The 121896-nt window shown below is 43.6% G+C and overlaps 1 protein-coding gene across 4 annotated transcripts; it reads right to left on the minus strand.

Annotated features, from left to right (window-relative positions):
- Positions 1 to 70902: 70902 nt before the first annotated feature.
- LOC122940981 (oocyte zinc finger protein XlCOF7.1-like) lies at positions 70903 to 121571 on the minus strand. Of its 4 annotated transcripts, none has more exons than XM_044297950.1 (5): positions 121180 to 121252; positions 107606 to 107749; positions 73590 to 73712; positions 73387 to 73507; positions 70903 to 73152 (listed from the first exon to the last, which is right to left on the minus strand). In XM_044297950.1, exons 2-5 carry the CDS (start codon positions 107726 to 107728, stop codon positions 71192 to 71194), a joined length of 2328 nt encoding a protein of 775 aa, XP_044153885.1. In that variant the 5' UTR covers positions 107729 to 107749; positions 121180 to 121252; the 3' UTR covers positions 70903 to 71191. The 4 variants fall into 4 exon arrangements, with proteins under 4 accessions (XP_044153885.1, XP_044153884.1, XP_044153883.1 ...); XM_044297948.1 differs by lacking the exon at positions 121180 to 121252 and adding an exon at positions 121376 to 121570 and having other exon boundaries at positions 70904 to 73152; XM_044297949.1 differs by lacking the exons at positions 107606 to 107749; positions 121180 to 121252 and adding an exon at positions 121376 to 121571.
- Between the last annotated feature and the right edge of the window lie 325 nt (positions 121572 to 121896).

The following is a 121896-nucleotide window of genomic DNA, read 5'->3' on the forward strand; positions in this document are numbered from 1 at the left end:
ACAAAAAAGCACACTTACCTGTTGATTGGCTCCCATACCTGTTGATGTGCATGGATCCACACCTGACTGAAGAATGAAGAAACATGGCTGCTGCCAGGACGGAAAACAGCAAGGGTCCATTGTGATGTCATCATCAATGGATGCTGAAGGGTTCCGTTGTGACACGCTCAGTGTTCCATCTATTGAAATTTTCATGGAGGCTGCCATATTTATTTTCTGGAGGAAGCCATTTTGTTTTGCAGTTAAACAGTGCTGTCATTTGAATGGATAAGAAATGCTGGGAAGGGTTAGGATTGCAGCCACAGTAGTCAGCATGGATGTATTCTAGTCTCTGAGCACTATTGTTTAGAGCTACAATGAAATTCTGGGTGAGAACCTGCTTTTGTATTCCTGGAGCAGGTAGAGCAATTGCAGAGGTGCTAAGTACATTCCATAATAGCACAGAACTTTGATTGGATAACAGGCACATTCTCATTCTGCCAGCTACAAAAATCCATAAAAGGTATGGTATCTCATGATAGGTGGTGAGTTGCAGATGATAAACTGATCTGCACCTACATTGCAGTGGCCAAAAAGTAAAAACAAGAAAAGGTATAGCTCCGTCGGTGGCCGCTTCTTAACCCAAAGTTGCGACAGAGGGTATAGATCGGTACTCTTGGAGTTTATATGACCATACAGTCAGAAACAGATAAGAAAGCTTTTGCTTTCTTAGCCTGCTAATAGACGCTGGACAGTATTCCATTTTGCACAGAAGCTCCATTTTATCCTCAAACAAATCTTTTCTTTAACTGACACCTTTGTTTGACACACACAAAAACGCACCCTTACCTGTTGATGTACATGGATCCACACCTGACTGAAGAATGAAGAAACATGGCTTCTGCCGTTGCAGTTAAACAGAGCTTGCAGTACAATGGATAAGAAATGCTGTGAAGGGTTCGGATTGCAGCCACAGTAGTCAGCATGGACGAATTCTAGTCTGTGAAAACAGTTGCTTATAGCTACAATATAATTCTGGGTTGGAACCTGCTTTTGGATTCCTGGAGCAGGTAGAGCAATTGCAGAGGTGCTAAGTACATTCTATAATAGCACAGAACTTTGATTGGATAACAGGCACATTCTCATTCTGCCAGCTACAAAAATCCATAAAAGGTATGGTATATCATTATAGGTGGTGAGTTGCAGATGATAAACTGATCTGCACCTACATTGCAGTGGCCAAAAAGTAAAAACAAGAAAAGGCATAGCTCCGTCGGTGGCCGCTTCTATCCCCCAAGTTGTGACAGAGGGTATAGATCGGTACTCTTGGAGTTTATATGACCATACTGTCAGAAACAGATAAGAAGGCTTTTGTGTTCTGGGCCTGCTAATAGACGCTGGACAGTATTCTATTTTGCACAGAAGCTCCATTTTATCCTCAAACAAATCTTTCCATTAACTTACAACTTTGTTTGACACACACAAAAACGCACCCTTACCTGTTGATTGGCACCCATACCTGTTGATTTACATGGATCCACACCTGACTGAAGAATGAAGAAACATGGCTTCTGCCGTTGCAGTTAAACAGAGCTTGCAGTACAATGGATAAGAAATGCTGTGAAGGGTTAGGATTGCAGCCACAGTAGTTAGCATGGATGTATTCTAGTCTCTGAGCACTATTGTTTAGAGCTACAATGAAATTCTGGGTGAGAACCTGCTTTTGGATTCCTGGAGCAGGTAGAGCAATTGCAGAGGTGCTAAGTACATTCCATAATAGCACAGAACTTTGATTGGATAACAGGCACATTCTCATTCTGCCAGCTACAAAAATCCATAAAAGGTATGGTATCTCATGATAGGTGGTGAGTTGCAGATAATAAACTGATCTGCACCTACATTGCAGTGGCCAAAAAGTAAAAACAAGAAAAGGCATAGCTAAGTCGGTGGCCGCTTCTTAACCCAAAGTTGAGACAGAAGGTATAGATCGGTACTCTTGGAGTTTATATGACCATACCATTCAAAAGAAGATAAGAAGGCTTTTGTGTTCTGGGCCTGCTAATAGACGCTGGACAGTATTCCATTTTGCACACAAGCTCCATTTTTTCCTCAAACAAATCTTTCCATTACCTGACACCTTTGTTTGACACACACAAAAAAGCACACTTACCTGTTGATTGGCACCAATACCTGTTGATGTGCATGGATCCAGACCTGACTGAAGAATGAAGAAATATGGCTGCTGCCAGGAAGGAAAACAGCAAGGGTCCATTGTGATGTCATCATCAATGGATGCTGAAGGGTTCCGTTGTGACACGCTCAGTGTTTCAACTATTGAAATTTTCATGGAGGCTGCCATATTTATTTTCTGGAGGAAGCCATTTTGTTTTGCAGTTAAACAGTGCTGTCATTTCAATGGATAAGAAATACTGGGAAGGGTTAGGATTGCAGCCACAGTAGTCAGCTTGGACGAATTCTAGTCTCGGAAAACAATTGCTTATAGCTACAATGAAATTCGGGGTTGGAACCTGCTTTTCTATTCCTGGAGCAGGTAGAGCAATTGCAGAGGTGCTAAGTACATTCCATAATAGTACAGAACTTTGATTGGATAACAGGCACATTCTCATTCTGCCAGCTACAAAAATCCATAAAAGGTATGGTATCTCATGATAGGTGGTGAGTTGCAGATGATAAACTGATCTGCACCTACATTGCAGTGGCCAAAAAGTAAAAACAAGAAAAGGCATAGCTCCGTCGGTGGCCGCTTCTTAACCCAAAGTTGCGACAGAGGGTATAGATCGGTACTCTTGGAGTTTATATGACCATACCGTCAGAAACAGATAAGAAGGCTTTTGTGTTCTGGGCCTGCTAATAGATGCTGGACAGTATTCCATTTTGCACACAAGCTCCATTTTTTCCTCAAACAAATCTTTCCATTAACTGACACCTTTGTTTGACACACACAAAAACGCACCCTTACCTGTTGATTGGCACCCATACCTGTTGATGTGCATGGATCCACACCTGACTGAAGAATGAAGAAACATGGCTGCTGCCAGGAAGGAAAACAGCAAGGGTCCATTGTGATGTCATCATCCATGGATGCTGAAGGGTTCCGTTGTGACACGCTCAGTGTTCCATCTATTGAAATTTTCATGGAGGCTGCCATATTGATTTTCTGGAGGAAGCCATTTTGTTTTGCAGTTAAACAGTGCTGTCATTTCAATGGATAAGAAATGCTGGGAAGGGTTAGGATTGCAGCCACAGTAGTCAGCATGGATGTATTCTAGTCTCTGAGCACTATTGTTTAGAGCTACAATGAAATTCTGGGTGAGAACCTGCTTTTGGATTCCTGGAGCAGGTAGAGCAATTGCAGAGGTGCTAAGTACATTCCATAATAGCACAGAACTTTGATTGGATAACAGGCACATTCTCATTCTGCCAGCTACAAAAATCCATAAAAGGTATGGTATCTCATTATAGGTGGTGAGTTGCAGATGATAAACTGATCTGCACCTACATTGCAGTGGCCAAAAAGTAAAAACAAGAAAAGGAATAGCTCCGTCGGTGGCCGCTTCTTAACCCAAAGTTGAGACAGAAGGTATAGATCGGTACTCTTGGAGTTTATATGACCATACCATTCAAAAGAAGATAAGAAGGCTTTTGTGTTCTGGGCCTGCTAATTGACGCTGGACAGTATTCCATTTTGCACACAAGCTCCATTTTATCCTCAAACAAATCTTTCCATTACCTGACACCTTTGTTTGACACACACAAAAAAGCACACTTACCTGTTGATTGGCACCAATACCTGTTGATGTGCATGGATCCACACCTGACTGAAGAATGAAGAAATATGGCTGCTGCCAGGAAGGAAAACAGCAAGGGTCCATTGTGATGTCATCATCAATGGATGCTGAAGGGTTCCGTTGTGACACGCTCAGTGTTTCAACTATTGAAATTTTCATGGAGGCTGCCATATTTATTTTCTGGAGGAAGCCATTTTGTTTTGCAGTTAAACAGTGCTGTCATTTTAATGGATAAGAAATACTGGGAAGGATTAGGATTGCAGCCACAGTAGTCAGCTTGGACGAATTCTAGTCTCTGAAAACAATTGCTTATAGCTACAATGAAATTCGGGGTTGGAACCTGCTTTTCTATTCCTGGAGCAGGTAGAGCAATTGCAGAGGTGCTAAGTACATTCCATAATAGTACAGAACTTTGATTGGATAACAGGCACATTCTCATTCTGCCAGCTACAAAAATCCATAAAAGGTATGGTATCTCATGATAGGTGGTGAGTTGCAGATGATAAACTGATCTGCACCTACATTGCAGTGGCCAAAAAGTAAAAACAAGAAAAGGCATAGCTCCGTCGGTGGCCGCTTCTTAACCCAAAGTTGCGACAGAGGGTATAGATCGGTACTCTTGGAGTTTATATGACCATACCATCAGAAACAGATAAGAAGGCTTTTGTGTTCTGGGCCTGCTAATAGATGCTGGACAGTATTCCATTTTGCACACAAGCTCCATTTTTTCCTCAAACAAATCTTTCCATTAACTGACACCTTTGTTTGACACACACAAAAACGCACCCTTACCTGTTGATTGGCACCCATACCTGTTGATGTGCATGGATCCACACCTGACTGAAGAATGAAGAAACATGGCTGCTGCCAGGAAGGAAAACAGCAAGGGTCCATTGTAATGTCATCATCCATGGATGCTGAAGGGTTCCGTTGTGACACGCTCAGTGTTCCATCTATTGAAATTTTCATAGAGGCTGCCATATTGATTTTCTGGAGGCAGCCATTTTGTTTTGCAGTTAAACAGTGCTGTCATTTCAATGGATAAGAAATACTAGGAAGGGTTAGGATTGCAGCCCCAGTAGTCAGCATGGACGTATTCTAGTTTCTGAGCACTATTGTTTAGACCTACAATAATATTCTGGGTGAGAACCTGCTTTTGGATTCCTGGAGCAGGTAGAGCAATTGCAGAGGTGCTAAGTACATTCCATAATAGCACAGAACTTTGATTGGAAAACAGGCACATTCTCATTCTGCCAGCTACAAAAATCCATAAAAGGTATGGTATATCATTATAGGTGGTGAGTTGCAGATGATAAACTGATCTGCACCTACATTGCAGTGGCCAAAAAGTAAAAACAAGAAAAGGCATAGCTCCGTCGGTGGCCGCTTCTATCCCCCAAGTTGCGACAGAGGGTATAGATCGATACTCTTGGAGTTTATATGACCATACTGTCAGAAACAGATAAGAAGGCTTTTGTGTTCTGGGCCTGCTAATAGACGCTGGACAGTATTCCATTTTGCACAGAAGCTCCATTTTATCCTCAAACAAATCTTTCCATTAACTTACAACTTTGTTTGACACACACAAAAACGCACCCTTACCTGTTGATTGGCACCCATACCTGTTGATGTACATGGATCCACACCTGACTGAAGAATGAAGAAATATGGCTTCTGCCGTTGCAGTTAAACAGAGCTTGCAGTACAATGGATAAGAAATGCTGTGAAGGGTTAGGATTGCAGCCACAGTAGTCAGCATGGATGTATTCTAGTCTCTGAGCACTATTCTTTAGAGCTACAATGAAATTCTGGGTGAGAACCTGCTTTTGGATTCCTGGAGCAGGTAGAGCAATTGCAGAGGTGCTAAGTACATTCCATAATAGCACAGAACTTTGATTGGATAACAGGCACATTCTCATTCTGCCAGCTACAAAAATCCATAAAAGGTATGGTATCTCATTATAGGTGGTGAGTTGCAGATGATAAACTGATCTGCACCTATATTGCAGTGGCCAAAAAGTAAAAACAAGAAAAGGCATAGCTCCGTCGGTGGCCGCTTCTTAACCCAAAGTTGCGACAGAGGGTATAGATCGGTACTCTTGGAGTTTATATGACCATACCATTCAAAAGAAGATAAGAAGGCTTTTGTGTACTGGGCCTGCTAATAGACGCTGGACAGTATTCCATTTTGCACACAAGCTCCAATTTTTTCCTCAAACAAATCTTTCCATTACCTGACATCTTTGTTTGACACACACAAAAAAGCACACTTACCTGTTGATTGGCTCCCATACCTGTTGATGTGCATGGATCCACACCTGACTGAAGAATGAAGAAACATGGCTGCTGCCAGGACGGAAAACAGCAAGGGTCCATTGTGATGTCATCATCAATGGATGCTGAAGGGTTCCGTTGTGACACGCTCAGTGTTCCATCTATTGAAATTTTCATGGAGGCTGCCATATTTATTTTCTGGAGGAAGCCATTTTGTTTTGCAGTTAAACAGTGCTGTCATTTGAATGGATAAGAAATGCTGGGAAGGGTTAGGATTGCAGCCACAGTAGTCAGCATGGATGTATTCTAGTCTCTGAGCACTATTGTTTAGAGCTACAATGAAATTCTGGGTGAGAACCTGCTTTTGTATTCCTGGAGCAGGTAGAGCAATTGCAGAGGTGCTAAGTACATTCCATAATAGCACAGAACTTTGATTGGATAACAGGCACATTCTCATTCTGCCAGCTACAAAAATCCATAAAAGGTATGGTATCTCATGATAGGTGGTGAGTTGCAGATGATAAACTGATCTGCACCTACATTGCAGTGGCCAAAAAGTAAAAACAAGAAAAGGTATAGCTCCGTCGGTGGCCGCTTCTTAACCCAAAGTTGCGACAGAGGGTATAGATCGGTACTCTTGGAGTTTATATGACCATACAGTCAGAAACAGATAAGAAAGCTTTTGCTTTCTTAGCCTGCTAATAGACGCTGGACAGTATTCCATTTTGCACAGAAGCTCCATTTTATCCTCAAACAAATCTTTTCTTTAACTGACACCTTTGTTTGACACACACAAAAACGCACCCTTACCTGTTGATGTACATGGATCCACACCTGACTGAAGAATGAAGAAACATGGCTTCTGCCGTTGCAGTTAAACAGAGCTTGCAGTACAATGGATAAGAAATGCTGTGAAGGGTTCGGATTGCAGCCACAGTAGTCAGCATGGACGAATTCTAGTCTGTGAAAACAGTTGCTTATAGCTACAATATAATTCTGGGTTGGAACCTGCTTTTGGATTCCTGGAGCAGGTAGAGCAATTGCAGAGGTGCTAAGTACATTCTATAATAGCACAGAACTTTGATTGGATAACAGGCACATTCTCATTCTGCCAGCTACAAAAATCCATAAAAGGTATGGTATATCATTATAGGTGGTGAGTTGCAGATGATAAACTGATCTGCACCTACATTGCAGTGGCCAAAAAGTAAAAACAAGAAAAGGCATAGCTCCGTCGGTGGCCGCTTCTATCCCCCAAGTTGTGACAGAGGGTATAGATCGGTACTCTTGGAGTTTATATGACCATACTGTCAGAAACAGATAAGAAGGCTTTTGTGTTCTGGGCCTGCTAATAGACGCTGGACAGTATTCTATTTTGCACAGAAGCTCCATTTTATCCTCAAACAAATCTTTCCATTAACTTACAACTTTGTTTGACACACACAAAAACGCACCCTTACCTGTTGATTGGCACCCATACCTGTTGATTTACATGGATCCACACCTGACTGAAGAATGAAGAAACATGGCTTCTGCCGTTGCAGTTAAACAGAGCTTGCAGTACAATGGATAAGAAATGCTGTGAAGGGTTAGGATTGCAGCCACAGTAGTCAGCATGGATGTATTCTAGTCTCTGAGCACTATTGTTTAGAGCTACAATGAAATTCTGGGTGAGAACCTGCTTTTGGATTCCTGGAGCAGGTAGAGCAATTGCAGAGGTGCTAAGTACATTCCATAATAGCACAGAACTTTGATTGGATAACAGGCACATTCTCATTCTGCCAGCTACAAAAATCCATAAAAGGTATGGTATCTCATTATAGGTGGTGAGTTGCAGATGATAAACTGATCTGCACCTACATTGCAGTGGCCAAAAAGTAAAAACAAGAAAAGGCATAGCTCCGTCGGTGGCCGCTTCTTAACCCAAAGTTGAGACAGAAGGTATAGATCGGTACTCTTGGAGTTTATTTGACCATACCATTCAAAAGAAGATAAGAAGGCTTTTGTGTTCTGGGCCTGCTAATAGACGCTGGACAGTATTCCATTTTGCACACAAGCTCCATTTTGTCCTCAAACAAATCTTTCCATTACCTGACACCTTTGTTTGACACACACAAAAAAGCACACTTACCTGTTGATTGGCACCAATACCTGTTGATGTGCATGGATCCACACCTGACTGAAGAATGAAGAAACATGGCTGCTGCCAGGAAGGAAAACAGCAAGGGTCCATTGTGATGTCATAATCAATGGATGCTGAAGGGTTCCGTTGTGACACGCTCAGTGTTTCATCTATTGAAATTTTCATGGAGGCTGCCATATTTATTTTCTGGAGGAAGCTATTTTGTTTTGCAGTTAAACAGTGCTGTCATTTCAATGGATGAGAAATGCTGGGAAGGGTTAGGATTGCAGCCACAGTAGTTAGTATGAACGAATTCTAGTCTCTGAAAACAATTGCTTATACCTACAATGAAATTCTGGGTTGGAACCTTCTTTTGTATTCCTGGAGCAGGTAGAGCAATTGCAGAGTTGCTAAGTACATTCCATAATAGCTCAGAACTTTGATTGGATAACAGGCACATTCTCATTCTGCCAGCTACAAAAACCCATAAAAGGTATGGTATCTCATGATAGGTGGTGAGTTGCAGATGATAAACTGATCTGCACCTACATTGCAGTGGCCAAAAAGTAAAAACAAGAAAAGGCATAGCTCCGTCGGTGGCCGCTTCCTTACCCAAAGTTGCGACAGAGGGTATAGATCGGTACTCTTGGAGTTTATATGACCATACCGTCAGAAACAGATAAGAAGGCTTTTGTGTTCTGGGCCTGCTAATAGACGCTGGACGGTATTCCATTTTGCACACAAGCTCCATTTTTTCCTCAAACAAATCTTTCCATTACCTGACATCTCTGTTTGACACACACAAAAAAGCACACTTACCTGTTGATTGGCTCCCATACCTGTTGATGTGCATGGATCCACACCTGACTGAAGAATGAAGAAACATGGCTGCTGCCAGGAAGGAAAACAGCAAGGGTCCATTGTGATGTCATCATCAATGGATGCTGAAGGGTTCCGTTGTGACACGCTCAGTGTTTCATCTATTGAAATTTTCATGGAGGCTGCCATATTTATTTTCTGGAGGAAGCCATTTTGTTTTGCAGTTAAACAGTGCTGTCATTTCAATGGATGAGAAATGCTGGGAAGGGTTAGGATTGCAGCCACAGTAGTTAGTATGAACGAATTCTAGTCTCTGAAAACAATTGCTTATAGCTACAATGAAATTCTGGGTTGGAACCTTCTTTTGTATTCCTGGAGCAGGTAGAGCAATTGCAGAGTTGCTAAGTACATTCCATAATAGCACAGAACTTTGATTGGATAACAGGCACATTCTCATTCTGCCAGCTACAAAAATCCATAAAAGGTATGGTATCTCATTATAGGTGGTGAGTTGCAGATGATAAACTGATCTGCACCTATATTGCAGTGGCCAACAAATAAAAACAAGAAAAGGCATAGCTCCGTCGGTGGCCGCTTCTTAACCCAAAATTGCGACAGAGGGTATAGATCGGTACTCTTGGAGTTTATATGACCATACCATTCAAAAGAAGATAAGAAGGCTTTTGTGTTCTGGGCCTGCTAATAGACACTGGACAGTATTCCATTTTGCACACAAGCTCCATTTTTTCCTCAAACAAATCTTTCCATTACCTGACACCTTTGTTTGACACACACAAAAACGCACCCTTACCTGTTGATTGGCACCCATACCTGTTACTGTGCATGGATCCACACCTGACTGAAGAATGAAGAAACATGGCTTCTGCCAGGAAGAAAAACAGCAAGGGTCCATTGTGATGTCATCATCCATGGATGCTAAAGGGTTCTGTTCTGACACGCTCACTGTTCCATCTATTGAAATTTTCATGGAGGCTGCCATATTGATTTTCTGGAGGAAGCCATTTTGTTTTGCAGTTAAACAGTGCTGTCATTTCAATGGATAAGAAATGCTGGGAAGGGTTAGGATTGCAGCCACAGTAGTTAGTATGGACGAATTCTAGTCTCTGAAAACAATTGCTTATAGCTACAATGAAATTCTGGGTTGGAACCTGCTTTTGTATTCCTGGAGCAGGTAAAGCAATTGCAGAGGTGCTAAGTACATTCCATAATAGCACAGAACTTTGATTGGATAACAGGCACATTCTCATTCTGCCAGCTACAAAAATCCATAAAAGGTATGGTATCTCATGATAGGTGGTGAGTTGCAGATGATAAACTGATCTGCACCTACATTGCAGTGGCCAAAAAGTAAAAACAAGAAAAGGCATAGCTCCGTCGGTGGCCGCTTCTTAACCCAAAGTTGCAACAGAGGGTATAGATCGGTACTCTTAGAGTTTATATGACCATACCGTCAGAAACAGATAAGAAGGCTTTTGTGTTCTGGGCCTGCTAATAGATGCTGGACAGTAGTCCATTTTGCACACAAGCTCCATTTTTTCCTCAAACAAATCTTTCCATTAACTGACACCTTTGTTTGACACACACAAAAACGCACCCTTACCTGTTGATTGGCACCCATACCTGTTGATGTGCATGGATCCACACCTGACTGAAGAATGAAGAAACATGGCTGCTGCCAGGAAGGAAAACAGCAAGGGTCCATTGTGATGTCATCATCCATGGATGCTGAAGGGTTCCGTTGTGACACGCTCAGTGTTCCATCTATTGAAATTTTCATAGAGGCTGCCATATTGATTTTCTGGAGGCAGCCATTTTGTTTTGCAGTTAAACAGTGCTGTCATTTCAATGGATAAGAAATACTAGGAAGGGTTAGGATTGCAGCCACAGTAGTCAGCATGGACGAATTCTAGTCTGTGAAAACAATTGCTTATAGCTAGAGTATAATTCTGGGTTGGAACCTGCTTTTGGATTCCTGGAGCAGGTAGAGCAATTGCAGAGGTGCTAAGTACATTCCATAATAGCACAGAACTTTGATTGGATAACAGGCACATTCTCATTCTGCCAGCTACAAAAATCCATAAAAGGTATGGTGTCTTATGATAGGTGGTGAGTTGCAGATGATAAACTGATCTGCACCTACATTGCAGTGGCCAAAAAGTAAAAACAAGTAAAGGCATAGCTCCGTCGGTGGCCGCTTCTTAACCCAAAGTTGAGACAGAAGGTATAGATCGGTACTCTTGGAGTTTATATGACCATACCATTCAAAAGAAGATAAGAAGGCTTTTGTGTTCTGGGCCTGCTAATAGACGCTGGACAGTATTCCATTTTGCACACAAGCTCCATTTTTTCCTCAAACAAATCTTTCCATTACCTGACATCTCTGTTTGACACACACAAAAAAGCACACTTACCTGTTGATTGGCTCCCATACCTGTTGATGTGCATGGATCCACACCTGACTGAAGAATGAAGAAACATGGCAGCTGCCAGGAAGGAAAACAGCAAGGGTCCATTGTGATGTAATCATCAATGGATGCTGAAGGGTTCCGTTGTGACACGCTCAGTGTTCCATCTATTGAAATTTTCATGGAGGCTGCCATATTGATTTTCTGGAGGAAGCCCTTTTGTTTTGCAGTTAAACAGTGCTGTCATTTCAATGGATAAGAAATGCTGGGAAGGGTTAGGATTGCAGCCACAGTAGTCAGCATGGATGTATTCTAGTCTCTGAGCACTATTGTTTAGAACTACAATGAAATTCTGGGTGAGAACCTGCTTTTGTATTCCTGGAGCAGGTAGAGCAATGGCAGAGGTGCTAAGTACATTCCATAATAGCACAGAACTTTGATTGGATAACAGGCACATTCTCATTCTGCCAGCTACAAAAATCCATAAAAGGTATGGTATCTCATGATAGGTGGTGAGTTGCAGATGATAAACTGATCTGCACCTACATTGCAGTGGCCAAAAAGTAAAAACAAGAAAAGGCATAGCTCCGTCGGTGGCGGCTTCTTTCCCCCAAGTTGCGACAGAGGGTATAGATCGGTACTCTTTGAGTTTATATGACCATACCGTCAGAAACAGATAAGAAGGCTTTTGTTTTCTGGGCTTGCTAATAGACGCTGGACAGTATTCCATTTTGCACAGAAGCTCCATTTTATCCTCAAACAAATCTTTTCATTAACTGACACCTTTGTTTGACACACACAAAAACGCACCCTTACCTGTTGATTGGCACCCATACCTGTTGATGTACATGGATCCACACCTGACTGAAGAATGAAGAAACATGGCTTCTGCCGTTGCAGTTAAACAGAGCTTGCAGTACAATGGATAAGAAATGCTGTGAAGGGTTCGGATTGCAGCCACAGTAGTCAGCATGGACGAATTCTAGTCTGTGAAAACAATTGCTTATAGCTACAATATAATTCTGGGTTGGAACCTGCTTTTGGATTCCTGGAGCAGGTAGAGCAATTGCAGAGGTGCTAAGTACATTCCATAATAGCACAGAACTTTGATTGGATAACAGGCACATTCTCATTCTGCCAGCTACAAAAATCCATAAAAGGTATGGTATATCATTATAGGTGGTGAGTTGCAGATGATAAACTGATCTGCACCTACATTGCAGTGGCCAAAAAGTAAAAACAAGAAAAGGCATAGCTCCGTCGGTGGCCGCTTCTATCCCCCAAGTTGCGACAGAGGGTATAGATCGGTACTCTTGGAGTTCATATGACCATACTGTCAGAAACAGATAAGAAGGCTTTTGTGTTCTGGGCCTGCTAATAGACGCTGGACAGTATTCCATTTTGCACAGAAGCTTCATTTTATCCTCAAACAAATCTTTCCATTAACTTACAACTTTGTTTGACACACACAAAAACGCACCCTTACCTGTTGATTGGCACCCATACCTGTTGATGTACATGGATCCACACCTGACTGAAGAATGAAGAAACATGGCTTCTGCCGTTGCAGTTAAACAGAGCTTGCAGTACAATGGATAAGAAATGCTGTGAACGGTTAGGATTGCAGCCACAGTAGTCAGCATGGATGTATTCTAGTCTCTGAGCACTATTGTTTAGAGCTACAATGAAATTCTGGGTGAGAACCTGCTTTTGGATTCCTGGAGCAGGTAGAGCAATTGCAGAGGTGCTAAGTACATTCCATAATAGCACAGAACTTTGATTGGATAACAGGCACATTCTCATTCTGCCAGCTACAAAAATCCATAAAAGGTATAGTATCTCATTATAGGTGGTGAGTTGCAGATGATAAACTGATCTGCACCTACATTGCAGTGGCCAAAAAGTAAAAACAAGAAAAGGCATAGCTCCGTCGGTGGCCGCTTCTTAACCCAAAGTTGAGACAGAAGGTATAGATCGGTACTCTTGGAGTTTATATGACCATACCATTCAAAAGAAGATAAGAAGGCTTTTGTGTTCTGGGCCTGCTAATAGACGCTGGACAGTATTCCATTTTGCACACAAGCTCCATTTTTTCCTCAAACAAATCTTTCCATTACCTGACATCTCTGTTTGACACACACAAAAAAGCACACTTACCTGTTGATTGGCTCCCATACCTGTTGATGTGCATGGATCCACACCTGACTGAAGAATGAAGAAACATGGCAGCTGCCAGGAAGGAAAACAGCAAGGGTCCATTGTGATGTAATCATCAATGGATGCTGAAGGGTTCCGTTGTGACACGCTCAGTGTTCCATCTATTGAAATTTTCATGGAGGCTGCCATATTGATTTTCTGGAGGAAGCCCTTTTGTTTTGCAGTTAAACAGTGCTGTCATTTCAATGGATAAGAAATGCTGGGAAGGGTTAGGATTGCAGCCACAGTAGTCAGCATGGATGTATTCTAGTCTCTGAGCACTATTGTTTAGAACTACAATGAAATTCTGGGTGAGAACCTGCTTTTGTATTCCTGGAGCAGGTAGAGCAATGGCAGAGGTGCTAAGTACATTCCATAATAGCACAGAACTTTGATTGGATAACAGGCACATTCTCATTCTGCCAGCTACAAAAATCCATAAAAGGTATGGTATCTCATGATAGGTGGTGAGTTGCAGATGATAAACTGATCTGCACCTACATTGCAGTGGCCAAAAAGTAAAAACAAGAAAAGGCATAGCTCCGTCGGTGGCGGCTTCTTTCCCCCAAGTTGCGACAGAGGGTATAGATCGGTACTCTTTGAGTTTATATGACCATACCGTCAGAAACAGATAAGAAGGCTTTTGTTTTCTGGGCTTGCTAATAGACGCTGGACAGTATTCCATTTTGCACAGAAGCTCCATTTTATCCTCAAACAAATCTTTTCATTAACTGACACCTTTGTTTGACACACACAAAAACGCACCCTTACCTGTTGATTGGCACCCATACCTGTTGATGTACATGGATCCACACCTGACTGAAGAATGAAGAAACATGGCTTCTGCCGTTGCAGTTAAACAGAGCTTGCAGTACAATGGATAAGAAATGCTGTGAAGGGTTCGGATTGCAGCCACAGTAGTCAGCATGGACGAATTCTAGTCTGTGAAAACAATTGCTTATAGCTACAATATAATTCTGGGTTGGAACCTGCTTTTGGATTCCTGGAGCAGGTAGAGCAATTGCAGAGGTGCTAAGTACATTCCATAATAGCACAGAACTTTGATTGGATAACAGGCACATTCTCATTCTGCCAGCTACAAAAATCCATAAAAGGTATGGTATATCATTATAGGTGGTGAGTTGCAGATGATAAACTGATCTGCACCTACATTGCAGTGGCCAAAAAGTAAAAACAAGAAAAGGCATAGCTCCGTCGGTGGCCGCTTCTATCCCCCAAGTTGCGACAGAGGGTATAGATCGGTACTCTTGAAGTTCATATGACCATACTGTCAGAAACAGATAAGAAGGCTTTTGTGTTCTGGGCCTGCTAATAGACGCTGGACAGTATTCCATTTTGCACAGAAGCTTCATTTTATCCTCAAACAAATCTTTCCATTAACTTACAACTTTGTTTGACACACACAAAAACGCACCCTTACCTGTTGATTGGCACCCATACCTGTTGATGTACATGGATCCACACCTGACTGAAGAATGAAGAAACATGGCTTCTGCCGTTGCAGTTAAACAGAGCTTGCAGTACAATGGATAAGAAATGCTGTGAACGGTTAGGATTGCAGCCACAGTAGTCAGCATGGATGTATTCTAGTCTCTGAGCACTATTGTTTAGAGCTACAATGAAATTCTGGGTGAGAACCTGCTTTTGGATTCCTGGAGCAGGTAGAGCAATTGCAGAGGTGCTAAGTACATTCCATAATAGCACAGAACTTTGATTGGATAACAGGCACATTCTCATTCTGCCAGCTACAAAAATCCATAAAAGGTATAGTATCTCATTATAGGTGGTGAGTTGCAGATGATAAACTGATCTGCACCTACATTGCAGTGGCCAAAAAGTAAAAACAAGAAAAGGCATAGCTCCGTCGGTGGCCGCTTCTTAACCCAAAGTTGAGACAGAAGGTATAGATCGGTACTCTTGGAGTTTATATGACCATACCATTCAAAAGAAGATAAGAAGGCTTTTGTGTTCTGGGCCTGCTAATAGACGCTGGACAGTATTCCATTTTGCACACAAGCTCCATTTTTTCCTCAAACAAATCTTTCCATTACCTGACATCTTTGTTTGACACACACAAAAAAGCACACTTACCTGTTGATTGGCTCCCATACCTGTTGATGTGCATGGATCCACACCTGACTGAAGAATTAAGAAACATGGCAGCTGCCAGGAAGGAAAACAGCAAGGGTCCATTGTGATGTCATCATCAATGGATGCTGAAGGGTTCCATTGTGACACGCTCAGTGTTCCATCTATTGAAATTTTCATGGAGGCTGCCATATTGATTTTCTGGAGGAAGCGATTTTGTTTTGCAGTTAAACAGTGCTGTCATTTCAATGGATAAGAAATGCTGGGAAGGGTTAGGATTGTAGCCACAGTAGTCAGCATGGATGTATTCTAGTCTCTGAGCACTATTGTTTAGAGCTACAATGAAATTCTGGGTGAGAACCTGCTTTTGTATTCCTGGAGCAGGTAGAGCAATTGCAGAGGTGCTAAATACATTCCATAATAGCACAGAACTTTGATTGGATAACAGGCACATTCTCATTCTGCCAGCTACGAAAATCCATAAAAGGTATGGTATCTCATGATAGGTGGTGAGTTGCAGATGATAAACTGATCTGCACCTACATTGCAGTGGCCAAAAAGTAAAAGCAAGAAAAGGCATAGCTCCGTCGGTGGCCGCTTCTTAACCCAAAGTTGCGACAGAGGGTGATCGGTACTCTTGGAGTTTATATGACCATACCGTCAGAAACAGATAAGAAGGCCTTTGTGTTCTGGGCCTGCTAATAGATGCTGGACAGTATTCCATTTTGCATAGAATCTCCATTTTTTCCTCAAACAAATCTTTTCATTAACTGACACCTTTGTTTGACACACACAAAACGCACCCTTACCTGTTGATTGGCACCCATACCTGTTGATGTGCATGGATCCACACCTGACTGAAGAATGAAGAAACATGGCTGCTGCCAGAAAGGAAAACAGCAAGGGTCCATTGTGATGTCATCATCCATGGATGCTGAAGGGTGCCATTGTGACACGTTCAGTGTTCCATCTATTGAAATTTTCATGGAGGCTGCCATATTGAATTTCTGGAGGCAGCCATTTTGTTTTCCAGTTAAACAGAGCTTGCAGTACAATAGATAAGAAATGCTGTGAAGGGTTAGGATTGCAGCCACAGTAGTCAGCATGGACGAATTCTAGTCTCTGAAAACAATTGCTTATAGCTACAATGAAATTCTGGGTTGGAACCTACTTTTGGATTCCTGGAGCAGGTAGAGCAATTGCAGAGGTGCTAAGTACATTCCATAATAGCACAGAACTTTTTTTTTTTTTTTTTTTTATATAAATAATTTTATTTTCCAAAAAATAGAATAATGTATAACAATCTTCTGTTTCAATATTACTAAGCAATAAAGTGAAAAGTGCATTAATAATTTCGTCTAAACCTATACTAAGTTTCCATTTTATTTATAAACACTCCCTGTCCCTCCCTCCGCCCCCCCCCTTTTTCTTTCCGCGGGGCTGCCGTGGCTGCATCTTTATCATTGTTATTATTTCCAGTTGCCAGTTACCCCCCCCCCTCTCCCCCACAAAGCCGCCGCATCTACATCGACTGTCGTTATTTCCAGTTACCCCAGATCCGCTGCCAGATTGCCTTTTTTCCTGCTGTTTGGGCTAGGGTGTGTTCATACTGCCTAACTCTAATTCATCCATTCCGACCATTCCTGAAAACTGGGGTATTTCATGGTGCCCCAGTGTTTCACAATTATTATTTTGGCTAGTGCGATGCCCCGAAGCCACAGTATCTGCTCTGTTTTATTTTCATCTGTCTCTGGGAGTGTACCCAGGATGGCATAATCAATGCATGCCTGATACTTCATAGGGGAGTAGTCCTGCAGTTTCCGAAATATTTTTATCCAATATTTATTTATCCCTGGGCATTCCCACAACAGATGTTTATAATCTCCTCTATCTTTGTTACATTTATAGCAGTTCTGTTTCCTATCTTTATAAATGGTGTGCAACAGTGCTGGTGTATAACAGAGGCGGTGTATGATTTTCAGAAGGATCAATGCATGAGCGGGTGAGACGGTCGACCTTTTGATATTTCTGTACACAGTGTTCCAAATAATAGGTTCCCCTTTATGTAGGTCTCTTTCCCATTTAGCCTCACCCCTGAATGTGATCATTTTTGTGTGTTCATATTTTAACTTAGCGTATATATGTGATATGGAGGTGTTAAATGTCATGTCTTGACACAGATCTAAAAAAGTGTTCCTTACTATCTTCAAATAATTCTTATTCTCCGTGTGTTGTATAGCGTGATGTAATTGTTCATATCGAAAGTTATCAGTAAATCCTAATGTAATGTCTGGTAATATTTCATTTAAGGGCTTAATCAGTCCTTGATGAAAGACTTGTGCAATTAAATATATCCCATTTTTTTTCCCAATATTCAGCGTGGCCTAGTTGCATAACTTGTGGTAAATGTGCATTCCCCCACAGTGGGGTGTACTGAACTGCTTCAGATATGCCCGCCATATCTCTAATTTCTTGCCAGATATACCCAAGCATTCTACAAAACGGGTTTGTTATTATTTTCTTCTTAGAAATAGCAGTTTCAAGAATGTGAAAAAGATCCGACCATGATCTACAATGCTCCCCAAAAAGAAGACAAATACATTTATTCCTCCGATTCCTCACACACCATCTCAATTGGGCAGCTAAATAATATCCTTTTAAAAAAGGGATGGACATTCCACCCTCTTCTTTATACAAATACTGAATCTTAATTCTGACTCGTTTGCGGCCCCATATCAGTTCGTTAAAGAGGGTCTCTAACTTGTTGAAAAACTTGTCTTCTATCGTGATTGGACTGGCGTTGAAAACATATAGTAACATTGGTAATAATGTCATTTTAATAAGCGCTATTCGGTTGATTTGTGACAGAGGGAGCTTTAGCCATGTTCTTATTTTTTCCCTAACTTTATCTATTATTGGGAGTACATTCAGTTTCACATAATGTTCCAGTTTGGTCCCTATCTGGATACCCAGGTACAGTAGGGAATCTGCTGGGGTCAGTATACTAACCCGAAAATTGTGGCCCCGTGGAACCGGGCGTCTCAATGGAAGAAATTTAGATTTTTCCCAGTTAATATCATATCCAGATAGGGATCCAAACTCATCCAGACTTTCCATGACCCTGGGCAAGTTTATATACCCCTTCCCCAAAAAGAGCAGCATATCGTCCGCATATAAACTAATTTTGTCGGCTTCCCCCTCACACCCAAAGCCAAATATTTCCTCATCTGTTCGAATTTTACATGCAATTGGCTCCAGGAAAAGCGAGAAGAGCAAAGGGGAGAGGGGGCAGCCCTGGCGTGTTCCTCGGTTCAGGTGAAAAGGGGCAGAGTACTCACCATTAATTCGAACCCTCGATACCGGGTTTTGATACAAAATGCGAACCCATCTGGAGAAATACTCGCCCATCTCCACCCGTGATAGTACTTTCCAAAGGAAGGGCCACTCCACCCTGTCAAAGGCCTTAGCGTCATCCAGGGACAGGATGGAGCAGTCCCCCCCGTCCCCCGTCTGGATGTTCAGAAAAGCCCGCCTTATATTATCCTGTATGTTTCTTTTGGGAATGAACCCGGTTTGATCTACATGGACAACTTTATGTATGACAGTTTTTAATCTGTTGGCTAACAATTTGGCAAGAATTTTATAATCTGTGTTCAACAGAGAGATGGGGCGGTAGGAAGCAGCTAACAACGGATCCTTCCCCTTTTTGGGGATCAATGTGATGGTGGCTTCCATCCATGAGGGGGGTAGGGAACCCATTGTCCAGGATTGATTTAGTACCTCCAACATTGGGGGAAGAATCGTTCCCTCATGTTTCCGGTATACTTCAAATGGGAAACCGTCCACCCCTGGGGATGTATTGCCCTTGATGGAATGCAACGTGGTCTGTAGCTCGGTCAGTTGTATAGGTCTATTTAACCAATCAATATCTTGTTGGTCAAACTCGGGGATATCAATGTTATCCAGATATTGATCTATTTTTTCTCCCTGATTTTGTGACCCGGCTTGATACAGTGTCGAAAAATACCTAGTGAATTCCCTTAGGATGTCATCGGGGTCTCGTAGGATGTTTCCTGCCTCTGTCTTGATTCCAGTGATATTGGAACCTCCCCTTTGATTTTTTACTATCATGGATAATAATCTGCTTGGCTTGCCGGACTCACTAAAACTCCTCAACCCTGAAAAAAACATTTTGTTCTGTGCTTTTTTGTGTAGATTTTGTTTGTATTCCTCTTGTACCTTTTTAAGTTGGAGTTGTTTTTCTGGGGTATTTACGTGGATGATCTCATTCGTTATCTGGTTGAGCCTCCCTTCTATTTCCTTTTGAGTTTGTGCAAAGAGATTTTTCTGTTTCCTGATTTCGTATGAATATATACCCCGAAGATATGCCTTGAGCGAGTCCCAAACCATATGGATATGTGTTGAATTAACATTATCCCTCCAGAAGTGTTTTATTTCTTCATTAATCTTATCTAAATCCCTTATCAATGTCATCCAGTGGGGGTTGAGTTTAAAAATTCTATTTTGGTTTGGTTTCTTAGGACTGTCCAGTATTACCATAACCGGGCTGTGGTCAGAGATGCCATGACATTCATAATTCATTTTTTTAACCTTGTTAATGAGCCCGGGGCTGGCGAGAGCCAGATCAACTCGGGACATGGACCTATATGTGTTACTAAAGCAAGAGAATACCTGCTTATTTCCGTAGAGAGATCGCCAGATGTCGACCAATGCCATCTCCGTACAGATTCTAGATAGCACTGTGCTTGATCCTAGATTTAATTCATAATTAGTTATGGTGGAAATCCTATCTTTTTTAATGTCCATGACCGAGTTGAAATCGCCCATCACCAGCACCGGGCACTCCTCTCGTGCTGCAATATAGTCCATCAATTTACATAGTACAGTAGTAGTAAAGGGGGGGTGGGATGTATATAAACGCTATAATTCTCCTTTGCCCCTGCCAATAGCAGTGCAAAAAAATGTACCGGCCCTCTTGGTCGATTAACTGTTCTATTGGGTCATAGTCTACCTGTCTATGAATATACACACTAATTCCCCTGGAATATGTAGAGTGGCAGGAATGGTATTCGTAAGAGGCCCATCTCCTTCCGCCCAGTGCTGCTATTTTTTCACCTGTAAGGTGTGTTTCTAACAGGGCCACTATTGCTGGTAAATGTCTAGAAACTAAATCGAACACTGCGCACCTCTTAATTTTATCCGCAAAACCGCGGATGTTCCATGTCAATATGCTAGACATTTTAAAGAATATGGCAACACTGAGCGGAAGAACAGGGGAACCACCAGCAACGTACCCTCAGCACCACGACAGTCCCCCGCGGAAAGAAACCGCCTCCCCCAACCCCCAAAACCCCAATCCCATTCTGACCTGCGAGACGCAAATTGCGGCTCATAGGACTCTAACTATAGACTACCCCCCCCCACCCCACCGTCGAACTCCCCCCCAGCTCTCCCCCACCGCGGCCGTGGGCGGGTTATTTAATGCCCTGAGAGTCCATCCAATCGGCTGCATCACTTGGGTTGGAGAAAAATTGTACGGTTTCTTTATAGATGATCCGTAGTTTTGCAGGGTACATCATGGAATATTTTAGTTGGGCTTGTATCAGTCTCTTTTTAACCTCCTTATATTCTCTTCTTTTATCTTGTGTAGTTTTCGAAAAGTCCGGGTATATCTCTATATTGGTATCATTGTATTTCACCGTTTGCGCTTCTCTCTTCCACCTAAGGATATTATCCCGATCCCTTGAAGAGGTCATTTTAATTAACAAAGGCCTTGGTGCTAGCCCTGGTGGGGGTTTTCTTGTTGGAATACGGTGCGCTCTCTCCACTATGGGTCCTAGAGCTGCTCCTGAAGCTGTTATATTATCTAGCAGCCATTTTTGTATGAAACCTGTAGGGTCATCTTTTTCTGCTCCCTCTGGAAAACCCACTAATTTGAGATTGTCTCTCCGTGATCTGTCCTCCAAATCAGCCATTTTTTCCTTCAGTGCCCTATTATCATTCTCTACTATTGCCATCCTTTTTTTAATCTGGCTGGATTCTTTTTGCAGCTCTATAGTTAAGGTTTCGTACTCTTTAACGCGCTGCCTCATTTTATTTAAATCGTCCCTGATTACTGCAATGTCGGTCTGCACTACTGCCACCGTTGTCGTCAGAGTATTTAGTTATTGGTTGGTTGTTTTAACTGCTTTCAATATATCTGCTAATTTATAATCGATATTACTCATCTGGTTCTCTACTTCTGCTGCCCGGTTGTCTCCCACCCTGTTTGGAGGGTTTTCATTCTCTTCATGGTCCCCCATCTGTAATGTTTGTTTCTGATTACCCCTTGTCTTGGGTAATGGAGGTGGGGATTTAAGATATTTATCAAGCTGTGTCCTTACAGCGCCCCCTTTGGGTGGAGAGGATCCAATGGACTTTCTATTTTGCGGTTTTGGAGCCATTTTTCTTTTCCCCTTCCCCCCTCCTTTCCCCCTTTGCTCCCTTCCTTCTTCACCACGATAATTTCAGAGTGGGTGTTACGCAGATCTTAATATTCCTTGTACAAACAACCGCGTATATCTTATAGCACCCAGGGGGGGTAAATGAATCAGGGATCTTGCAAATAGGGCCCCCAGTCACCTGAATCTCAAAGTCCTGAGTCGAATTGTCCCAATTCTGGGGCTTGTAGGTTCTGGGGAACAGACGGAAGGTGGGACAGTTTTTACCACGGAGCAATGCAATGTCCAGCAGCAGAGCAGGGGCTATGGTGGTATACACTGATATGGCTGATATGCGGCTGGTATATATGGCAGGTGTATATAGCAGGTATATGAGGCGCTGCGGCATGACGTGAATGGACGGGCGTGCAGCGGCCCTCCCATAGCGCCGACCCCGGCTCCTGCTCCTGCTCTTGCTGCGGCATGGGCGACGACTCCGACGTTCTGATGCGCTCCTCGATCCGATGAGCCCGACCCCCTGTTGAGAGACTGACCTACCTGATCGATGTGCCTGCTGGGTTCGCTGGTCTGTCCTCCTGCTGTGAAGCACGGCTGTCCTCTTCGCTGAGTCGACTTATGTCCCCGTATGTCCGGGGTCCTTACTTGGGGTTCTAACTGTTTCAGGCTGCCCCTCTGTGCCTGCTCCGGGCCGTTCAAGACTGGAGGTTACATGCGGTGTCCGAAGATTTGGAGTCGCGGCGCGGCGTGAGTAAATGCCTCCCTGTGTGTGCTATATTGTTGTCTTTGGACGTCCCGCCTGCCTGGCACTGTCTGTTGGGAGCAGCCGTCTGTGATCTGTCCCCCGGGCTCCATCGGCCCTGTTGTCGGGTGGCCCTGAAGAGAAGGGGGCTGACACCCCTACTACATGCTCCACTATACGCCGCTTTACACGCCAGCAAGCCTAGTTGCTTTACTGATCCATCTGTGGGGTTGCCGCGATAGTTGCTAAGTTCAAAACAGCTTCTCCCGTCTGGCCCTATATCAGCCTTACATTCGCCATAATATTAGCCTTACATCAGCCATATCAGTGTATATTACCACAGCCCCTGTTTTGCCGCTGGACACGGCACCGCTCCGTGGTAAAAACTGCGATATATACCTGCTATATATACCTGCCATATATACCAGCCGCATATCAGCCATATCAGTGTATACCACCATAGCCCCTGCTCTGCCGCTGGACACTGCATTGCTTCGTGGTAAAAACTGTCCCACCTTCCGTCTGTTCCCCAGAACCTACAAGCCCCAGAATTGGGACAATTCGACTCAGGACCTTTCGAGATTCAGGTGACTGGGGGCCCTATTTGCAAGATCCCTGATTCATTTAACCCCCCTGGGTGCTATAAGATATACACGGTTGTTTGTACAAGGAACATTAAGATCTGTGCAACACCCACTCTGAAATTACTCGTGGTGAAGAGGGTAGGGAGCAAAGGGGGAAAGGAGGGGGGGAAGGGGGGCAAAAAAAAAAATGGCTCCAAAACCGCAAAATAGAAAGTCCATTGGATCCTCTCCACCCAAAGGGGGCGCTGTAAGGACGCAGCTTGATAAATATCTTAAATCCCCACCTCCATTACCCAAAACAAGGGGTAATCAGAAACAAACATTACAGATGGGGGACTATGAAGAGAATGAAAACCGTCCAAATAGGGTGGGAGACAACCGGGCAGCAGAAGTAGAGAACCAGATGAGTAATATTGATTATAAATTAGCAGGTATATTGGAAGCAGTTAATACAACCAACCAATCATTAAATACTCTGACGACAACGGTGGCAGTAGTGCAGACCGACATTGCGGTAATCCGGGACGATCTAAATAAAATGAGGCAGCGCGTTAAAGAGTACGAAACCTTGACTATAGAGCTGCAAAAAGAATCCAGCCAGATTAAAAAAAGGATGGCAACAGTAGAGAATGATAATAAGGCACTGAAGGAAAAAATAGCTGATTTGGAGGACAGATCACGGAGAGACAATCTCAAATTAGTGGGTTTTCCAGAAGGAGCAGAAAAAGATGACCCTACAGGTTTCATACAAAAATGGCTATTAGATAATATAACAGCTTCAGGAGCAGCTCTAGGACCCATAGTGGAGAGAGCGCACCGTATTCCAACAAGAAAACCCCCACCAGGGCTAGCACCAAGGCCTTTGTTAATTAAAATGACCTCCTCAAGGGATCGGGATAATATCCTTAGGTGGAAGAGAGAAGCGCAAACAGTGAAATACAATGATACCAATATAGAGATATACCCGGACTTTTCGAAAACTACACAAGATAAAAGAAGAGAATATAAGGATGTAAAAAAGAGACTGATACAAGCCCAACTAAAATATTCCATGATGTACCCTGCAAAACTACGGGTCATCTATAAAGAAACCGTACAATTTTTCTCCAACCCAAGTGATGCAGCCGATTGGATGGACTCTCAGGGCATTAAATAACCCGCTCACGGCCGCGGTGGGGGAGAGCTGGGGGGGTCGACGGTGGGGGGGGGGGTAGTCTATAGTTAGAGTCCTATGAGCCGCAATTTGCGTCTCGCAGGTCAGAATGGGATTGGGGTTTTGGGGGTTGGGGGAGGGGGTTTCTTTCCGCAGGGGACTGTCGTGGTGTTGAGGGCACGTTGCTGGTGGTTCCCCTGTTCTTCCGCTCAGTGTTGCCATATTCTTTAAAATATCTAGCATATTGACATGGAATATCCGCGGTTTTGCGGATAAAATTAAGAGGTGCGCAGTGTTCGATTTAGTTTCTAGACATTTACCAGCAATAGTGGCCCTGTTAGAAACACACCTTACAGGTGAAAAAATACCAGCACTGGGCGGAAGGAGATGGGCCTCTTACGAATACCATTCCTGCCACTCTACATATTCCAGGGGAATTAGTGTGTATATTCATAGACAGGTAGACTATGACCCAATAGAACAGTTAATCGACCAAGAGGGCCGGTACATTTTTTTGCACTGCTATTGGCAGGGGCAAAGGAGAATTATAGCGTTTATATACATCCCACCCCCCTTTACTACTACTGTACTATGTAAATTGATGGACTATATTGCAGCACGAGAGGAGTGCCCGGTGCTGGTGATGGGCGATTTCAACTCGGTCATGGACATTAAAAAAGATAGGATTTCTACCATAACTAATTATGAATTAAATCTAGGATCAAGTACAGTGCTATCTAGAATCTGTACGGAGATGGCATTGGTCGACATCTGGCGATCTCTTACGGAAATAAGCAGGTATTCTCTTGCTTTAGTAACACATATAGGTCCATGTCCCGAGTTGATCTGGCTCTCGCCAGCCCCGGGCTCATTAATAAGGTTAAAAAAATGAATTATGAATGTCATGGCATCTCTGACCACAGCCCGGTTATGGTAATACTGGACAGTCCTAAGAAACCAAACCAAAATAGAATTTTTAAACTCAACCCCCACTGGATGACATTGATAAGGGATTTAGATAAGATTAATGAAGAAATAAAACTCTTCTGGAGGGATAATGTTAATTCAACACATATCCATATGGTTTGGGACTCGCTCAAGGCATATCTTCGGGGTATATATTCATACGAAATCAGGAAACAGAAAAATCTCTTTGCCCAAACTCAAAAAGAAATAGAAGGGAGGCTCAACCAGATAACGAATGAGATTATCCACGTAAATACCCCAGAAAAACAACTCCAACTTAAAAAGGTACAAGAGGAATATAAACAAAATCTACACAAAAAAGCACAGAACAAAATGTTTTTTTCAGGGTTGAGGAGTTTTAGCGAGTCCGGCAAGCCAAGCAGATTATTATCTATGATAGTAAAAAATCAAAGGGGAGGTTCCAATATCACTGGAATTAGGACAGAGGCAGGAAACATCCTACGAGACCCCGATGACATCCTAAGGGAATTCACTAGGTATTTTTTGACACTGTATCAAGCCGGGTCCCAAAATCAGGGAGAAAAAATAGATCAATATCTGGATAACATTGATATCCCCGAGTTTGACCAACAAGACATTGATTGGTTAAATAGACCTATACAACTGACCGAGCTACAGACCACGTTGTATTCCATCAAGGGCAATACATCCCCAGGGGTGGACGGTTTCCCATTTGAAGTATACCGGAAACATGAGGGAACGATTCTTCCCCCAATGTTGGAGGTACTAAATCAATCCTGGACAATGGGTTCCCTACCCCCCTCATGGATGGAAGCCACCATCACATTGATCCCCAAAAAGGGGAAGGATCCGCTGTTAGCTGCTTCCTACCGCCCCATCTCTCTGTTGAACACAGATTATAAAATTCTTGCCAAATTGTTAGCCAACAGATTAAAAACTGTCATACATAAAGTTGTCCATGTAGACCAAACCGGGTTCATTCCCAAAAGAAACATACAGGATAATATAAGGCGGGCTTTTCTGAACATCCAGACGGGGGACGGGGGGGACTGCTCCATCCTGTCCCTGGATGCCGCTAAGGCCTTTGACAGGGTGGAGTGGCCCTTCCTTTGGAAAGTACTATCACGGGTGAAGATGGGCGAGTATTTCTCCAGATGGGTTCGCATTCTGTATCAAAACCCGGTATCGAGGGTTCGAATTAATGGTGAGTACTCTGCCCCTTTTCACCTGAACCGAGGAACATGCCAGGGCTGCCCCCTCTCCCCTTTGCTCTTCTCGCTTTTCCTGGAGCCAATTGCATGTAAAATTCGAACAGATGAGGAAATATCTGGCTTCGGGTGTGAGGGGGAAGCCGACAAAATTAGTTTATATGCGGACGATATGCTGCTCTTTTTGGGGAAGGGGTATATAAACTTGCCCAGGGTCATGGAAAGTCTGGATGAGTTTGGATCCCTATCTGGATACGATATTAACTGGGAAAAATCTAAATTTCTTCCATTGAGACGCCCGGTTCCACGGGGCCACAATTTTCGGGTTAGTATATTGACCCCAGCAGATTCCCTACTGTACCTGGGTATCCAGATAGGGACCAAACTGGAACATTATTTGAAACTGAATGTACTCCCAATAATAGATAAAGTTAGGGAAAAAATAAGAACATGGCTAAAGCTCCCTCTGTCACAAATCAACCGAATAGCGCTTATTAAAATGACATTATTACCAATGTTACTATATGTTTTCAACGCCAGTCCAATCACGATAGAAGACAAGTTTTTCAACAAGTTAGAGAACCTCTTTATCAAACTGATATGGGGCCGCAAACGAGTCAGAATTAAGATTCAGTATCTGTATAAAGAAGAGGGTGGAATGTCCATCCCTTTTTTAAAAGGATATTATCTAGCTGCCCAATTGAGATGGTGTGTGAGGAATCGGAGGAATAAATGCATCTGTCTTCTTTTTGGGGAGCATTGTAGACCATGGTCGGATCTTTTTCACATTCTTGAAACTGCTATTTCTAAGAAGAAAATAATAACAAACCCGTTTTGTAGAATGCTTGGGTATATCTGGCAAGCAAATTAGAGATATGGCGGGCGTATCTGAAGCAGTTCAGTACACCCCACTGTGGGGGAATGCACACTTACCACAAGTTATGCAACTAGGCCACGCTGAATATTGGGAAAAAAATGGGATATATTTAATTGCACAAGTCTTTCATCAAGGACTGATTAAGCCCTTAAATGAAATATTACCAGACATTACATTAGGATTTACTGATAACTTTCGATATGAACAATTACGTCACGCTATACAACACACGGAGAATAAGAATTATTTGAAGATAGTAAGGAACACTTTTTTAGATCTGTGTCAAGACATGACATTTAACACCTCCATATCACATATATACGCTAAGTTAAAATATGAACACACAAAAATGATCACATTCAGGGGTGAGGCTAAATGGGAAAGAGACCTACATAAAGGGGAACCTATTATTTGGAACACTGTGTACAGAAATATCAAAAGGTCGACCGTCTCACCCGCTCATGCATGGATCCTTCTGAAAATCATACACCGCCTCTATTATACACCAGCACTATTGCACACCATTTATAAAGATAGGAAACAGAACTGCTATAAATGTAACAAAGACTAGAGGAGATTATAAACATCTGTTGTGGGAATGCCCAGGATAAATAAATATTGGATAAAAATATTTCGGAAACTGCAGGACTACTCCCCTATGAAGTATCAGGCATGCATTGATTATGCCATCCTGGGTACACTCCCAGAGACAGATGAAAATAAAACAGAGCAGATACTGTGGCTTCGGGGCATCGCACTAGCCAAAATAATAATTGTGAAACACTGGGGCACCATGAAATACCCCAGTTTTCAGGAATGGTCGGAATGGATGAATAGAGTTAGGCAGTATGAACACACCCTAGCCCAAACAGCAGGAAAAAAGGCAATCTGGCAGCGGATCTGGGGTAACTGGAAATAACGACAGTCGATGTAGATGCGGCGGCTTTGTGGGGGAGAGGGGGGGGGGGTAACTGGCAACTGGAAATAATAACAATGATAAAGATGCAGCCACGGCAGCCCCGCGGAAAGAAAAAGGGGGAGGCGGAGGGAGGGACAGGGAGGGTTTATAAATAAAATGGAAACTTAGTATAGGTTTAGACGAAATTATTAATGCACTTTTCACTTTATTGCTTTGTAATATTGAAACAGAAGATTGTTATACATTATTCTATTTTTTGGAAAATAAAATTATTTATATAAAAAAAGAATACTGTATTTTATTAAAAATTATTTTATTCACAACCCTTCCCATAAAATGAATTTAATACTAGAGTACTATTACTTTATTTAATACCCAATTCATATATATATATATATATATATATATATATACACAGTTTTTTTTTATATATTTTTTATTTTAGAATATTATATTATATTGTTTTAACACATTATATTTTATATACATACATACATACATTTAGGCTATTGTTTTAAAGATTTGTTTTTACCTCCCTAAGTGACCCCTTAAATAAATATTATTATTATCATTATTTTGTGTGCACATGCATATATATTTTGTGCGCATATGAGCCCTCTTGAGATCCAGTATGGGGCATCGGCTCCTTTCATTGTACATGTATATATAAAAACACTCTATTCTAATATTGATAGGGAGGACTGGCAGCGGGATGGAACGCACGCTGACCTACGTGCGTTGCACGGTTGTCAAGGATCTCATGGGGCATCCCACCACTTGAAGCTCCGTGCGCTTTGTTGTATTGACATCCGGTCTATTCAAGTGGAGCGCACACGTGACCGCGTGCGTTCCACCGGTCCCAGCCTTGCACGGACAATGACAGCCCTTCACATTTTTACCACGAGGAGGTAAAACGTATCTTAAATTTCTGTATATATATGTATGAATCTGTTTCTGCATTAATCCGAAGGTTTGGTGGAATCCCCATATACAAATTCTATGCGTTCCACTGACGTCACATCCGTTTTTTACCTGCAGCTACCAGACGAATCTTAGAATCTTATTCATTCTTATTTTTATTCTTATTTGTATTTTTATATTTGCTGATTCAAATTGCAACATGGCTTGTCTCCTTTTAGGATCATTGTAAAACAGATATAGATGGATTTCTGTACCCCTAAGGTTACTGTGATTGATGTCTCTTCCGTAGCCACGCCCACAAGAATTTGGCACCCCTTTTTCACTTGCTTTGATTTGTTCATTATGTATATATATATGTATATATATATATATATATACACATATCTGTTGACTATCATTCATCTTCCCTATTTGCTCCTGAGGAAGGGGGATATTATATGGAACCCCGAAATGCGTTGAGCCTGTTTTATTTCCAATAAAGAGAGATTTCATGAAGTCGAGGATCTGGCTGCTGCTTCCATCTTCACTGCAGATTTGGTCCACTTACCTGGATCTCTACCATTCTACCAACGACCTCGGATCAGGGGGGAATCACCCCAGGTGTCTTGAATTTATCCTGGAGGTGACCCCCCTTGTGAAAATAGAAGTTTGACGCTCGCCTTCTCCTTCCCGATGTCGTTTCTACTACTTCATGGGGTACGGATTTTTGTTTTCCTCTGTTCTATTTCATCCTCTGTAAGGTCAGTTTTCAGAATTAAAGGGATCCTGTCATCAGATTTGTGCCCTATAAGCTAAACATATGGCCATGTCGGTGCTAATCACATAAATCCTAAACTGCCCTTATTAAACCTGCTTGTGGCTCTATTAGCCCAAAAAACTGGTTTTTATAAGCTGTCACTCACCTACCTAAGGTGCCCAAGGGGTTTTGCGTTAATCCAGGATGCCCGCCTGCACCCCTCGCCGTCTGGTGCCCAGCACCGCCTTCCTCACCTCAGCGCCGCCTCCTCAATCCACCCGTCCCTCTGCCAAATCCTGCGCCTGCGCTTGCGCACTAGGCCCAGCCTGATGCGCCGCGGACTCCTGGCAGCGGCTTCATTGAGCAAAGTGCGCATGCGCCGGCCTGATGCGCATGCGCACTTCGCTCAACGAAGCCGCTGCCAGGAGTCCGCGGCGCATCAGGCTGAGCCTAGTGCGCAAGCGCAGGCTCAGGATCTGGCAGAGGGACGGATGGATTGAGGAGGCGGCGCTGAGGTGAGGAAGGCGGCGCTGGGCACCAGACGGCGAGGGGTGCAGGCGGGCATCCTGGATTAACGCAAAACCCCTTGGGCACCTTAGGTAGGTGAGTGACAGCTTATAAAAACCTGTTTTTTGGGCTAATAGAGCCACAAGAAGGTTTAATAAGGGCAGTTTAGGATTCATATGGCCACAAATCTGATGACAGAGTCCCTTTAACTTTTCATATTTACTTAAACTTTACCATTTACCAAAAGCAAAAACAAAGTCAGGTGACCTGTCATGTGTTATATGTACAGTCATGGCCAAAAGTTTTGAGAATGACACAAATATTAGTTTTCACAAAGTTTCCGGCTAAACTGCTTTTAGATCTTTGTTTCAGTTGTTTCTGTGATGTGAAATATAATTACACGCACTTCATACGTTTCAAAGGCTTTTATCGACAATTACATGACATTTATGCAAAGAGTCAGTTGGCCCTTCTTTTTCAGGACCTCTGCAATTCGACTGGGCATGCTCCCAATCAACTTCTGGGCCAATTCCTGACTGATAGCAACCCATTCTTTCATAATCACTTCTTGGAGTTTGTCAGAATTAGTGGGTTTTTGTTTTTCCACCCGCCTCTTGAGGATTGACCCCAAGTTCTCAATGGGATTAAGATCTGGGGAGTTTCCAGGCCATGGACCCAAAATGTCAACGTTTTGGTCCCCGAGCCACTTAGTTATCACTTTTGCCTTATGACACGGTGCTCCATCGTGCTGGAAAATGCATTGTTCTTCACCAAACTGTTGTTGCATTGTTGGAAGAAGTTGCTGTTGGAGGGTGTTTTGGTACCATTCTTTATTCATGGCTGTGTTTTTGGGCAAAATAGTGAGTGAGCCCACTCCCTTGGATGAGAAGCAACCCCACACATGAATGGTCTCAGGATGCTTTACTGTTGGCATGACACAGGATTGATGGTAGCGCTCACCTTTTCTTCTCCGGACAAGCCTTTTTCCTGATGCCCCAAACAATCGGAAAGAGGCTTCATCGGAGAATATGACTTTTCCCCAGTCCTCAGCAGTCCATTCACCATATTTTCTACAGAAGATCAATCTGTCCCTGGTGTTTTTTTTTTTGGAGAGTGGCTTTTTTGCTGCCCTTCTTGACACCAGGCCATCTTCTAAAAGTCTTCGCCTCACTGTGCGTGCAGATGCGCTCACACCTGCATGCTGCCATTCCTGAGCAAGCTCTGCACTGGTGGCACTCCGATCCCGTAGCTGAATCCTCTTTAGAAGACGATCCTGGCACTTGCTGGACTTTCTTGGACGCCCTGAAGCCTTCTTAACAAGAATTTAACCTCTTTCATTGAAGTTCTTGATGATCCTATAAATTCTTGATTGAGGTGCAATCTTAGTAGCCACAATATCCTTGCCTGTGAAGCCATTTTTATGCAAAGCAATGATGGCTGCACGCGTTTCTTTGCAGGTCACCATGGTTAACAATGGAAGAAGAATGATTTCAAGCATCACCCTCCTTTTAACAGGTCAATTCTGCCATTTTAACCCAATCAGCCTGACATAATGATCTCAATCCTTGTTTATTAAATCAAGATAGTTTTTTTTTTTATCAATTCTTTATTTTTTTTATCAACAAGACAGACAATACATCCAGAGTGTACATCTCTGAACACAAAACAGCACTACAAGTGCAATGAGCAATTCAATAACACACATTGGGGCATTATGCAGATATAAATAAAGTACAATCAGCACAAGCAATCAAAATATGATGACATAATTAAGCAATACTCATATAGAATTAAGATAGACTAGCAGATCGGAGCAATAGACGACCCAAGGTCCCCTTCAGTTGACCACAAGGTACCATTCCGTAAGTGTGAACAGTCTCACAATTAATTGTATCTCCTCGTCGGACATACAATGAACAATAAAAAGGTTTCCATTTCTGAAACAACCCCTTAGCTTGTCGTTCTTTTACAGCGAGAGAGTTTAATCTCTCCAAATGAAATACACTCATTAGTTGTTCTACTATAAATTGTAACCCCGGAGCATCAGCTTGCAGCCATTTTTGCAGAATACTGCGCTTCACTACCATACACACCGTATGAAACAAACGGGGTAGCCCTCCTTAACCTACCTCTCCTTCCTCATAATGAAATAAATATAGTTGGGGGGACAATGGAAACTCCCTTCCCCAGATCCTCCGGACCAAATTCCCCACTTCCTCCCACAACCTCTTACTCTGTGGGCACGTCCAAATCCCATGGAATAAGTCAGAGAAACCCACTCCACACTTCGGGCAGCTAGTTATCCTATCTGGTTTCGCTGGATGTGGGGGGATATTAAAGCCATAGATAGCCCGATACATAAGTTGAACCTGCGTGTCCCTCCATGACTCATTAACAACATGCCTCCTGACCACTTCCCAACCTTTCACAATCTTTTGTTCAATATCCCCATCATTCCGCTGCTCGGCCCATTTCCCAAAACTGTTACTCCTATCTCTAGTCCCATCTTCCTTCCTCATGTCAGTGTAGATTGTGGAAATCGAGACCTTCCCATCTCCTAGATCCAGAATCCTATCCAGAATATTCCTACGAATCTCTTTCTGCACCAACCCCAGTTGATTTATCACAGCCACCTTCACCTGAGACCATTGAATAATTTGGAAGGACGACAGAGAGAACTTTACAATCAATTCTTCTCTCGTCAGCCATCTAGGTTCAGTGTCATGTAATAAACGTTTCACATATAGAATCCCCTTCCGCCTCCATTCCTCAAACAATTTATTCTTATTACCCTGTACAAATTCAGGATTATTCCATAAAGGAAGATTCTTAGAGATCCTGTAGGACAACCAGTACTTTTTCCGAAGAATCCTCCATGCCGCTATTATATCTTTGAACAACAAAGATTGCTTGATCCACACCGGAATCACCCACAATCTTGAATGTAGCAACGCCACTGAAGACCAGGGAGCACAGAATTCCCTCTCTAACATTAGGGCTGAGTAGAAACTAGAACCGTTTATCCAGTCGCAGACATGCCTTGCCATGCAAGCCAAATTATAACTCCTGATATCAGGAAAAGCAATCCCTCCTTGTTCAATCCCCTTCATTAGGTAACGTATTGGTATCCTAGGCCTCTTGCCATATCAAGATAATTTTTATTGAAAAAGTAAAACACAGTGTACGACATATACACATACTGTATAAGTCAGCATCCAATGGCATGTATAATAAAATAAATTTGTGCCCCTTTTTAAATATAAATACAATGTTGTTGTGTTAGCTTATTATTTCCAGGGAGTACACATTAATTACAATGTATCCAGGGTGTACATATATCATAATAAAACCCAATTATTAAACCAAACTCCCCCCCCAAGCATTTCAAACCTGTGAGACGACGAGCCCTACAAAAGCAGCATCTCTTCGGTGTTGTAGCACTGTCCACTGCGAAACACTAGTGCACAGCCATGCTGCCCAGCGTTCCCACTATACCAGGCCAACCTACCGCAGTCGCAGTCCCCCAATCCCAGAAATTTGGTCTCTTATACAGTCCGCAGCGAGGGTCCCTGACACTAGACCCGGAGCACTTAACCATCCCTGCCAAATAGATAGAAACTTATTAGGGCACATCCTTTTCAAGTATATTCCCCTTTCATACCTTAGAATGGTGTTAATTCTATTAAGGTATTCCCGAGAGGTGGGCGGGTCATGATTGGTCCAGTGTTTAGCTATTACTACTCGGGCCTGGAACAGAATTCTCTGCATACATATAGATAAGTTAGTATCCCCCTCATCAACTTCTAGCAGTCCCAGAAGACAGAACCTAGGGTCTCCACGAACATCCATTTGTGTAACTTCTCTAATAATCCTGGCAATATCCGTCCAGTATGTATCTAACTTAGAACAAGCCCAGAACATACAGACGTGGACAAAATTGTTGGTACCCTTTGGTCAATGAAAGAAAAAGTCACAATGGTCACAGAAATAACTTTAATCTGACAAAAGTAATAATAAATTAAAATTCTATAAATGTTAACCAATGAAAGTCAGACATTGTTTTTCAACCATGCTTCAACAGAATTATGTAAAAAAATAAACTCATGAAACAGGCATGGACAAAAATGATGGTACCCCTAACTTAATATTTTGTTGCGCAACCTTTTGAGGCAATCACTGCAATCAAACGCTTCCTGTAACTGTCAATGAGACATCTGCACCTCTCAGCAGGTATTTTGGCCCACTCCTCATGAGCAAACTGCTCCAGTTGTGTCCGGTTTGAAGGGTGCCTTTTCCAGACTGCATGTTTCAGCTCCTTCCAAAGATGCTCAATAGGATTGAGGTCAGGGCTCATAGAAGGCCACTTTAGAATAGTCCAATTTTTTCCTCTTAGCCATTCTTGGGTGTTTTTAGCGGTGTGTTTTGGGTCATTGTCCTGTTGCAAGACCCATGACCTGCGACTGAGACCAAGCTTTCTGACACTGGCTAGTACATTTCTCTCTAGAATTCCTTGATAGTCTTGAGATTTCATTGTACCCTGCACAGATTCAAGACACCCTGTGCCAGACGCAGCAAAGCAGCCCCAGAACATAACAGAGCCTCCTCCATGTTTCACAGTAGGGACAGTGTTCTTTTCTTGATATGCTTCATTTTTTCGTCTGTGAACATACAGCTGATGTGCCTTGGCAAAAACTTCGATTTTTGTCTCATCTGTCCACAGGACATTCTCCCAGAAGCTTTGTGGCTTGTCAACATGTAGTTTGGCATATTCCAGTCTTGCTTTTTTATGATTCGTTTTCAACAATGGTGTCCTCCTTGGTCGTCTCCCATGTAGTCCACTTTGGCTCAAACAACGACGGATGGTGCGATCTGACACTGATGTTCCTTGAGCATGAAGTTCACCTTGAATCTCTTTAGAAGTCTTTCTAGGCTCTTTTGTTACCATTCGGATTATCCGTCTCTTAGATTTGTCATCAATTTTCCTCCTGCGGCCACGTCCAGGGAGGTTGGCTACAGTCCCATGGATCTTAAACTTATGAATAATATGTGCAACTGTACTCACAGGAACATCTAGTTGCTTGGAGATGGTCTTATAGCCTTTACCTTTAACATGCTTGTCTATAATTTTCTTTCTGATCTCTTGAGACAGCTCTTTCCTTTGCTTCCTCTGGTCCATGTCGAGTGTGGTACACACCATATCACCAAACAACACAGTGATTACCTGGAGCCATATATATAGGCCCAATGGCTGATTACAAGGTTGTAGACACCTGTGATGCTAATTAGTGGACACACCTTGAATTAACATGTCCCTTTGGTCACATTATGTTCTGTGTTTTCTAGGGGTACCATCATTTTTGTCCATGCCTGTTTCATGAGTTTATTTTTTTACATAATTCTGTTGAAGCATGGTTGAAAAACAATGTCTGACTTTCATTGGTTAACATTTATAGAATTTTAATTTATTATTACTTTTGTCAGATTAAAGTTATTTCTGTGACCATTGTGACTTTTTCTTTCATTGACCAAAGGGTACCAACAATTTTGTCCACGTCTGTATGTATCAGAGAGGCATTCTCAGCCCCACAGCAAGGGCAACAGGAGTCAGGGCGAAGACCAATTTTATAGAGGAAGGCAGGGGTCCTATAGACCCTATGTAATAGATACAGCTGAGACAGGCGCTGCGCTTCATTAAGAATCAGGCTGGGTATTAAGGCTAAGGTATCATTCCATTGCTCTTGGGAGATAGCACCCAGATCTCTTTCCCCTTTATTTTTAACCGGAAGGGATCCACCAGGAGTAACCCCCCACGCAATTGGCGATATAGTAATGAAATCACCCCTTTTGTGCTCTCAGGGCTCAATAATTGTTGCATTAAGAATGGGGTAGATTAAACTAATCCACTTCCTGGAAATTGTGCCTGATGCACATGTCTCAGCTGTAAATACTGGTAAAACGCTGTGTTTGGGAGGTTAAATTCTTCCCTCAAACAGGCAAAGGTCTTCAAGATGCCTCCGATCTGTATGTGCTGTAGGCAGCGAACACCCCTCTTTTCCTATGGGGAGAAACCCTCCAAATTTCGGGCAGATGTGTATTGCGCCACAAGGGGGTTTAACCATGAAATCCTGTGAGACCAAGTACAGCCTTAAATTTTGACCAGACTTTGTGAATTAGAGATAGCGTGGGAGTATCTCCAATTCCCTGTATCTTTCCAATTTCCACCATATGAAAGGGGACATCATGTCCCGATAAGAAAGATATTATCCTTCGCGACGGTCCGGCGCCCATAACCTTTCAAGTGCTGCAACTGCGCAGCCATAAAATGGGCCATGGGGTCGGAACAGCAAGTCCTCCCTCATCCTTGCTTTTCTGGAGAGTTTCTAATCTGATCCTAGGCATCTTTTTTTTTCAAATAAGGGAGCGAAAGAGACCCTGAATTTTGTAAAACACTCTCTGGGTAATCCAAACGGGATTTGTGGAGAACATACAACAATTGAGGCATCAGGATCATTTTAATCAAATTGCAGAGTCCCACTACAGACATAGGAAGTTTAGACCAGGTCAGCACCTTTTCCGCAAATTTACCGATCAGGGGGTCTATATTGACCTTAACGTAATCTGTAACCTTTGGCCTGATCATCACCCCTAGATATTTAAAGCTGTCCACTATCTGCAGCGGGATCTGGGACCTATCCAACTGAGGGGGGGAGGATCAAGTGGCAGAATTACCGACTTGCTCCAATTGCCGACTTGCTCCAATTAATACGCAGACCCGACCACTTGCCGAATGCCGTAACATGGCTCATCACCGTTTGGAGGGAACGCTCCACGTCTCCTACATAAAGGAGCATGTCATCGGCGTATAATGATAGCAGCTCCTCATGGGAGCCCAGCGGAATCCCTGACCATGCCGACGACACGCGCAATGCACACACCAATGGCTCAATAGCCACCGCGAACAAGAGCGTGGATAATGGACACCTCTGTCTAGTTCCACGATGCAAAAAAAAAAAAACTGCGTACTGAGCGCTGCATTAATCCACAATCTGGCCACCAGTGATCGGTAAAGGAGATGTACCCAGGACGTAACTACTGGCCCAAACCCCATAGCTCTCATAGTTTCCCAAAGATAATCCCACTCGACGCTATCAAATGCCTTGGCAGCGTCGAGGGACACCACAGCCCTGCGTCCCCACCAGCCGGCCTTTGAAGATTAAGAAAAAGTCTTCTCAAATTAATAGATGTACTTTTATCTGGCATAAATCCAGTCTGGTCTTCATGAATTATAGTGGTAATAACTTTATTTAAACGATTGGCTAACACCTTTGCAAGTATTTTAACATCTACCGGAAGGAGGGATATAGGGCGATAAGAGTCGGGCAATGTCAAGTCCTTACCCGGCTTAGGGAGGACCACTATAACAGTCTCCCTCATGGATGCCGGCAGGAGGCCGGACTGCAGGGCATAATTAAATGTTACTAACAGGTGCGGAAGGAGATCCTCATGATATCTTTTATAAAATTCGCCCGTCAATCCATCTAGACCCGGGGCTTTTTCATTAGGAAAAGACCCGAGGGCCACCCTAAGTTCCTCCAACTGTATGGGTTCGTCCAAGTACGAGAGGGATTCCAACGACAATTTACGTAATGGTAAATTGGCAAGGTATGTCCTAATTTCCCCGGGATCCACAGTGAGTTTTGACGTGTATAATTCCTTATAAAAGCTCCGAAAAGTAGAAAGAATTTCAAGATCTTCTGGTGAGAGAGCCCCACTCGCAGTTCTAATGACTGATATCCTAGACGACCCAGACTGTGCGCGGACCACCCTAGCCAATAAGCTCCCGGCACTTTCCCCCCGCTTCAAAATATTTCTGCTGTAAAAAGAACCTTTTATTATCTGCAATTTGAACCAAATGATCCCGTAATCTTTTCTGCGCCTCTGTCCAGCCCAACTCCCGCTGTGGAGACGGATATTGTATGTACGCCATCTCAGAGCTCCTGAAGTCCATCTGCAAGGATTCCGCAAGCCTCCTAGTAGCAGTTTTTTCCCGTCTAATATTTTGTATATAAAGACCGAACATAGGCCTTCATCGTGTGCCAGACTTCACCTGACACCGCCGAACCTTCATTGGCAAGGAAGAACTCCTTAATTTTCTCTGCCAGGGGATCTGCACCATCCAGCAAATCAATCCAAAAAGGATTAAGTTTCCAAATGTGCAGGCCCCTATATGTGTTAGACGTGTCAAAAGTCAGCTCCATTCTAATAGAAACATAAGAAAAAATATGATTCCCCAAAAACGGGGAACGGAGGCAAATAGAGTTCCTAAAGTCAGTAATTTTGACATAAGCACCGCCATTAATTAGACAGTGGTAATAATAGTAAAAAAGGGAATTGCGAGTCCCGATTCCAGCACATCGTAAGTTTCTAACAGACCGGAAGATGTAGAAGAAATGTCCAATAGAACAAAACAGGGTATTCAACATATATTAGTGGACCCAACCTGTTATGAATGAGCTACCACTTAGAAGATAGAAAACCGTTGGTGCACCAATCGCAAGCAGTCGTAAACCGCCATCACCAACAAAGCACGAAAGTCATACTCATCGTTCAGTTGTCCCGAACCTTGATCTCCTCGTGCCATAGAGCATAAGCAGAATAAAGGACATCGTTGGTCACTCATGGTCCCCATCCACGGAGCTGCGGAAGTCCTGCTGATCCAACCAGCTGGCGGCGTCCTCCGATGTGTCAAAGAAGTGCGTTTTTCCTCCCAAGACAACGCGTAGCTTTGCTGGGTATAACATGGAGTATTGTATGTTCTTTGACCGCAGACGTCTCTTGATATCCAGAAATCTCGCTCTCCTCCGCTGGACCGCCGCAGAGAAATCTGGGAAAATTGATATTTTGCTGCTATCAATGGACAAATCCGGAAGATCCCTGGCCCTGCGCAGAATCCTGTCTCGGTCCCGGAAATGCAGGATCCAAAGCAGCACAGGTCTTGGAGGAGCCCCTGGTGGCGGAGAACGAAAAGGCACCCTGTGCACCCTTTCTATGGCGAAGATGGAGGACAAGGAATTTGCTCCAAATTTATCTCTGAACCAGGTTAAAAAAAAACGGAGCATCAGGGCCCTTGGCTTTCTCTGGCACACCCACTAGCTGCAGGTTATTGCGCCGTGACCGATTTTCTAGGTCCTCCGTCTTATCAATAAGCAGCGCAATGTTGTGTATAACGTTAGCCATGTTCCTTTTCACAGGGGAGAGTTGATCTTCCATGGTACTGACACGGTTGTCCACCTCTGTGACCCTCTCATTTGCTTTTTTAAGATCTTGACGGATAAATCCCACACTTTCTTGGAGGGATCCCATAGAGGCATGCAGGGAAGCCAGGTTGGAACTACAGTGCTGTAATGCCCTAAAAATGTTTTTAGGTGTGGGTTCACACTAATCATCTGTGGCAGTCTTTGCTGCATGTAGAGGGCTAGCGGACCTGCCAGGCTGCAACTCCTGCAGGCCTTCATCTCTCAAGCCCGCCTCCACCATGCTTGCGGCACCATCTTAGCGCCCCCCATCCTCCCTATTTTCGTCCTCTACCGGCATATTATGTGCCTCTTTAATCACGCTCTCATCCCCACTTGCAGGGCTGTCACCTGATCGGGGGTCCGGGCGAATTTCTCCAGACGGGACGCGTCATCCGCCGCTCTGCCCGCAGTGCCATGTTGTTTAGCTGCCGACAGGCCCGAGCCCTCCTTGAGCTCCTTCTCCCTCCGGCCGGCTCTCGTCATGCTGGAAGACATTTGGGCAGGGAGGCAGACAACTTCCTCACCCGTTCTGCGGTGTCCACAGGCCTCCGGTCGCAGAATTTTGTAGGATGGTGACAGTGCCGGGCGGGAGCTTTAAGAAGTGCGGCCGCTCACATCGCCGACCAGGCCACGCCCCTTGATCTCCAGCCTTGTGCGCGTCAACATTCTCACCTGAGTTAACAAGACGATTACTTAAATGATCTCAGCAGGCTGTGGGAAAATGTGCACATAATAAATGCCCTTAAAAGTGAACTAATGACCGAAACAGACCTACAGTTCACACCACTTTCCAAAGTGGTGGGGGTGGCATAGCTCTCCAAAAGTTACAGGATTTTGCGCAAAAAGTTGCACACATCGTCACTTGTGATGTTTTACCACCAGAAAACTGACATTAGCAGTCTTGATAACTGTCCCCACAATGCGTAGATTTATGATTTGTTACAGATGTGTGATTACAGTGGTTTTCTTTTACTGTCACTTTCCTAATCACATTTGAGAGAGCAGCTTTTTTTTTTATTAGGGCCAATTCCCAAATGGTTGTTTAGTTTGGATGTCGTGGACCCACTCACAGCTTAGTTCCATTAAATGGAGCCGTGTGCGCACAGCCACCATGACTTCAAGCAGCGGCTGTCCACACATCTGTGTCCCTTCTTGGGATCACATCTTTTATTCACTGGGTCACGGAACTGCAGCACAGCCCGCTATTGAAAACAATAGGACGCAGAGCATACGCAGACCCCAGAATTTTGACATGGTGTCCGTGCCAATATCTCAGGGGCAAAAGCTGCCTTGTGAATAGCCAGTATATAAATGGCAAATGAATCTGCCTGGGAAAGGCAGAATACAAAACCTAACAGGTACTTCATGTACACTGTATTATGACTGCCTAATGCAACATGAGTGACAAAGGAGCATGGGGAAAAAGTAAAAAAATGTTATGCAAAGTATTGCATATCCAGTATACCAGGGAAAAAGTTATAGGGATAATATACTCATGGACACCCAAAGCTACTATTAAGGCCCTTTTACACTGCCGATATTCATCTAACGAAACCTTGATCAGATAATAGATTGTTGTGCGGTGCCCTAAATTGTTTGTCGGCAGCAAATCTTGCCATCTAAACAGCCTCTGCTGCCTACAAGCAATGACTCTGTAAAACATTTTGCTCAGTTAACAAGTTGAGAAGGGGTGCATCATTTGACTGAGTGAAGCAGAATTATCATTTTGATCAATGGGTGCAGTGATTACATGAGGGTAGGCTCTTTATGGCCCAGACAAAGCACCATTAGGATTGTTTGATCCACAGACAAGTATGAGCAGCTCCCAAAGTTTCATTGTCCACCATTCAGATACAGGTGGCAGCTCCATTACACACCCCAGTCTCTTCCCAGACCATTTCCAGGGCTTAGCATTAGTAAATCTGGTGTCACGGCACCTTTTCTGGGTCCTGGCTTTGTCAGCCAGCAACCATTGCCTTTGTTTGCAGGGGTGTCAAATGAGAAATCAGGACTGCTAGGGACTGAAACTTAATCCAGGTTTTATTCTGGGTTCCCATGATGGTTGGTTTCGAGTATGGAGACCTAATGGTGAGCACTTCAACCTAGGGTCGTCACGATAACAAAATTTTGATTTGATTTTAATACTCAATACCATGCGGAAATAAAAACAAAACAACAAAATAGAAGTGTGCATTCCGCACATCCGGCCCATAATTATAATAGAACAGTTCTATCCTATTTTTTTGGGGGGACAAGGTGGCAAAAAACTGGCGAATCACCATTTTTAATTTTTTTTTCTGTTACAGTGTTCACAGCGTAGGAGATATTTTTTAATATTTTAATAGTTTGGACTTTTTCAGATGTGGCGATATGTAATATGTTTTTTTTATTGTTTATATATTTTATATGTAAATTGGGAAAGGGGGTGATTTAAACTTAATATTTTGGTGCTTTTCTAAAAAATGTTTTTACTTTTTATTTAAGAACCCTTGTCCTATTCACCCTATTAGGGGGAATAGGACTTTACACTATTTACAATTCAGTAGCATCCTGGCTGCCATGGTAACAGATCAGAGCCCCGCGATTTCACTGTTGGGGCTCTGATCGGAAGCTGCCACTGCCACCAATGAGGAGGGGACCCTGTGGCCACTGCCACCAATGACTATAATACTAGGGGAGTTGGGGGGAGCACACTGCACCACCAATGAAGATAAGTAACCTGTCAATACAAATGTCGGATGCGGGTGCTGGCCATATCACATACCCAGTCTCTATGACAAGGTGCTGCGGTCCCCGTCAATTAACCCCTCAGGTGCGGCACCGGAGGAGTTGATTGCTGTGGTTCAGCGGATGGCTGCGCCCTATAGGGCAGGAATGGATGCGGACAGCACACAGTGCGCTGTCCGTATCCGCATTTCCAGAGCGCGCCCCCGATCTTCCGGTCCGCGGCTCCGGGAAAAAAAAAATATAGAACATATCCTATTCTTGTCTGCAATTGCAGTTCTATGGGGTTGCCGGCTGGGTGTATTGCAGATCTGTAATACACTAGAGACGTGTGAATGGACCCTTAACAGGTTAGGCTACTTTCACACTGGTGCTTTGGTTTCCATTTGTGATATCAGTCATAGGCTCTCACAAGCGGTCCAAAACGGATCAGTTTTCCCTAATGCATTCTGAATGGATAGATCATCAGTTAAATGAAAGTGCAGAACCCCTTTAAGCAGTAAGTAAAACTTGCAATTAATACATTTATAGGCTGTGTACACCTTTGGGTGCAATTTTTATTTTTATTTTTTTGTGATTGCAGTTTTGGTTTCCGTTTGTGATATCAGTCATAGGCTCTCACAAGCAGTCCAAAACGGATCAGTTTTCCCTAATGCATTCTGAATGGATAGATCATCAGTTAAATTAAAGTGCAGAACCCCTTTAAGCAGTAAGTAAAACTTGCAATTAATACATTTATAGGCTATGTACACCTTTGGGTGCAATTTTTATTAAAAATATTTTTTTCGATTGGTCTTTATTAAAAATATTGAGCCATTCTGTCACAAATGGTTAACTGTTTTTCTAGCTGTGTGAATGGTACTTTCACTTTGTGTTATGGATAGGGGAAAAAAGTAGAGGGTTAGTGGACGACAACCCTAAAGTGAATTCAGGGTCAGAGTCAGAGATTAACTGGCACCAAAGGGTGGATCTGGAGATTTTTTGATGGAAGGTGAGAATACAGACAGTGTATAATGGGGTGTTCAGGGTGTAGAGAGGCTGCCAATGATGGTCACCTATGTGCAGAGACCCGCTACATCATAGGTAAAAGACAAAGAAGGGTGAGGTATATATGTAAAAACATATATACCTAAAAAAGTGACCACACTGTTGGCGCCAGTCTATTAGTCCCAGTCTATTCGTCCCTGGAGCTAGTGCTACGATTTCCTTAAAAGTGGTAGATCGCACAGGAGTACGTGTAGTAGACCAAATAGAGTGGTATATTTGTACCGGTCTATGACCATGGACAGGTATCCGTGGTTTCCCTGAGAGATTCGGGGTGCCACTAGCTCACATTCAGTCCACAGACTAATAACAGCTAAACATTAGAAACCAATGGAAGATAAAATTAAAATTAAATTGAACTCACTTTACCAGGGAGGAGTCTTGTGGGATAAAGCTCAAAACACCCACAAAACCGCCTGGATCGCCTGTAGAATCTAAGGAAAATACAGCAGTCTTTTAGACAGTACTTCTTGTCAATTCCTTTATTGTAAAGACAGGTGTAGTTCAACGCATTTTAGGGTTATCAAGAACACCTTCCTCAGGAGCAGTAGTAAGCAGCAGTAAACAATAGTGATATGCCAGGATTTATATACATGTGCAACAATCAGAAGCAGGGAAAAAGAGCGCCAGGAAGTGGATCTGTGGCGTCACTTTCGGTATCGGGAGTAATGAGTTTCAAGGTGGAACGCACTAGTTTATTTAAAAATAAAACAATGAAATATCCTCAGAGGGCTTCTTTAACAATAGCCTCCCTATGTAAATTCATAGATGTCGCTTCTACCGCCGTCTTGGCGATTGTAGAGTCAAAGGGTACGACTGGAGGATTGTGGTCGCAAACTGGAAGTGGACTGACTTCCGGTCCGTGGAGCGCATAGCTGGAGCGCACGGGGGTTTGTGCGCATGCGCTTTAAAATGATGTGGGAAGGAGGCAAGGTACGAATATAGAAAATATGAAGGGGGGGGCAGTAGAGTATAAAACCATTGGAATCTGAACAAACAGATGGACTAGACAATACAATTAGACATTAATAAACCTAGTGCAGAGTGTGCAATATGCCGATCTGAATTATTACATTTTGTATCTAGGATCTGTCTAATCAATCAGCATGGGTGGATTGTCGCAGGGTGTACATCTACTAATATCGGTATGCGTTCCACACCATGTCCAAGCCAGACTCGTGGTATACATACACAAATAAATATGTGTGTATATAACAAATACACACACACATATGGTACACATAAAATAGATACAGCATATGAAATACATATACCTCATATCTAATATATATATCTATATCAAGATGTGCAAATGTACCTTTCGTTTGTGTATAGTGTTCGGGATTAAGCCTAGTTGGTGAAAAAAGTGTTGATGTGCTTGTGCATATATAACAGAGTTAATAAAAAAAAGGGGGGGTGAGCATAAAAATTTAAAGATCTAGAGGATATCTAGAATAGGATACAGAATAGACCCTCTTTCAGATTTTTTCTTTTCAAAAATAGCTAATAATTAGTATGTTCGAGGGTCTCATTATGGTCAAAGGGGGACAGGGTGTTTAGACCGTAAATCCAGTACATCTCCTTTCTGGACAGTTAATAGGAGGATGGGACCCATTCTAATGGGGTGACTTTCAGAAGGGAAGAATTGCTTGCGTGGTGTTTGTAGAAGTGTCTTGAAACACTATGAGCCAGATTTATCATGACTCTGACAGCTCACTCCACTTTCACATAAGGCTAAAGTCAGTTTTAGCCAAGTCAGATTTATGATTGGCCCTTTAAGACTGTAATAAATGTGGTTTGACGGTAGCAGTTTATCCGTCAGTAAGCAGCTTTACAAAAGTCGCACATCTTTACGAAAAAGTCGCACGTTTTGATGAAAAAGTTGCATGTTCTATTAAAAAGTCTCATAAGATAAGCATGGTCCTCACTGGAGTGAAATTGCGACTTTTTTAATAGTCCCAATAGTAAATCTGTCTAGAGATTAATTTACATAAGAAAACACGCCCACTTTCAGAAAACTGGAGAGCATAGTGCAGAGCAGAAAAAAGTCACAAATTTGTGCGCAGTTTTAGCGTTTGGGACTTTTTTGAGACTTTTTCACTCCATTATTCTGACCTGAGCTAATGATAAATCTAGCCCTATGTGTCATGATCTTACGGTTAATGTTTGAACAATGCTCGTTCATTCGTTCCCTCAGCATTTGGGTGGTCCTGCCAACATATTGTAGTTTGCAAGGACATTCCAGTAGGTACACCACATTTCTAGTCGCACAATTCATTTTATGTCTAGGGTTAAATTCCTTGCCAGATCCAGCAATGTATATTTCTTTCCTATTCTGGGTTATCATACTGCAGCATTTGCACCTCTTGATATGACATTTGAAAGCCCCTTTCCTGTTTTTTTGTGAGTCAGCCAGAAGTCTCCTGGGGGTATGTGCGTCTTGTTTCAAATTAGGACAAGGGGGGCTATATATACTTTTCTGCCCTCTCCTAAATGTGGAGATGGAAGACGCTCCCCAGGATTGGATCTTTCTGCAGAATGTTCCAATGTTTCATCAGTATTTTTTCTAATTAGGGTGTGTTTAACATTGTACCTAGTAATCAGATTGAGGTGGGGGTCTTTTTTGGTGTCTGTCTCCAAGGGTTCTTTTAAAAGTGTTTTTAGATAGCCCTTTTCTTTGAAGTGTTTTTGGAGGACTGCTAGTTGAGTTTTCAGGGTGTGATCGTTGGAACAGTTCCTTCTTATCCTCTTCATCTGGCTAAAAGGGATATTCTTTTCCCATTTAGCATGGTGGCAACTTTTGAATTCCAAATAGCTATTCGCATCAACTTTTTTGAAGTGTGTTTTTTTTTTTTTTGTGATCATATTGGACTTAGAGCTTCTGTGTATATCTAGAAAGATGGCCTCCTGGGGGTGATGGTCAAGACTAAGGCCCCTTGCAGACGAGCGTGTCCAGATAAAGTCTGGATGCGTCCCGGTGCATTGCAGCAAACCCGCGTGAGTAGGAACGCAATTGCAGTCAGTTTTGACTGCGACTGCATTCCGATGTTCAGTTTTTATCGCATGGGTGCAATGTGTTCACAGAAGTTCAGGTTTGGGTTAGTTGTAGTGTAGATTGTATTATTTCCCCTTATAACATGGTTATAAGGGGAAAATAATAGCATTCTGAATACAGGATGCTAAGTAAAATAGGGCTGGAGGGGTTTAAAAAAATAAAATAAAAATTGAACTCACCTTAATCCACTTGTTCGTGCAGCCGGCATCTCTTCTGTTTTGTTCTGTGAGGAATAGGACCTTTTATGACATCACTACGCTCATCACATGATCCATCACTATGGTGGTGGATCATGTGACAGACCATGTGATGAACGCAGTGACGTCATCAAAGGCCTCTGTTCTCCAATGGATAAAATGTGGACTTATTACGAAGTTTGGAGGGTATGGGGGTGGGGTCTTGTGAATGGGTGACTGGATTACCCGTTGTTAGTGTAGAATTAGATGAAATTTGGTTTGTAGCATTCTTTACTGTGGATTTGGATGATTGTTCTGGGACTGGTGAGATTAATTCATTAATTCTAAAGTGGCATTTGAGGGTGAGTTTACGAATAATTCAAAGGGGTCTGGTTCGTTTGTGGGACAGAATGACAGACCTTTGCTGAGTAGTTTTATTTCATTTGGTTTCAGAGTATATTTATAGAGACTGAAAATGCCTTTGTCTTTTTCTAGGGTAGAAGAATTTTGGTCATTGGTATTATTTGTGTCATTATCTACTCTGATTGTTGTTTTAGTTTTTTCTTTTCTGGTATGTTTGGATTTGCCTCCTCCGACTAGTTTTTGGGACGTTTTCGTGAGGAGGATAGGGGAGTGAAAAAGTGCGTTATCTTGAGATTCTGTTGACTGGGGAGGATGTTTTCGGGTGTTGGGCCTATCGGGGTCAGAAAGGGGCTCAATAGTTGGATACTCAATAGAATCTTTTTCTTGGGAGGTGTTTGATCCGGTGGAGTGACGTTCGGTGTTATTTTCCCTAAAAAAGGACTCTCGGATGGATTTGGTGGTAAGGCTAAAAAATAATTCTGATTGTGTGGTGAAGGAAGAGTAGGTGGATAAGTTCAAAGTAGACTCTAATTGAACGTTCTCATGTTGGGCAGATGCAAAAGTACAGAGATGGGCATTAGGAGGTGTAGAGCCCTGGTTAGTAGAGAGTGGTGATCTTCCCGTACGGATTGGTGTGGAGTAGATGGAAAGATTCACTAGTGTCTGTGTACCCTCCATAGTGTCCAATCTTGGATTACTGGGCTTGGGATCAGCATTACTCGTGGTGGGGATCAATGATGGGGGATTTTGTTTGGAGAGTTGCAGTGTGTCAGGCTTTTTTGTTTCCATTCGGGGCCCATCTTCTGGCAGAAGAGGTCGTGAATGAGGCCTCCCCATAGGGCGATCTGGTGGAAGTAAGCCGACAGGGGAGTTTTTTGTAGGGCTGGGGGGGGTCTTCTGGTCCCTCAGTTATTGTGAAAGTCCTTATTATAGAAGGTTTTAGTAAAACAAGGTATTGCAACCAAGTGTGTGTCTTCTTGGCTTCAAGAGGGAATGCTACTAGGGGTGGTAGCAGGTCCTGTGTGTTTTTTCTCTCATAAGGGTGGTCGAGAAAAAATCTTGGTTTATTAGATCTATGGTAGGATTTACATTCCCAGGACCTGATCCTATTTTGGTTGTAATCTGACAGGTCCCTGAGCAGTTTGCTGCACTTAGTGCGAACCTGATCGTACTCGAACCTTCTTAGGAATTCATGTCTAGGGGGTGATCCCTGATGGATAGCCCTTGGTGGTAGTAAGCCAAGGATGGGCATGTGTGGAACTGGTTAAAAGGTTCCCTAAGTTTTTACATATATGTTTTCTCTTGATCTCCAGACAGTTTTTTGTAAACATAGTGTTATTAGTGAAAGTGGGTCTTAATGATAGTCTTAGGCTGCGTGGTATGAGGCCGAGCTTAATATAACATGATAGAAAAAAAAAAAAACTGTCAATCTCACTGCGTAGAAAGTTTATGTCTCTATCAGGTTCTGTTTATTCTTCCTGACATTGTGGTTTGGTTGTTGATTATCCATAGATGGCTATGTCCCGGTGATGTTCGTGTCCAATCTATTAAATATGTATGTTGGTATGATGGATTTGATTTCGCTTAGGACTCTTTCAAAGAGATATGGTAGATCGTTCTTAACATAGGTCCAACCCGAGTCTGCCACCACTCCTCTGATTGGCCGTTGATCTCCCATCAGCCGAGCAAAATGAGTTATGGATAGGGGGAAAAAAAGTAGAGGGTTAGCCTACGACAACGCTGAAGTGAATTCAGGTGGAGACAGAGATTAACTGGCAGGGTGCCAAAGGGTGGATCTGGAGATTATATTTTGATGGAAGTTGAGAATACAGACAGTATATAATGGGGTGTTCAGGGTGTAGCGAGGCTGCCAATGATTGTCACCCATGTGGAGACCCACTACATCATAGGTAAAAGACAAAGAAGGGTGAGGTATATATGTAAAAACATATATACCTAAAAAAAAGTTACCACACTGTTGGCACCAGTCTATTCGTCCCAACAGGCGATCCAGGCGGTTTTGTGGGTGTTTTGAGCTTTATCCCACAAGACTCCTCCCTGGTAAAGTGAGTTCAATTTAATTCTAATTTTATCTTCCATTGGTTTCTAATGTTTAGCTATTATTACGCTGTGGCCTGAACGTGAGCTAGTGGCATTCCGAATCTCTCAGGGAAACCACGGATACCTGTCCATGGTCATAGACCTGTACAGATATACCACTCTATTTGGTCTACTACACGTACTCCTGTGCGATAATCTACCACTTTTAAGGAAATCGTAGCACTAGCTCCAGTTGGGACGAATAGACTGGCGCCAACAGTGTGGTCACTTTTTTAGGTATATATGTTTTTACATATATACCTCACCCTTCTTTGACTTTCGCTTTGTGCCTGTCATCTAATAACCTTTATCTCTAAATTACTAAGAAGTAATAAACGCTTATTTAAGCCACATCCTTATTAAGATAAGGATTGAGCTTTAATTAGTGTTTATAAGGTCATGGAGCAGAGATAACGAGACTGTCAGCTCCCTGTATGACGGAGCAGAGAGAAAATACAGATCTTGCTAATAGAACCTCTCAGCTCTGTACAGAGAAAAGGGCTCCATATTTTTAATAAAGACCATAAAAAAAAGATTTTTTCCTCATGAGTACAATGCAATAATTAAAAAAATTGCCCCCAAAAGGTGTGCATAGTCTTTAAAGGGCTTCTGTCACCCCACTAAACGCATTTTTTTTTTTTTTTGTCTACTTATAATCCCTATCCTGCCATATTGCCATACATTATGTTATTAATAATTTTCGTTCAGTAGATTTAGCCAAAAACGTACTTTTATGATATGCTAATTACCTTTCTACCAACAAGTAGGGCGTCTACTTGCTGGTAGCAGCCGCAGAAAACCGCCCCCCCCTTGTGTTGATTGACAGGGCCAGCCGCGATCTCCTCCTCCGGCCGGGTCAGCATTTCAAAAATTGCGTGCCTGTGTTGATTCGGCGCAGGCGCTCTGAGAGAAGGAGGCTCGCCTCCTCAGCACTCCCTCAGTGCGCCTGCGCCGATGACGTCTTCTCTTTCGGTGACGTCATCGGCGCACTGAGGGAGTGCTGAGGAGGCGAGCCTCCTTATCTCAAAGCGCCTGCGCCAAATCAACACAGGTGCGCGATTTTTGAAATGCTGACAGGGCCGGCCGGAGGAGGAAGTGGCGGCAGGCCCTGTCAATCAACACAAGGAGGGGGCGGTTTTCTGCGGCTGCTACCAGCAATAGACGCCCTACTTGCTGGTAGAAAGGTAATTAGAATATCATAATTTTTGGCTAAATCTACTGAACGAAAATTATTAATAACATAATGTATGGCAATATGGCAGGATAGGGATTATAAGTAGACAAAAAAAAAAAAACGCGTTTAGTGGGGTGACAGAAGCCCTTTAAATCTCTGCTCTTTCTGATCGCAGTTGTACATTTGGGCCGTCTTATCAGTGGTTCAAAGCATTCTCTGCAGGGTTGCACCGGGTATCGAATTATCCATACCCAAATCGATATTTTTGTACCGGTATCGATTCAATACCGGGATTTGCCATTTACCTATACTTCGTGCGGCACCTGAGGTGTAACTGCCACTGATCGCAGCTCCCTATCATAGAGGTCAGGTGACGGCTAGGCAATTCTGCCACCGGCACCCGCCTCCTGTATTTTTATTAATGGTTTAACAACATTGGTGGCGCAGTGCTCCCCCCCATCACTCCCAGTATTAAATCATTGGTGGCACAGTGCACCCCCAACCCCCAGTATGAAATCATTGGTGGCAGTGGCCACAGGGTCTCCTCCACCCTCTTCATTGGTGGTGCAGTGGCAGTTGTGATCGGAGCCCCAGCAGTGTAATCCTGGGGCTCTGATTGGTTTTCATGGCAGCCAGGACGCTACTGAAGCCTCGCTGCCATGGTAAGCTCCCTGCTGCTGTGTGCACAAAGCACAGGGCAGCAGGGAAAGTATTAAGTCCTATTCACCCTAATAGATCTCTATTAGGGTGAATAGAACAAGGGATCAAAAGATCCCAGGTTCTAGCCCCTAAAGGGGAAATAGTTATTAAATAAAAAATAAAAAAAGGTTAAAAAAAACACCACCAAAATATTAAGCATAAATCACCCACTTTCCCAATTTTACACATAACATCTATAAATAAATACATATTACATAATCGCCACGTCCAAAAAGTCCAAACTATTAAAATGTAAAAAAAAAAAAATTCTATGCAATGAACGCCGTAATAGAAAAAAAAAATAAAATGTGTGAGTCGCCATTTTTTTGTCACCTTGTCCGCCTCAAAAATAGGAAAGGACTGTTCGATTATCGTGGAAGGCACTCAGCTTTTTTTGTGTATTATTTTTTTTTGCGTGGTATCGAATGGTATAGAGTATTACAATACTTTTTTATGGTATCGAAATCTAATCAAAATTTTGGTATCGTGACAACCCTAGTTCTTTGTATGGGTGTGTATACATAGATAGCAGTCAGTAACTGATACATGTGCACAAAAAAAGCTGAGATTTGAATTAGGCTTGAGCAAAAAAAAAAAAAAAAAAAAAAAAAAAAAAAACGATTTGACATCGATGACCAATCCAGAGAAAACGTTATCAGTTAAAAAATCCTGGAAAACCATTTTTTTTTGGCATATATAAATTAGCTGGCAAGTGTCAGCTCCGGCGTTGCCTTGCCAGGAAAGTATCCTGGCTGTTTGTTAGTAGTCCCACCTAAACCCTGAGGGCTATGGCCTGAGCAATATCACTCTTCTGGCTGTATTACACTGACACAACAGAGTGGCACACAGCAGGGAATTTGCAAATGCACCAGATTTGCACTTTTCAAAGTTAAATGGCAAGAATGTGACATAAGGGAACTCTGAGCCATCGATCAAGATGAAAGTGAAGGTTGGGAAGCATTACTGACAGCCAGGACACTGCCCTAGCAAGGCAACACCCAGCAGACACTTACCAGCTAATGTACATATGCCACAAGCTAGAATTAAATATGGCTTTTTTTTACTGGTATGCTACCATTATGAGTGACAACATAGCTAGTATACACAGCTTTTAACATCACTGTATAGGTGATGAAGTTATGTACACCTTTGAGGGCATTTTTATTACTTATTTTGGCTAAAAAAAAAGTATTTTTCCAATTGGTCTCTATTAAAAAAAATTATCAATTTGAACGGAATTTATCTTAAAATCAGTGTTTATGAGCTTTATCTGAAAGTACAGATAAAGGCTACAGATCGAGCCATCAGGGGGGGCGGAGCTAGCTGCAGAGCTGGTCAGATGCAGCTTATGAGAGCTCTGGAGAAAGAGTAACTATAAACAGACATAATTCGGTGAAAATTGATTTAATCACTCTAAAAATCACAGATCCTGACTCAGGACACTGCCTGGAACACAAGGATATCTTTATTTTTTGAAATTGAGACGGCGAAAAATTGCGGCCTAAGGCACCCTGGTAAACACCGGACTTTATTAGAGCGCCCATCAGGGTCGCAGGAGCTGTGCCCCGCGGTTTATGTGCCACCCGCCGCCAAATCCAACAGAGATCCTTATTATACACCTGGATCATCCGAAGGAGTGAAGGTAGCTAACTGGAAAACCTGTGATTTAACAGCGATGCCGACTGCGGGTTCAGCTGCACTAGAGTCCGGCGAAAGTAGATCCGGCCGTGAATCGCGGCGCGTCTGAAAGACACTGACCATCAAGTTTCCTCCTTTGATACCTCTCCACAAGTGGTCGCAGAAGCGGTAAGTGCCCTGGACCGTTTCCCTCAAAAGTGGCAGCTAAATAAAGGGTCTCAGTGGGACTATTGCTTGCCCCATTAAACGCCACCAGCATCGAGCAGACGGGACCCGGCAGCCATTCTAACAAGTAGATCCATCCGCCGGCCCAGAAACAGGCGCAAAGTTTTTATCATTCTACAATCATAGTCCTCGTAGCACTGACTCAGCTGAGGTGTATTGGATTAAAGTGCACCAAAGGAAGCTAACAGCGCTGTTATTCAGATGCACACCAGTCAGTTTGCGACCTTACTGTGAAGCGCTATTATAATAAAGACTGCCGATTGTGAAATAAATTAAAGGCACCGCAGTGCAATATTGACAGGGCACATAACCCCTTACAAGTGCCTAAAGGATTAAATTTGGAAGGAGCGGTGGGTGCAGAGGCTTTGCCCGGTACCCTGACCGCTGAACAGTTCTAGATTAGCCAGCAGTGGACTCTTCTAATGCAGTGTTCTGCAACAGCATATTTTCTGAAATTTAAAGGGGAAGTATCTTATTTGCTGAAACTAAATTCACAAGGAACTCTGCAACTCATACTACTCAGAAATACCCCAGAAACCTTGCAGACCTTAATTTACGAAATTAGCCACTGACAACACAGGTCTAAGCAAACCTTCAAATTATTATAACAGGAAGATTCAACATGTTTTAAGAATTACATGTGGGAAATCTCTCCCAGAGAACCATTTACTTAAGAAGTCACTTAGTAGAACGGTTAACACACGAAGTTGCTGCCAAAGTGTCAGAGATACAACTAGCAAACACGTTCCCAGACACTAATAACTAGTGATGAGCGGCAGGTGCCATATTCGATTTCGACGAAATTCGCGAATATTCGATAGAATATTCGTTTTATATTCGTCGAAATCGAATATTCGTCATTATTCTTGTTATCGCGATTAATATGCGATTTAAATAATCGAATTTCGATTTTAACTTAAAGGCTACTCTCCTATTGAAATTGCAATTCGATTTTTTCAAGTTATAATAATCGAATTTCGATTTTAACTTAGCACTGCTATATGCCATATTAGGCTAACTAATATGGCATATAGCAGTGCTAAGTTAAAATCGAAATTCGATTATTATAACTTGAAAAAATCAAATTGCGATTTCAACGTAATTCTCAAATCCGACAGTACATTCTAGTATATGGAGTCGTTCCCATGGTGATGGGGACGCTCCATAAGCATGGAATATGGCTTCAATGGCTTGGTAGAATTAGCGAATTGACGAATATATTCGTTATATTCCACAAAACTAATATAACGAATGTATTCGTCATATTCCACAAAACGAAGATAACGAATGTATTCGTCATATATCACAAAACGAAGATAACGAAGTATTCTGCATCTTCATTTTAGCTACCTATTCATCAATTTCGCTAATTCTAGCAATGATATAGGAAAGTTGACTATAGAGACAGCTAAGTATAATTCGCTATGCGATTATATTACTGCTTTTTTTTATAAATAGTATAATTATAATAATTATCAGGTATTATAATTATTCTATTTATTTTAAAAAAAAGCAGTAATATAATCGCATAGCGAATTAAACTTAGCTGTCCAGTCAGTGCCCGTTGCCGCTTCTGCCGACTTCCATGCTCATGGAGCGTCCCCATCACCATGGGAACATCTCCATATACTAGAATGTACTGTCGGATTTGAGAATTACGTTGAAATCGCAATTCGATTTTTTCAAGTTATAATAATCGAATTTCGATTTTTAACTTAGCACTGCTATATGCCATATTAGTTAGCCTAATATGGCATATAGCAGTGCTAAGTTAAAATCGAAATTCGATTATTATAACTTGACATAATCGAATTGCGATTCCAACTTGGACCTGGTTTACTATATGGTTGGCTTCAATGGCTTGGTAGAATTAGCGAATTGACGAATATATTCGTTATATTCCACAAAACGAATATAACGAATGTATTCGTCATATTCCACAAAACGAAGATAACGAAGTATTCTGCATCTTCGTTTTAGCTACCTATTCATCAACTTTGCTAATTCTAGCAATGATATAGGAAAGTTGACTATAGAGACAGCTAAGTTTAATTCGCTATGCGATTATATTACTGCTTTTTTTTAAATAAATAGAATAATTATAATACCTGATAATTATTATAATTATACTATTTATAAAAAAAAGCAGTCATATAATCGCATAGCGAATTAAACTTAGCTGTCTCTATAGTCAACTTTCCTATATCATTGCTAGAATTAGCGAAATTGATGAATAGGTAGCTAAAATGAAGATGCAGAATACTTCGTTATCTTCGTTTTGTGATATATGACGAATACATTCGTTATCTTCGTTTTGTGGAATATGACGAATACATTCGTTATATTCGTTTTGTGGAATATAACGAATATATTCGTCAATTCGCTAATTCTACCAAGCCATTGAAGCCATATTCCATGCTTAGTTATGGAGCGTCCCCATCACCATGGGAACGACTCCATATACTAGAATGTACTGTCGGATTTGAGAATTACGTTGAAATCGCAATTCGATTTTTTCAAGTTATAATAATCGAATTTCGATTTTAACTTAGCACTGCTATATGCCATATTAGGCTAACTAATATGGCATATAGCAGTGCTAAGTTAAAATCGAAATTCGATTATTATAACTTGAAAAAATCGAATTGCGATTTCAACGTAATTCTCAAATCCGACAGTACATTCTAGTATATGGAGATGTTCCCATGGTGATGGGGACGCTCCATGAGCATGGAAGTCGGCAGAAGCGGCAACGGGCACTGACTGGAGCAGCCAGGAAGCCAGGAATCCAAAAGGACAGGTAAGAACAACTTTAGGGAAGTGGGAAAGAAAAAAATATAACACTAAAAAAAAAAAAAAAAAAAAAAGAATATTCGAAATATCGAATTTATATCACTATATTCGAAATATTCGCGAATTAGCGAAGTGCCGATATTCGCGAAAAAAATTCGATATTCGAATATTCGCGCTCAACACTACTAATAACCCATCCCGGTTATAACATATTATTCCTCAGGAACAATGGGCAAACCCAGAAACCTACTGGAAGGGGGCAAAGCCAATAGAACCCCAAAAAGATCTTTGAGCACTCCTAGAGCCCAGAAACTCTGTCCGGATGCACCGGAATTTGTTCAAGGGAGGTCTTCTAAGACATCAGAGATATATCAAAATGAAGCCAACTATGCTTCTGAATCAGAAGAAGACTCTAATCATAAGCAGGATGATCTTAAAAACCACATAAAAAGCCTCGCCACCATGGAAAATATTAAAGGCTTGTACAAAGAGATGTTCACCTCCATAAAGAGTGACCTCTTAGAGATCAAATCGAACCTCAAACAGCTAAATGACAGAAGTGATTCTGTCGAGGACTCTAATGCGAAGCTGTCTACACATGCAGTATACATGGTGGAGAAAATTCTGACACAGCAGAATGAGATACATAGCCTGAAGATGCACCTTGACGATTTGGAAAACCGTTCAAGGAAGAACAACTTACGCATTAAAGGCATGCCAGAATCTGTAGAAGATAAGGACATTTCTTTTGCTCTCACCCAAATATTCCTTGAGTTATTAGGGAAAGAGGAAGGATATAATCTCGGCCTAGAAAGGGCGCACAGAGTCTACCGCCCCAAATCCGCACCAGCTGATGCTCCAAGGGACATACTTTGCTATGTGCTCAGCTTTTCAATAAAAGAAGAAATACTCAAAAAAGCAAGGTATGCAAAAAAGATGGTGGTGTAATTACTACATTTCAAGACCTATCAAGACTCACGTTGGAAAAACGCAGACAGTTGATTCCTCTTACGAGATCCTTGAGAGATAAAAATATAAAATACAGGTGGCTTTACCCTTTTGGTCTTCTGGTCAACAACAACGGAAGACAATTGACCATTCGCACTCCAGAAGACTTAGCCTTCTCTCTGGAAAAATTGGATCTTTCTCATCTCAATATCCCTGAATGGTTACCGGATGAAGATACGCCACCACCGCCAAACCTCTCGTCAATTGCCAAGCTGGACCAGATCACAACACCGCAATCAAGGATAAGAGAGGAAGAGGACTTTCAACGCCCAAGAGCTCCCAGAAAGCAGGCCAGAGGATACACTCCTTCACGTCAACACTCACTGGGTTGAAATCATCTTTACATATCCTTTTTTGTCTTTTCATATATGTATGGGTATACAGTTTTCTGAGAAATTAGATATAGCCGTACATTAATACTTGTATTGTAGGGCTATGTTATGTTGCTCTGGATACTTGTTCACACTGAGCATCCAAACCTCTAACATGTATTCTATAGATAATGGCTTAAGGTTTTATATCTAACTTGAAAATGTTAACCGTAGTCAACCTTTGGTTAATTAATATGTTATTAACTACAATTACCTTACTTGTCTCTGGGAGCTCCCCCCAGTATCGATTATATTGTAGTATATAAACAAATTTGTGTCATCCTTAGTGATTATCTGACCAATAACTAGGGATGATCTTTTTTTTTATTTTTATTTTTTCTTCCTTTTTTTTTGTTTTGAAAAGGAAGATTTTATAGTTACATTTCTCCACCCCCAATAGGTGGCAGTTCCACACTATTGTGTGGTAAAAACTCAGTCTTAGGCCCCATGCACACAGCCGTTGTTCACGGCCGTGTGCGGGCCGTGGAACCGCGGCCTGGATCCCTCCTGAGAGCAGGAGCGCATGGCGTCATTGGTTGCTATGACGCCGTGCGCTTCCTGCTGCCGGCACAATACAGTAATACACTGGTATAGATCATACCAGTGTATCACTGTATTGCTGGCGGCAGCAGGGAGCGCACGGCGTCATAGCAACCAGTGACGCCGTGCGCTCCTGTTCTCAGGAGGGATCCAGGCCGCGGTTCCACGGCCCGCACACGGCCGTGAACAACGGCCGTGTGCATGGGGCCTTACTTTTAAAGAAGGACTGACACTGCTGTTGTTATACTATTGGTACTATTCCTCTGAAATTTGGAGGAGTACCCCCTTTTTGTTATCGTGTCATCATACACAGGTATCTTATCTCTCCTAAGACTTTAGCTTACTACCCTACCTTATGTTCCCTCCCCTAGCAGACCAGATTGGTCTTCTTTGTTTTGTCTCGTGAACAATGATGTCTGAAATGAAATGCGCAACATTTAACGCAAATGGCTTAAACATCCCAGCTAAAAGGAGTCAAGTTCTTCGCTTCTGTAAGAAAAAGAACATTGACGTGCTGTTTCTTCAAGAAACCCATTTTAAAAAATCATACACCCCCATTACAAAGTGTAAACACGATACGAACACCCCACTCCAAAAGAAGAAAGGTGTCTCAATTGCGTTAAGTAAAAATATTGACTTTAAAAAGCTTGATTATCTACCAGATCCAGAGGGTAGATATATTTTCTTGAAGGGACATATTGGTAACAATCTTTACATATTTGCTAATAATTATGCCCCGAACCTAAAACAGGTGATGTTTCTGAAGAATGTCCTTGAGTTCATTCTCTGAAGGCCAATTAATTATAGGAGGAGATTTTAATATTGCTCCAGATCCTAAGTTGGATTCTACTTCAGGGAAATCTAGATTTACCAAACAAAAACTCAGAAGGTTTGAGGAGATTCTGAAGAAGCATCTACTGGTTGACGTTTGGAGGGTACTACACCCAGACTCCAATTTTTTTTTATTTTACTCTCTCACCCATACGAGAATATACTTTTTCTTACTAGGCCAAAGAGATATTAGCTCGGTCCTTAAAATTGAATATGATGTACGATTACTTTCTGATCATGCTCCGGTTATTCTTCACCTTAAAACAGACCAGTCTGAGCACAAAATCAGTAACTGGGTTCTAAATGAGAGCTTATTGAACAATAATAAGAAAGTGGAATTTATTAACCTCTGAACTAGATTTCTTCTTCAGGGATAATAAAATAGAAGACACCCCCAGTTCTTTAATCTGGGAAACTCATAAGGCAGTGGTTAGAGGCCTTCTAATTCAGATTGGTGCTAAAGAAAAGAGAGAAAGAAGTAAAGAAGTAGAGATGTTATTAGACAGAATTAGGAATTTAGAAAAATCCCACAAAAATTCGCCAGACTCTAAATCAGAAACAGAACTTAGGGACCTAAGAGTTAAGGTGAGGAATATACTGGACTATTCTTATCAAAAATATATTTATATGTCTAAATTTAGACAATATCTATTTGCGAACAAGTGCGGAAAGGAATTGGCCCGTTGTGTGCAAAAGGAACGGGTTAAAAATAATATAACTAAAATAAAAAACAATGCAAATAAAATGGTGCAGGATCCGAAAGTAATCGCTGACATATTTAAGGAATTTTATGGGAAACTATACAACATACACGCTACGGACTCGCATGATTCGATACGATCAACTCGAAACAAAATTAAAGAATATCTAGAGGAGGTCCAGATACCAAAATTGTCATTGTTACAAAGAGAGAACTTAAATACCCCCTTTTCATCTGATGAAGTTTCTAAAGCCATTAATAACCTCAAAATTGGCAAAAGTCCTGGCCCAGATGGGTTAACAGCCAGTTATTACAAAAAGTTTAAAGATACTCTGATTCCACATTTAGTAGAGTACTTTAATTCGATAGGTAGAATGGATAGCCTAAGGAAGGAATCTCTTCTCGCGCACATTGCAGTGCTGCCTAAAGAGGGGAAAGACTTAACAGATTGCTCCAATTATAGACCCATTTTGTTACTAAATGTGGACCTGAAGTTATATGCAGCTCTCTTGGCGAACAGAATTAGTCCCTTAGTAGGTTCTTTAGTCGGGGGTGACCAGGTCGGCTTTGTCCCAGGCCGCGAGGCCAAAGATAACACAATCAAAGTCATACATCTAATGAAATACGCCAAAATTAAGAGGGTGCCGACAGTACTGGTCGCCTCCGACGCGGAAAAAGCCTTTGACCGCTTGAATTGGTTTTACTTAAGAGAGGTATTTGCGGAAATTGCAGTTCACAGAAGAATTCATTAATAAAATGATGGCCTTATATACAGTTCCAAGCGCTAAAGTAAAAGTAAATGGCACACTCTCAGAGGCATTCCGCATCAAAAATGGAACTAGACAGGGTTGCCCTCTTTCTCCATTGCTATTCATTCTATCTCTCGAACCCTTTTTTGCTAAAATTAGGGATAATAAAAACATCAGTGGGTTGTTCACAGGCACAGAGGTTCATAAAATAGCGGCATATGCGGATGATGCTCTGTTTATAATCACGAAGCCAGAATCTTCACTTCCACACCTGTTAGAGGAATTTGACAAAAAAGATCTAGCTGACCCTAGCTTAACAGCCCTTCTATGGAAATCCACCTCCTGTCAAAATAAACTTAAAAAAATTAAAAACCCACTAACTAAAGATACAATTAGAAAATGGCATGCTTTGAACGCTTCTCTACATTTCCTCCCAGAGATAATTAGAGAATCCCCAATTATATGCATAATTCCTGAGGATTGGCACTATTGGATAGATAAGCTTAAAAATGACCCATCAGGAGACGACATCCCCTTAAAAGCTTTTTGGCACAAAGGTAGGCCCATCAACAGGAATTACCGTACCTTAGTAATCTAATTGCTACTCCGCACATACCGGACATAGAATATGACAAACTGGCCAATTTGCTTAAAAATTTGGAAACCCCCATCATACCAACTTGAGAGAATGAATGGTGGTACAAATTAATCCAGCTAAAAACTCAGACGACACATATTTTGGCAAAATGCTATAAAATGATAAACTCCTCATTACAGGAACCAGGGTTCTGCTCCAAGTGGAACAAAGAACTACAATATAAACTAACAGAGTCTCAGAAACTGTTAGTTATCCAAAACACCTTTTCCAACTCTCCAGCATACAACTATCAGGAGTTGCAATACAAAAATCACAACACAATGGTACAAGACCCCGGTATTACTCCATAGGTACAATCAAGAGATACCCGATACGTGCTGGAGATGCGGACAAGGTGTTGGGAATTATGAGCATCTCTGGTTCTCTTGTACTTTGCTTTCCTCATTCTGGGAGGGTATTAGCAAAATTATTAACAAAATTGTTAGCTCTGAGGTTAAATTGTCCACAAACATGGTCCTTTTCAATATATACAATTCTCAGCAGCATTGTGTGAAATCTGACTTATGCTCATTTATTTTGAACGCTGCAAAGTACTGATCCCGAGAAGATGGCTCCAAAAAAATCCACCTACTTTAGGGGAATGGTATACTGAGTTCAGTAAGATTTGCGACTTCGAAAAGAAAAGATGGTTCACGGTTCATAACCTGGAAAAATTCTACAAGGTCTGGAAGAAATGGCTACAAGCAATAGAGAATGACGCCATTTACCCTCTTCTATAATGTATGGGACTTTATTACTCGTTGTGCAGAATATGGACAACCACTTTGATCACCTTCCCTCCATCCCTTTCATGATATATTTAATTTGTTCTTCAAATTATTTGTTCAAATGATCTATACCTGTGTATACTTTGATATGTTAATTTATTTGTATTTGTTACAAGAATGGAATGATGTAATTCCAATATTGTCTAATATGCTTATTAGCATATTATTTTTCTTTTATGTGTGTAAAAATGAGAATTTTAATGCTTTAAAAAAATTAATAAACTCATAATTTACACAGATCGAGCCATCAGAGCAGCTCTCCTATGGATTTACATTCTGCTGATGCAGTGAAACTGAAAGCTGAAGGGAAAAAAATTGCTTTTATGAATGAATATAAAGAATTAGAAAATAGATTTTTAGTCCAAAATAAGTAGAATGCAAATAATAAAAAAAAAGCCCCGAAAGATGTCCATAGCCTTTAACCGCCTCCGGACCGCCTAACGCAGGATCGCGGTCCGGAGGCGGCAGTCTGAGACACAGTCACGCATATATGAGTCATCTCGCGAGACGCCAGATGACGCGCTCAGCCGGCCCGCGCAAGTTAGAGGGGGGTCACGTCATCAGCTTGCCAGCCAATGATCGTGGCTGGCAAGCTGATGATTTAAAAAAACAAACAAATCAGAAGCCAGTTAACACATTATATTTATAAATATAATGTGTTAAATGGCTGCTGTGCTCCTCTGCTGGTCCTTTTCGTTGGTTGGTCTCAGCAGAGGAGCACAGTTCACAGTGAGTACACAAGACACAACACCTAGCCCCCAGATCACCCCAATTAACCCCTTGATCACCCCTGTCAGTGTAAACTGTCACTTTGTTTTTTCCACTGGTATTGACTGATAGGTTTTAGGATAGTGTAGGCCCCTTGGTTAGGTAGTTAGCAATCGGTTAGCGCCCAGCCCACCGCACCGCAGTCACTGATTCGCTGATTAGCGTATCGTTAATCAGCATTTGTACTTTTATAGTATCTGTAAGTGATCAAAACTGATCACAGTCAGATCTATAATAGTATTAGTGTCACCTTAGCTCGCCCTCCTCCCAAAACGCAGTGTTTGCCCGATCAGGCCTGATCGGTCGCCCACACGTGCGTTCACCCACGCCCGCCCCGCCACAGTGACCAAATTTTTATTTATTTTTTATCACTGCACAATCACTTTCCAAGCGCTGCGGCAATAAATAAAAAAACTGCTTTGATATTTTTTTATCAATCGCAGCGGCCTCAGGTACTTCGCTAGCCTCCCATTTGTTTTTGTTTTTTTAAATATAATCTTTATTAGCTTTTGTCATTTTTCATTCCAGCAGCATGTCACAATAGTGTGAGAAATTGACATGGTTTGACATATAAGATACAGTACATCTGACACATGTTGAACAATCTCTTACATGAATACAGCTGATCCCCAGCTGTCATTACTTACATATTATAACATTGACTGCTTGTTCAATGTCTTGATCTTTAAGGCTGATCTACTAGTCCCTTACTGAGGTTCACCCCTTACCCCCCCCCCCCTGAACGCTTTCCTCCAGTATACCGGGTCCTAATATGAATTAAACTTTAATCAGACAATAATCTCCCCAAGGTTCCTGCAATTTTACGTTTCAAATACCATTCCGAGGATAGAAATGGCTTCATCAAACTCTTCAATTCCAGATCTGAGTATACTACTGTCTTAAAATCCTCCCATCGTTTGAAGAAATTTTCGATACGCTTTCTTCTAAAGGCGTTCGCCTCTATTCTCTCCAAATCAAAACATTTTTTTACATGCTCCAGTACCTCATTCATTGATGGTACCTGAGGTCGAAGCCAGCTGTTTAGTAGACATCCAGAATAATAATATGGATAATTGGTTGTATCTGTCTATGCTCTGGGAGAGCATGGAAAATAATACACTCAGGAGTGTTGGGGATGTTGACATCTAGATGTCTTTTAATTTGCTGTTTCACTAATTCCCAGAATTTTGACGTTTCTGGGCATGACCAAATCCCGTGCAACATATTTGAACCGTTTAAGTGACATTTTGGGCAGCATGTCAGTCTGTCTTGTCTTTGAGACTGAGAAGAGAAGCGAAAACCGTAAATTGCCTTGTGCATTAGGCGAAATCGTGTTTCCCTCCAACCCTCGTTAAAAACTACCCTCCTAATCTTTTCCCAACCCTGTTGTATATCAACATCCGGGAAGTCTTTCCTCCAGGATGAAAAGAGAGTCTCCGCAAGAGGTTTATGTCTGGTTTCACCGATTCCCTGAGATCGTTCAGATAGTGATTTTTTAGTTGTTACCTGTCCTATCATACTGTCAAAACCACTCACAGAAAACACTGTCCTAGGTTCATGAATCCTAGTACGTAGGAAGCTTTTGGCTTGAAGAAAGGCAAAAACATGTTGCGGACGACTTAAGAGAAACTTCTTTTTTAGTTCTGAATATGTATAGAAACGATGTTCTTGTGAATGCCATAAGTCTGAAGCTTTTGTGATGCCCACCTCCCTCCAGGCATTAAAATGCTTAAACTGTATATCGGCCGGAAATTCTGGATGACCCCACAAGGGCATATGTTTAGAAAGGGAAAAGGGCAACTTAAAAATCTTATGGATTTCTTTCCATGTGGCAATGGTATCTTTTATTACTAGACTCGTTCTTATCAGTGGGGGCTGGGCCGAGTATTTGGTGTGTAGTAGGGCCTTCAAACACCAAGGATGCACAAGCTGGGATTCCAGTGCTCTATTAGTGTAAAAATTAGTATTAAAAATCCAGTCAGTGTCGCAAGAGGCTCGCCAGATTGTATAACCGCAAATTCAGGAACGCCATACCTCCCTTCATTTTGGGCAACTGCAATTTTGACAATGCTATTCTGGGTCTTTTCCCCGCCCACATCCATCTCTCCAGGTCTGAGAGAATCTTTTTAAAGAGTGGCGGGCAATTTAAGTGATATAATGACTCCGGCTGCTTACCGATGTGGATTCCTAAGTATTTAATGAATACTGGGGCTATTTGGATAGGGACATTAAGTTGCTGGGGACTTCTCTTGCGGTGTTTATTTCCTAAAAAGAGGATTTCAGACTTAGTGGCCTTTACTTTGTAACCTGATACTGACCCGAAATCTTCCAACAACTCAAATACCCTGGCCAAATCTCTTTCCTGGTTTTCTAGAAAGATCAAAAGATCGTCGGCGAAAAGTGCATGCTTAATGGATATCTTGCCTATCTTGATACCTTCTATATTTTGGCAACTATTGATTTTGCGTGACATAGGTTCTATTGCAAGATTGAACAGTAAAGGGGAGAGCGGACAACCCTGCCTAGTCCCTTTATGTAACTTAAACGGTGGTGAGAGAAAGCCTGGTGTACATATCCTAGCTTGTGGGTCTGTATATAGGGCTGTGATATAGTTACGAAAAGAACCACTGAACCCCATATGATCTAATACGACCCCTAGCCACCCCCAGCTCACATTGTCAAATGCCTTTTCCGCGTCTATTGAAACAATAGCTGCAGAGGGGTGCACTAGGGGACGCATCTTTACTTCATCCAACACCGTTAATACTTTACGCAGGTTAGTCACTGCCGCCCTCCCCTGTAAAAAACCTACCTGGGATGGAGAAATCAAAGAAGGCATAATATGTGCCAATTGATCGGCTAAGATTTTGGAGACTATTTTTAGATCCACGTTAATTAGTGATATGGGTTGGTATGAGGCCGCTGAGAGAGGATCTTTTCCTGGCTTCGGTAAGACCTTTATGTGTGCCGTGTTGGTATGTAGAGGTATGGCAGACCCCTGCATGTATCCCGTATAGACCTGTGATTGTGTTGGGGCGATATCTTGTGATAGGATTCTGAAGAATTCCCCGTATACCCATCTGGTCCTGGGGCCTTTCCCAAAGATAAATTTTTGATAGTGTTGATGACTTCCTCTACTGATATGGGGGCATTAAGTGTGTCCCTGTATAGATCCGAAAGTGTGGGAAGATTATTCCCGTCTAACTAGTCTCTCAGTTCACCCTTTTGTTGATCTGGGTTCCTATATAAAGCTGCATAGAAATCCCTTAATATGGTATTTATCCCCTTGGGGTCAGAGCAGAGAGTCCCTGAGTCATTCTTGAGAGTGGTAATATTCGTCACTGGCCTATGGCCTTTTGCCAAAGCAGCTAATAGTTTGCCAGATTTATTTCCATGTCTAAAGAGATGAGCCTCCCATTTAGATTGGGCTATATTTTCCCAGCTCCTAAGAGTGTTCTCATATTCCAACTTGGCTGCTTGCCATTTTTTAAGTAGGAGTTTTGAAGGGGCATGTCTAAACATAGTGTACGCTGATTTCAGATTGTCGCTTAACTGGCTAATCAGATTTTAAGGGTAGATTTTTTATTGAACATATATGCCATGATACGGCCTCTAATAACCGCCTTTCCTGCATCCCACAGCAACTGTGGGCCAGTGGAGGTCTCATTCTCTGACTTGTACTCAAGCCACCATCCCCTGAGAAGGTCCCTAAAGTTTTCGTCCTGAATTAGGGAAGAGGGAAATCTCCAAATAAAATCTGTGCCTTTAAAAGTGAGATTGGCGCGTGATCAGAAATCACCATCTCTTCTATGGTGGGCTAGCCTCCCATTTGTAAGACCGGCTTGCTTTTTTTCCTTGGGTAGTCTCAGGGAATACCCCCTAAATTTAGGTGTCCAAATGTCAAACAAGGGGTATTCTTCTGAAGAGGCCTACAGGATTCTAACCCAGTAGGATGAGGAATGGGAACCTAGCGGGTCAGAATATGAACCTGTAGAAAGCAGTGGCAGTCTGACACAAAGTTCGGACGAGGAGGTTGAGGTCCCCGATACCACCAGGCGTACCCAGCCGGTGCTTCTAGACCACAGGTTACGCAGGATCCGCTTCAAGGGCAGCAGAGTGGGGCTGGCGCTGTCGGATTACGTGGTGAGGCATACACCAGCAGCGCAGCCCTCCCTGGACCTAGTACCAGCACTGCCGTACAACATGGTGAAGTGGCGAGCACCAGAAGGGCAGTTGAAGCTGGTACGGTGGCACGTGCAATAGTTACCCCGTCGCAGCCACCGCACAGACAGGCCCGTAGACCCCCTAGAGTCCCTGAGGTACTGGCAAACCCTGATTGGCAGTCCCCAACTTCAGCCGCACCATTAGTTCCCCCTTTCACCGCCCAGTCTGGAGTTCGGGTTGAGACTGCTCAGATCGGTTCGGCCCTGGGATTTTTTTTTTTAGCTGTTCTTGACTGCGGAGCTCTTGGACATAGTCGTGGCAGAAACAAACCGGTATGCCACTCAATATATATATCCGCCAACCCGGGAAGCTTTTATGCCCAGCCTTTCCGGTGGAAACCAGTCCAAGTTTCCGAATTAAAAAAAATTCTGGGCCTCCTCCTCAACATGGGTCTAACCAAAAAGCATGAATTGCGGTCATATTGGTCCATGAACCAAATTCATCACATGCCCATGTTCTCTGCTGCCATGTCCAGGGCACGATTTGAGGCCATCCTGCATTTTAGTGACAATAGCATCCCTCGTCCCAGAGGCCACCCAGCTTTTGACCGGCTCCACAAAATTCGGCCCCTCATAGACCACTTTAACCAGAAATTTGCAGATTTGTATACCCCTAAGCAAAACATCTGCGTAGACGAGTCCCTTATACATTTTACCGGGCGCCTTGGCTTTAAACAATACATCCCAAGCAAGCGCGCCGGTATGGTGTCAAATTGTATAAGCTCTGTGAAAGGGCCACAGGCTATACCCACAAATCTCGGATCTATGAGGGTAAAGATCAGACCCTGGAGCCGGTCGGTTGCCCTGACTACCTGGGGAGCAGTGGGAAGACAGTCTGGGACTTGGTGTCACCCTTATTTGGCAAGGGGTACCATCTTTATGTGGACAATTTCTACACAAGTGTGCCCCTCTTCAGGCATTTGTTCCTAGAACAGATTGGCTGCTGTGGCACCGCGTGAACTAGTCGCACGGGCTTCCCCCAACGGCTCGTTACCACCCGTCTTGCAAGAGGGGAGAGGGCTGCCTTGTGTAATGAAGAACTGCTCACGGTGAAATGGAGAGACAAGCGTGACGTTTACATGCTCTCCTCCATTCACGCAGACACGACAATACAAACTGAACGAGCAACCAGTGTCATTGAAAAGCCCCTCTGTGTCCGCGACTATAATTTGCTCATGGGAGGGGTGGACTTCAATGACCAGCTGTTGGCTCCGTATTTAGTTTCCCGACGCACCAGACGCTGGTATAAGAAGGTGTCTGTATATTTAATTCAATTGGCTGCATATAATAGTTTTGTTCTCTACAGTAAGGCTGGGAGAACAGGATCCTTCCTCAAATTTCAGGAAGAGATCATCGAGAACCTCCTGTATCCAGGAGGTTCCGTGGCCCCATCCACCAGTGTAGTTAGCCGTGTACACGAGCGACATTTCCCCAGTGTCGTTGCCGGTATCTCAACCCAACCATCACCCCGAAAAAGATGTCTGTAGCAGGAGTGGAATAAGGCGTGACACCTGCTATTTCTGTCCTGACTGCCCTGACCACCCTGCCCTATGCTTTGGGGAGTGTTTCCGGAAGTACCACACACAGGTACACTTAGCATGGGGATCACATCTCACAGGACAGGCACACAGGGCTATTAGGGCCCATTCACACAGAGCTGCTGCAAACCTCTCCTTTCACCTGGGACAAAAGTGCATAATGTACTTCGCCACATCTTTGGGCGATTTGCGCTTTGCACATTGTCCCATGGGGAAGGAGAGGTTTGTCCTATAAAAGGTAAAAAAAAAAAAAAATCACCAGTAAGCAAAAAAATTAACGTTATGTTCAAAAAGTGAAAGTTTATATGTTCTGTTCAAATTTTATTATAAAGTTAATAAATTTATTGCGTAAAAAGTCTCATATTCCACTAACTTGTGACAAAAAATAAAAACTTCCATGAACTCACTATGCCCATCACGGAATACCTTGGGGTGTCTTCTTTCCAAAATGGGGTCACTTGTGGGGTAGTTATACTGCCCTGGCATTTTAGGGGCCCAAATGCTTGCAAAGTAGTTTGAAATCAAAATCTGTAAAAAATGGCCTGTGAAATCCGAAAGGTGCTCTTTGGAATGTGGGCCCCTTTGCCCACCTAGGCTGCAAAAAAAGTGTCACACATGTGGTATCGCCATACTCAGGAGAAGTAGGGCAATGTGTTTTGGGGTGTCATTTTACATATACCCATGCTGGGTGAGAGAAATATCTTGGTCAAATGCCAACTTTGTATAAATAAATAGTTTGTAAATGCTATAACTTTTACCCAAACCAGTTTTTTTTTTTTACCCAAACATTTTTTTTTTTATCAATAAATTTAGAGAAAAATTTATATAGAGATGTCGTTTTAAAAAAAAAAAATTACAACTGAAAGTGAAAAATGTCATTTTTTGGCAAAGATTTCTGTAAATTTCGATTAATAACAAAAAAAAAAGTAAAAATGTCAGCAGCAATGAAGTACCACCAAATGAAAGTTCTATTAGTGAGAAGAAAAGGAGGTAAAATTCATTTGGGTGGTAAGTTGTATGACCGAGCAATAAACGGTGAAAGTAGTGTAGTGCAGAATTGTAAAAAGTGGTCTGGTCATTAAGGGTGTTTAAGCTAGGGGAGCTGAGGTGGTTAATGAAGTATATTCCATAAATTTACATAACACAGATACTGTGAAGGGGGTGGTATATATATATATATATATATATAAAGGCGATGATAGTCCTTTGACCCTGCCAATAGCAATGGAGGAAAATATACCGACCCTCCTGATCGATTGTTCTATTGGGTCATAGTCTACCTGTCTATGAACATAGATGCTGATTCCACGTGAATATGGGGAGTAAAAGGAATGGTATTTGTGGGAGGCCCATCTCCTTCCGCCAAGCGCTGCCACTTTTTCACCTGATAGGTGTGTTTCTAACAAGGTCACTATAGCCGGTAGATGTCTTGAGACCAAGTCGAACACTGCACACCTCTTAATTCTATCTGCAAAACCGCGAATGTTCCACGTCAGGGGCACATCCATCAATACACCATCCATTCCCTGACAGCTCCCCGCGGAAAAGTAACCCCCCTCCCCCTCCTCCTGACCTGCGAGTTGCTGGATGCGACTCATAGGTCTCGAACTATAAGCTATCCCCCCTCCCCCCGCCGTCGACCCCCCCCCAGCTCCCTCCTGTATTACTGCAAAATAAATTAATGCCCTTAGAGTCCATCCATTCTGCTGCATTCCTTGGATTAGAAAAAACTTGGACTGTTTCTTTTTTTTTTATACAAAGTTGGCATTTGACCAAGATATTTATCTCACCCAGCATGGGTATATGTAAAATGACACCCCAAAACACATTCCCCAACTTCTCCTGAGTACGGCGATACCACATGTGTGACACTTTTGCAGCCTAGGTGGGCAAAGGGGCCCACATTCCAAAGAGCACCTTTCGGATTTCACAGGCCATTTTTTACAGATTTTGATTTCAAACTACTTTGCAAGCATTTGGGCCCCTAAAATGCCAGGGCAGTATAACTACCCCACAAGTGACCCCATTTTGGAAAGAAGACACCCCAAGGTATTTCATGATGGGCATAGTGAGTTCATGGAAGTTTTTATTTTTGTCGCAAGTTAGTGGAATATGAGACTTTGTAAGAAAAAAATAAAATAAAAATCATCATTTTCCGCTAACTTGTGACAAAAAATAAAAAGTTCTATGAACTCACTATGCCCATCAGCGAATACCTTAGGGTGTCTACTTTCCGAAATGGGGTCATTTGTGGGGCTTTTCTACTGTCTGGGCATTGTAGAACCTCAGGAAACATGACAGGTGCTCAGAAAGTCAGAGCTGCTTCAAAAAGCGGAAATTCACATTTTTGTACCATAGTTTGTAAACGCTATAACTTTTACCCAAACCATTTTTTTTTTTTTATCAAAGACATGTAGAACAATAAATTTATCGAAAAATTTATATATGGATGTCGTTTTTTTTTATAAAAAATTAACAACTGAAAAATTTCACTTTTTTTGCAAAAATGTAGTTAAATTTCGATTAATAACAAAAAATGTAAAAATGTCAGCAGCAATGAAATACCACCAAATGAAAGCTCTATTAGTGAGAAGAAAAGGATGTAAAATTCATGTGGGTGGTAAGTTGCATGACCGAGCAATAAACGGTGAAAGTAGTGTAGTGCAGAAGTGTAAAAAGTGGTCTGGTCATTAAGGGTGTTTAAGCTAGGGGGGCTGAGGTGGTTAAGATATGGTTCCATTAAAAACCAAAAGTTCTGTTCTTCATTCTCCAGGCATCATTTGTTGGGTTTTAATATATGTACCTGCTTGCCATCTATTCCCAGCAGAATACAAAAGTACCAATCTATTGATGTCACAAAAGACCAACTATAAAACAAGACTGTGCGTAATGAATGTCTTTTACTGCAACTGACATGTCAAACACCCAGTAGATACCATCAGTCCATTAATTTACACAAACATATCATGTATGGGTTTCTAAGTGTTTAGTTAGGTAACCTTTTAACACAAAACCTTCCCCACATTTTGGACAATTATAAGGTTTCTCCCCAGTGTGCTGTTGTTCATGCACAATAAAACTTGCACGATCTAAAAAAGATTTATCGCACTGAGAACAGGAAAATACTCTGCTTTCTACGCGTCCTTTTGTAGTACGATCAGAAAGATACTTTCTATATTTTGAATTTGAGGGGAGCTTTTCAGTGTTAAGATTTTTCTGGCGTAACTCTGCATTGGCAAGACCTTTTCCATGGTGGATATGTCGCTGTTCTGCTATATGAGTCATGTAATGTGTGGAAAGGGTAGATAAGTCTTTGAAACCTTTCCCACATTCTGAACATGTGAGCGACTTCTTTTCTCGGAGATACTGTGGTTGGGATTGGGAAGTGACATTTTCAGTGGCCTGATCACTTGGCTGTTCTCCAAAGTGACTTCTGTAATGCATTGTCAGGGCAGATACATTTGTAAAACACTGGTCACATTCTGGACAAGAATATGATGTTTCTTCTTTATGAATGCCTTCATGCCGTTCCAGCCGTGACCGATTGTGAAAACATTTTCCACAAGTAAGGCACCTAAATGGCTGCTGTCCTGTGTGATTTCTCTGATGGACGACAAGTCCGGAGCGATCTCGGAAACATTTTCCACAATCATCACACGAATATGGCTTTTCCCCAGTATGTATCCTCTGATGTATAACAAGGCCAGAACGATCAGTAAATCGTTTGTCACATTCAGAACATGAGAATGGTTTCTCTCCAGTGTGGACTCTCTGATGCCTATCCAAATGGGAACGGCTTGGGAAACATTTACCACATTCAAAACATAGAAATGGTCTCTTCCGCGTTTGAGGAGCAGATTCTTTGCTTTCAGAGTACACCCTACGCTTTCCCCCTGAGTGAATTCTACTGTGATTACTAAGATGCCCTCTTTTCATGAAACCTTTACCACACACAGGGCATACATAAATCTTCTCTTGTTTGTGACTCTTTTGATGTTCAGCCAGTGCATTGCTACTCTTAAAATTCATTCCACACTCCAGGCATAGAAATGGGGCCCGATCTATTTGAGAAAACTTTTCTTGGGTCAGCAGCTCAGTTTCTGTATAAGCTGTTTTTTTATGAATTGACTGGTGAACAGTGACATCTGCACGGCTGGAAAACTGTTTACCACATTCTGGACAGGCAAAAGGTATTTGTTCTGTGTGAACTCTATGGTGTGTCACAAGGTCAGATTTTTGGGAAAAACATTCTCCACATTCAGAGCACGTTAATGGTTTCTGATTCTCGTGACTCATTATGTGCAAATTAAGTTGTGTGGTGTTGGTGAATGCCTTCAAACAAGAATTTTCACCATTTAAGGATCCTTGAGAGGACATTATCTCTGACTTTGTGTAGTCACTGTCTGATATATCCTGTGTGTACTCCATTTCACAGTCTTCTTGGTCAGGGACTGGTCCCTTAAAGTAGTCTGAGTGTTTGCAAACTGGAGATACATAAGCCATTTCATCAAGATAAGGAACTATGAAAGTTTCTATATCAGTAAAATCTTCATCACATGAACTCAGTTCTTCTTCTTTTATATGAATTATCGGGAGAGTTTCATGTGGATCTTGAGCAAATGTTGGCCTCTTCTCCTGGTCGGAACTATTATCTGTCAAATTAGCAATGTTGTCCGATTTTACTCCATTACAAGAGATGTGCTCAGTCGTAGTCTGGAAATTAGATGGGTTAATGTCTTGCTGCTCGTCTGGCATAACTTTCTTTTCACTATGAAAGACAGATGAAAAATTAGCTTCTGAATGAGCAGTCTTTTTGTATTCAGTCTTGGAAACCTGGGAGTTGGAGTTTTCTGGTACACTGCAGTATTTTCTTGTAATAAAATCAATATGGTCTTCTGCCGGGGCCTTTTGGCTTTTAGGAGCATCTGGTAAGGAGACACATGGAACTGTTACAAGCGATATGTACATGTCAAACTACTTCATTCCTGCACTTCCAAATATTCCACAACTCTGAATTAAAAAAGTTTTATACATAGAAGATATAACTGTAAATCCATTTTACAGTAAAAAACTAAACGGTAACCTAGTCAGTGACTTTTTGGAAGATATCTCCAAAAGTAATCCAATTTATTTACTTCACAAATTAATTGAAAACTTACTCAGAGTTCTACAGGATTGGTCATTCTTCATTACATTCTTGTAGAGATCCTTGTGTCCTTCCACATACTCCCACTCCTCCATGGAGAAACAGACCACAATGTCCTCATGTCTTATAGGAACCTGACAATGACACAATCATCATCCAAAACCCTCTCATGAAATGACGATATAACAGTATCCCAGTATTCCCAGCAGTGCATACCTCTCCAGTTAACAGTTGGATGATCTTGTTTGTGAGTTCTAGGATCTTCTTATCATTCATTTTCCCAAGTAGACGTGATTGAGGGCATACCCATTCACCACACTTTTTAACCATGATAGAATCCTACGTAGACATAAAAAAAAAAAAAATTGTTTTATAAAAGGTTATTTTACAATCTTTATTACTGCAATAAAGTGATATTTTAAAATCATATTCCAGACAAATAAAATCTAAAGTAAAGAAAGACTAAACATAAATTATTGCTATAAGCCTATAAGAAAATATAGTTTAATAATATTGTCAGTACACAGAAAAGGGGTTCATTTATTAAGATGTCTACGCCAGTTTTTGGCATAAAAAGTTGCAGTACCTCATCAGTATCTGATCGGTATGGGTCCAACATCGGGGACCCCCGCCGATCAGCTGTTTTAGAAGGCACACTGTTAAAGAGCCCAGCACAGCCCGCATCCTCTGAATCTGTAAGTTTCGGCATGGTGCACAGGGAAGGAACACCATGCTGGCACTCGCATGCGGGCATACGCAAGATAACAGCGCTTCAACTCTGACGTCGGGGGAGCAAGGAGGAGATTCAGAGGATGTGGGCGGTGCTGGGCTCCTTCAGAGTGGGCGTGGCTTGGCTCCTGAACTGTTGGCAACAGCCCATTGGGCTAATTTACATATGTAAAAAATCGTTTTGTTTTGTTAGTTTTTTCTATAAAAGGTATTCACAGCTATGAGAAAAGTATATTGTGGACATGCTAGTGGCGACCTAGCAGTGCATGTCCACAGCTCTATATGCTCAAACTACCTGACAGAATCCCTTAAAAATTTCCTGATATATCAAGTCCAAAGTCCGTGAAGCTGTCTAACACAGTAGAACAACCCCAGCAGATGACAGGGCTCCCCAAACCATCACTGACTGTGGTAACTTCACACTGGACCTTAAGCAACTTGGATTGTGTGCCTTTCCACTCTCCCTCCAGACTGTGGGACCTTGATTTCCATCTGAACAGGACTTTGGACGACTGAGCAACAGTCCAGTCCTTTTTTTCCATGAGCAGCTATACACAAAGAATATGACAATTGCAGCCCATTTCCTCGATATGTCTGTGTGTGGTGGCTCTTGAAGCATTGACTCCAGCTGCAGTCCACTCCTTGTGAATCTCCCGTGAACCAGACTAAGGTACAATTTAAAGGCTTAGGACACCTTTCCAGGTGTCTTGTGTTGATTAGCTGATTCGAGTGCGACTCAGTGGGGCACATTTACTACAGTGTCTGCGCCTATTTTCATGAATAAAAAGCCTGTTTAAGATGGTCTTATTTTTTAAGTCACATTTACCAACAGTTTTGCGCCTGTTTCACCTATTTTGAGTTTTAAAAGGGTATTCTGGTAAAGTAACTTAATTTTTGAAAAACTGCACTAAGGCTGTAAGCTGTGACCCAACCAGAAACCATACCTATACATACAGTCCTGATCAAAAGTTTAAGACCACTTGAAAAATGGCAAAAAAAATCATATTTAGCATGGCTGGATCTTAACAAGGTTCCAAGTAGAGCTTCAACATTCAACAAGAAGAAATGGGAGTGAGACAAAACATTTTTTGAGCATTCAATTTAATGAAAACAATGAATAAACTGAAACAGGCTGTTTTTCAGCTGATCAAAAGTTTAGGACCACACCTCCCCCCAAAAAAAAACAAAAAAAAAAAAAAAAAAAAACTAAACCCCCCCCCAAAACAGAAATACAACTTCCAAAACATGAACTCAGTAATGAGTAGCTCCACCATTATTGTTTATCACTTAAAAAATTCATTTCAGCATGCTTGATGCAAGCATTTCCTTGCGGTGAGTGGGAACATTTCTCCAAGTGGTGAAGACGGCCGCATGAAGGCCATCTACTGTCTGGAACTGTTGTCCATTTTTGTAAACTTCCCTTGCCATCCATCCCAAAAGGTTCTTAATTGGATTTAGATCAGGGGAACATGCAGGATGGGCCAAAAGAGTGATGTTATTCTCCTGGAAGAAGTCCCTTGTTCTGCGGGCATTGTGTACTGTAACGTCGTCTTGTTGAAAAACCCAGTCGTTACCACACAGACGAGGGACCTCAGTCATAAGGAATGCTTTTTGCAACATCTGGACATAGCCAGCGGCCGTTTGACACCCCTGCACTTCCTGAAGCTCCATTGTTACACTGAAGGAAAAAGCACCCCAGACCATTATGGCGCCCCCTCCACTGTGGCGCGTAGAAAACATCTCAGGTGGGATCTGCTTGTCATGCCAGTAATGTTGGAAACCATCAGGACCATCAAGGTTAAATTTTTTCTCATCAGAGAATAAAAATTTCTTCCACCTTTGAATGTCCCATGTTTGGTGCTCTCTTGCAAAGTCCAAACGAGCAGATCTGTGGCGTTCAAGAAGACAAGGTCTTTGAAGACGTTTTTTGTTTTTGAAGCCCTTCAGTCTCAGATTCCGTTTGATGGTGATGGGGCTGCAGTCAGCATCATTAAAGCCCTTAAATTTGGATCAGCTGAAAAACAGCCTGTTTCAGTTTAATCGTTATTTTCAATTAATTGAATGCTCATAAAATGTTTTGTCTCACTCTCATTTCTTCTTGTTGCACGTTGAAGCTCTACTTGGAACCTTGTTAAGATCCAACAATGTAAAATGTGATTTTTTGCAATTTTTCAAGTGGTTTTAAACTTTTGATCAGGACTGTATAACCTGAGTTCTATTTACTTTGCAATTAAATTTGTCTAGCTCGGGGCATGGCCTAGCGGAGGATGTGAGCGGACGCGTGGTGCAGAGCTCCTCCGACACCTCGGCTAATTTATCCTGAGAAGGCTCCTGACTTACTGTTTCTCCTGTCGGTACCTTAGTGGACGAACGCTAGAGCACCCACCTGAACTGCGGGGAGGACTGCAACAGGCCGATATGACCCGCAGAAAGGAACAGAGAGCGCCGGAGAATGACAGCCAAGATGGCGCCGACGCCACTCCAGGGCGGTCAGGCCACGTCACGGCACTTCAGAAAGAAGCCGCGGCTAAGCTGGAGAAATATGCCAGACTCTCGAATGCGGCCTCAGGGAAAGGTACGCCTAAAAAAGTAGTGGCAAATGAGGAACAGTCTGATATGGACTCTGACGCTGAAGGGCCTGATTCGGATAATACTCTGACGGCCCGATCAAATAGATTCGGCGCGTTAGCCACTGCAAGTGAATGCTTACCCTCTGGGACTCATGATTCTGACTCTGAGGAGCCGACCCTTAAAGACGTCATGCAGGCCATTGCTAGATGTGGCAAGTCGCTGAATACACTCACCATGCAAGTGGGGGCCATTAAGGAAGATATCTCTATAGCAAGACATGATATGAGGAAGCTGGCAGACTGCACGACTGCATTGGAGGGATACTATTGCTGCAAAGCAGGACGATCTTGAAAACCGTTCCCACAGAAACAATGTTCGGGTGGTGGGGGTGCCAGAGAAAGTGGAAGGTGGAAATCAGTCAGAATTTTTTTAATCCTGGTTACGGGAGAACTTTGGCGCAGATGTATTGACCCCCCTGTTTGCAGTGGAAAGGGCCCACAGGGTCCCTATGCGGCCTTTACCGCCAGGTGCCCCACCTACAACAGTCCTGATCAAGATCCTTCATTTCAGAGACCGGGATATTATTTTACGATAAGCGCGAGATAAGCCGGATTTGTCTATAGATGGTCATAAGGTAGCGCTTTTTCCGGATTATTCGCAGGAAGTTCAGAAGCGACGGGCCAGATTTGCGGATGTTAAAAGGTGATTGAGGGTGCACGGCGTGTCATACTCCATGATGTATCCGGCCAAGCTGCGTGTGGCTGCACTGGGGACCACGCATGTCTTTGAAGATCCGAAGGAAGCAGCAAGATGGCTGGACCGGCATGAAAGACAGCTTGCAGCGGAGCATGACTGATTCATGAAAGGAGAAATGACATTCAGTTTATAGGTTCAGGTCATAGTCTCCTGTTTGGTATGGTCTGTTGTTGAATGGGTGTGAGTGCTGGGGTGTACTGTTATGTCTGGTAACGCTATGTGAATGGGGGAAGTATATTGTACTGATGGTGGAATGTACAGTCTAAAAGGTATAATAATTATTTCAGCAATTCTCATATAGCTGTCCGAGGAGTCATGGAGGAGGAGGCTCGGCCCTTCTCCCGGGCTAGTTAACTAGTGGTGAGAACTTGACTGATTCTGATAGCGGGTTGTGTGCGGATTCCCACGGGCCTTATCTAGGTGTTATAGTGGGACCCGTTATTGGGTTGGTCGCTGTTTGGAGAAGTGAATTGAATGTTCAGGAGGGAATGTCGGGGAGGGAGGGGTTGTGGGTAATGTTATGTTCAATCTTATTGCACGCACTGAATATGAGGATGCAGGTATTAGTCTAATGTCTGTGTATGATATGACTTGCTATTATATTTGCTCTCCTGACGCAATTAGTTGGGGTGCAGGGTTTAACCTTATCTGGTTGTTTAAACATGGCGGGAAGGGTTAATGTGCTTAGCTGGAATATAAGGGGGATTAGGGATGTGGTTAAAAGACGAGCAGTTATGGATTGCCTGAATCAACATCAACCATTGATTTGCTGTGTGCAGGAGACTCACCTTTTACCTCAGACCAGACTAAAGTGCTTACCCCTGGTTGGGCAGGACACTGTTATCATTCCACTTTTTCGTCTTTTGCCAAAGGGGTGAGTCTTCTGATACACAGGTCAATTGCGTTTACATGTATCTCCCAAAAGGTAGATAAAGAAGGGAGATATGTCTGTATACATTGGGAGTGGATATCCTGCCACCATACTCGCCGGTAGTACTTAGAGATATACTACTGTTTATAGCAGACGTACCCGAGGTTCCTGTTCTTTTAATGGGAGACTTCAATAATGTCCTTGATCACAATATGGATAGAATGGGGGCGGGTCATACTTCTCATGTGACTGGAATGACATCTTTTGGAGTTCTGATGCGAGAAGCTATGATGCTAGGCTTTTGGAGGTTGAAAAATCCGGCAGTGAGTCGGTTCTCTTGCTGCTCTAGCACATATAATTCTCTATCCAGAATTGATCTCATTCTTGGTAATGCTCATATAGGGCAATATGTAAGGGACGTACAGTATTTGCCACGTAGGATCTCTGATCACTCTCCGGTGCTGGCACTCTCCGTACAACAAAAAAAATCAAAGGTGTGGGGGTTATAAGTTTGATCCACATTGGGTACCTCTCCTACCGGATACTGGCGGGATTGGTGAAAAACTCAGGGAATTTTTTCAAATTAATTTACCGTCCGCAACCAAATCAATGGTGTGGGAGACTATGAAAGCGTTTGAGGGGAATGCTTATAGCGGAAATTAATAGGAAAAAAAATGAAACTAGGGCACACACGAAAAAGCTGATTATGGAGGTGGAGGCGGCAGAAGCGGAATATATTTTGCATCCACTAGATGGTGCTAAAGATAAATGGAAGGAATCTCAGCAAAGGCTAAAAGAGCGGTTGCTGTCTCAAGCAAAAAACAAAAGTTTTTTTCAAAAGCAAACCTTCTATGAGGATGGGGAGAGGGCCGGTAGACTTTTGGCATTATTATCTAGAGCCCAGTCACAATCTACATACATTGCAGCCTTAAGAGATTTGAGTGGTGTGGTTCAAACTGAGCGTCACATTTGCTCCAGGTCATGCATTTGTTCTATTCCACACTATACCGTTCTAAGTTGACAGTTATGGATGAGGAAATTGTTCGCTTTTTACAGCCGTTAAAACTATGCACCTTATAAAGTGAACACAGGGTGTTGTTGGATAGTCCAATTACTGTACAAGAGCTTGAGGTGGCATTAGGCACGATGTCCAATAATAAAGCCCCAGGTAAAGATGGTTTACCTGCTGAAATATATAAACGTTATTCCAGTATTCTTCTTCCCCAATTGGTAGAGGTATGTAATGACGCCAAGCAGCGCGGTAAGCTCCCTGACTCCATGAACGATGCAGTCATTGTGCTCCTACTTAAACCAGGTAAATATGTACTTGAACCTGAATCATATCGGCCCATTTCTTTGCTTCCAGTTGATGTTAAACTTTTAGCGAAAGTACTAGCAAATCGTTTGAACTCAGTAATTACCACCTTAATATGTCAGGATCAAGCAGGGTTTATGCCCAATATGTCGACTGCAGTGAATGTTAGGCGCCTCTTTCTGAACATACAAGCGACCCAGGTTCACGCCTCGACCGCGGCGGTCGCATCTCTTGATGCGGCCAAAGCGTTTGATAGCATGGAATGGCGTTATTTATGGTTGGTTCAATTGCTATATGCATGTCCTAGGGCGGTGGTGAGGGTTAACGGAGATTTATCGGACCCCTTCTCGCTGTTTAGGGGTAGTAGACAGGGGTGTCCACTGTCACCGCTTCTTTTCACGGTGGTGGTGGAGCCCTTGGCGGAAGCTCTGAGAATGGTGGATGCAGTTAAAGGTCTTAAATATGGACCTAGAATAGAAAAAGTGGCTTTGATGACTTGCTTTTATTCTTGGAAGACTGGGGTCATTCTCTACCTGCTGCAATGGCGATCATAAACCACTTTGGAAATCTGTCTGGGTTGGAAATTAACTTGTCAAAATCTGCCCTTTTGCCCTTAGGAAGTAGTTGTAATAGGCCTCCTCCAGATACGGGAGGGTTGCAGGTGGTGACGTCTCTAAAATATCTGGGGGTATGGGTAACTGCAAATTTAGAGGATTATGAAAGTTTGAATCTGAATCCACTGCTCACTGAATTTAGGAGGAAAGTAAAGGCCTGGAGCAAATTACCTTTATCTGTGATTGGTCGAGTTAACCTTGTAAAAATGATATTAATGCCGAAACTTCTATACCTTTTACATAATGCACCAATCTGGATTCCGCTTCGGTTTTTTAACCACTTCAACCCCCCTAGCTGAAACCCCCTTAAAGGGCTTCTGTCACCCCACTAAAGTGATTTTTTTTTTTTTGGGCTAGTGAAATTAGTTATATTGCGATATATGACAATATAATTGTGTTACTTACTTTGATCCAGCAGTTTCTGCAAAAAATGAAGTATTATAATATGTAAATTCGGTCTCTACCAGCAAGTAGGGCGGCTACTTGTTGGTAGTTGCTGCAGAAATCCGCCCCCTCGTCGTGTTGATTGACAGGGCCAGCCGGGATCTCCTCCTCCGGCCAGCCCTTTTTCTTCTCTTTTTTCCTTACAAAGTCTCATATTCCACTAACTTGCGACAAAAAATAAAAAATTCTAGGAACTCGCCATGCCCCTCACGGAATACCTTGGGGTGTCTTCTTTCCAAAATGGGGTCACTTGTGGCGTAGTTATACTGCCCTGGCAATTTAGGGGCCCAAATGTGTGAGAAGTACCTTGCAAATCAAAATGTGTAAAAAATGGCCTGCAAAATCTGAAAGGTGCACTTTGGAATATGTGCCCCTTTGCCCACCTTGGCAGCAAAAAAGTGTGACACATCTGGTATCGCCGTACTCAGGAGAAGTTGGGGAATGTGTTTTGGGGTGTCATTTTACATATACCCATGCTGGGTGAGAGAAATATCTTGGCAAAAGACAACTTTTCCCATTTTTTTATACAAAGTTGGCATTTGACCAAGATATTTTTCTCACCCAGCATGGGTATATGTAAAATGACACCCCAAAACACATTCCCCAACTTCTCCCGAGTACGGCGATACCAGATGTGTGACACTTTTTTGCAGCCTAGATGCGCAAAGGGGCCCAAATTCCTTTTAGGAGGGCATTTTTAGACATTTGGATCCCAGACTTCTTCTCACACTTTCGGGCCCCTAAAAAGCCAGGGCAGTATAAATACCCCACATGTGACCCCACTTTGGAAAGAAGACACCCCAAGGTATTCAATGAGGGGCCTGGCGAGTTCCTAGAAATTTTTTATTTTTTGCATAAGTTAGCGGAAATTGGTTTTTTTGTTTTTTTCCCTCACAAAGTCTCACTTTCCGCTAACTTAGGACAAAAATTTAAATCTTTCATGGACTCAATATGCCCCTCAGCGAATACCTTGGGGTGTCTTCTTTCCGAAATGGGGTCACATGTGGGGTATTTATACTGCCCTGGCTTTTTAGGGGCCCTAAAGCATGAGAAGAAGTCTGGAATATAAATGTCTAAAAATGTTTACGCATTTGGATTCCGTGAGGGGTATGGTGAGTTCATGTGAGATTTTATTTTTTGACACAAGTTAGTAGAATATGAGACTTAGTAAGAAAAAACAAAAACAAATTTCCGCTAACTTGTGCCAAAAAAAATGTCTGAATGGAGCCTTACAGGGGGGGGGGGGGGGGTGATCAATGACAGGGGGGTGAACAATGACAGGGGGGTGATCAATGACAGGGGGGTAATCACCCATATAGACTCCCGGATCACCCCCCTGTCATTGATCACCCCCCTGGTAAGGCTCCATTCAGACGTCCGTATAATTTTTACGGATCCATGGATCGGATCCGCAAAACACATGCAGACGTCTGAATGGAGCCTTACAGGGGGGTTATCAATGACAGGGGGTGATCAGGGTGATCACCCCCCTGTCACTGATCACCCCCCCTGTAAGGCTCCATTCAGACATCCGCATGATTTTTTACGGATCCATGGATACATTGATCGGATCCACAAAACACATGCGGACGTCTGAATGGAGCCTTACAGGGGGGTTATCAATGACAGGGGGTGATCAGGGTGATCACCCCCCTGTCACTGATCACCCCCCCTGTAAGGCTCCATTCAGACATCCGCATGATTTTTTACGGATCCATGGATACATGGATCGGATCCACAAAACACATGCGGACGTCTGAATGGAGCCTTACAGGGGGGTTATCAATGACAGGGGGTGATCAGGGTGATCACCCCCCCTGTAAGGCTCCATTCAGACATCCGCATGATTTTTTACGGATCCATGGATACATGGATCGGATCCACAAAACACATGTGGACGTCTGAATGGAGCCTTACAGGGGGGTGATCACCCCCCTGTCACTGATCACCCCCCCTGTAAGGCTCCATTCAGACATCCGCATGATTTTTTACGGATCCATGGATACATGGATCGGATCCACAAAACACATGCGGACGTCTGAATGGAGCCTTACAGGGGGGTGATCAATGACAGGGGGGTGATCAGGGAGTGTATATGGGTGATCACCCGCCTGTCATTGATCACCCCCTGTAAGGCTCCATTCAGACGTCCGCATGTGTTTTGCGGATCCGATCCATGTATCCATGGATCCGTAAAAATCATGCGGACGTCTGAATGGAGCCTTACAGGGGGGTGATCAATGACAGGGGGGTGATCAATGACAGGGGGTGATCAGGGAGTGTATATGGGTGATCACCCGCCTGTCATTGATCACCCCCCTGTAAGGCTCCATTTAGACGTCCGTATGAGTTTTGCGGATCCGATCCATGTATCCGTGGATCCGTAAAAATCATACGGACGTCTGAACGGAGCCTGACAGGGGGGTGATCAATGACAGGGCGGTGATCAATGACAGGGGGGTGATCAGGGAGTTTATATGGGGTGATCATGGGTGATCAGGGGTTAGCGGAAATTGGTTTTTTTGTTTTTTTCCCTCACAAAGTCTCACTTTCCGCTAACTTAGGACAAAAATTTAAATCTTTCATGGACTCAATATGCCCCTCAGCGAATACCTTGGGGTGTCTTCTTTCCGAAATGGGGTCACATGTGGGGTATTTATACTGCCCTGGCTTTTTAGGGGCCCTAAAGCATGAGAAGAAGTCTGGAATATAAATGTCTAAAAATGTTTACGCATTTGGATTCCGTGAGGGGTATGGTGAGTTCATGTGAGATTTTATTTTTTGACACAAGTTAGTAGAATATGAGACTTAGTAAGAAAAAACAAAAACAAATTTCCGCTAACTTGTGCCAAAAAAAATGTCTGAATGGAGCCTTACAGGGGGGGGGGGGGGGGGTGATCAATGACAGGGGGGTGAACAATGACAGGGGGGTGATCAATGACAGGGGGGTGATCACCCATATAGACTCCCGGATCACCCCCCTGTCATTGATCACCCCCCTGGTAAGGCTCCATTCAGACGTCCGTATAATTTTTACGGATCCATGGATCGGATCCGCAAAACACATGCAGACGTCTGAATGGAGCCTTACAGGGGGGTTATCAATGACAGGGGGTGATCAGGGTGATCACCCCCCTGTCACTGATCACCCCCCCTGTAAGGCTCCATTCAGACATCCGCATGATTTTTTACGGATCCATGGATACATTGATCGGATCCACAAAACACATGCGGACGTCTGAATGGAGCCTTACAGGGGGGTTATCAATGACAGGGGGTGATCAGGGTGATCACCCCCCTGTCACTGATCACCCCCCCTGTAAGGCTCCATTCAGACATCCGCATGATTTTTTACGGATCCATGGATACATGGATCGGATCCACAAAACACATGCGGACGTCTGAATGGAGCCTTACAGGGGGGTTATCAATGACAGGGGGTGATCAGGGTGATCACCCCCCCTGTAAGGCTCCATTCAGACATCCGCATGATTTTTTACGGATCCATGGATACATGGATCGGATCCACAAAACACATGTGGACGTCTGAATGGAGCCTTACAGGGGGGTGATCACCCCCCTGTCACTGATCACCCCCCCTGTAAGGCTCCATTCAGACATCCGCATGATTTTTTACGGATCCATGGATACATGGATCGGATCCACAAAACACATGCGGACGTCTGAATGGAGCCTTACAGGGGGGTGATCAATGACAGGGGGGTGATCAGGGAGTGTATATGGGTGATCACCCGCCTGTCATTGATCACCCCCTGTAAGGCTCCATTCAGACGTCCGCATGTGTTTTGCGGATCCGATCCATGTATCCATGGATCCGTAAAAATCATGCGGACGTCTGAATGGAGCCTTACAGGGGGGTGATCAATGACAGGGGGGTGATCAATGACAGGGGGTGATCAGGGAGTGTATATGGGTGATCACCCGCCTGTCATTGATCACCCCCCTGTAAGGCTCCATTTAGACGTCCGTATGAGTTTTGCGGATCCGATCCATGTATCCGTGGATCCGTAAAAATCATACGGACGTCTGAACGGAGCCTGACAGGGGGGTGATCAATGACAGGGCGGTGATCAATGACAGGGGGGTGATCAGGGAGTTTATATGGGGTGATCATGGGTGATCAGGGGTTTATAAGGGGTTAATAAGTGACGGTGGGGGGGTGTAGTGTAGTGTGGTGTTTGGTGCGACTGTACTGACCTACCTGAGTCCTCTGGTGGTCGATCCTAACAAAAGGGACCACCAGAGGACCAGGTAGGAGGTATATTAGACGCTGTTATGAAAACAGCGTCTAATATACCTGTTAGGGGTTAAAAAATTCGGATCTCCAGCCTGCCAGCGAGCGATCGCCGCTGGCAGGCTGGAGATCCACTCGCTTACCTTCCGTTCCTGTGAGCGCGCGCGCCTGTGTGCGCGCGTTCACAGGAAATCCCGGCCCTCGCGAGATGACGCATATATGCGTGACTCTGCGCAGGGCCGCCACCTCCGGACCGCACATCTGCGTTAGGCGGTCCGGAGGTGGTTAATGACCAGGCCACTTTTTACACTTCTGCACTACACTACTTTCACCGTTTATTGCTCGGTCATGCAACTTACCACCCAAATGAATTTTACCTCCTTTTCTTCTCACTAATAGAGCTTTCATTTGGTGGTATTTCATTGCTGCTGACATTTTTACTTTTTTGGTATTAATCGAAATGTAATTTTTTTGCAAAAAATGACATTTTTCACTTTCAGTTGTAAAACTTTGAAAAAAAAAACAAAAAACATCCATATATAAATTTTTCGCTAAATTTATTGTTCTATGTCTTTGATAAAAAAAAAATGTTTGGGTAAAAAAAAATGGTTTGGGCAAAAGTTATAGCGTTTACAAACTATGGTACAAAAATGTGAATTTCCGCTTTTTGAAGCAGCTCTGACTTTCTGAGCACCTGTCATGTTTCCTGAGGTTCTACAATGCCCAGACAGTAGAAAAGCCCCACAAATGACCCAAAGTGCCCCTTTGCCCACCAAGGCTGCAAAAAAGTGTCACACATCAGGTATCGCCGTACTCGGGAGAAGTTGGGGAATGTGTTATTGGGGTGTCATTTTACATATACCCATGCTGGGTGAGAGAAATATCTTGGTCAAATGCCAACTTTGTATAAAAAAAAAAAATGGGAAAAGTTGTCTTTTGCCAAGATATTTCTCACACCCAGCATGGGTATATGTAAAATGACACCCCAAAACACATTCCCCAACTTCTCCCGAGTACGGCGATACCTGATGTGTGACACTTTTTTGAAGCCTAGGTGGGCAAAGGGGCACACATTCCAAAGAGCACCTTTCGGATTTCATCGGCCATTTTTTTTTTTTTACAGATTTTGATTGCAAACTACTTCTCACGCATATGGGCCCTTAAAATGCCAAGGCAGTATAACTACCCGACAAGTGAACCCATTTTGGAAAGAAGACACCCCAGGGTATTCCGTGAGGGGCATGGCGAGTTCCTAGAATTTTTTTTTTGTCACAAGTTAGTGGAATAAGAGACTTTGTAAGAAAAAAATAAATGAAAAAAAATCATGTTCCGCTAACTTGTGACACAAAAAGGAGATTTTTGTGAAACTCACCTGTAAAATCTTTTTCTCGTCTTTTCCATTGGGGGACACAGACCATGGGTATAGCTTAGAGGTATTAGTAGGAGGGACACTATGCAAATGAAAGAGCTCCTCCTCCTCGGGCTATACCCCCCGACTCCACCAGGAGGAACTCAGGCGTTGCACAAGCAGTAGGAGAAGGAGCAAGAAAAAATCATGGAAACCATCGGACCAAGCCATAAGGTCCAACCAGAAACAGAAAAACTGAACTAAAGACCCCTCCTGCAACAGGAATAATGGGTGGGAGCTGTGTCCCTCAATGGAAAAGACGAGAAAGATTTTACAGGCGAGTTTCACAAAAATCTCCTTTTCTCTTACTTTTTTCCATTGGGGGACACAGACCATGGGACGTCCAAAAGCAGTCCATGGGGTGGGAAAAAATATCAGCACCGCCAGGAGGAACGCCCAACGGTCAAACAGGAACCACAGCCTGCAAAACCCTGCGGCCAAAGCCGCATCAGCCGAAGCCAGCGAATGCAACTGACAAAAATTGGCAAAGGTATGCAAGGACGACCCGGTGGCCGCCCGACACAGCTGAGACGCAGAGGCACGATTGCGTCTTGCCCAGGAAGCCCCCACCGCCTTAGTGGAGTGAGCAGCAATCCTAGCCGGGGGAACTCCACCACAAGCGCGACAAGCCGCGGAAATAGCCAAGCAGATCCAGAGCGCCATGAACGGCGGACGGAAGCAGTAGCCGCGAGATACACCTTCAGGACCCGTACAACATCCAGGGAATGCAGAGTGCGTTCCTTAGGGTTAGCCGGAGAAGGACAAAAGGAAGGCAGGACAAGATCCTCATCAAGGTGGAAGGGAGAGACCACCCTGGGCAAAAAGAAGGGGACTGGACGGAGCACAACTTAATCCTGGTGGAAAACCAGAAAGGCTCCTGGCAGGAAAGAGCGGCCAGCTTCGACACCAGTCTGACTTAAAAGCTCGTGATGGGATGTGAACTCACAGCCACTGCATAATAGCCCAGAACTTTAATCACTACGCTATGTAGCTGTATCAGAAGCTATGGTCACAAGGAAGACCACCTTCCAGATGAGAACAGTCAGAGAGACCCTCCTCAAAGGCTCGAAGGGGGCCGAATGCAGAGCGCGCAGAACCAAATTGAGATCCCAAGGAGACAAAGGGGGAACATACGGGGAACCGATTGCGCCACCCCCTGAAGAAAGGTCACCACCGGACCCTTAAGAGCAAGGGACCTCTGACGGCCCGTGCCGAAACCTGACCTTACAGGGAACTAAGCGACAGTCCCTGCACAAGCCCAGACTGAAGAAAAGACAGTACCATCAAGATGGAAAAACGAAGGGGAGAGAACCCCGAACCCTCACAAAAGGAGAGGAAGGCCATCCAGGTACGATAGTAAATCCGGGCGGAAGAAGACTTCCCCGGACTGATCATGGTCCTAACCACTGAATCCGAGAACCCCATCTTCATCAGGATGGCGGTTCCAACAGTCACGCCGGTAAACGAAGAGACCGTAAATTCTGGTGGAAGAACGGGCCCTGAGACAGTAGGTCCTGTCTGTCGGGAAGAGGCCATGGGGCGTCCGCCAGCAACCGAGCCACGTCCGAAAAACCACGCGCGGCGAGGCCACTCTGGGGCGATGAGAACGGTCGGATTCCCTTCCGCCTCGAACTGGCGTAGACCCTTTGGTAGGAGAGGAAAACAGAGGAGGCTGAAGTCCTGCCACGGAGACACCTGCGCATCCATCCGTACGCCTTCGGATCTCGGGCGCGAGCCAGGACCACTGGGATCTTGTTGTTGAACCCGGACGCCATTAAGTCCACATCCGGACGGTCCCATCTGTTGCAGATTTCTTCGAACACTTCTGGATGCAGAGACCACTCGTTTGGATCCACCTTGTTGTGGCTTAGAAAGTCCGCTGTCCAGTTGTCCACTCCTGGAATGTAAACTGCTGACAACACCGGAACGTGCGTCTCCGCCCACGTCAGAATTCTCTTCACCTCCTGCATCACCATCCGGCTGCGGGTCCCGCCCTGATGGTCGATATGGGCCACGGCCGCGGCATTGCCCGTTTGAACCCGCACTGGGAGGCCCGCAAGGAGAGAGGTCCAATAGGAGAGAGAGAGCGGAATTATACAGTGAGGGCAGGGACCACTAGCGGAGTGATATCCTTCTATTACAACACACTCAGGGAGGAAGTTGATAAGTCCAACCCGCTGAAATTGTATGAAAAATGGAAGGGAGATGTTGAGGAATTAACGGAAGAGCAATGGAGAGAAATCCTCAATGACGTACCAACGTTGTCATTAAGTGAGTCTTATAGACTATCTCAGATATATCTCCTGCATAGGGTTTATAGAACACCTGTATTATTGTTAAAATGGGGTATAGGGTGGATGATGTATGCCCACGCTGTAATTTTGCGAGTGCAGACTTGATTCACCTCATGTGGAATTGCCCGCGCTTGAGGAGGTACTGGGATGGAATAGTGGAACTTATAAATGAGGTGTTTCGCGTTAGATTGGAGGCTAGCTCACTGACGTGTTTACTGGGCTTTGTGAAGGTGCCTAGAAACATGATGAAAAAGAAGGTAGCGGTAATGAGAATACTATATCAAGCAAGGAAATGCATAGCGGCTCATTGGATCGAGGAGTTAGCTCCTGTGGTTCAGGAAGTAATAGATAGAGTGCATACACAGGTCAGGCTGGAGAAATATGTGTATTTAAGGAGGAACTCGACAACAAAATTTGAGGCAATCTGGTCCTCGTGGATTTCTCACTATAATCTGTCCTAATATATGTTTGTGGAAAGGGAACTGGCGGGTCAGAAATGGGCGAGGTGTGCGTATGTGAGTAGGGTGTTGTACGGATAGGGTGTGTGTGAGGTATGTTTGCATTGGTATGCTGGTTGGAGTAATTTTAAATTGTGGGAGCTCTCAGATGTCCCATGATATGTTTTAGGAGACTGTATTATGATACTCTCGGATGGACTTGTCAACCACAGATATGGACTATAATGTGCATCTTCTAAGTGATTGTGCTTTGGGTTGAGGGGTGAGTTACTATTGTTGTTTTTGTATAACAATTTTTTTTGAAAAAGCAATAAAAACTATCCGATTTAAAAAAAATTGTCTAGCTCCTATGTGAGCCTGCAACACACAGAGTATCATGGCGCCTGACTACAATCCCCTCAATCCCTAGCTTTCCTTCTGTGAGTGTTTATGTTTATTCATTGGCTGCCTAAAATACAGTCCAGTCATGCCCCCCTACTCCATAATCGCCAGCACTCCCTTTGTTTCACAAGACATTTAGCTAGAGAATTGATAGCAACACATTGAGCATGCTCAACCTAACAAAAATGCTCAGAAGTACAGGTCGATGCCATGGTAATTGATAAGGATACACAGTGGGTAGCAGAGGAAAAAAAATATATATATATATACTTTTATAACTACTGAACGGTAAATTTGTGAAATTTACATTATGGTATATTGCTGATGATGAATTAGTCTAAAACATAAGTTATATTTATGGTAACCGGAAAACTCCTTTAAGGCTTGGGCTACACAAGTTTAGTTGTTCCCTTTTTGTTGCCGTGTAGCCCAAATTCACAAGTCTTCTAACTTTTAAGCCCGATTTCCATCCTATTTATGCAGGTGCGCCTTATTTTGTCGTAACAACAATCTAATTTCTACACCACCCCAGGGCTGGAGTATTTTTCTGTCTCTGTTTTGAGTGGTGAGGTGCTCCTACTTTCATGAAGATGTGTACCAAAATTCTGGTCACTTGCACCATATTTTCATGCTCAAACTACATAGACCAGCTTTGATGAATCTGTCTTACAAGAAAACAACCACTAGATGTCAGATTTAAAAAGACAAACCAGATGTATTAAGCAATAATAAAATGAGGCACAAATTGAAGACAGACTTTGCCAAAAAGCCTGTTTTTTTTTTGTTTTTTTTTGTTTTGTTTATAACTCCAAAAGACGAGCTTAGTAAATGTGCCCCCCCATTAGTCTACAATATTGAACTTTTTCACAATATTCTAATTTTCTGAGATGCTGGAGTACATTTATTAAGGTTCAAATTCACTAAACTGGTCTAAATAGTATGAGCATGAAAACCGTAATTAGACTTACTGGTAATTCTGTTTCCTTGAATCCACCATGACTGCCACAAGTGAGATGACCCTTGACCTCTGTAGGAGCAGGAATATACAGAGAGAGTTTAAATTGCCCCCACCCCTCCTCACCCTCAATGTTCTTCCAAATTACCAAGGTAGGTGAGCAATATATGTGTGTTCCCATTTGAGTATTACTTCATACCCAACTAGATATAAGAATTCAGTATAACGTATCTATATAATATTATTTATATATTATTTTTTTTTGGTAGTTTATATAGGCGATAATTTTTAACGAAGGTGTTAATACATGACCAAGTAGCCACTTCTGATTTAATGAGACACCTCCTTTTTCTGCCCACGAAGAGGCATTTGCCCTAGTAAAGTGAGCTTTAATACCTATAGGACAAGGAACAGACCTATAGAGGCTTTTTGAAAGCTTTTTCCCTCATGTTTCATCCACTGAACTGAAAGTTTATAGTCTTTCCTAAAGGTCTTAGAAACTTCTAGATATTGTAATGGTATTTCTATCAAGAAGATGCAATTTTCCTTCAGCCTCATCCTTTGGTGGGACTGTAAAGGATGGTAAAACGATTTTCCTGGTCACGGTGATAATCTGATACCACCTTGGGGAGGAACCCTGGATTTAGCCTCAATGTTACTCAGTCCTCAAAAACCTTCAGGTATGGTTCTCTACACCTGTCTACAGGAAAGTGCCTGAATTTCACTTATACGTCTAGCAGATGTTATGGCTATCAGAAAAGCCGTTTTAAAGGACAGGTGTTTGATAGACATCTCTGCTAAGGGAAAGAAGGGGGGCTTAGTCAGACCATTTAATACAACGTTAAGATCCCCTAGAATTCAAGGTTGGTCTTAGTCTAAAGGCTGCCCTAACAAATCTCTTTACCCGTCGGTGTTCAGCCAGCCTTGTATAATAAAACATGCTTAGATCCAATATCTAGACCTTAAGGGTGCTAGGCCTCAATCCTAGTTCTAACCCATTCTGTAAGAAATCTAGAATTTTATTTATGGATGGAGAAGAGGTGTCCGGATGTTCTTCTCCCAACCAACTGCAAAACCTCTTCCAGATTTTAAGATAAATGCCGATGTAACTTTTTTCCTTTGAAGCTGAGGATTACTCTATCTGAGAGACCCTGTCTTCTGAGTGACTCGCTCTCAGGATCCAGACAGCTAGATTGTAGATCTGTGGGTTTGGATGTTTTATTGGCCCCATGGTTCTTCCAATGCCATTTGTTTCAGGGCCGAGAACCCGCTTCTTTTCGGCCAGTAAGGAGCTATTAAAATTACTATTGCTGGTTCCCACTGGATGTATTATGCAAGGAATCAGTGGAAAAGGTGGAAATGCGTGAACAAGGTCCCAGAACCATCTTATTGACAGGGCGTCTACTGCCCAAGGTCTGTCTCTGGGGTCTAGAGAAAAAAAAACTGACGGACCTGAGCATTCTCTCTGGAGGCGAACAGGTCCATCTCTGGCAGTTCCCATCTGGACGCGATTTTCTGAAGGTTTTCGATTTAGAGTCCATTCTCCTGGATGTAAAGTTTGCAGACTTAAGAAGTCCGCTTCTAGATTTTCTGAAACCCTTTCAGGTGAACCAACGTTAAGGAGAGAACATTTCCTTCTGCCCAAGAAAATATTCTTCTTGCTACTTCTGTCAAAGGATTGGATCTTGTACCGCCCTGATGTTTTAGGTATGCCACCGATGTGATATTGTCCGAAAGGACTTTCAGATGTCCGTTCTATAATAGGTAGTGAGCTTTTGTAAGGGCCATAAGTAGGGTTGAGCGAACCTGAACTGTAAAATTTGGGTTTGTACCGAACTTTAGCATTTTTGGACCCCGGACATTTAAGTAAAAGTTCGGGTTCGGTGTTAGGCTATTTATAGTTTTGTGGGTGCAGTGCGCAATCTTTTTACCCTGCCCTGAGCCCAGTGACACAAAAAACAACAAACTTTTATCCGTCTGTTAGTTAGGTGGGTGGCGGCCAGGGTGGATAAAAATCAATGATAAAAAAAAAAAAATAATATATATATATATATATATATATATATATATATATAAAATAAAGAAATTCCGCAGCACATCCACGTAGTAGAGAAATAAAAAGACTTTATTCACCCAGCGTGCGACGTTTCAATCCTCTCAATGGGATTTTCCTCAAGCAGTGACATGGTAGGTTGTGCACTGTGCATATTTAAGCACAGACCCATAATTAAACAATTGATGTGCCAATTACAATCATTACAGTTAGTGTACATAAACCATGAAATGAACAATATAAAAAAATATGTTAACACAATTATATCATATCAAAAAAAATACGTGCAATAATGTGACATAAAAAATGTCCCCAATTCATTCAGTATATAGTATATAGAGACATTCATTAATAACAATAAAAATCAATTCAGGTGTGTATCATCCAAATGATTAAAGTGTGCAGGTGTACCTTCGAAACAGGATGAACAAAATTGCAGAGGCGTGCAGCGGGGGTCAATGCTCGTGGATGTCGGCGTCTCAGGCATACCATTGCGCATGTCGTAAGGACCTTCCTGGGGCTCTCCATCACGTGATCGCATATCTTAGTCATTCCTTAAAGTGCGCATGTCCAAGGACCTTTCAGCATGTGATCAGCCTGCAGTCATGTGTTTGGACATGTCACATGACCGGAATGAGTCAGATCGGGATCACAGTGTATGTTAATAGTACAAGTTCGTATGTAACTGATAACATTAGCAGTGAGTGTGTAGCAGTAATCGCATGTAGCCATCAATATACAAATTATATCAATATATACATCCAAGTATGTATCTATGAAACATACAATTTTTACATATACAATTTATACCTCCGTTGCATTAGCCCATGTCAGAAATAAAGATCTCGCACACAGTCATGGGAATCACAGAGCCAATGAGCAGCGCGATTAGGGGGGGATCGACCCCACTCCACAATGCATCGATCCACATGAAGGGCCACATATGAGAAACAAACGTCATAGAGGGAGATGTAAGTGGGAATACCATAATAGTATAGGGAGGGGCGGGAATACCGCCACTTCTCCCATTCAGTATTGAGTGCAGTATAGTAGTTGTTTAAAGGTCCCCTAGTCTTATCGAGGACTTCAGTGTTAGTGACCAATGTTGTCATCATCAGGTCACAAACTGAGTAATTCCCCCTGTCAGTTGGTTACCATTCCTGGAAACCTAAACATAGCAGACCCGGGAACATCCTCTAGATTACGGGGACTCACTTGTCCATGTCCATAAGAAATCCCACCCATCTCACCAAGGACAATTGCTCAAGAGGAGGCCAATCATGTTGTGAATCTAGACACTCGAGTGTGTCGATCAGACGCCCCCATTCTCACACAGCCCCACTCTTGTTATCACATGCATGCATGCGGATCAGAAAACGCACGGGCAATGCAACAGGGGACATTAATAGATCAATCATGTTATGTATTCAATTTTAGATTACATTACATACAAAGTACATTCATGTATTATGCGATATCAACACAATGTCTTGTAGGCCTTCATACTCAAAATTTAATCGTAAAGACAGAAATAGAAAAGAAACCTATATAAAAATGTTATAATGGTAAGTCTCATGATGGTCCAATGAAGAGACCTTCCATCCTTCCCCCTACTGTAACTACGCAAGATGTTCACCCTTAGTCCTAAGGATGAAAAAAACAATATATAAGATATAAAATCACCCTGTTCAATGAACAGGGGGCACAACCACATATTATTCCTGATAGAAGCAGGAGAGCAGAATCCGAGGCACAAACATCTAAGACAATAACCAGGGTCTATAGTCCACATTTAATCCCTGAGGTTTTACTGTATTGAGTTTGGCAATCCATCGCATCTCACATCTCTTGAGTAGAGCATGTCTATCTCCACCTCTCCGTGGAGTGGGGATATGATCCACCAACATACATTTGAGGTCCCTCTCCTTGTGACCCACATCAGTAAAGTGTTTTGGGACTGTATTCCCAAAAAGGGGCAGTCTTTTTATTTCTCTACTACGTGGATGTGCTGCGGAATTTCTTTATTCTATTATTTGGAGGTGGATCGCCGACTCAGCCGCTGGCACTCCCATTACACAATACGGATAGTGGTGCTGCCCACATTGCTTTCTTTATTATATATATATATATATATATATATATATATATATATATATATAAATAAATAAATAATAATAATAATAATAATGAAAAAAATCAGATTTTTTTTATTTAAATCCAATTTTTTTTAAATTTAAATCCAATTTTTTTTATATAAAATGCTTTTTGAGGAAAATATATTACCATCCAAAGGTTATTGAATTATGAAATAAAGATTACTTTTTTAATTATGTAGAATAGGGCTGTATATGTTTAATTTTTTGTTACATTCCATTAATCCAATCCATTCACAATGTCATGCTCTTCCAGAGGTTTTTGTAAGATTACTGGGTAGTTTCTCTGCCTACAAGATATTATCACAGATGCTTGGTTTAATTTTGGAGTTCTCAAAACTGAATTTATAACATGAAAAGAGTTGAGAAAAAGATCTTAATCCTAACTTCTACAAACCTATAAATACAGAATCAACCCCTTCAGTGCCAAGTTTAAAGTTCAGTGAATAGAATACAAACTATATTTTTCTGATTGTTTGGAGTGGAATAGATCTGCACAAGAAGAAAGTGAAACTAAGTGTAAGGAGGAAAAGGCAAGCAGACAAGGAGTACTACAAAATGAAAGTGAAACTTTCTGAGCACAGTACTGCACAGTCACAGACAGACAAGTCTTTGGGTCTTTTTGTGTGTATGACCTGAGGTTTATCACATTCTTTCCTTGGAGGAAAAAAACTATAATGGCAGCAGGCCGTAAAAGAGACTCAGTTTGGCAATATTTGAATGAAGTTCCTTTACCTATCGGTAAGGTAGACATGCGTGCAAAATGCAAACACTGCAACAAACATGGATGTTTAAGCAAATAACATGCTGTAATGTTATTGTTTCAGTTGAATAAATCCTATTTAAATTGTTATTATTAAGGTAATGATTCTTTTTCTCCTGCCTAAGTACAACAGAAAAATTGTCCAAATATGAATCTTTATGTAAAAAACTATAATTTAAATCAAGCCTTACTGACTAGTGATTTAAATCAAATCCACCGTGGTGGCGGCGGCCATTTTATGCAAGCTCAGTGCACCAGCACAGCATATGTGCTTTTGTGACATTCAAATCCAAGCTTGAAATACTGCAATAATAATCTGGGTTTACAAAAACACCAATTTTTGCAATATCCTACATCTGCTGCCTTTGCAAGTGTGCAATTTAAGCTAGAAATACAGCAATAATTTTCTGGGTTTTAAAAAAACACCCTTTTTGGGTAAAATACTCAATTTTACAGCCCTTGCTTCATCTGTACGTATGAAATGCAAGCGTTATATACTACTGTCACATTCCATTATTCAAAAAACTGTCATTGTGAGATACACGCGTTAGATACTGTTGTTCTATTCTGTTATAATTTTTTTTTTTTAAACCACACCTTTGGGCAAGATCTTAAATTTGAAAAATATGAGGAGAGCGTCAAATAAGGGATGTGACGCCGGTCATGGTGCTGCTGGTGGAGCTCCTGTTGCAGGGAGAGGACGTGGTCGATCTGTGCCAGCTACACGCACAAGTGAAACACCTTCCTCAGGTGCGAGTAGGCGACAGAACCTTCAGCGGTATTTGGTCGGGCCTAATGTGGCTCTACGAATAGTGAGGCCAGAACAAGTACAGGAGATAGTAAATTGGGTTGCTGACAGTGCCTCCAGTTCCTTTACATTGTCTCCCACCCAGTCTCCTGCTGAAAGATCAGAGTTGGCACCTGCAGCCGATGTCCGTCTTTCAACTCACCCCCTTGCAAATCAGCCAAGCAGTCTGAGCCCCAAGTCATGCAGCAGTCTCTTCTGCTTTCTGATGACTCTGCTAGCAGGGTTTCCCAGGGCCATCCACCTAACCCTGCCCCAGAAGTGGAAGAGATTGAGTGCACTGATGCCCAACCACTTATGTTTCAAGAGGAGTACATGGGAGGACCACCACAGCACGTCTCGGATGATGACGAAACACAGGTGCCAACTGCTGTGGCTTTCGAAAGTGTGCAGACCGACAAGGAGGGCAGGGGTGAAGACTGGGTGGAAGATTATGTGGAGGACGATGATGAGGTCCTCAACCCCACATGGAATCAAGGTCATGCAAGTGACCTGTGTAGTTCGGAGGAAGAGGCGGTGGTCGCACAGAGCCACCAGCACAGCAGAAGAGGGAGCAGGGTGCAAAATCGGAGCGACCGTTCCCTAGACAGTACGCCTGCTACTGCCCACCGCAGCAAGGGACTGAGCACACCAAAGCCACCTCCAAGGAGTTCCCTAGTGTGGCAGTTCTTCAGACAATGTGCTGACGACGAGATACGAATGGTTTGCATGCTGTGCAATCAGAGCCTGAAGTGAGGCATAAATGTTCTCAACCTGAGCACAACCTGCATGACCAGGCATTTAAGTGCCAAGCACGAGCTGCAAGGGTAGACACCTCAAAACCCAAGAAAGGTCTCTGGCCCCTCCTGCTTCTTCTTCTGCTGCAGTCTTGGGCTCTTCATCCACCTCAGGAGTGAGAGTGCCACCTGCCACCCCGCAAACAGAGGATCTGCCAGCAACACCACCACCTGGGTCACCAAGCATCTCCACAATGTCCCACGGAAGCGTTCAGCTGTCCATCTCCCAAACACCCCCCTACTCACCCGCGATTCCTGGCCCAGAATGGCAGCATTTTAAAATTACTGTCCTTCGAAATGCTGTCATTCCGTCTAGTGGAGACAGAGTTTTAAAAGCCTTATGGCGGTGGCTGTCCCACAGTAAGTCGTGCCCAGCCACCACTACTTTTCCAGGTGTGACATTACTTTCCTGCACAACCAAGTGGGGGACAAAATCAGGTGTGCAATACGCAACGCCATCTGTGGCAAGGTCCACCTAACTACGGATACGTGGACCAGTGAGCACGGTCAGGGACGTTATATCTCCATAACAGCACACTGGGTAAATGCAGTGGTGGCTGGGCCTGAGGCGGATAGCAGTTTGCCGCATGTCCTTCCATCACCGAGGATTGCAGGGCGCTTCAGTTTGCCTCCTGTTGCTTCCTCCTCCTACTCAGCTTCCTCATCCGGTCAGCGCAACACCTTCACCACCAACTTCAGCACAGCCAGGGGTAAACGACAGCAGGCAGTTTTAAAACGTATCCGTTTGGCGGACAAACCCCACACCGCGCAGGAGCTGTGGACGGGCCTTGAACAACAGACCGATGAGTGGTTGGTGCCAGTGAGCGTCAAGCCCGGCCTGGTGGTGTGCAATAAATCTCGTAGCAGCTCTGGGACTAGCCGGTTTGACGCACATCCCTTGCCTGGCGCATGTGCTGAATTTGGTGGTGCAGAGGTTGCTTAAAAATTACCCCGATATGTCAGAACTGCTGCATAAAGTGCGGGCCGTCTGCGTGCGCTTTCGGCGTTCTCACCCGGCTGCTGCTCGCCTGTCAGCGCAACTTCGGCCTTCCTGCTCACCCACTGATATGCGACGTGCCCACAAGGTGGAACTCCACCTTGCACATGCTGGCCAGACTGTGCGAGCAGCAGCAGGCGATGGTGGAGTTTCAGCTGCAGCACGCACGGGTGAGTCGCTCTGCGGAACAGCACCACTTCACCACCAATGACTGGGCCCCTATGGGAGACCTGTGTTCCTTGTTGCACTGTTTAGAGTACTCCACCAACATGGCCAGTGCCGATAACGCTGTTCTCAGCGTTACTATCCCACTTCTATGCCTCCTTGGAAAAAAACGCTGCTGGTGATGATGGAAGAGGATGTGGCACAGGAGGAGGAAGAGGGATCATTTCGTAGGGTTTCCGAGGGTGGGGTCCTGCATCCAGAAACCCAAGGTACACAATTGTCCAGCCAGGGCACAGTTCTGGAGGATGACGAGGTGGAGGATGAGCAGGAGGAACTATGTTCACAGCAGGGTGGCACCAAGACCAGCTCATGGCCATCACTGGTGCGTGGCTGGGGGGATACAAGAGGACACAGACGATACACCTCCCACAGAGGACAGCTTTTCGTTGCCTCTGGACAGCCTAGCACACATGAGCGATTACATGCTGCAGTGTCTCCGCAACGACCGCTGAGTTGCCCACATTCTAACTTGTGCTGATTACTGGGTGGCCACGCTGCAGAATCCCCGTTACAAGGACAACGTACCGTCCTTAATTCCGTCACTGGAGCGTGATTGTAAGATGAGCGAGTACAAGTGCACGCTGGTAGACGCGCTGCTGGTGGCATTCCCACATGACAGTGGGGGCACAGTGGAAGCACAAGGCGAAGGCAGAGGAGGTCGCCAACGCAGCTGGGGCACCACCAGCACCTTAGAAGGCAGGGTTAGCATGGCCGAAATGTGGAAAAGCTTTGCCACAACAACCAGCAACACCTGCTGACATGGAACGTCTTAGCAGGAGGCAGCATTTCAGCAACATGGTGGAGCAGTATGTGTGTACACGCCTACACGTACTGAATGACGGGTCTGCCCCCTTCAACTTCTGGGTCTCCAAATTGGGCACATGGCCCGAGCTTACCCTTTATGCCTTGGAGGGGCTGGCCTGCCCTGCAGCCAGTGTATTGTCTAAACATGTGTTTAGCACGGCAGGGGGTGTCATCACAGACAAGCGCAGCCGCCTGTCCACAGCCAATGTGGACAAGCTCACTTTCATTAAAATGAAAAATCAGGCATGGATCCCACAGGAATAGTCTGTACACCGGCCTTAACCAGCCATTGTTATACTACAGCGCAATTGCTTATTGTTGTATTTTGGATATTTCACACTCTTTTGGAGTGTACCCTAATAAATAAATAAAATTTTTATATATATAAAACAAAACAAAAAAAACTGTTGGCTACCTTGTCCTCCTCCACCTACACCGCTACGTCCACCGCCTCCTCAAACTCCTACTCCATATGGACCTCCACCTCAAAAAACAAGTTTATTTTTTTTCATTTGTACGTATTTTATTTTGTCATTTTACTAATTTGTCTGTTACATATTCAGGTGAAATTCACCACTTTTTGGGGGTGAATTACCACCGCTAGACCTAGTAGACAGGTAACATTTCACTAATTTGTCTGTTACATATTCGGGTGTAATTCACCAATTTTTGGGTGTGAATTACCACTGCTATACCTAGGAGACAAGTTAATAAACTTCACTAATTTTTCTGTTACATTCTTGGGTGACATTTTTTTTTTTTTGCCATGAATAAAACCCTGCTCTGCATAGGTGACAGGGAATTAAATTTGTAAAATTAGTCTTTAATGGGCCCTTTCATTCAATCCTTATGCTTTAATAACTTGTCCCACATTTCAGCTTAATCACATTGCAGCCATTGACCTCCCTTGGATGTGGTATCTCTTTCTCACACTCCCTCTCCGGCGTGGAACCCTGATTCGCCGATAACCATGATCAACATGGTAGGCTCAGAAAAGAACATCTAAAGTTGATAGAGAAGATATCCAAATGGATTGTGGACATCACAGGGACGTACGATCAGGCAGAAGTTATCTAGAGTCAACAAAGCGGTAGCACCTAACATTTCCAAATCCAAAATACCCCAGTGACATTCCCTATAATTTTTTATTAATCATTCCAATAACAGGACATCTTAAGAGTCCTGTATTGTTATTTATCGCCACTACCTCCCTGAGTCGGGAGTGGGCAATTGCCGCGCGGCCCCTCCTTTCCTTCAATTCTTCTGTTTTAATAGCTTCTCTCATTTCTTCCGCTCGATCACAATTACATTTCATCTATATATATATATATATATATATATATATATATATATATATATATATATATATATATATACACACATATACATATACACACACACACACACGTTCTCCCCCCCCCCCCCCATAAGGGTGGTGGGAGGGTAAATGGAGAAGAAAAGAAAAAAAAAAAAAAGCAGTATAAAATAATTGGTTAGGGTAAGATGGAAATGTATCTAATGTTTTGGAGATATTGAAATATTTGATGTGTTTGGAATATATATATATATGTTTCCTTTTATGTAATGAAAATAAAGATTGGAAAAAAAAAAAAAAAAGATCTCCCTTGGATGTGGTCTCTCTTTCTCACGAGATCAGGGCCCTCCTGACGGGATGCTGGAGTCTCAGACACCGACATAGTGGTGGCGATGCTGCCTCAGAGCTGCATGAGCACCACTCATTTCTCCCGGCGCCTGACTTCACCCTGATGTGTCCGGCGTGTTGCGACATAGCTCCGCCTTCCCCCGACTGTCAGCCCAGAGGATCAATGCAGCACCGACTTTCGCAGCACACACGCGGGTCCCAAATAGATCATACATCAGCAGTCTGCTTCCTACCTCAAAGTGGAAGGGGGACCGCGATAGTAAGAAGCGCAGGGCCCAGCATGAGCCAGAGCGAGCGTCCATATTGCCCCCACTGCCCAGTCTTAGCCATGGGAAGGCAGCAGGGGATGAAGGTAAAAAAGCATAGGAATCTTCACCTCCCCACAGGGAGGCCTTGCTCTGTATGCTAATCCCATAGGGCAGGAATAATACTGAGGGTGAGGAGGTTTGGGGGCAATTTAAACTCACTCTTTATATTCCTGCCCCTACAGAGGTCAAGGGTAATCTCACTTGTGGCCGTCATGGTGGATGGAATGGAAAATGTGGTGCAAGCGAGCAGAATTTTGGCGCACGTCTCCATGAAAGTAGGCAAATTGTGAAGCAACTCGCCACTCAAAACAGAGACCGAAAAGTACTCCAGCCCTTAGGTGGCATTGAAATTAGACGGTTTTTACAACAAAATCTGGCACAGAATAAGGAGCACATACCTAAATTGGTCGGAAATCAGGCACAAAAGTTAGGCTCAACAGGAACAAATGCCTCCAAAACAGTTGCAATAATAAGCTGGTAAATGAGACTTAAAAATAAGACAGTCGGAAAAAGGCTTTTTACTCATGAAAACATTAAGAATTTTAGGTTTTCATTAGCTGTAATCCATAATCAACATTAAAAGAAATAAACACATGAAATAGATCACTCTGTGTGTAATGAATCTATATACCCGATGAAACCCTAATACAGATCATAAAGTAGTTGGAAAGTTTAAAAACCTAGGTGCAAATTAACCGCCTCCGGACCGCCTAACGCAGATGTGCGGTCCGGAGGCGGCAGCCCTGCGCTCAACGACGCATATACGCGTCATCTCGCGAGGGCCGGCATTTCCTGTGAACGCGCGCGCGCTCACAGGAACGGAAGGTAAGCGAGTGGATCTCCAGCCTGCCAGCGGCGATCGCTCGCTGGCAGGCTGGAGATCCGAATTTTTTAACCCCTAACAGGTATATTAGACGCTGTTTTCATAACAGAGTCTAATATACCTCCTACCTGGTCCTCTGGTGGTCCCTTTTGTTAGGATCGACCACCAGAGGACTCAGGTAGCTCAGTACAGTCGCACCAAACACCACACTACACTACATCCCCCCCCCCCCCCGTCACTTATTAACCCCTTATAAACCCCTGATCACCCATGATCACCCCATATAAACTCCCTGATCACCCCCCTGTCATTGATCACCGCCCTGTCATTGATCACCCCCCTGTCAGGCTCCGTTCAGACGTCCGTATGATTTTTACGGATCCACGGATACATGGATCGGATCCGCAAAACGCATACGGACGTCTGAATGGAGCCTTACAGGGGGGTGATCAATGACAGGCGGGTGATCACCCATATACACTCCCTGATCACCCCCCTGTCATTGATCACCCCCCTGTAAGGCTCCATTCAGACGTCCGCATGATTTTTAGGGATCCATGGATACATGGATCGGATCCGCAAAACACATGCGGACGTCTGAATGGAGCCTTACAGGGGGTGATCAATGACAGGCGGGTGATCACCCATATACACTCCCTGATCACCCCCCTGTCATTGATCACCCCCCTGTAAGGCTCCATTCAGACGTCCGCATGTGTTTTGCGGATCCGATCCATGTATCCATGGATCCGTAAAAATCATGCGGACGTCTGAATGGAGCCTTACAGGGGGGGGTGATCAGTGACAGGGGGGTGATCACCCTGATCACCCCCTGTCATTGATAGCCCCCCTGTAAGGCTCCATTCAGACGTCCGCATGTGTTTTGTGGATCCGATCCATGTATCCATGGATCCGTAAAAATCATGCGGACGTCTGAATGGAGCCTTACAGGGGGGGTGATCAGTGACAGGGGGGTGATCACCCTGATCACCCCCTGTCATTGATAACCCCCCTGTAAGGCTCCATTCAGACGTCCGCATGTGTTTTGTGGATCCGATCCATGTATCCATGGATCCGTAAAAATTATACGGACGTCTGAATGGAGCCTTACCAGGGGGGTGATCAATGACGGGGGGTGATCAATGACGGGGGGTGATCAGGGAGTCTATATGGGTGATCACCCCCCTGTCATTGATCACCCCCCTGTCATTGATCACCCCCCTGTCATTGATCACCCCCCTGTCAGGCTCCATTCAGACATTTTTTTTTGGCACAAGTTAGCGGAAATTTTTTGTTTGTTTTTGTTTTTTCTTACAAAGTCTCATATTCTACTAACTTGTGTCAAAAAATAAAATCTCACATGAACTCACCATACCCCTCACAGAATCCAAATGCGTAAACATTTTTAGACATTTATATTCCAGACTTCTTCTCACGCTTTAGGGCCCCTAAAAAGCCAGGGCAGTATAAATACCCCACATGTGACCCCATTTCGGAAAGAAGACACCCCAAGGTATTCCGTGAGGGGCATATTGAGTCCATGAAAGATTGAAATTTTTGTCCTAAGTTAGCGGAAAGTGAGACTTTGTGAGAAAAAAAACAAAAAAAAAAAATCAATATCCGCTAACTTATGCAAAAAAATAAAAAAAATTCTAGGAACTCGCCATGCCCCTCATTGAATACCTTGGGGTGTCTTCTTTCCAAAGTTGGGTCACATGTGGGGTATTTATACTGCCCTGGCTTTTTAGGGGCCCGAAAGTGTGAGAAGAAGTCTGGGATCCAAATGTCTAAAAATGCCCTCCTAAAAGGAATTTGGGCCCCTTTGCCCACCTTGGCTGCAAAAAAGTGTCACACATCTGGTATCGCCGTACTCAGGAGAAGTTGGGGAATGTGTTTTGGGGTGTCATTTTACATATACCCATGCTGGGTGAGAAAAATATCTTGGTCAAATGCCAACTTTGTATAAAAAAAAAATGGGAAAAGTTATCTTTTGCCAAGATATTTCTCTCACCCAGCATGGGTATATGTAAAATGACACCCCAAAACACATTGCCCAACTTCTCCTGAGTACGGCGATACCAGATGTGTCACACTTTTTTGCTGCCAAGGTGGGCAAAGGGGCACATATTCCAAAGAGCACCTTTCGGATTTCGCAGGCCATTTTTTACACATTTTGATTGCAAGGTACTTCTTACACATTTGGGCCCCTAAATTGCCAGGGCAGTATAACTACGCCACAAGTGACCCCATTTTGGAAAGAAGACACCCCAAGGTATTCCGTGAGGGGCATGGCGAGTTCCTAGAATTTTTTATTTTTTGTCGCAAGTTAGTGGAATATGAGACTTTGTAAGAAAAAAATAAAAATAAAAAATCATCATCATTTTCCGCTAACTTGTGACAAAAAATAAAAAGTTCTATGAACTCACTATGCCCATCAGCGAATACCTTAGGGTGTCTACTTTCCGAAATGGGGTCATTTGTGGGGGTTTTCTACTGTTTGGGCATTGTAGAACCTCAGGAATCATGACAGGTGCTCAGAAAGTCAGAGCTTCTTCAAAAAGCGGAAATTCACATTTTTGTACCATAGTTTGTAAACGCTATAACTTTTACCCAAACCATTTTTTTTTTTTGCCCAAACATTTTTTTTTTATCAAAGACATGTAGAACTATAAATTTAGCGAAAAATTTATATATGGATGTCGTTTTTTTTTGCAAAATTTTACAGCTAAAAGTGAAAAATGTCATTTATTTTGCAAAAAAATCGTTACATTTCGATTAATAACAAAAAAAGTAAAAATGTCAGCAGCAATAAAATACCACCAAATGAAAGCTCTATTAGTGAGAAGAAAAGGAGGTAAAATTCATTTGGGTGGTAAGTTGCATGACCGAGCGATAAACGGTGAAAGGAGTGTAGTGCCGAAGTGTAAAAAGTGCTCTGGTCATGAAGGGGGTTTCAGCTAGCGGGGCTGAAGTGGTTAAAGGGGTTGTCCAGCGGTTAAAAAGGGTTTTCGGAATTTTATTGATGAAGATCAGGATAGGTCACCAATATCAGATCAGAGAGCGCAGCCTTCCCTTCATTGTTTACCTGCTCACCGTCGACATCACAGCGGTGAGCAGGTGTAATTACAAGAAGTGAATGGGACGGCTCACATAGAAGTGAATGGGACGGCTCCTTCCCATTCAAGTGTATAGGAACGAGCAGTTTCATTGAAGTGAATGGGACAGCTTGTCTCGCGGCTGTGATGTCGACAGCGAGCAGGTAAACAATGAAGGGAGGACTGCACTCGCACAGCAAGCAGCCTTCTCTTCAACTAGCTGATCAGCGTGGGTGCTGGGAGTTGCCCTCCCCCCCCGGTCCGATATTGATGACCTATCCTTAGGAAAACCTAGAAGTCCTAGAAAACTCCTTTAATATTTATAACTATCAGTATAGGCAATCAATATCTGATCGGTGGGGTCTCAACACCCGGCACCCCCCACGATCAGCTGTTAGAAGAGGTGGTGGTGCTCCATGTGAATGCCACTTCCTCTTCATTATATTGCACTTCCTCTCTGTAGAGCAATGTAATACACATACTCGCTCTATTCAAGTGAATAGAGGAAGTGCTTGTAATTACACTACGCCACCGCTCCACAGGAGACAAGACGTAGTGTGAAGACCAGGTGCGCCGCCTCCTCGTCAAACAGCTGATCAGAAGTCGGGTCCCCCGCCGATCAGATATCGATGATAGGGCTGAAACGATTACTCGATTAAATCGAGTAACTCGACACAAAAAATACTTGCTGCAAATTTTTTGCATCGAGGATTTGTTTGTGCCAAAAAAAATTGTGCTTGCTATTACTCACGGTCCATGGTCTCCCGCTGCCCGGCACTGCACTGTAGGGCTGCAGCTAACGATTATTTGAATAATCGATTAGTTGCCGATTAATTTCTACGATTAATCGATTAATCGGAAAAAACGACAAAATTACCAAACAGAGAGGTTTATATGATCTTACTTGAAAAATTATGTTTAAAGGCCATATTAAAACAAATTGTGGACGACACTATTATGGGGGATCTGTGGACGACACTATTATGGGGGATCTGTGGACGACACTATTATGGGGGATCTGTGGACGACACTATTATGGGGGATCTGTGGACGACACTATTATGGGGGATCTGTGGACGACACTATTATGGGGGATCTGTGGACGACACTATTATGGGGGATCTGTGGACGACACTATTATGGGGGATCTGTGGACGACACTATTATGGGGGATCTGTGGACGACACTATTATGGGGGATCTGTGGACGACACTATTATGGGGGATCTGTGGACGACACTATTATGGGGGATCTGTGGACGACACTATTATGGGGGATCTGTGGACGACACTATTATGGGGGATCTGTGGACGACACTATTATGGGGGATCTGTGGACGACACTATTATGGGGGATCTGTGGACGACACTATTATGGGGGATCTGTGGACGACACTATTATGGGGGATCTGTGGACGACACTATTATGGGGGATCTGTGGACGACACTATTATGGGGGATCTGTGGACGACACTATTATGGGGGATCTGTGGACGACACTATTATGGGGGATCTGTGGACGACACTTATGGGGGATCTGTGGACGGCGTAGTTATGGGGGATCTGTGGACGGCGTAGTTATGGGGGATCTGTGGACGGCGTAGTTATGGGGGATCTGTGGACGGCGTAGTTATGGGGGATCTGTGGACGGCGTAGTTATGGAGAGGGGGATCTGTGCACTGTTATGGGCATAACAGTGCACAGATCCCTTTCCTCATAACAGTGCACAGATCCCTTTCCTCATAACAGTGCACAGATCCCTTTCCTCATAACAGTGCACAGATCCCTTTCCTCATAACAGTGCACAGATCCCTTTCCTCATAACAGTGCACAGACCCCCCTCCCCATAGCAGTGCCATAGACAGATCCTCCCCCCCTTCCCATAGCAGTGCCATAGACAGATTCCCCCTTCCCCCTTCCCCCTTCCCCCTTCCCAACAGCCCCGGCCCCGATGCTTGCATCTTTATTTTACCTTTTTACAATGACGCTCCCGCTCCTGTAACAGCCAGGCAGAGCGGACGGCGGCGTAACGTCACTCAATCACGTGACGCGCCTGCTCCGCCCACCTCATGAATGAAGGAGGCGGAGCAGGCGTGTCACGTGAGTGAGTGACGTTACGCCGCCGTCCGCTCTGCCTGGCTGTTACAGGAGCGGGAGCGTCATTGTAAAAAGGTAAAATAAAGATGCAGCGACCGCCCGCCCGAATAGCAACGAATCGGCGATTATTCGATAACTGGATTCGTCGACAACGAATCCAGTTATCGAATATAATCGATTACATCGATTAATCGTTGCAGCCCTACTGCACTGTATCCTGACATACACACATCGTCAGAATGTAGGGCACATAAGTGCTCACTCTGACCTGACGCTGTGTGATGTGCAGAGCGTGACGAAGACAATGCAACTGCGGAGTGTCTGCGGTGCCCCTACAGGAAAGTTACGCGTTTTACTTCACTGGCGCTGGGGACTGATAGCTAGAAAGGGGAGATGATGGCATTGGGGGGGGGGGGGGGGGGGGACCCTGATGGCACCGGAGGGTCACCAATATTAACATTAACGGCTGGACGACTCCTTTAAGGCTCTGCATTCTGAAGTCTAAAAGATTAGCTATGAGTTTTTCAGGTTTGCCAAACGTATTACTTTTCCATCCACATATCAATGACTTCCCATACACTGAGAAACGTTACTGTGACATGATTCCCAGAATCCCTCACCTCTCCAGTCAGCACACAGATGATCTCCAGGGTGAGCCTTAATATCATCTCCATAACTGGACTCCCACCCTTGTCCATCATTTGTGAAATATGCCGATGTTCCCGCAGTGGACTGTAGGGCATGTGGAAGCGCCGTCCAGGACCCTGCAGTGGATTAAATAAAGATTACTTTCAGCCTACGTAACCCGATAAGAATATTGGGGGAAGGACTGAGTGGTTTGGACTTGTTAATACCATGGAAGCAATCCTGATGCCTTCATCATATTATGTCACCAGTGGACTACGTTGTGTCCACTTCTCTGGGTGTAAACTACAAGACGCACAAAGCAGGCTATGACCATTATCAGTAATAACTGATAGCTATCTGCTGGCTGCCAAGCTAAGCTTATAGAAACCATGACGACGTTTATCAAACTGGTATAAGGAAAACTGGTTTAGCTGCCCCTAGCAACCAATCAGATTCCACCTTTCATTTTCCAATGGGCAACTAAGCCATTTTTCCTATACACTAGTTTGATAAATCTCCCCCCAGATCTTTACTTTAGGGTCATGGTGATAGCCCTATTTTTCAAGAAGGGCAAACTAGGTGAAACAAAGTGCCGGCACGCGGTGCAGATTACGTGCGTTTTTTCTGCACAGATTTTTGTGTGGAAAAAAACTTGCGTAATACAGTACCAGCAAAGTGTATGAGATTGGACAAATCTCACGTACACTTTGCTTTTCTTCAACAACGGTTGTTTGCATGAGCCCTAAGGGTGAGATTTGAAGAAAACCTGCACAAAAAAATAAAAATAAATAAAAACCACACAAAAAATATGTCTCCGTAGTGCTCCGTGCCACACCGTATCTCCTAGATTGCGGACCCATTCAAGTGAATGGGTCCACATTCATAATACGGCACACACATGGACGGTGCCCCATGCCTGTATTTCGGTCCGCAATTTATGAAGCTGCTACGGGCGTGTGCATGAGGCCTAAATCTACACTGTGTGAAGCCACCCATAGCCTATGTTCACATCTGTGTTGGAGGCGCCGTTAGGGCCGCATGGTGGACTCTGTTTGTGTCACGGATTAGAGTGGGGGGTAACTCTAATCCGTGTGATGTTAAGTTAAGTGGAAGCTGCTTGACCAGGACAACAGAATTAGGGAGCAGGTCACCTCCTAGCGCATCCCTAATCTGACCCTGACTCCTAGCTGTATGAGCCAACCCTGATGGTAGGAGGGCTCATACTCAGGAACCTCGCTTCCCTACTAGCCCTGGACAGGTCCCTGAGCTAGGAGCTGGATAAGACATCCTGTTCCTCTTGGATACAGACGGACAGGAGTCTAAACTTGCCAAGCTGCAAGAGAAGAGAAACATCAACAGCCTATGGATATGGCAGGAGAGTGAAAGACTGCCACCCCTACCTGCCACAGACACGATCCTGTGCTCAACTGCTGATGTCCACACCCAACATAAAAGGACACAGCACACACACATAAACACACAGGAAGCCAGATCCATAGCTGCAATAATAACAGACACCACATAAACATAAAATAACATCATGTAACAAACTTATGACCACAAGGGTGGCCCACACTGGCAGATGGTAAAGGAACCAGGAGGAGGACTCCAGCTTAACAAGAAGGCTGGAGTACCCCCTCAGACCTCTGATCTCAGCATAAGCTTTATAGCCCAAAGTGGCCACACCCACACACAGACACACCCAGTGTTCACACACTAAGAAGGGAGTTAATCCTTCCTACACCAGGCAAGGGAAGAAAGCCACTTAAAGGGGAAGTGCACACATAACTTAAACCCCGTGCACACCAGACATAGAAAGTGCATATATACACACACATACATAGGCAGAGGCAACCGCACGCATCAACAGTGAGATGCCTAGCAACCAGCTCAGGCTGCTACACTGCCAACAAACACCTGTTGTCCGCGGCAACCGCACTAGAGGCAAACTACTAACAGCCCCCAGCTGCGGTTGACAAAACACCCAGACCGCGGGCAACTGCATGCGGCTCCCAAGGAGTCACGACCATGAACATGGGCGTGACAGTTTGTCCAGTAAAATTCCAGGCCTTCTAATGAAACTAGGCAGCTCCTGTATAGTCAACTGGGGTCCATTGAGGGCCGTTCATTTCTATTATTTGACAGAAACACTGCGTCTGTTGTTATCACTGTTCGGAAAAGAACAGAAGGAATAATAACTGGAGATATGAACAATTCTCTATATCATTTTCAAGATCTCTGTTTGCCGTCAGTGAATACAAACATTTTTGTTTGCACCTCTAAAGCCTTATTCACACATCAGTGTTTTGGTCAGTGATTTCTATCAGTGATTGTGAGCCAATATCTTGTCCACAAATATTGGACAAAAATGATGATTACTTACCAGTAATTACATTTTCCCATCACCCATGAGAGAGGATCCGCCCCCCCAGACAGGAAAACTACAGAATAAAAGGGCAGACACTCTCCTCCCAATACAGTGTGATATCCAAGCATTTATTCATTTTTTATGCTACACCGTGTAAATATAGAACCAACACACAGAAAAGAAAACCCCAACAGGGAAGGAATATAAGGGTGCAGTCATGGGCTCAGCAAAATCAAGTTACCGGTAAGTAATCATCATTTTTCCCTTCACCCATGACAGCACCACAAGAGAATTCCCAAAGGAAAAATCAGGGTGGGAGAGTAGAAAGGAGACGGTAGCGTTTAATAAAAAGGGAGGGAGATGACCAGGTGGCGGCTCTGCAAATATCTTCTATAGGGACAGAGGATCTTTCTGCCCAGGAGGTGGCCACCGCCCTGGTAGAGTGTGCCTTCAGCCCTGCTGGAGGGGAAACACCAGAGGAATGATAAGACAAAGAGATAGCAGAGACACTCCATCTAGCAATGGAACTTTTGGAGGCCATGCCACCCTTATTCACTCCTTGAAAGAGAGCAAAAAGAGCGAAGAAGTTCTGCGCCAATCTTTTATGCAAGATACACAGTTAATTAATGCCCTCCTGACGTCCAGGCAATGAAGGGATCTTTCTTCTGACTTTGGATTCTTAAAAAGAGTCGGAAGAATAATCTCCTGAGATCTATGAAATTTGGTAACGACTTTTGGAAAGAAAGCGAATCAGGACATATCACCACTTTGTCCTCTAAGATTGTGGTATAAGGAGGATGGATAGAGATGGCCTGGATCTCATTCACTCTGCGGGCAGAAGTTAAAGCTATTAGCAAACATAACTTCAAGGTGAGGTTTTTGACAGAACTGGATAACTGGATTCAATTGGTTCAAATGGGGGGGGGAGTTAGGGCTTTTAAGACTAGGTCCAAATCCCACGGGGGAGGTCTAGTTGGCGCTATTGGGGTAGAACGCCCTGCCCTACTGCCCTAAAGAATCTTGAAACCTATGGACATTCTGCTATGTCCTGATTAACCACCTCCGGACCGCCTAACGCAGATGTGCGGTCCGGAGGCGGCAGCGCTGCGCACAGTCACGCATATACGCGCCATCTCGCGAGACGCGAGATGGCGCGCTTTGCTGGCCCGCGCATGCGCAGTTCGGGCCGGCATTTCGTCGAGGAGTAATTCGTCATCAGCTTGCCAGCCAATGATCGCGGCTGGCAAGCTGATGATTTTTAAAAAATCCAATCAAAGGCCAGATAACAGATCATATTAGTAAATATGATCTGTTATATGGCTGGCCTGCTCCTCTGCTGGTTCTTTTCGTCGGTTGGATCCAGCAGAGGAGCAGGCTTCACAGTGAGTACACCAACACTACACACTTAGCCCCAGATCACCCCCCTGAACCCCAATTAACCCTTTGATCACCCCTGTCAATCACTAGTGAAAGGAAAAAGTGATCAGTGCAAACTGTCACTTTTCTTTTTCACTGGTATTGACCGTTAGGTTTTAGGTATAGTTTAGGCCCCTTGGTTAGGTAGTTTAGGGATCAGTTAGCGGCCAGCCCACCGCACCGCAGTCCGTTATTCGCTGATTATCGTATCGCTAATCAGCATTTGTACTTTTATAGTATCTGGAAGTGATCAAAACTGATCACGGTCAGATCTATAATTGTATTAGTGTCACTTTAGTTCACCCTCCACCCAAAACGCAGTGTTTGCCCGATCAGGCATGATCGGTTGCCCACACCCGCCCCACCGCAGTGACAAAAAAATTTTTTTTTTTGATCGCTCCACATTCACTTTACACGCGCTGCGGCGATAAAAAAAAATCTGTTTTGATATTTTTATCAACCGCAGCGGCCTCCGGTACTTCGCTAGCCTCCCCTTTGTAAGACAGGCTTGCTTTTTTTTCTTGGGTAGTCTCAGGGAATACCCCTAAATTTAGTTGCCCAAATGTCAAACAGGGGGGTATTCTTCTGAAGAGGCCTACAGGCTTCTGACCCAGTCGGATGAGGAGTGGGAACCCTCATCTGATGAATCCAGCGGGTCAGAATACGAACCTGTAGAAAGCAGTGGCTCTCTGACCCAAAGTTCGGACGAGGAGGCTGAGGTCCCTGATAGCACCAGGAGTACCCGGCCCCGTGTCGCTAGACCGCAGGTTGAGCAGGATCCGCTTCAAGAGCAGCAGAGTGGGGCTGCTGCTGTCGGATTACGTGGTGAGGCATACACCAGCAGCGCAGCCCTCCCTGGACCTAGTACCAGCACTGCCGTAGAACCTGGTGAAGTAGCGAGCACCAGAAGGACAGTTGAAGCTGGTACGGTGGCACGTGCAGTAGTGACCCCGTCGCAGCCACCGCAAAGACGTGCCCGTAGAGCCCCTAGAATCCCTGAGGTGCTGGCAAACCCTGATTGGCAGTCCCCAACTTCAGCCGCACCTGTAGTTTTCCCTTTCACTGCCCAGTCTGGAGTTCGGGTTGAGACAGCTCAGATCGGTTCGGCCCTGGGATTTTTTTGAGCTGTTCTTGACTGCGGAGCTCTTAGACTTAGTTGTGGCAGAAACAAACAGGTATGCCACACAATTTATAACCGCTAACCCGGGAAGCTTTTATGCCCAGCCTTTCCGGTGGAAACCAGTCCAAGTTTCCGAAATTAAAACTTTTCTGGGCCTCCTCCTCAACATGGGTCTAACTAAAAAGCATGACTTGCGGTCATATTGGTCCACGAACCCAATTCATCACATGCCCATGTTCTCTGCTGCTATGTCCAGGGCACGTTTTGAGGCCATCATGCGTTTCCTGCACTTTAGTGACAACACCGCCTCCCGTCCGAGAGGCCACCCTGCTTTTGACCGGCTCCACAAAATTCGGCCCCTCATAGACCATTTCAACCTGAAATTTGCAGATTTGTATAACCCAGAGCAAAACATATGCGTAGACGAGTCCCTAATACATTTTACCGGGCGCCTTGGCTTCAAACAATACATCCCAAGCAAGCGCGCCCGGTATGGGGTCAAATTGTATAAGCTCTGTGAAAGGGCCACAGGCTATACCCACAAATTTCGGATCTATGAGGGAAAAGATCAGACCCTGGAGCCGGTCGGTTGCCCTGACTACCTGGGGAGCAATGGGAAGACAGTTTGGGACTTGGTGTCACCCTTATTCGGCAAGGGGTACCATCTTTATGTGGACAATTTTTACACAAGTGTGGCCCCCTTTAGGCATTTGTTTCTAGAACGGATTGGCGCCTGTGGCACCGCGCAAACTAGTCGCACGGGCTTCCCCCAACGGCTCGTTACCACCCGTCTTGCAAGGGGGCAGAGGGCCGCACTGTGTAACGAAGAACTGCTCGCGGTGAAATGGAGAGACAAGCGTGACGTTTACATGCTCTCCTCCATTCACGCAGACACGACAATACAAATTGAGCGAGCAACCCGTGTCATTGAAAAGCCCCTCTGTGTCCACGACTATAATGCGCTCATGGGAGGGGTGGACTTCAATGACCAGATGTTGTCTCCGTATTTAGTTTCCCGCAGAACCAGACGCTGGTATAAGAAGGTGTCTGTATATTTGATTCAATTGGCTGCATATAATAGTTTTGTTCTCTACAGTAAGGCTGGGAGAACTGGATCCTTCCTCAAATTTCAGGAAGAGATCATCGAGAACCTCCTGTGGCCTCATCCACCAGTGTAGTTAGCCGTCTACACGAGCGACATTTCCCGAATGTCGTTCCTGGTACCTCAACCCAACAGTCACCCCGAAAAAGATGTTGTGTCTGTAGCAGGAGTGGAATAAGGCGTGACACCCGCTATTTCTGTCCTGACCACCCTGCCCTATGCTTTGGAGAGTGTTTCCGGAAGTACCACTCACAGGTACACTATTAGCATAGGGATCATCTCACCAGGACAGGCACACAGGGTTATTAGGGCCCATTCACTCACACAGCTGCTGCAAACGTCTCCTTTCACCTGGGACAAAGTGCATAACGCACTTCGCCACATCTTTGGGCGATTTGCGCTTTGCACATTGACCCATGGGGAAGGAGAGGTTTGTTCTATAAAAGGTAAAAAAAAAAAAACACACCAGTAAGCAAAAAGGTTAATGTTCAGTTAAAGTTAAAGTTTATATATTCTGTTCCAAAGTTAATAAAATTATTGCGTTGCGGCCTGGTTTTTTCTTTTTTTTTTTTTTACCTTCCAGGTGGACCAACCGATCGACTAGCTGCAGCACTGATGTGCATTCTGACAGGGGGGGGGGAGTAATATCCTATATTTTTCTGCCACCGGGATTAAAACAGATTTTTATGATAATTTTAGAACTTTGTTTTCCATAGCAGAAACATCTAATGTTGAGGGCTGATCTTTGGTAGGCAAGAATCTTACTAAAGGGGTATGACTGAATTCTAACTTTAATACGTTGAGAATGGTGTCCAGAATCCACAGACTTGAGGAAAATCGTGACCAAGCATGAAAGAAATTTCTTAATCTGCCTCCTACCTGTCCCCTGGCGTCATTGTTAATCTTGTTTCTTTTTGTCCCCAAAGGACTGATTGAAGAATAAACTTCTACCCTTCCTTTGGTTACGAAATCTATCTTCTCTGGACTTTTATTCTGACCACTGACTACTTCTGAAGGGCCGCTTTGTCTAATAAATCATCCAGGGCAGGCCCAAATAGGTATTCCCCTTCACAAGGGACACCGCATAGCTTGTCAACCCAATTCTTCGGCCAAAGAGCCTTGCGTGCCGAATTAGACAAAGTGGCGGACTTTGCTGCGGATAGAATCGGCAGAGGCATCTGCCAGGAAGTCGGCTACCTTTTTTTATTGTCGACAGGGATGCTGGAATTTTCTCTCTAGGGCATCTATTCTTTAGTTGGTCCTCTAACTCTGATAACCATACTATAAGAGAACAGGCTGTACAAGTAGAAGCTATGCTTGGTCTAAACGAGGAAGTTGAAGCCTCCCAAGCTCCCTTAAGAAAGTGTCGGCTTTCTTATCTAATGGATCCTTTAACATTCCCATATCAACAAAGGACAACGCTGTTTTCCTGGAGACTTTGTAGATTGCCACGTCCACCTTAGGCGCTTTATCCCACAGTCCTCCTCCTTAAATGGATATTTTCGTTTGAGATTTTTTTTTAGATAAAAACCCCCTTATTAGGCTTTCTCCACTCCCCTTTAATCAAGGCGGTAACATTTTTATAAACTGGGAAAGTACTGTGGTGTTGGGATTCTAGCCCCCCAAACATAATGTCCTGTACAGACCTGGGCTCTTATCTCCTCCATGCCCATAGTAGAACACACAGCTTTTAGAAGTTTCTCTGTATCCTCCATGGGAAAGAACAGCCTGCTGCTAGTTTCGCCTTCCTCAGCAGACGACAGGGAAGAGTCACTAGAATAGCCAAATAAGGAGGAATGAATCTTCATCTGAAGATGATAATTGCTCCTGTGCCGACTCCCTGCGCTTCATTCTAGGGTCTTTCTCCCCCCTTTCTTGGACGATAGGGTAGAATTGACCTTAGATCTAACCAATTGCTGCAGACATACATAAAAAGATGGTGACTCTTCTGCCATTGTTTTATCAATGCACGGCTGACACATTTTCTTCTCCCAGTCAGAAGACTAACCCACTTTACATAGAGCACATTCTTTATGCCTCTTTTTAGACACCACCTTCCTAGGTGCAAAACATCAGTACAAGTGTATCAGCACACAAAATCTAAGCTAAAAGCCCAGTACACTCACCCCTTTAGAGGTACTGATGCAAGAGGGACCACAGACTCCTCAGCAAGTTTGTCCTCCTCCATGGTGCAGCAGCTGGCAGCCCGTAAACACTCTCCTGCAATAGTCTGTGCTGGACGCCAGAGAAAAAAAACCTCACAGCGCGCCTCTTAATAGGCGCATCCTGATGACGCCACAGCCGACGCAGTGCGCCGATCACGTGACCGGAAAGGACTTCCTCGGCCCTCTGCCAGAAGCTCCTCCTCCTCCCCCCCCCTTGTATCAGCATTCGTGCCTTCGATCCTCAGGCACCGTAAGCTCCAGCACTCCGGGGATTCACTCTGCCTCTGCCCGTCCTCATAGCTTCAGGACCGCAGGTATTGAGGGGATAGTATCCATGGAAGCACTGCCAGAGGGAAGGACCTGTAAGGAAAGAAAAACTGCAGGCTTCCCCAGAGACAGGAAACCACACTGAATTGGGAGGAGAGTGTCCTCCCTTTTATTCTGTAGGTTGCCTGTCTGTGGGGGCGGATCCTCTTTCGTGGTGCTGTCATGGGTGAAGGGAAAAATTGTCATTTCTATCATAGGGCTAGCTGAATGCATTCCGCAAAATGTGTGTTTTACGGATCCACAACTTGCGAACTGCAAAACATTGTTGTGTGAACGTACCCTAAAGCATAAAGTCTTATTCACACGTCAATGATTTCCATCAGCGATTGTGAGCCAAAACCAGGGCTGGAGCCTCCACAGATAAGTTATAAAGGAAAGGTCTGCACCTGATCTGTGCATAGACCTGGTTTTGGCTCAAAATCACTGACCAAACACTGGGGCACATTTATCAACCTCAGCTTTTTTGGAATAAAACAAAGTATTTCTTCAATTTGTGTCTCATTTATTATACCTTAAAGAGGACCTTTCACCACCCCCGACATGCCTGGTTTAATAGCTTCATGCATTTCCAATGTAATAACAATTCTGGAGGCTCTACTCTTATGTCTGTATGTTGTGGCGTTCCTTTATTATTTCTACTAGAAGTTATGAATGAATTGCTAGCAGTCTGCAGTAAGGGTACAGAGGGGAGGTACCCAGTTGGGGGAGGGGTACCTGCACAGACTCACTCCATCCAATCAGTGCTGCCATTGTCAGACTATGCAGGTACACCCCCAACTGGTTACCTCCCCTCTGTAGTTTCTCACATACAATTCAGCCACCATTGATTAGTATTATGATCAAGCGTATGAGGAAAAAGTTACGCTTCAGAAGTAGCTTCAATATATTTGTAGCTTTATTCTTCTTGATAAAAGACATATATGGCTCACAGGACGCTGAGCTATACCACACTAGTTCATGCGTGACGTTTCGGGGGTCACAACCCCTTACTCATGACTGAATATACTAGGGATCGACCGATATTGATTTTTTTAGGGCCGATACCGATAATTTGTGAACTTTCAGACCGATAGACGATAATTTATACCGATATTCTGTGAACTTTCATTTTTGAAAAATAAAATAAAAAAATCCTACACAAATCTGCTGAAAATGAATGTTTATTGTTAATGTGTAGGTTTTTTTTTTTTTTAAATCATTCTCTCTCATTTATACTTAATATTGTTTTGTTTTGTTTTTTTACTAACTTTTAGCCCCCTTAGGGACTAGAACCCTTGTCCTATTCACCCATATAGAGCTCTATCAGGGCGAATAGGATCTCACACTGTCCCTGCTGCCCTGTGCACACATCAGCATGGAGATTTCCATGGCAGCCGGGGCTTCAATAGCTTCCTGGCTGCCATGGTAACCGATCGGAGCCCCAGGCTTACACTGCTGGGGCTCCGATCGGAGGTGGAGGGGAGAGGGTACCCTGTGGCCACTGCCACCAATGAGTAATACTGGGGGTCTTGGGTGGTGGGGCACACTGCGCCACCAATGTTTTTAAAGTATAACTGTCGTATTATTATTTTTTTGGGGAGTATTGGATTGTGGTGATTAATCTCCTTGGTGGCCCTATTTCAACTTTTCACTGTGTATTTAATTACCCCTTAATTCCACATTTTTGTTCCCTGTACTGCCAACCTTTACCTGTGCTTAAAATCAGGTTGCTAGGCAGGGTCCGTCTGTCTGTTGTAGGACGGAGGACGCAGAAGGACGCAGCGTGCAAGGTCAGATTACAGACAGCCAGGGACTGTAAGTAAATGATTAAAGCCAGATCCTCCCCAGCAGCTGATAACAGTGCCTGGGCTGTGTGCACTTCTCCCTGTCCCTGCGCTTGGCAGACGCTCCCTCACTCAGCAGACTTGGAGAAGTAGAGTTGGAGCAGCGCAGAGCAGTGAAGGGAGATCTGCCGTCTGCTCAGTGTATAAATGAAAGCAACATGTGGTAAGAGGACCCCTTTGTGCTGCAGGAGATTAACCCTTTAGGGGGGAGGGCTCTGGTTACTGACACTTTTGGGGGGCTATTGTTACTGGCTAGTGAGGGCAGACGGAATTAGCCTCAGGATGAGGGAAGTGGCGGCCATCTTAACTAAATAGTGAAATTGCAGTTTCATGCAGACTGGTTGCTAAGGGCTGAATCATATTAAATATGGGGTAAGTCAGTCTAATAGTAACTGATTCTGGAATATCATGTTATTAGTAACTACATATATGAAAATTGATATTAGGGTGTAAGTGTGACTGTTATCCTTTAATACTGGGGTGGGGAGGCGCACTGCGCCACCAGTGATTGATACTGGGGGGCGCACTGCGCCACCAATGAAGATAAATCTCATTTATTCATATACAGGAGGCGGGAGCTGGCTGCAGAATCACATAGCCGGCTGCCGACCTCTATGAGCGGTAGCTGCCATCTGCGGCACCTGAAGGGTTAACTACCGCAGATCGCAGCTACCACTCATAGAGGTCGGGAGCCGGCTATGTGATTCTGCAGCCAGCTCCCGCCTCCTGTTCAATTTCGAATGAATGAGTAAGTTAACATCATTGGTCCTGCAATGGTCACAGACCCTCCCCTCCTCTTGTCTTCTCTCCTCTCATTGGCGGCAGCAGCAGCACGGGAAAGGGGGGGGGAGGTGAAAGAGATACTGCTTCCTTCTAGCCTGTGCTGCTGAGGGAACACGGAGAGCGCTGAGAGCAGTGCAATCTGTGTTCCCCATACGTTATCGGAATATCAGCAAAATAGATGCAGATACTGATAACGGTCAAAATCCTGAATATCGGCCGATAATATTGGTAAAACCGATAATCGGTCGATCCCTAGAATATACTACCCCTCTGTATTACATGGGAAATGCATGAAGCTATTAAAACAGACATGTCAGGAGCGGTGAAAGATTCTCTTTAATAAATTTTGTCTTTTTTGGTTTAAGTCTGACATCATATTCACTAAAACTGGTCTACATAGTATGTGCACGAAAATGTGGTGCAAGAGAACTGAAAGTAGGCACATTGGTTCTATTCACCACTCAAAACAGAGACAGAAAAGTACTCCAGCCCTTAGGTGGCGTAGAAATAAGACAGTTTTCACAAAAAAATCTGGCGCAAAGTAAGGCACACCGAGGGATAGGGTAGAAATTAGGCGCAAAAGTTAGAAAACCTTTAGAAAAAATAGTCTCAAAGGGTGCAAAAACAGCTTGTAAATGAGACTTAAAAAGTAAGACAGTTGTAAATGTGCCCCACTAAGGCTAGGGCTACACGACGACATTTGTCGCGCAACAATTTTTAGAATGATAGTCTATGGTGTCGCACTGTGACATGCTGCGACACGACAGTAGCAAAAAAATCCACCCAAGATGGATTTTTATGCGACTGTCGCATTGCAGTGCGACACCATAGACGATCATTCTAAAAATTGTTGCGCGACACGTTGCAGTGTAGATGTGCCCTATGTGTCGCATGACCTATTGTCACGTGACACATGTCGTCGTGTAGCCCTATTGTGTAAATATGGCATAAAGCTTTAAGCCTCATTCACACGTCAATGTTCGGTCAGTGATTGTGAGCCAAACCAACAGTGAAGCCTCCACAGACATAAGGTATAATAGAAGGGTCTGCATCTGTTCTGTGTTTTGAGCTGCACCTCTTTCGGTTGTATTTTATGTGTGTCGGACAGACTTTTCTATTTAATCGCATTTATTGTTAGGTTTGCGCCTTGTCTTGGCCCCCTTTCACACGAGCAAGTTTTCCGTGCAGGTGCAATGCGTGGTGTGAACGCATAGCACCCGCACTGAATCCTGACCTATTCATTTCAATGGGTCTGTGTACATGAGCGGTTTTATTCACGCATCAGTTCTGCGTTTTTCAAGCAGCTCTGGCCCCATAGAAGTGAATGGGGCTTCAGTGAAAAACGCATTGCATTTTTTAAAAGTCACAAAAATTTATGGTTGTGACTTTCAGTTCAGTAATTTGTGACTTTTTAGAATATGTTTGTGACTTTTCTGAGGAGAATGTGACTTTTTAAACCATTAGATCAGCCACACCAGACATGAAAAACATTAGAAGATATGACACACCTCAACTCACATAAAAACATATGATAAATAGGAGAAATTAAACTTTCAACCCACAGAACAATAGGTGTAAAATGGCACTGGCATGGTAAACGCGCCCCGCTGACTGTGTGAATGAGGCATAAGGGTGGAGATTTTTGTGGTAGTTTTTTTGAGCCAAAGTCAAAAGTAGGTCCATTCCCTTCCAACCCACTTCTGACTTTGGCATAAAAACTATCAAAAAGCTGCTTGTGACCCACCCTATTGCCTCTAAGGGTGCCTGCACACGTGGCGGAATTTTCCACCCAAAAATCTGCAAAATTTTTCAGTTTCAGTTTTCGCTTTCGATTCTGACACGTGTGAAGGCACCCTATAGGTATCACATGAAATAGTGACTCCCCCATTCTCATACACGCTTGGCTCCACTGCGCCTCCCAAGGGGAGAGAAGAAAGCTAGGCACCTCTGGCACTGGCTTACGTCCTGGGCGACGGAGCAGATTTTGTTACAAGAAATGTATGCGGCTGAAAATCCGGACCATTCATCTGAATGAAGCTTGCAGAAATCCATGTGCCTGCCGCAGCCCCATTCACCTGAATTAACTGATTTTCAGCTGCAGAAATTCCTGCAACAAAATCTGCCTCGTGTGAAGGCTCCCTTATAGAGTGCAGCGGCGCGGCGCATGTGACTGCTGCAGCCAATCACTGTCCAAGCTGCAGAGAACGACGCCAGAGATAGCGGTAAGTATACCATCATACACCATTACGCGGCACGTCCATGCTGCAGGGAGAAAAGTTATATTAAATACAACTATCCAACCAGGTTCTCCATAATGTCCCTACAGCCTAACTGCTGACCAGAGCCCCTATGGCATACATGACGACCCCTGGTAGACCATGGCACAAGCAGCCCCTGGTTCATTTGACAATGCCAACCACTGACACAGTCTCACTCTGCACCAGCGAATCCTCATACTGATACCTGTGCCCGCAGCCTCTCCTGGGTGGCCCAATGCCACGTGAGTCACTAGAGAGGGAGCAGGGTGTAAACAAATGTGTGTAGCGTCACGTGACTTCGGTCACATGACAAGCTGCGCATCTAATACACGGCTTGTATCAGCAACTGTACAGCTGCCGCCATTACAACTGCTAGGAAGTTCTGGGAGCGCAGCACTGACCTGCAGCGGCTCCGCTCCCGGGATCTCACCGGAAGTCATCCACCGGAACGAGAACAGAGCCCGTACGGTAGTGACTAGAATAGAGCTGCTCCTCGTAGGTCTGATGTCACCGGAAAAGGCGTGGTCTTGTCGGGAAAGGGGCGGGGCCTTAGGATTGCGGGAGAGACTTTTGCGAAATAGCATCTACCTCCAGACGAGCGGATCAGCAGATTGCTGTCTGGATGGGAGGACTATATGGTAGAGAGGCTGAAGGGAGGGATGTCTTTACATGGGACTGTATGGTAGAGGGGCTGAAGAGGGAAGTGGAGTGATGTCTTTACATGGGGCTGAAGGGAGGAGAGTGATGTCTTTACATGGGGCTGAAGGGTGGGGATTAGGGGTAAGCGAACTTTGTGTTTCAAGTTCGGCGTACAAGGTTCGGGTTATCTAGGAATGCTATTATGGATTCCGCTACCACAGACTATGACTTATGGTCCGTGATAGCGGAATCCATAGATAACCTGAAACTTGTACTCCGAACT

This window comes from Bufo gargarizans, chromosome 6, assembly GCF_014858855.1.
Source record: "Bufo gargarizans isolate SCDJY-AF-19 chromosome 6, ASM1485885v1, whole genome shotgun sequence".
NCBI classification, from domain to species: domain Eukaryota; kingdom Metazoa; phylum Chordata; class Amphibia; order Anura; family Bufonidae; genus Bufo; species Bufo gargarizans.

Bases quoted from the DNA above. Each gene is read 5' to 3' on its own strand.
- LOC122940981 (XM_044297948.1), bottom strand. From the start codon at position 121,558: ATGCTATTTCGCAAAAGTCTCTCCCGCAATCCTAAGGCCCCGCCCCTT. The intron at 107,750-121,375 runs GTCAGTGCTGCG...AATCCACTGCAG, and splicing joins CGGGAGCGGAGCCGCTGCAG to GGTCCTGGACGGCGCTTCCA. The intron at 73,153-73,386 runs GTAAGTTTTCAA...TCTCCTTACCAG, and splicing joins CCAATCCTGTAGAACTCTGA to ATGCTCCTAAAAGCCAAAAG.